We start from the raw sequence: 120,089 nt of genomic DNA on the forward strand, positions 1-120,089 counted from the left end.
CTCTGCTCTAATGAAAGTGTTCTTTTTTTCTTTCTCTTTCAGCTGCTCCCTTTAGGGGTTGACATAGCAGATGATCTGCTCCCATCTCACCCCATCCCATTCCTCTTCTGTGACACCAACGCTCTGCATGTCTTTTTTCACTGCTTCCTTCTTCTTTTCCTCCTGCCTCAAAGCTCCATCTTCAACATCCTTTGTCCAATATATCTACCATACACTCTCTGCACATGTCCAAACCATCTCAACCCTACCTCTCTAACATTGTCCTCTGATATATTCATTTAAAATCCTGTCCTTCATGGTCACGCCTAATAAAAATCTTAACATCTTCAACTTTGCTACCTCCAGCTGCCTCCTGTCTTATTGTTAGCACCACTATGTCCAAACCATACATCAGAGCAGGTCTTACTACTATCTTGTAAACCTTCCATCACAAGTCACCCCCGACACTCGCCTCCACCTACTCCACCCTACCTGCACTCTCTTCTTCACCTCTCTTGTGCCCTGTCTATTGCCTAGAATACTTGACCTCAGGGTATTTAAACTCATTTGCCTTTACTACCTCCAAGTGTTAAAAAAAAAGAAAAAAAAAGGAATCCACCCCTGATTACTTTGGCGTTTAAAAAAAATCAATCTCCTTGCCTGTGTCAATAAATCCCCATAAAACAGCATCTGTTTGGTACATTAAGCACCTGAGAGCTTTTATTTTCATAGTTTTTGTTTCACAGTCTTGAAGAAAGTGCCCCAGATCAGCTGCTCATCAGGTAGCTGCACAGCAGTAAAACATACTTCCAGTAGGTACACAAATAAAAATGCTTCAAGCTGTGCAATGATGCCATTGCCTTTGAAAATATGACACCTGGAATTCTTAATATTATGTAAGGATGAGCTGCAGTTTCACTTATGCAAGAGGAGTAAAGGGCATAAGGGCAACATGGTTAAGCTAACATGTCTAAGGCTCATGTTTCTTGTACAGCCATGGTACATATTTGCAATGGATGAGCCAACTGCTACCGTGGTGTTTAAGTGGAGTAAATGGTCCAGTTTGTATTCATGGTAACTGGGTCTTAGTGATCTGCTGTCTTGTTTTTATTATTGCTGTTTCTTTTCTGAAACTTTAGTTTATGCTCATTGGCTTCTTGTAGGTTTTCCTGCATTTTGAACCTGTGGAGACGGCACTCACATCACAGGCCACAAAAGAAACAGAACTCAAAAACAACTATTTGGTAGTTATTAACAGAGGGAAGAGAGTTTTCGCTTGCATTTTCATACATTACAACTGACAGAGCCCCCAGGAACTTTAATCAGCAACTTTTTGGCTACCCAGCAGAGTGTGTAAGCTCGCAGAAAACCCGTTAAATGCTTTTAAAAGAGGACTGTTGGTGTCCTTTCCACAACACTCACATGTCACACAGCAAATATCCACAATGTTAACCTTCATCAGTAGAAAAATAGAGATTATTTAGGTATTCTTCTCCTCTACATTTATAATATAGTCAGAGAATATCAATAATAAACAAAAATGGGCAGTTGGAGCCCAGATCAAGCAGAAGTGAGTGGATGGAAACTCCACAGTCCAAAAGTGGAGGGAAGCATTTCCTTCATTTCTTCTTTTAGAGGGCATACTTGATGAGGTCCAACCTTATTTGTTCAGACACAGGAAGTGGCGTGGAATCACAGAGTGGTGCGCAGAAGCCGAATGACTCGCTGGTAAAGCTGTTGGACAACCGACACCAGATTCCTAAGGGAAAATACATATCGCTTGAACAAAAACAGGATGGAGAGAGAATCGGTCCTTCAGCACTGCTCCTTACAAATCAGTGACCCTGTGCTGCTCTTTCATATCGACCATCTGAGCAATTGTCCGTGTGATTAAAGTAAAAATTTCCTTTTCACAATCAGGATCTTGTCTCTGGAAGCTCTAGTTCTGTGTACTATTTATTTATACTAATATGTTCCCCACTTCTGGAGTAAAACCTGAATAAATATAAACAGCTCTAGAAGCGCAGCTTCAAAAATAAAGACACCAAATCCACTTTTTTTAGGAGTCACCTTATTTTTCCTGATCACCCGATTTTATAGTGTTATTTGGATTTTTCCCACAGAAAATGATAGTGTGTGAAAAGCCTCCAATGCTTTAAGTTTTATGAAGAGAATCTTTAGAGGAAAGATCTTTTCGAATGACTGTGAATGATCAGGCATGGAAAAGAAAGGCGTATCAGTGGCTCTACACGCACTTACCACTTTGTCAGATATATCTTGCTGCCATAGAGTAATTATCTCACAGAAAACTTGTTTAGAAAAGTTAGTCAGGGAAAACTTTCAGTTAAAAAAAAATACTGCTCTGCTTTTGTTTTTTTTTAATTAATTAAATTTTAAAACCCCCAAAGAGCATCTATTGACTTCAAAGCTCATTATTACTCATGAAATCAAGCTTTCAAGTCAATAGAGGCTCTTTTGGGATTTTAACAACTCTTTAATTTAGGAAAAAACAGAACATTTATTCATTTATTTTTCTCCAGTGAATCCATCACTCTTCCATATTGAAAAGTTATTGTTATAAAAATTAAAATTAAAAGTTGTCCCACTTTAATCACAGCAGAGCCTGGACTAGACATTCTCTTCATTAGTTGTGTTAAGCGCTGCAACCCTCTAAAAATGGGGTCTGGTTGCATGTTAAACACAGATACAACTGGATCCCGATGGAACGGATGTATGGAGTTCACTGATGCAACCCTGCTGGTATCTAAGCTACTTTCATTTTGCCTCATTTCCCCCCCTCTTCCTCAAGCATAACACCACATTGGTAAAGGCAGATTAAAACAAGGGGATTAACTTATTTGCTTTTGTTAGAGATTAGTGAAACAAAGATTAATTCAAAATCTCTTGACATGCCTAATGATTAACATGTTGCGCTTGAATTTTTAATTGCATCCTTCTCCCTCACTTCTTGTTATCTAGCCACTGTTTGCTGTAAAGCCATAAAAATACCCAAACATTATTTAAAAAAAAAAACAATGCAATGGGCGCCCAGGTGGCTTAGTGGTGAAACTGGCGACCACATACATATGCCGCGTCGCGGTGCGGCTGACGCCAATTTGCCCGCGTGTCTTCCCCTGTATCTTTCCCCCATTTCCTGTCTCCCTCCACTGATGATAAAAGCCACTGTGGCCAAAAATACAAAAAAAAAACAAACAAAAAACTATGCATTCCTTGTTAGGTATGTAAGCATACTCTTGTTAATAACTCAGGACTGAAAGGAAGTCTGGAAACCAGGCCATGTGATAGTCATCTTTGAAATCCTTACTTTTTCCCAAAAAGGAAAGCCCACTCAACACTTCTGAGCTAAGCAGAACATGTCTCTCCTATCTCTATTAAATGGTTTATATAATGGTTTATATGTTTTTGCTCCACTGTTGATGTAGCCTCACTTTGTCATCATCTTTAACTAATTTCCTCCCAGAAATTAGAGTAATGTAACCAAGTGCACAGAAGTAGCAACCTTGACAGAACTAGCTGACAATATGATCACATTATGAAATCAAGTCAGCTGACTATGGCCTTCGAAATGTGTTCAAGTGCAACAGAATTCACGAGGTTACTCCGCTGTTTTTCACGTATGATAACAGACAAACCCAGACTCACCGAGCTCCGGTGGAGAAGCAGTTGTTGCGGTTTGGATGGAGGCAGAAGAGCGAGGCCACGCAGTAAACACAGCACAACAGCATGGACAGCAGGCGCCTCTTTAAAGACATCTTCAGTCTGGTAGAAACACAGAGGCAAAGGTAACACTCTCCTTTCTTTTAAACAGGTATGGCATTTTACTCCGAGATACTGTTTGCACCAAATATTAAAAACTTCTATTAATTAAGGTTGTAATTACAGTACTAATAAGCATATTTATCATTATATTATAAATGTTTTTTTCTTTAGAGACTCTAAGCTTGTAAAACTTGTTGAAATAACCCATCCCTCCATCCGAGTTTGAAAAAATATGTGAGAAATGTTTGATCACGAGCTGAAAGTAGGGCATCACCACTGAAATAATTCAAAGCCTACTGGAGGTCACACTGTTGTGTAATAACAAAAGGAGCAAAAAAAAAATGCCCTGTCCTCCATCTCACCCTGACAGCATCACTCACACAACATCATCATCATCACCTTAAGAGTTGTTCTCAGTAGAAATCTTTCCTGACAGACTGATCTCCCAAAATTTAGAAAATCCTTGATTTGGTTAAAAAAAAAAATGTTCGAAAACAAATCAAATCAAATCAAACCCCACATGGAGAAAATCCCTCTCAACGATTGTAGGAGTGTAAACACAATCCGGGCTCCCTGGGGGCCGCTGGGCACTGGGCACAATTACTGCTGACCCGTGCTTTGTTTTGAACAGTCCTGAAAGGTCTAGCAGGGGTGAATAACATTCTCACATTGTGTGTCTGTTGGCGCTATTTTAGTTTGTTGAGAGGGAGGGGTGTATGTGATAAAAAGAGGATCTTTCCTCTCAGGTTGCTGTGGACTTATTAAGCTAATTGAACCCATGCTCTGCTGCTCTTTGCTGAAAGGCAAAGTGTGACAGCACTGAACAAGCTGGACAAACATATTCATATCTGTCCTGAAGACAAATTGAGCAGAGCACATATTAAACATTTCACTGGATTCCTGTGCTGATCCCTCTGTTAATGTCATTTATAAATGAAAACAATTGGACACCTGGAACCTGTAACATGATGATTTTAGAATCACTGATTTGTCTGCTTTGGAAATTAAAAACAAACGTTTCGAGGTCAATAACAGTGGATACCCAGTCAAAATTAAGAAACTTGTGTCACATTAGCATCTCTGCACTGCTATTCTCCATTCTCTTTGCAGATGATGCTGCAGGAAGAATAATGTTTGCCACTGTGTCTCCAGGCTCTCATGTCTGTCACGTGGGCTCAGTGTAAATCTGCTCTCATCTGTGAAGGGAGCACGGTGCCAGTGGTGGATATGCCAGTTCTGGTGTTCTCTGGTGAATGCCAAACAAGCTGCATGGTACTGATCTAGGAGCAAAGATCCCACTAAATGACACTGGGATCTCAAGCCAGACTCATACAATCTGTTTCCTACAGTTTGGTCAGAAACATTCACATAGGAGCAGATATCGACCTTGCTGCTGGGTCGATGCCCTTCTACAGCCTTGCCCAGGTCTTCTCATATAACAGTCCATCTCCTGGTACCTCCTCCACACTCGAGAAAGTGTGGGAGACACAGCAAAGCTTCTTGCAATGGCAAGTATGGATGCACCATCCTGGAGTAAGGACAAGGAGAGAGCAATGATCTTTGGCCACCAGCTGCAAAATTATTACAGTTTTGGGGGTTGATTGATTGTTGCTTCTGCAGCGCACCTGTCGTCACTTTCATTTGCACCAAAAGAAGATGAAATTAATTCAGAGTGGTTTATGCTTCCCACTATACTGTGATGAACAATGTATTGTAATAAAGAGAGGCAAGAGGAGACAGACAGACAGATGTACCAGAGCTGCAAAAAATTATATTATATTTAAAATTATAATTAAATCAAAAATTAAAATTATATTATTATATTATTATACGTAAACCACACCAACAAAAAGGGAACTTTCACAGGACCCCAATTAAGTTGCAGTGCTAGAAACCAAGAGGAATAGGATTAAAACCCTAAACTTTGCACACTCAATGCTAAAAATAACTTCAAAATATTCAAGAAAAATAATTGTCTGAAACAGCATGTCTGAATCATTAACAGTTATCAAAGTCTTTATTTTCCAATCTACAGAATGAGGGCAAGCAGCAGTCTTCACACCTGCTGGCAATGAACCTATTTCTCATCTGATTGGCCATTGCCCCCTGCTTGGTTCCCGGTTTTCCCATTTCACATTAATATTTGCCTGTTAGCAGAAAACACAGGGTACGCCTTAGGCTAAAAGGAATTTGATTAGACTTGCAAGTATCACAAATCAAATTTGACTTGATGATGGTGCTGAATGAAAAAATATTTTGTTCCAAACCAGCTGTAAAGAAAATGCAAGAAAAAGTGGTAAAAATAGATCGGGATGTCATACCACAGGTTCAATATGAATATCTGTACCAAATATTTTACTGCAATCCATCCGACTGCACCATTGCCTCACAGCAAATGCTCCCGGGTTTGAATCCAGTCTGGGGCCTTTCTGTGTGGTGTTTGTATGTTATCCCTGTGGTACTTTGCCTTCCTCCCACAATCCAAAAACATGCATGAGGTTAGGTTAATTAGTGAGTTGTTGCCTGTCTCTGCGTGTTCTGCCTGTGATAGACTGGTGACCTGTCCAAGATGTATCCTGGCTCTCAACCTTTGACAGCTGGGAGAGGCTCCAGCCCCCCTGTGACTCTGAATTGGATAAGCGGAAGAAGATGGATGGATGGATGGATGGATGGAAATAAAGAAAACTGAAATTGAAAAAACATTTTCATTAACTGAAATGAATAATAACAATAATTAAAAAGAAAAAACGATAACTTACTAAAACTATATTGTGGGTTTACAAAACTAACTAAAACAAACTGAAATGATAGAATGACCTTTGTTTTCGATATTTTATTTAAAAGCCTTGTGGACTTACATGAAATCACTTTTTTCGCTCTAGCAGTTTAAGCTGGGAGCGCTGCAAGATCACGAGTACAAGTGGCAGAAATGAGCTTTCTCCGAAGGGTGGCCAGCCTCTCCCTTAGAGATAGGGTGAGGAGCGCAGCCATTCAGGAGGGGTTCAGAGTAGAGCCGCTGCTCCTCCACATCAAAAGGAGCCAGATGAGGTGGTTCGGGCATCTGATTAGGATGCCTCCTGGCCGCCTCTTGGGTGAGGTGTTCCGGGCATGTCCTACCAGGAGGAGGCCCCAGGGCAGACCCAGGAAACGCTGGAGAGATTATATGTCTCGGCTGGCCTGGGAACGCCTTGGGGTCCCCCCAGATGAGCTGATGTAGGTGGCTGGGGAGAGGGAAGTCTGGGCTTCTCTGCTTAGGCTGCTGCCCCCGTGACCCGGCCCCGGATAAGCGGAAGAAAATGGATGGGTGGATGGATGGATGATTATGTGTTATTGAAATACAAATATCACTTAATCCACACATGTAGACATTTATTGTTCCTATTTAAATACTGTATAAGTTGAAACACTTGGAAATTAAATGTTTGCAACCATTTCAGTGTTTACTAGGAGATGAAAAAGACAATTAGAATCAATATGTTACAGAAATGTAACATTCATTACAAGTACATGTAGGTGCACATTTGGGAAATATAAATATATGAAGCCTGTTTTGGCATGTTTATTTAAAATTTTAAAATTCAGATTTCTGAACCTTTTCTCTCTAAAAACTGTCTTGTATATGGAAATTAATTTCACTTAATACACTCACTTAATGTGACTGATAAGAAATATGACAATGACCTACTAAAAACTGTTTCACATGAAACATGTATAACAGGCAAACATACTGTTAAGCTAATCATTACCTACATTTTTGATAAGAATATATTTAATTACTTTGATATTTTTCTTCAGGTGGGTATAGCTGCTGTTTGTGGGTTTTAGACGCTGGTGTGATGCCAGGTACTGTTTGGAGTGTGTGCAGAGAGAAAGCATCATTAGTCTGATCTATTTGTGTGTGAATCCTAGTGGAAAATGGTCCCATCATGCCAGATGTCTCTCCTGGGGACTCTGGAGCCAAAATAGGATCCTAGCCAGCAGGGTTGGAGTTAAACTGAGCCCATTCAGCACTGCACTTTAGCTGCTTCTGCTTTTAAAGTTATAGTGTCACAAGTAATGATTAACAGAATGAACAGCAGTTTAATTCTTAATGCAAAAGTCTGAAAATGTGTCTCTGTTCAGCTCCACTGTCACATGTTCCTGTGTTATTGCAGTTCTGGACACTCATACAGTAAACCTGCAGTCTCCAAAACAGTTTTCTTGGATGCACGTGGTGATAGTATGCTATTACTATCATCACATGCACTCTGGGATATAACTGAATGCATGCTGCTTGCTTTTTTTTTTTATGGAAAAGCAAACATGCTTGTTTTCTAGCACTTATGTCAAACTGGATGAATTAATAAAATGCATAAAATATAGAGAAATAATGCAGCTCCATATAATTTCTTTCTTTCTTTCTTTCTTTCTTTCTTTCTTTATTTCTTTCTTTCTTTCTTTCTTTCTTTCTTTCTTTCTTTCTTTCTTTCTTTCTTTCTTTCTTTCTTTCTTTCTTTCTTTTCAGTGGAATAATTTTTCTTCTGTACAGTGTAACTGAAAAATAAAATTTATTTACATGGTTTGTTGAACTTCATTGATGTTGTTGCATGTGCGTCATGTGCTTTGGCACCATTAACCCCTCTCTATCGCTAACACCAAAAGGCAAAAACACCACATGTGGACAGCAAAAAGACACATTCATTTATTTAAAAATGAAAGATATTTGCCATTTGATGTGATAGCACGTTTCACCATGCATCAATGCAATGATCTGCCCATTCATCCATTTTCTACAGGGGCAGCAGTCTGAGCAGAGATACCCAGACATGCTCAGTCATATGGCATTTATCTTGCCATATCTTTTTATGCAGTTACTGGAAACACTGATGTTTCTTAAAGTCAAGTGTGGGAAGGGCGGCTTATCCAAAACGTTTCTGAACCACCATGAATTCCATGTTGTAGGTTTCCCTTTAATGACTTAAAGTCTAAAAACTGTTGCAGAACAGTCTTTTTTACAGGAGTGGGCAGGCTGAGCTATTGCTTACATGTCTGTTTTCAAGGAGGCAAATTGCTATAGTTTTCTTGTTCTCTCAGTTCGAATGTTTTCTTATACATGCATGATTGTCCTGTAGAAGAATGCCATGAGGATGCACACAGTATGATGAGCTAGAAATAAAAGCCAACACTGATTAAAAGATATGCTATTTTTATTATTTTTAAATTTTTGTGCTTGTCAATTTTTCTACTTGTTGATTTAAAAAATGGTTCATTATAATTTAAATGGGTGGTTGCACAGTTAAAATGTGCAGATGTATGACAGAAAGCCTTTAGAAAAATATTTCTCTGAAACATCTGTTTTTAGGTGGAAGCTTTTTTCTGCCACTGAAAAAAAAAACCCCAACCTTTTTTCTTTCTCATCATCCTACACTCAACTTTTCAGATCAACATTTACATGTTGTAGCTGTGTATGATCAACAGGGAGCAATATCAAACATATGTGCGCAGGGTGTGCTTCTCTTGTTCATGTTTGGAAGTCATAGACAGAGAACTTTGTGAAACCAAGTCTTAAAAACTCTCTACGTCAGCACCTGATGGAGCATTTAATTGATTTTTTTTTTAATCTTTAATGTTTTGTTTTGGAGCCTATCCCAGCTGTCATAGGGCGAGAGGCACGGTACACCCTGTACAGGGTACCCAACACAGAGAGACAGACAACCATTCACATCTATGGGCAATTTAGAATCACCAGTTAACCTAACCCCAGTAGCTGCATGTGTTTGGACCGTGGGTGGTACCTGGAGTACCTGGAGAAAACCCACACAAACACGGGGAGAACATGCAAACTCCACACAGGTAGGGTCCTTCTAGCTGTGAGGCAACAGTGCTAACTACCATGCCACTGTGCTGCAGCTCTAGTTTAAAAAAACAAAACAAACAAAAAAAGCAAAACCAAAAAAAAAAATGTAGATTGAAGATGATAAATACAATAACGTGACTATAAAAGTAAAAATCAGCAGACTGAAGGCTGGGACAAGGTTCAGTCACAAAGAGGCAACATCAGCAACGGATGAGCAGTGAAAGGGTACATATGTGCTCTCTCTGATAGTGTGTGTGTGTGTGTGTGTGTGTGTGTGTGTGTGTGTGTGTGTGTGTGTGTGTGTGTGTGTGTCTGCAGGCTCTCTGTGTTTGTGTTTGTGTGTGTGTGTGTGTGTGTGTCTGCAGGCTCTCTGTGTGTGTGTGTGTGTGTGTGAAGGGAGGGGATGAGAGAGACCCACTGATAATGCTGTGTTTCTGTCCTTCTTGCATTAGTTGAAGGGATTTTAAGGACACAGGGAAGATTGCAAAGATCAAATGGACGTTTTAAGAACAAGCTAACTCTCGGAAACTTTGGAATCAGTCAGCAGGGAAACATTACTACAAACTAGATGAATGTAACGGGCATTGCTGGGAAGATTCTTCTTATTGCGGTGATCAGATGCACACTTCTTCAGCTTAGTCGCATTTTTAGCCACTGGAGTAAGTACTGCGATATCTGTTGTTCCATTTGACATGTTAAACTGCCTAAAATAAGTTTAAAACTTGTTTTTGAGGATCTTCAATTCTTCAAATCTTCAATTTCTTTTAGATTCACATTTTGTGTTTTGATGGACAATGACTGTAAAAGGTAAATCCATGGTTGCAATCAAAACAATGCCAGCCCATTTCAGCTATACACAGGCTTTGTCAATTTAACTGGAAACGCAGTCATCGTACCGCCTGTTAGGATGACTCCTGACACCATGGACTCCGACCAACCAGTGACCCCCAGTGAAATGAGGCCTCAGATAATGGGTACAGTCCTCAGCATTGCCTCTTCACTTATCATCTCCACAAACCTGCTGGTGGCAGCTGCTTTACTGAAGCTACTCCTCAAGAAGTGCAGCCAGAGTTGGTGCTTTGTCTTCAACTTAGCACTAGCTGACATTCTGGTTGGTGTAGCCATCACTGGACTGGCCGTCGAAGACTTCAACAGTAATGTCAGCTATGGTCATCGTCCCTTGAATGCCACACCATCCACTGCCCAGGCCAAGACCCGGTGCTTGATGCGAATGGCCTTTGTGATATCACCCTGCATAGCATCCATTATGTCCATGTTTCTCATCTCACTCGACCGCTATGCTGCCATCAAGATACCCCTGCGGTACTCGCTGCTGTCTGGGAAGGGGACTGCAGCTGGGTCCTTGCTGGTTCTGTGGATCACCTCCCTCACTATGGGATTCATGCCAGGTGAGAAATAAAAATGATTAATCAATTAAAAGTGTGTTTAAAATATGACCCAAAAGGCACATGTAAGAAAGGCCTATAGAAGGTCAAATCTAAGAATCTGAAGGTTTATTAATCAGGGTTTTGTCTCTTAAGCCAAGGATGCTGTTTGAAATTTCTAGCTGGAAAAGAAAAAAATCCCCAAATGTAGTAACTGCTGAAAAATGTTAAGTTCAAAATATAGGACACTGGGCTCTATGGAAAAGAAACACAACACAAGTCTTGTTTTACTTTGTACTGGAATTGAGATTCCTTTGAGATTCCTTGATTTTTGAAGGCTTGTTTAGGAAGTCGCAGGTCATACTGAGACTGCCTGCACTGAGACTGATCGTGTGTGCTTTAGAGTGTGGCTACCGTTTGATTGGCAAGTTTCTGTCATATGAGCATGCAGGGTCTTAATACTGTAATGAAAAGGCTAACAGCATGCACAGTAAAATCTGCTCTACTAGTTTTCAGTGAGACAGATCATGTCACTTCATTTTTTCATTCCTCTAAAATGGAAGCCCACTAATGCCTGCCTAATGAGTGGCCACTATCCTGTCCTTTACACTAACTATGTAAACCTTGAATGCAACAAAAAAATTGATGTCACTGGTGTCTCAGTCCAAGCTTTTGCGTCTGTGTGTCCACCTGGTGTCATCTTCTTCTTCCACAGCAGATCTTCTTCCTCCATCTCACCCTATCCTTTGCATCCTCCTCTGTCACTCCAACCCTCTGCATGTCCTTCTTCACTACATCCATGAACCTCCTCTGAGGCCTTCCTCTTTCCCTCCTGCCTGGCAGCTCCATCTTCAAGATCCTTTGTCCAGTATATTTACTATCCCTCCTCTATACATGTCCAAACCATCTCAACCTTGCATCTCTAACATTGCCTCCAAAACACTCTTGGAGATGCCTGAGCTGTCCCTCTGATACACTCATTTCTATTCTTGTCCATTCTGGTCACTCCCAATGAAAATCTGAGCATCTTCAGCTCGGCCTCCTGTCTTTTTGTCAGTGCCACCGTCTCCAAACCGTACATCATAGCAGGTTTCACTGTTGCTTCTATCCTTCTGTCACAAATCACCCCTGACACTCGTCTCCACCATCTCCACCCTGCCTGCTCTCTCTTCTTCACCTCTCTTGTGCACTGTCCATTGCTTTGGATGGTTGACCCCAGGTATTTCACCTACCTTCACTATTTCTGCTAATAGCACGTTCACCTTTCCACCTGTCTCTCTGTCATTAGAACACATGTGTTCTTTCTTGCTTCTGATTACTTTCATTCCTCTTCTCTGCAGTGCATACCTCCACCTCTCCAGGCTCTCTTCCACCTGCTCCTTATTCTCACTACAGATCACAATGTCATCTGTAAACATCACAGTCCACAGATACTCCTGCCTGACTTCATCTGTCCATCACCAATGCAAAGAAGAAGGGGTACAGAGCTGACCCTTGTTATTGAAAATTCCTACCAATACACTTCTTCTCCATTCCTCAGGCATCTTCTCACTCTACAAACTCCACTGCTCTCTCTCCTAGACATCACCACACCTCAACAGGTTTGTCATCTGGACCAACCACCTTTCCACTCTTCATCCTTTTCATAGCTGCCCTCACTTCATTGTTACTACTTTTTGTTACGACTTTCTTCATCTCCCTGTCTCTCACTTTTCTTTTCCAACCTCTTCCTCTGAATACTTTCTTGTACTACTTCATTCCACCATCGAGTCTTCTTTTCCTCTTTCCTCTGTCCAGAACACACCAAATACTCCCTGGCAGTTTCCCTCAGCTCTACAGCTGTACTTTCCCAGTCATCCAGTAAATCTTCCCTACCACCCAGAGCCTGTCTCAACTGTTTCCTGAACTCTGCGCAACATTCTTCCTTCTTCAGCTTCCATCACTTAATCCTTCCCTCTGCCTTCACTCACTTCCTCTTCTTGATGATCATCCTGCAGACTACCATCCAATGCTGTCCAGCCCCCATCTCCTTTAGACTACACCTTTTACATAAGATGTGTCCACCTGTGTGCTACCCTTTGTTCCTCTTCTTAAAGTATGTGTTCACCACAGCCATTTCCATCCTTTCTGTAAAAGCTGCCACCATCTGTCCTTCTTCATTTCTCTCCTTAACACAATATGCACCCAATACCTCATCATCTCTGTTCTCTTCACCTACGAGTCCATTAACGTCTGCTCCAGTCACCCCCCAATTCCTCTTTCTTCTCTTCTTCTGACTGACCCCAACATTCAACATCACCCCTTCGATTTCCAGCTTCAAATTCACGATCCTGTCAGACACTCTCTTCACCTCCACAACACTATTCACATACTCTTCCTTCAAGATTACCTCTACTTAATTTCTCTTCCTATCTACACCAGCTTGAATCCACCTCCAGTGGTCCCGGCCTTGCTTCCCTTCCACCTGGTCTCCTGGACACACTGTATATCTACCTTCCACCTCACCATAATATCAGTCAGTTCTCTCCCTTTACCAGTCATAGTCCCTACATTTAGAATCCCTCTTCTCACCTCCACAATCCTGCCTTTCCTTCTCTCTCACTGCCTCCTAACATGCCTTCCCCCTTTCATCTTCCTTTGTCTTCAACCAACAGCAGCACAGTTTCCACTGGGTTGTCTTGTTAACCCAGGCCATAGGATCTGCATGTTCGATATGACCAAGAATTTACACCCGATGCCCTTCCTGACCAAACCGAATTACTTAGGCTTAGGACCGGCACTAGGTGTACACTGGCTTGTGGCCCCCCTGTAGCTGGATTATGTGATTAGCCCTTAAATACTGTTTTTTTAACACTGCTAGTGTTATTTTGAATAGATAGTTAAGGAACATCAATTCACTAATTGCCTAATGGAGGCCCTGGTTGGTGTGGACCTGCATTTAAGGGTTTAGACTGATGAGATCAATCAACCTGATGCAAATTGCACATCCATCCATCCATGGATGGATGGATGTGTGGATGGATGGAATAATACAACTCAGTATGTATAATTGTAGTGCAAATATGCTTTATCCTTGAAAACAGTCACTATTTTCTTCAAGTCAGTGTATTGTAGCCTCCAGGCTGCTGAGTTATTTCTTCTAAAATTTTAAATTCTATATACTATAAAAAGAAAGGAAATGAGTTATTATAGTGACCATGTTCTTGTATGGTACAATATAAGGAAATTTTGTATTGTTTAGTTTCTAAACTAAGCATGCTTATATATGAAAAATAACTCAAGTCCTTTTTTTTTCTCAGTTATGGTGCGGCAGCTGCAGACGGAGACAAGTTATGATGGTTTCTGTGCCTTCTTCTCTGTGATTCACAATTTGGGCATCATTATTTTCTTCAGCATTTTCTTTTTCCCGGTGCTCGCTATCTTCATCTACATCTACCTGGACATCCTGAAAATCGCCAGCAGCCACCAGAAGCAGATCTGCCGTGTTAGGCAAGCGAGTTCCTGGAATGCAGACCACCACCACAATCAACACCAGCATCATCCTCACCATCCGCATCGGAGTCACGTCAAAGCCCTGAGGACAGTGGCAGTGCTCGTGGGCTGCTTCTTAGCCCTTTGGTGCCCTTTCTTTGTGGTGTCTATAGTGCACATTCTGTGTAAAAGGTGTGCACTGAAAGTTGTCATTGAAAATCATGTGTGGCTACTGGGACTTTCCAACTCACTAATCAACCCTGTAGTGTATGCCATTTGGCAAAGGGAGGTGCGGCTGCAGTTAGCGGCCATGTTTTCCTGTATTACAGGTAGATCACTGGCTGCCAGTGCAGCAGCTGTCACAGAAAGAAGTGACCCGCAGCCACATGTGCAGACTCAAGCCTGTGCTTCTGGAGGAGATACACAAAACCCTTCATTGTTGCAGCCAATCACCAATAATGAGGATCATGCAGCACCACAGTCTGCCACAACAAGTGTGTGAAAGAAACATTAGAAACTTGAGATACAGTACAAAAACACACGCACATGTGAATGATTCTTTTAGGAATAAAGCAGTGATTGATGTGCTTTGTAAGTCCGATCATATATTATTATTATTTTATATTATTAAATATGATACTGTTAAGTAGCATATTTGTAACCTAAAATGGTTCTCAGGCTTCAGTGTGATTTGACCTAATCCTTCAGGCCTGACTATGATTATGCCACGCAGCTAATAAAGTTCAAGTCAAAACTTTTGCTTTCTTTGTTTTATTCTAATTTTTGAAGCTTACCATAATTCTGAATTATATTTGGGCTGCTGTATATGTAGAATCACAAATACCATATGAAATTCAGGTTATCTTTATTAGTTATGACAAATTATCACAGCAGGCTAATTTCTGAAATACTTTGGACTGAGGCAGTACCTCTCTTTGGTGCTGTAAGAGGGAGAAATGTGAGCATGACAGCATTTCAGTATAGCTTTATTTATTTCATAGCTCCCTGTGAAACAAGTGGGGTCAGAGTTCAGTGGTAGCAGAGGGGCAGGAAGTTCAGTGCTTCAGTTCACAGACTTTGACTTGCGTTCCTGATAAGTCGGCAGGGGTTCAGGGCATTTCTAGAATTACTGAATTTTAAGCCCTTTATGCACACTTACTGTAAGCCTGATGTTCCACAGAGACTCACAGAAGACTATCTGAGTGCAGCCCCGGAAAATCCACAAGGAAGTGGGATGAGAGGCCTTTTAAAGAAAACAGTGGGGAAAAAAGAACAAGAATAGTTAAGTCTGTATACATCTCTGGAGTTTGCTTTGACTTGGAAATTAATTTAGTAAAATTTGCAATTTAATGAAATCCGCAATGCTCTAATTTAAGGTTGGGTAGGATTTTGGTTCCAGTTCATTGATTGGTTCAGAATCTGTGTGGATAAACTGCAGACTGTATGTAAAAGACTGTGATGTCATCCAGTGATTTGTGAAGCCTTATTTTGAAGCCTCAACTTAAGCATTTTTACCACTATACATGTCTTTTTTTTTTTTTGCCAGAAGTTCAATTCAATTCAATTTTATTTATATAGCGCCAAATCACAACAAACAGTCACCTCAAGGCGCTTTGTAATGTAAGGTAAAGACCCTATAATAATTACACAGAAAATCCAACAATCAAAACAACCACCTATGAGCAAGGATCTGGTGAAAGTGGGAAGGAAAAACTCCCTTTTAACAGGAAGAAACTTCCGGCAGAACCAGGCTCAGGGAGGGGCAGTCATCTGCTGTGACCAGTTGGGGCTGAGAGCAGAGACAGAAGTGTCCATATTTAGATGAGAGGGATAGATAACACTAATAAGCTTAATAACCAAGATGCCTCCACAGACATTATAGCTGCATCACACAGACATATGTGCTAATTATTGAAAATGCAGAAAAATGAAACTAGACTTTCACTCATGGAAACTGGAGCACAGACGTCTTGCACAGAAATCTACAGAGCAGACCTTACTCTTCCACAGACAGTTGTTCCACAGTTAAGTGCAGGCAAGGGGGGGGGGGGGGCGTGGGTTCAGTAGTTAGCACTGTCACCTCACAGGAAGAAGGTCTTGGGTTCAAGGCTAACTGGAGCCTTTCTGTGTGGAGTTTGTGCACTTCCTCCCATTAAATGGTGATTCTAATTGAACTGTGATGTGAATGTGAGCAGGAATGGTGGTCTGTCTATATTAGTTGGCTGTGGGACACAACCCAAGGTCTAGAGGTTGACTAATGACTGTAGAGGTGATGCTTTGCAGACAGCTAGTGGTGCAGCTATCTGTGTAAGCCTCCACCTGTCACACAAAGCAGTTGTACCCTAAATAACAGAGACTTTATCCTCAGTGTTATGAAAACTATAAGTTTTACAGAAACTTTTTTTGTACCCTAACCCAGGACAGAACTCAGATATCTAACAGTAACACGGGGATGACCTGAAAATCCAAAAGTGCAAATAGCTCCTAAGTGATGATTTGACTGGCAACACATAAAAGTCTGAGGGATTCTCATCTTTTTAGGATCTAAATTCCCTCCACCAAATTATATGCTACAGATCCTTCACTATAAAATTATTTTGACCATCATGTTGATCATTTTACTGTAAACCGGGTAAAGCTGGAAATTTACAGATTCATCACAAGCAAAAAAATTAATTCATAACCTTATCTTGCATTGAAAATTGCAGCCTTTGGCTTCAGATATGCAATGACTCTTTGGTGATAAGTAAGCAGAGGTGGAACAGATCACAAACAACATGCAGCTGCGGTTGTGAAGCAGACTGGAACCCATAGCATATCAATAAATTGTGTGCCTTGGCTCTCGGACACATGTTGTTTTTACCCTGCTTTATTACATCCATGTAATTTCAGCTGATGGCTCTCAGATAGCGGATGAGCCGGCTCTTTATCTGAGTGGCAGCTATTGTACATGTAACATTTCATACCTGAATAACTGTTCAGCCATGGAGACTTCCTCGTCTACTTAAATCGTGAAATTACCGTCCACTTTACATGTCAGCAGTCTGTATCAACAAGGCAGTTACACTAGCTGATGTCAGGGATTTCAACATGAGGTTAGATAGCTGATATTTCCTTTAGACTGATAGACTGCAGGGTTTACATTATGCCTAATGAGCTCAGCTAAAAATATGACTAATGTATTTGGTTGTTTTGTCATGTGTTGTATCATGGTGCTATCCTGTAAATATAGATTTTCAGCACAGTGCCAGAATGGTCATTCAAATAGTTTTCTGTTGTGTATGATTTTTTTATTTTTTCATATTTGTCACAATTACATTTCAGATCATCAAACCAATTTTAATATTAGACAAAGATGGCCTGAGTGAAAACAAAATGCAGTTTTTAAAATGTGATTCTGTTTAAGGACGGGAAAAGGCTCTCCTACCTGGCCCTGTGTGAAAAATTAATTGCCCCGCTAAACCTAATAACTGGTTGTGCCACCCTTTGTTGGCAGCAAAAAAAAAACTGCAGTCAAGCGCTTCTTTTTTTTTTTTTTTAAAGCCTGTCATTTCTGGCAGTGTTTGCAAGCAGAATCGTGATCTGAACGCACTGGTGTGCCAAACATATTTGTTCTTCCAAGATGAGCTCTATAGAGTCTCTATAAGCTTTTCTTGTTAATGTTTGTGTTTTTATTTTATTTATTTATTTGTGTACATATACATGTTGTAGTAATTCCAGTTGACTGGCTGAGGAACAAAAAAAAAAAAAAGGAGAGAGAGAAAGGGGAGAAGACAGAAAAAGAGGACAGAGCACCACTAAACTAACCAAAACAATTCAAATGCTGTAACTACAAAAGAAAGAAAAAAAGACAACATACCAAAAAACAAAACAAGCAATACTTGGAAAAATAACTATGCGGAAGAGGCACAACAAAATGAAGCATGATTGTATAAGACCAACAATTTTGTTATGCTGTGATTGCGTTAGTGTCTGTGTCTATGTCATGAAACGAGGGCAGAAAGCTGCTGCTCCGCCCATAAGGAGCTAGAGGCAGGCAGAGAGGGACCCAGGAAATCTGAGCCATCCGCAGCCTATTAAGAGCCACGAAAACCCGTGGCCGCACATTCCAGCGACAACTGCATGCCCACCCCAGCAGAGGGGAGAGGGAGGTCCCAGACTGAGCCCCCCAGTCGAGGAGCAAGAGCCCCAGGGAATCCGAGGCAACAGGAAACCAGCCCCACCAGAGGCCAGCCCCCCGTGCAGGCTGGCGGCAGGGCCCCAGGGCCCAAGTGCCCAAGGACCGCCCTTAATACCGCAGAGCCCCCACCCCATGCCGGAGAAGCCCAAGCCACCCCGGCCCACAGCCCCCAGGAGAGCAGGTCAACACCCACGCCAGAACATCCAGCCCGGCCCAGGAACCCCAAGGCGCCCACACCCCGGGGAGGCGGGGGATGCAGAAGTGACCAACGAAAAGCTGACGAGAGGCAAGGTACAAGAGCGCCCAGACTCAGGTCCAGCCATGCACACACGTACGCACACACACACACACCCACCCACATATGTGCACACATATACAGACACACACACATCCCTACCTACACGCATTCACCGACCCAAATACACCCACGAGGACTGTGACAAATGCACCAAGATACACCTTTATTCACATCTACCCACCCTCTGAAGCCAGGGCAAGTAGACACCCCCCCGGACCAACAGCAACCCCAGGATGCTGCCAGCCCACCCCCACCCAAATTATAAAAGTGTATGTTTTCATGTTTGTGAATGCATGAAGTGTATAGGATGCAGTTAAAATTGAGGGGACAGCTGTGCCTCAAGCATCCAACTGCTGGCCGTCAGTGCTCGACCACACCGCCCCCTCAAAACCATTAATGTCTAAAGTGCCATTAAAATTGGGGGGCTGACAATAGACAGGACCAGAGTGGGGCCATCTCAGCAGCCCCCTCTCATCATCCTCTAGGCAACATGACCAGGAAGGGCAACCTAGAATAAGAGTAGGCACCCCGATTCCCCACACCCCAGCACAGGGCAGATGCAAGTGGACCCGGGGCCCCAGCAACAGCACCACGGAGCAGCGCAGCACCCGAGACCACCGCCCCCGCTCCCGCCACAGAGGGTAGCCTGCTCCACTCCAGATACTCCTTCACTCAATGAGAGACACAAACAAGAAACAAGACAAACTGGCCTGAGTTGGGTCAAGCACTTCTTATATCTGGCCATGAGTTTTCATATTACTGTGGACAGGGCCATATTATCCAATGGGCATACTGGGCAAATGCCCAGGGGCCCATGTACATTTGGGGGCTCATCGAAGAAGCAACACTATCACAATGTGGTCTCCCTCCTGCGTACACAGATCCAACAGTTGAGCAAATATCAGCAAACACTCCAGGGTGGCTCAGAGTTTGAGCAGACAACCATATATGCTACGTGGTGGTGAGGGCAGCACAGGTTTGAGTCCCGACCTGTCACCATTAACTGCATGTCTTCCCCCGTCTCTCTCCTCCCACTTTTCCATCTTGTCTCAGACATGCCGAAGCTTGTCCCATTGTTGTGTACAATAGGGAATGTAAATGCATGACACTGCTATGGCAAATGCCATTTAACATTTTTATATCAGATTCGAGACCAAGTTAGAGAGACAAGGCTGAGATGATTTGGACATATGCAGAGGAGGCATCGTGGATGTACTGGACAAAGGGTGCTGAATATGAAGCAGCCTGGCAGGAGGAAAAGAAGAAGACCACAGAGAAGATTCGTGGATGCAGTGAAGGGTTTGCAGAGGCTTGGGGTGACAGAGGGGCATGGTAGAGGTAGGATGGGGTGAGATGGAAGCAGATGATTTGCTGTGGCGACCCCAAAAGAGAGCAGCCGAAAGAGAGAACAACATTTTTCTATCACATTAAAATTCATACAGATATTGTTGCAGAGGATATAATATGGCACAGCCTGAATTTGTAGTATTTTGTCATCTTCTCTCCACTAGAGGGCCCGGGGGACTTCGAGCACTTTGCCTTTCATTTAGCCCCATCTTCTACGCGCCTTAAAGGATGTTCTGTGAATTTTAATGACCTGCCACTATTTCTGTTCTTATGTTATTACCTGCTCTTCTCTGCTGATAATTCTGACTATTTACTGATTATAAATCATATTAAATATACACGTGAGTCCTTCTCATTGTGGACTGAAATTATTATTAATGGAATTTTGAATGCTCTGTTTAAACCCCAAATTGCTATACTGGCTCTAATATACTAGTACTGCTGCTGCTGCTGCTGCTGCCAAAAAGCTTGAGATTAGTTAAACCTGCATAATTTGAACTGTATGCTAAAAAATGATCAGTGTTAGTGAGTCTTTCAGGGTCAGCTATCAATAGACTTAAACACTTGTCATTATAAACCACTGAAATGATGGCCTGTTTCAATATTTTCTATATAGTTCAGACTCAGACTCAGACTCAGACGTTCACATGACTTTACATGAGCAGGAACATACTTTCACTTGGATAAAGTTTGTACATGTTTTATGTGCTGATATTTCAGTTGAAGCAAAAAGGAAAAATAATTCATTATATAAAACATTATTATGGACTGGGGACCTGTCCAGATTGTACCCAGCCTCTTGCCCTCTGAAGGCTGTGATATTCTCCAGCCTTCCCTGCCACGCTGCAGTTAAGAAAATGCATGGATGGATAGAAAGAACATATTCAAGACACACCAAAATCTAAAATATTTATTGACAAACAGCTGACAAAAATCAGTGAAAACATGGAATCAGAATATAGTATCATGGTGGGAGGTCACAAAATTATTTCAGACAGGAATGTTCTTTGATTCTATAAATATAGCTAAGAATGAAAAACTAAGTGATTAAATAATCTTCACTCTTTAGTTACAGCCTGAGGTAGATATTGAGTGTGTGTGTGTGTGTGTGTGTGTGTGTGTGTGTGTGTGTGTGTGTGTGTGTGTGTGTGTGTGTGTGTGTGTGTGTGTGTGTGTGTGTGTGGTGGTGTGGTGGGGGGATTAGCTGCACTGGTGCTAGTTCTGCATCCTCAGTGGGGTGAAGAACGGGTGCCACAGTGCCTCCTCCAGGGTGATCCGTTTGCACACGTCATACTCCAACATGCAGCTGAGCAGGTCGAACAGCTGCCTCTCCTCCTCCTTCTGTGTCTGCATGTACAGCTGAGAGACAAACATAATCTGACTTCCTGCAGCTACCAATTCTAGCTCACAGCTGCAGCTGACTGGTTGACGTGACTGCTGGGTACCTTGAGAGGTTGACAGTATTTCCTGATGTAGTCATCGTGGTTCTGCTCGTCCCAGTTCAGACACTCGTTGTGCACATAATGCTTCTTCCTACGCATATTACATGCACAGTGTTTATATTCATTTGCAGACAGAAACACCCTTTCTCAACACACTCTACTTCAATTTACACCTGCAGCTGAGGGGAGCATATTCGAAAAAGAGATAATGGATGGTCTGTAGCACTTCTAGCTCTCGGTGCTGCCATGTTTTGCTTTCCTGCATATGCATAATCCTTTTTTTTTGCTTTCCTGCCGATGCACAAATTCCTTGGACAATTGTCAAGAAAACTGTATGTAAATGTCTGTCCACTTGTTTCTATGTGAACAGGTGCAGGTGTAAAAGCTGGTGTTTTCAATAAAAAGGGAAAAAAATTGGAGGAAAAAAATGTGTGATGTGTTTGGACAAATGCCACGCAGCAGTTCTACCACATTTTTACATGATTTGTTTGACATTTCAGATTTCACTGATGATCTTTTAATCACAACTTCTCATCTTCTGCATATGTGGATGGAAATGTGCATTCATTTGCAGACTTTGGGGAAATTTAGCTGAGCTTTTTGCTAAATTTATGTGGAAAGCTGCATTTGGACTGTTCACCTCAGTGCTCAGAGGGATGTAATGAAGTGCTCTTTTATCACGCAGTGCAGGTTGAGTGCAGGAGTGCCAGTTAAGGTTTAGGCACCAATTAGGGATGCTTTTATGCAGCCTCCATGGGTACAAATGACCTGAGAGAAGGATGGGAAGGATGTTTTTAGATACAATGGATAATTAGACTACTAGCCCTTTTGCCAGGTCATGCTTTCATGTCATGTCTCAAATGTCCTTAGTTATAATTTATTTCTTTTTGTAGTTTTCAAGTACCCTTTCTCCATTTCTTCCACGGTATCTTGTCTGGGTCTCCTTCTGTTTATCTAAGGTCTCTTCTTCTGTTTTCATCATTTCCTGTTTTATTTTGGTGATCACTTTGCATGTGCGTTTTTGTTTTTTGCCTTCTTGTGTCTCACTGTTATTTTGCCTTTTATTTTTAACCAATTTCTCCTGAGTTTATTCTTCAGTTCTTTGAATGACTGTTCATAAACCTACCAGGTTAGCACATTTTGTTTCTCATTAAGTTTTTTTAAGTTCTTTTTTCTTTGCCTGAACTGCCTCTTTTGTCTGCATTTGGGTCCTCATTTGAAGTGCCACACAACAAAATCTACAATATACATAATGTGTTTATACAGTTACAGAATAAAACTTACTAAAAGAGACTAGAGCGATAGTGGACCCTGTGACATTACAGAGCTGATTCAGTATATTGTCATTATCATGTTAAACTATCTCATCAAAATACTGCAGAATTTCTTCCACATGACCAAAATACAAGAACCATTGATTCGCGTGTGTGTGTGTGTGTGTGTGTGTGTGTGTGTGTAGCTACCTGGTCTGTTTGAGCAGATGTGGGGGGATCGGTCCCAGGACTCTCTCCATCATGGCCAGATGTTCTTTACTGTCATGGGTCTGAAACAACACCAGCAGTTACACCCAGGATAGAAGAATATACTGCTACCCATGTGTGTGTCTCTATGTGTATGGGTGTACCAGGAAGAGTGCACGTCCGAGGTAAAACTCAGTAATGACACAGCCCAGACTCCAAACATCACATGACTGGTTCCAGCCCAGATCTGAGAACAAAAACACAAACAATTAGAAAAAAAAAAAAATGCAGATAACTTAATTCTCCCTCTCTCTCTGTGCGCTGTGTGTGCATGTGTGAGTTGTTTGTGTACCGAGTATGACCTCTGGAGCTCGGTAGTACCGCGTTGACACCAGGGATTCATGGTGTTCATGGTCAAACGTGGCCGTGCCAAAGTCCACCACCTTAACATCAAGACTCCTCAACTTCCTCTCTTCACACTCCTGACACAGACACCCCCCCCCAAAACACACACACACACACACACACACACACACACACACACACACACACACACACACACACACACACACACACACACAGCTGAACACCACATAGCAAACCTTAAAAAGACAAATGCCATTACTTTGTGTTTTTTTGTGTCTTACCAGGTCCTCATTATATTCCAGGTCATAGTCAGAGCACACAAACAGGATGTTCTCTGGCTTCAGGTCTGTGTGGGTCAGCTTGTTACGGTGCAGAACTGTAAAATACACAAAAATGCGAATTACAATTGAGCATCAAATAAACCTTTTTTTTCTTTTTGTAACTGAGGAACAGAGAGATAGACTTTCATAAGAGTTAGACTGTCCACACAGAAAGCAAACAAATACATAAAAATAAAAATACATAAATAAATCAATATCAGACAACATTTTATGGCTTTGTCATTTTGAGTTTCTCTCCTAAAATGACCTTTATAAAGTACAAGATGTTTCAGTTCCAGGATCACCAACGTAAACGGTCACTTATTGCATCCAGTCTCACAGAAACAAACACTTGACTCACAGCACACAGCTTTGATGATCTGGAAGGCCATGTGTCTGATCTGCTCCACACTGAACGGCAGGAACTCATTCTGTTGGAGGAACTCAAAGGTACTGAGGCCGAGCAGCTCAAACACGATGCAGATGTGACCTTTGTGCTCAAACCAGTCCAGCATCCTCACACAGGCACTGTCAGAAGAGATGAAATGTCCCAAACACATGAGGCAAAGCATTTCAGTAAAGGCTGGAGATTAGAAGGAGAACTCAATGCTAATGGCTAATTTTGAAAAGATCAAAAACAAGCTATTCTTACTCAGAGCCACCTCAGTTAACTGAATGGTGTCAAAGGCAAATGTAACACCCAGGATTTATTGTAAGCTACACTTACAATCTGTTGTCATCATCCAGGCGTTTGATCTCCTCCAGCACGGTGATCTCAGACCTCGCTACTTCACAGAAACAGTCAGTGTTCCTCATTATCTTCACAGCTACGTGCTCATCTCTGTTGAACAGACACACGGATGCACACAAACATGCAGAAGAAGACAAATGAGACTCCAATGATGCTACAAAAAATAATTTCTCCAGTACAGGTTTACATGAGGTTTGAGCTAATTTTGCCCTCTGAATGTTGTCAGGATGGATTGAAGCATAAAAACGTTTGATTAAAGCAAGATTAAATCTCACTGGAAGTACTCATTAATTAGAAGGCTTTTTCAGCATGCGTGTTTACTTCTGTATGTCGATACACTCCACGACTTTTCCAAATGTTCCTTCTCCCAGTGTACAGACAACTTCATCTGGGAAGGACAGACAGACATATATTTGGATCAGCAGTGTACACATTAGTGTCTTAAATTCAAAGGCTTGTGTGGCAGTGCAAATAGATAAAGAAACATTTCATCCACCACAAACAATTACGGCGGGGGGGGGGCAAATATAACCAGGATACTTGTAGTACTGCATCCTTCATTAGTAACAGCACAGCAGAGCATTTTAAAAAAAATCCTGGCAAATTGTTCTCACTTCTGTCAAAATATGCTTAAAAAGTGATTGTTGTCAGTTAGTTGCTTTTCTACAGGCAGAAGACAATGCTTCCAAATTATGGCATACAAATAAAGTTTCATCAAAAACAGTTGGCTTAATTACTGGTAATGTATTTCACCAGGTTAAGAACGCGAAAGGTTTAGCATCCTGGAGTAGGAGCCTGAGATTTTGTTTGCTAATGAAAATAAAGTAAATGAAAAGTCTGAAGGAAGCTCGACTACTCTGGGCTATAGACTGTATATAAAATATGGATGTAGGTATTGTCATGTCATCCAGTGGTTTTGGATGGTTTGTATCTATATTTTGCATTCTGAATGTTAGCGTTTTGGCCACTGCTATGTTGGGTTTTTGAAATTACCAACAGCACACACACGGTTTAGTTTAGCGTCTCTATTCTGGGGATCTATAACCCACCTATCAAAATGCATAGATATTTCTTTAAGACATACTGGCTTGCTAGGACACACCCTACAGTGGTATGACTGAAGCACATCTTCCAACGCTGACAATACGGTCGCTTTACTAAGAGAACCAAGGTTACAATGTAACTACGCGCTCTCACATTGTCCTGTTTGTGGTGGATGGAAATGGACTTTCTGTATTTAAGCTTAAGTGCAGATTCTCCTAAATCACCAGAGATTTCTGACAAAGAGATGGAAAATAATCTATTTTTATAATTTTCTTTGCACTTGTTTTTTTCTCTACACACAAGATGCCTTCAGTCAAAGTCAGACTAGTTTTCAGTTCACAACATAAAAAACCTCAAAAGAAATGAGTGATCATCAAAAGAACTGCACGACACCTATTCTGCACAGGACAGACAGGATTGATGGATGTGAGTCCCAAACTCAGTCGCTCTGTACCAGCTGAGGTACTCAGGTGAGCATAGTAACATTCTGGAGTTGCTAGTGGTGTGTGTTGTCCTTTTAGAAACTCCACACATTAAAGCTAAGACAAAGACAAAAAAAATGCCCCACTAAAGGGAAATGTTGGTGATAAGTACATCTTTCCTTCATCACAAGGCCGATGTGATAGACCAGGTGGCCCTCTTCCTCTTCATCATCCTCATAGCTCCTCCCCCTCTGACCACCCTCCACTCCATCATCATCAGCGCTGACGGCGGTGTCATCAGCCTGAGCGTTGGTTGTGTTTGAGTCAGATAAACGGACAAGAACGGGAAAGAGAAAGACAGACTGTCAGTTTGAAAAATGTACTTTTTTTTTTTTTTCAGGGAATTTAATTCCAATAATGGGACAGTTTGAAATTATTTAAAGTTGGAAAGATTCAGTTATGTCCTCTTTTCTGTTAAGATAAAACCATACAAGTGTCAGGAACCCTCTAGATTATATCAGAAATGACGAGCAAGATTTCTTTTTATAGTCAAAGTTTTAATTTCCAGTGTTCTGGGATGTGCTCCCATCCAAAACGAGACAAAGTTCAAATACAAAAATATATTTTATATAGAGATCCTATTTTATTGACTGAATTGCAGTGGCTTCTTTGGTGTAATGTTGTTACACGAGACACTGCTGTTGCCATATTATTTCTGACTTGTTGCTTTTTATTTTCCATCTGAAATAACAATTAATGTAATGTAAATTACTCACATTCATATAGCACTACTGACCTCTCAAATTGCTTTGGTTTACAATACTGCAGAATTATTATTATTCATGTTAATTAATATTAATAATTATTATATAATTAAGAATCTAATTAAGAATCAGTGGAAAACAAGAATTGGAAAAGAGCCTCTGAAACCTCCGACTATCCAGAATCAGGTAAAATAGGGGGAGTCAGAAAAAAAGTTATCACACCAAGTTATGAATTTGTGGGGTGGTGTAGCGTGCACACTGGTTGAAGTTTCCAGTCTTTGTATCAGTCTGGAGGTCAGGTTTGGGGTCACCATCTACCAAAGGAGAGAGAAACTTCAAAAGAGTTTCAGTAAACACTGTCATCACAAACATCCTGTAACCTCTGACCCCAGTAACAGACCAAAAAAGGCAAGTTAAACCAAAAACCTAAGAGGAAAAAATGTTACCTCTCCAGTACTCAGAGTCATCGTCCTTTCTGCCCATAGTACTGCTGTCAGCACTTGATCTGACTTTGCCTCCTCCTCCTCCACACTCTGGAGATGTCTGGAAAGGTTAAGAAGAAGAAGAAGCAGCTTTCATTCACACAGGGCTGTTTGAAAATGTCAGGCTTTAAAAAGCATAACATCGAATTGGCCTCTGCAGCCACAGTAAGGCATTTCACATTCAGCTTCACAGGCTAAACTCTGCATCACCACACTTGGCTTTTGCTTTTGTATTAAACACACGAGCGCGGTCATGTTATCCTGCTAGAATTTAGGAATGAAAGGTGCCAAATGAATTGGGACAAACGACAGGGGGGCTTTTTTCTCTTTATCTTTGTATGTGTGGATTCAAAAATATAAATTATTTACTGCCACATTGGCAGCATTTTAAGCAAGTTTTACTCTTGCATGAGGCCAGTATGTTTTTTTTAATCTGAATTTTTATGTGCATTTTATATTTTTATCTTATAAATTGTATAAGTTGGCTGTTTAAGGTACTAAATAGAGTCCACTTTTCAGTCTTTATAATCAAAAATGATCCCAACATATGAGACAGATTTAATTACATTTGTCATACTTTTATTCTTGTTTATTGTTTCATGTATTTATGTATCAGTTGTTTTAATATACAGAGACACTGTTAGCTGCTTTATGTGTTCTGTGTTGTTCTGCTGTTTAGAAGAAACAAACAAAAAAAAAAAAGGAATCTGAATTTATATTGCTGATCATTTAATCATTGATCATATGGCGCCCGGGTGGCTCAGTGGTGGAGCAGGCAACCACATACATATGCCACATTACGGTGCGGGCGGTGCAGGTTTGGCCTGTCACCAGTTTGCGTGTGTCTTTCCCCCATTTCCTGCTGTCTCCCTCTACTGCAGACAAAAGCCACTGTGGCCAAAAATGCAAAAGAAAAAAATCACTGATTGTTCTTTTCTCTTAATGATTCATTTGTATTTTTTAATGGCTAATGGTAACAGTAGGGTTACATTAGTTAACTTGAAGGCTGTGGGTTTTGTAAAAATAACTAAATAAAAATAACCCTGGTACTCAGGCCTGACAGGGGTGAGCTTGGCCCAGGTGAGCTGCCAGGTTTTTAATATGAAAACCCTGGTGTGTTATTAGGCCAGCATAATGTTTGCCAATCAATCCTGGTTTTGATCTGATATTTAATAAAGATGAATACTACCAGACTCATCTCAGAACTGATGTATCTGAGGAAGCTACGTTATCTTGGGTGACTGACCCTTCAACAATGACCCGTCCACAAGCTTACAGTTCACTGGGTCTCCTTTCATTCTATTTCTTATACATCTTTTCATCACTTTATTTACCTTTTCCTGTAGTATACAGTACTTGTACTATTGCTATGTATTTTTAACTTTTTTAAGTTAAACATTAATACCTACAATTAGCACTTTGAAATATCCCCGTTTGTTCATTTCGTTTCAAGAAGAATAAGTAATGAAAACTCTTTCTCTTTTAAATATATAATTAGTGGAATAACTTCATTTTGGTTGACCAGCCTATGAGATGCTGAGAAGCTTTTTAACTCTTGAAGGTCTGTTAGGGTTCTCTTCCTCCCTCCTGTGAACTGGATCTGTCCCTGTGTGCCCGCCTGGTTCAGCTGTGTCTGATCGACTGTAAATCAGCACTGAGGATGGCTCAATCCTGCCGACAACATGCAGGACCGCAGTCACTCACTTAAGATTATACAACACCCACTACTCAATGGCCACTGCCAGGTCTAGAGAGTGTGCCAGTAATAACACAGCTAGAGGAGGCCTTTAGGCATCTCTATAGGGATATATATATATATACATAAAACAAAATTAAGCAACTAATTTAACTCTACATTTATGATACATGATATCACATACATTTTGGCCATTGATTTGATGTTAAAAGCTTTTTCGTGTGAGCGTTTCAAACAAGTGACTATTTGAAAAAGGGTGTGGACAATAACGTGACCCTAACCCAATATGGTTACCACCTCACTCATGTTAAGACATTAGCCACAGAGCCTCCAGCTCACACAGCATCTTAGGGTGTTGCCAATCCCATCACTTCCCAAAATACAACAACTTTCCAAAAAGTACAAAGACAAATGATAAATTAATAAATGTTGCATTTTCCCTGCTGCCATGTGAATATTAGGGTTTGGGGAAAGGAAACGTGGTTTGGATTCAAGTAACAGAGGAACTACATCCTTCAGGAATAATTGCTGTGATTAAAAGAAGCAGCTGTTGACTTGATATAAAACAGGAGACAGTCTCAACATTTAAGCACTCCAGATCTCTGCAGACAGTTGCTTTGCTTTAATTGTAATGAAAAGTCATAATATCGGCCTTGTCGTTTGAAAATCACTATAAAATGCTCTCTGGACAACTGCTGAAACATCTAATCCACTTTCTGTGGTATGCACTGTAGACTTTTCTTGTGTTCCTTTCAGCTCTATTTATTTGTACCCTTCTCTGTATTATGTAATAGTGTTAGGCATATTTTGTTAATAGGGCAAAGCCATGTTTATCAGCATCCAATTAGACATGCAAGACGTGATGACGTCAGTGTCCTTGCAGTTCCCCATGCGCACCACTAGTTTTACATATGTTTTTTTTTTGAATAAACGGCTGAGTCCACAGTGTGTGTGAAGAATGCCAGCCAACGGAGAAAATGTTGTCGAGTGTTTCTCTTATGCTAAGTTAGTCGTATAAAGTTCACTGTGTAACCTAAGTAAAACGCAAGTGCTGCTGCGCAGGGATGGCGAATATCCCCACAGGTTATGGGCCCAGTCACTTGGGGCACAGGTGGAGCAGACTTTTGTTCGACGGCGAAGAGAAAAGTTACGAACTTTGGGAAGCAAGGTTCCTCGCGCACATGGAGCTTCGTAATCTCAGGGAAACCATTACAGAGATGCCTGAAATCGACGAGGAGGACGAAGTAGCTCTCGCCGAGGACGAGGCAAAGAATGGTGAGGCTTACGCCGAACTTGTGCAAGTATTGGACAACAAAAGTTTATCGTTAGTCATGAGAGAGGCTGAACGAGACGGAAGAAAGGCGCTGGAGATTCTGCGAAAGCATTACGTTGGCAAAGACAAACCACGGGTCGTGAGTCTTTACTGTGAACTGTCCTCACTCTGTAAAGTTAGCGATGAGACAATTACCGAATACATAATTCGAGCAGAGACTATTTTCACGTCATTAAGGAGAGCAGACGAACAAATTAGTGATGGACTTATGATTGCAATGGTGGTGAAAGGGCTACCAGAGTCCTACAAACCATTCGTTGTGCACGTGACACAGTCAGATGAAGCCCTGACTTTTGGCGAGTTTAAAAGTAAACTACGCAGTTATGAAAGTACAGAGAAATATGGAATAGGAGACGTGACTGAGGACAATGTGATGAGAACAAGCGGGGCAACGAAAGTGCGCGGCAGAGGCCGAGGAAAGAAGGTGGACATGGCCGAGGTGGAGTGCTACGCGTGCGGGAAACGAGGACACATGGCCCGAGCATGCCCCAACGACGTGCAACAGAGGAGAGAGGATCGAGCATGGGACACACCACAGCGTGGAAAAAGGCGCGGACGCGGCCGAGGCCGTGACCAACTCAAGAAAGCGGATGAACCGACAGATGCACAGTCGTCATTTTTCTTTAAGATGAGTGACTGTCGAGTGCAAGGAGAAAACAAGAAAGGGCTCATGGTCGACTGCGGAGCCACATCGCACATGATCAACAACGCCACCAAGTTCAAAACGGTGGACAAGAGCTTCAGACCAGAGGACCACATGATCGAGCTGGCCGACGGAACCAAGGTGAGCGGCATGGCGAAGATGAGGGGAGACGCCGAGGTCTACTTGCTGGACAGCGAGGGGCGACGAGTGAGAACGAGACTCAAGCGGGCGCTCTACATCCCATCGTTCCCGCAGAACATCTTTTCCGTCAAGGCAGCGACAGGCAACGGCGCAGAGATCCGATTCAAAGACGGCGATGACTGGCTGGTCAACAGGGACGGTACAAAGTTCAAAATGGATGTGTATGGTAGGCTGTATTACCTTAGCACAGTTGAAAGTGAAAACATTGATGAAGTGTATGGTTGTCATGATATGCAAACGTGGCACAAAATACTAGGTCATTGTAATTTTTGATGACATTGTAAAGTTAGAGAGTGTTGTTGAAGGGATGTCTATTAAGGGCAAAAATAAGTCAAACCAAAATTGTGAAATATGCACGCAGGGCAAATTCACACAAAGCAGAAACAGACAGGCAGATGCAAAGGCAACATCCATACTTGAGCTAGTGCACACAGACTTGTGCGGCCCAATAGAACCAGCAGATAAAGATGGGTACAAGTATGCAATAGCATTTACAGACGATTACAGTGGGATGATTTTTCCATACTTTCTGAAGGCAAAAAGCTATGCAGCGCAAGCTACAGAAAAATTCATGGCCGATGTAGCTCCATATGGAAAGATTAAGTGTATAAGGAGTGATAACGGAACGGAATTTACAGGGCAAGAGTTCCAGTCCTTACTTAGGAGTAATCGGATAAGGCACGAGACAAGTGCACCCTACTCACCCCATCAGAACGGAACGGCCGAAAGAGGATGGAGAACCTTATTCGAGATGGCAAGATGCATGCTGTTGGAGAGTAAACTCCCAAAGCAGTTGTGGACATACGCAGTGCAAACAGCAGCTCAGATTCGCAACAGGCGTTACAGTAAGCGTCTAGAGCAGACACCTTACTATGTTTTTACAGGGAAAGCACCCAACCTGTCTAACATGAAGGTATTCGGATCTGAATGTTACGCGTATAAGCAGGATAAAAAGAAGCTGGATGCTAGGAGTGACAAAGGAATCTTTGTAGGCTACGATAAGTATAGCCCAGCTTACAACATCTACTATCTGGACACAGGAAAAGTCCTAAAACATAGACTGGTGAAAGCAATCACTAAAAGCAGTGCAGATAGCCAGACACAGACCAGTTATGATTTGGAGGATGATACAGAGAGCTATGGAGATGCAACACCAAAGGTAGAGAGTCAGGATCAGGGACAGTCTGAGGAGACTAGAGAGCCTAGTGTGGAGACAACTGAGGCAGGTCCAACCCAGACAGATGGTACAGAGAATGAGCAGGTAGAACAGAGGTATCCTGTGAGGGAGAGAAAGGCTCCTGATTACCTAAAAGAGTATCAATGTAAGGCAGAGTGTGATGAAACAGAAAATTTGGATTATTTCTACAGAGTGACCTATGGTGTACCTAAAACGTTTAGTGAGGCAATGAATTCAGGAAAATCAAAACTGTGGAGCGATGCGATGAAAGAAGAGATGCAATCCTTAACTGAGAATAAAACTTTCACATTGACACCACTGCCACGGGGTAAACAAGCAGTGGGAGGTCGCTGGGTATATGCAGTAAAAGAAAGTCCAGATGGGTCTGAGACTTGTAAAGCCAGATATGTGGCAAAGGGGTACGGTCAGGTGGAAGGGATTGACTACAAAGAGACATTTTCACCTACTGCCAATATGACCTCAGTCCGAGCATTGATGCAGGTTGCCGTGCAGGAGGATCTTATCCTTCACCAAATGGATGTAAAGACTGCTTACTTGCATGCTCCCATGGACTGTGAGGTATATATGGAGCAACCCGAAGGTTTTGAGGTCAAGTCAAAAACAGGAGAAAATCTTGTGTGTAAACTCAACAAGTCATTGTATGGGTTAAAACAGTCCGGTCGCAACTGGAATATGTTACTGCATGAACACCTTACAGGGAATGGTTTTGTGCAAAATGATGCTGATCATTGTGTCTACACCAGGGAATCTGGGAATGAGAAAGTCATGCTGTTAGTGTGGGTTGATGACTTAATCATAGCAGCCAGTGACAACACCATATTGAGAGATGTGAAAGAAATGCTGAAGAGAAGGTTTAAGATGAAAGATATGGGTCCACTTAAACACTTCCTAGGTATTGATTTTAACTACAGTGATGGAGAAATCAAAATGACACAGAAGAGACACATTGAGAAAATGTTAGCCAGATTTGGAATGTGTGAATGCAAACCGAGAGCCACCCCATCTGAGCAAAAATTACATTTTGACAATGATGGTGATGTAATTGATTCATCAGGCTACAGAGAGATAGTGGGTAGCTTGATATACATTATGACATGTACTAGGCCCGACTTAAGTTGGATAGTTATCAAACTATCACAACACTTGGCAGAGCCAAAGCAACAGCATTGGACTGCTGCAAAACATTTACTGAGGTACTTAAAGGGTACTATGGATCAGGAATTACACTACAGGAAATGTGACAAAAACCTACAGCTTGAGGCGTATAGTGACGCTGATTGGGCAGCTGACAAAAATGACAGGAGAAGCACCACTGGATATTGTTTCAGCTTAGCTGAGACCGGTGCAGTAATCTCATGGAAAAGCAGGAAGCAGCCAACAGTGGCGCTATCTAGCTGTGAAGCAGAGTACATGGCTCTAGCAGCCGCTACTCAGGAGAGCATGTACCTTGTTCAATTACTGAAAGGGATGGATGGTAATAACAAACATCTACCAGTCAAAATTTATGAGGATAACCAGGGGGCAATAGCATTATCGAAGAACCCAGTATGCAGGCAGAGAAGCAAACATGTGGATATAAAATATCACTTTGTACGGTCTGCACACACAGAGGGGAAAATCAATGTTGTTTACTGTCCTACTGCAGATATGATAGCTGATGTATTTACCAAACCAGTGTCAAAGGTCAAATTTGAAAAATTCATGGGTTATTTGTTTGGAGAGTAATGGAAGCTGACAGTGCAAATAACGTAATGAAGAAGAATGTTTTTTTTTTTTTTTAATTAGTTTTCTTTGAACTGTCAGTATGTGAAATGTTTTGTTTTCCACTTTACAGTAGAGAGAGCTGTAAACATGTTTTTGAGTGGGAGTGTTAGGCATATTTTGTTAATAGGGCAAAGCCATGTTTATCAGCATCCAATTAGACATGCAAGACGTGATGACGTCAGTGTCCTTGCAGTTCCCCATGCGCACCACTAGTTTTACATATGTTTTTTTTTTGAATAAACGGCTGAGTCCACAGTGTGTGTGAAGAATGCCAGCCAATGGAGAAAATGTTGTCGAGTGTTTCTCTTATGCTAAGTTAGTCGTATAAAGTTCACTGTGTAACCTAAGTAAAACGCAAGTGCTGCTGCGCAGGGATGGCGAATATCCCCACAAATAGGATAAAATTCAATCTGAATAGTTGAGCTAGGTGAGTGACTGCTTTAATTGGAGGGGATTATTTAGACCTACCAGCTGTAGTTTAACAGTTCATCTGATACGCCTGAAAATACACTTAGATGAAATCTAACAACAGCTCTAACTGAGCTCTGAAAGACATCCAGACCGCAGAGCTCCAACAATGAGCACTATGTCTGCTAATGCACGGCTGCTGTGTAGTGTCCAGTCATGTGACATCCTAAGAATACTGCAAGAACATGAGTTAAATAAAGCAGTTAAATGTCTCAACACCATGGCTATGACAACATTTCTGGTTGGCTGGCAGGTTTACTTATACACTTCTTCTTATTATCTGTCATATATAGTATTGCTATCATGATGGAAGTTCATATTATACATGTGTATCAGTGTATCAAACAATAAAAAAAAGCTCAGACTTCAAACGCCTCTAAATGCTCCTTTCAGACTGTTGTTGTTCTTGGTATGATCTCAATGAAGGAAGCACATTCTCAGTATAGTAATCGCAGGCTCAGCTCTGACCACCTTCAAACCTGTTGTTTACAAAGAGCATCCAATCAGAACAAAGTTGGCTTAAAGTAGTGTAAAGGGATAAACTGTTCCACGGCCCAGTATGAGATAAAAACGGATTATTTTTAACTGTGAATCATGCAAAGATACTTCAGCAGAGTCCAATAACTAATAACAACATGTAAACAAGTTGGGTAATATTTAGGAAGCAGGTTTTGAGCACGACTTCTCTTTGTAGTCTATGTACTTAAAATCCAGTGTAATTGTAAAGAACCAGATCAGATTATTCAGTACAGCAAATGCAGTGACTTGCATTTACTGTATTGAATTGCATGAAAATTGAATTCAATAGACCAGGATGGTAACTGTGCAGTGTTATTACAAGTTAGGTATAAAGTTACTGCATTTGACTCTGTTAATTATGCTGGCCTTTTTCTGGTCTATTATTCTTTCCCAACAATGCACATATTCCTTTTTCTTATTATTTCTGAAACATTTTAACACAGTTCACATTTGCATATATTTGCATTATAGCCTACTGTATGGCTCCATCTTTTAAGAAACATAAACTATTTTACACGTTGTTTAATTGTTACATTTGAAATGTTGTTTGATATTGTAGTTTTTTTAAAAAGTCCATGTTCTTTTTCTGCTTTTTTTCCCCCACTACATGTTTGTCATTGCAAGCAACAAGAGTGTGTAAACTAACTTTGCAATAAAAGTGATTCTGATTCTGATTAAAGAACAAACTAAAGAAGAATTAAAAGGTTATAACAGTGTCACACCACCACTGTACTTTTTTCTATTATATAGTAGCTAGATTTGATTATTTTGGGAGTTTAGAGTTGTTTTAATATATAACTCCATTTTCTTTGACATTTTCATCCACATGGGGAATCAAATAATAATAGAACAGAATTGAATAGCCCTTTATTGTCATTGTAAATGGTACAATGAAATAATAATAATAATTAGAATTATTCATTTATTTCTTGAGTTCAATATCAGCTTAAATTTGTAATTTGTAATATTTTGCAAATCAATTTACTGGTAATTTTGCTTTGAAAAAAAAAATCTTTCTAACTTTAAAAGCTCGTACTGGTTAAACATTTGTTAAACCAAAGGCACACAGTGAGAGCCTCCTCTTACAAAAGACTTTGCTGTGTTTAGTGAAAGCGAGCTATCTGTTTACCTGTCTCTCGTGTTGGAGCTGTGGTGTCTTCCGCTTCTCTTCCCTCTGCTGTTTGACCTCCCGCAGGTCTGAGAAACTTATCCTCCTCTTCTCCAGCTTCCTCCGGACACCCTTCCACGCCCCCCCCCCCGGGGCAACACAACCACTTGTTGCCACATGGCATATCTGCCAAACAAGGAGAGGCAAAAATGGCCTCCGTGGTGCAATAAAATATTATGTCCTGCAGGAAACCAAGCCATGGACATTCAAGGCAGTAAAATCCTCTGCCAGCTGTAATGAAAAAGGACACGAGGCTGCTCCTGCCTCGACCCCTGGCCTCACCCTGCAAGGGCTCCTCTTTCATCCTGCAGGAAAAAAACATAGCGTACTGTGTCTGAAACTGTGGATACAGGATGATGCAGGATATTGGGTGATGTAAGCACACGTTCCACCTGCAAATCATACACAACTGTGGTTCCATCCTAACATAGTGCCACATTAAGACTTGAAACACATCGTTCTTCTTGGCTTGTTTTATGAGTAAATAAGGATTTTCCAAAACTGTGGAATGGTGCCATAAATTTTTTTTTAAAGAAAATTTTCTTCTGAAAACCTACTTAGATTTGCCAAACATGATATTATGATATGGTTGCTATCACTGCTAAATCAGCAATTACTTACTAAAAGGTGTGCCCTACAGTATCCAAATCTCTACACTAGAGTATAAGTGTGATATTCATTTATCTCTGAATCTGGTTTGTGGAATTTGGACTATAAACTGTTTCAGTCCAACCTTTCAAAAAGTGCAAACTCATCACAGTAATGTAATTCTTGCATGTGGCATTCCTCAGAGTTCATTTCTAGGGCCACTGTTTTTTTGTTTTTTGTTTTTAATACATTTTGATACAGAGACATCATAAAAGAATCATATTTTTCCACTCCTCTACAGACCACTGCTTAACCGAGGGCTGGAAGCTTGAGTTAAATCCTGTGCTGTTGCTCATCCGGGGTCAAAAACAAGTAAACATTGTAAGAAAGCAACTGAAGGAAAAATCAGCTGACCACTCTTCAACATTTGCAGTTAAAAGTCACGTTTTGGCTTTCTTAAGTTATGCAGCCAATAACAGAACAACACAGATCCTGCTTTAAAGATTTTCTGATCTTTTCTTTGAGCAGCCAGTGTTCAGAGTTTTTGCAATGACATCAGTGCTGGATTTGTGCTTTAGTACCACCTGTGACACAAGTGCTGAAGTTCTTTAAAATGAGTAAAGTCAACCTGGCAGCTGACTTAAAACAGCTTTATTTACAACACACTGCATATGTAAATATTATAGTTAAAATATATTTAACAGTCTGTTTTATACAATTTGTCACAGTTAAAATTTTATAAATTCCCAATATTCATCAGTGTAAAGACTTTGGAAAGTAAAGAAAGGAAATATTTCCATAAACTTTAATGTTTATCCAAAAAAGAAACAAACAAACAAAACCAGTTTATCTCCTGACAGTGTTTAAAATACATATATGCAAAAATTTATTAGATTAGATTAAGAGTTTTTTAAAGCCAGATGTTTGATATCAGTTTGGTGTAAGGACGTGAAAGACAACAGATACAATGTTAATCACTTCGACACAGTTTCTCCCCCATCACCACTAGCTGGGATTTCATTTTGAACATAAAAAAATTTAAATATCCCCACCTTTAACAACTGACATGCTTCAAATTCTGAGACCAGAACATGATCAGATTGATATTTTTTTTAAAGGCTGTACAGTGGCAGACCCAAAATGAAGAGACTGAGAAGAAGAGGCTGACTTAAAGAGCGTACTGAAAATGATCTTGTGGAAAAAGTGAATGTTGAGAGGCAGTGGAGGTCAAAAGCTATTACTGAGGAGCAGATGGAGAGAGCAAAGGAAGGTTTCTAGACATGGAACAAGAGACTTCAGCTGGCACACATGGAAAATCTGAGGCACAGGAAAGTTACATTAGTAACCAGAGTAAACTGAACTTGAGAACAAATGCTAAAGCATTCGACCTTGACTTTTCAGTATATATACAGTGCAGCTGATGAGTACTTGAATGGGGACAGGTGTGCCAGCTGAGAGCCTGACACGAGCTGAAGAAGCCACACCCAGAGAGAGACAGGAGGAGAAACAGAGTGGATAACCCACACTGGAGGCGAGCGATCATGAGATAAGTGGTCTTCGCCTCTAAAAATGTGATTTTTTTCTTTTTTTTTTATCTTATTCACCAAATATTCTGGTATTTTTAAAATATTTATAACTTAATTTCAGCTCATATATCATGTTTTACTGACTTTTCCCTCAAATATTCTTCTTTTTACCCAATAAGCAAGCTTTAGCCAGAATCTAGGGAACTTTAGTTTTTCAGCTTTTAATTTCTCTTTTTTGTTGTTTTTTGTTTTGTTTTGTTTTTTGTCAGTTCATTAGCTCATTATCCTTTACAAAACAATGAGATCTGAAATGTCCATTGTATTTATTTATTTTTTTTAAACATAAGTCTTCAATGAATAATTTGGTATATGTCCTGAATAATATGTTTTAAATTACAGTTTAACAGCTGGACCAGCATATGAACAGTCTCATTATAAGTCTTATATATCATATTGTTTTTTTTGCAGTATCCAACCCACTGGACAGTACATGTGACTGAAATGTGCTTATTGCTGCTGTTGGACTCGAGAGATCAATTTTATTTAATTTTTTCTGAAAGACAAAAGACGACTGGCTCCTGGTTAGCAATATTTCCATGCACGTGATTCATTGCAGACATGCAGTCATAGAGAGGAGGAGAGGAGGTGACACATTTAATTTAGTGGAGAGAGCGCGCGCGCGCGCGCACACACACACACACACACACACACACACACACACACACAGCACTTTCTAATGAAGAGTATGCTGTCCATTGGCAGATGTATTGACAGACAGATGTGAAAGCTCTCAGCTGTAATTAGAATGCAGTCAATCAGTCACACAAACCAGCAGACTTACAGTATGGCACGAACAGATAGATACAGTTGTGTACGTGATGTGATTTGATAGGAAAGATTGTTTTTTTTTGTTGTTTTTTAAATTTTGATTAGTACAGGCTGCTCATTGTCTGTCAGACAAAAAAAAAAAGGGGGGGGGGGGGGGGGGGGACTGATTGGACAAGGCCAAAAACTTTAGGTGAGGAGGTGGAGGTGTTTGGCAGGCGTGTGCTCCTTTAAGTTAACCTGACAGCATCTGAACGTGTCAACATTATGGCCACTTTTAGGAAAAAACCGCAATCTTACTAGGCTGCATCTAGAATCATTACAGATTAGTTTTATATTGTCACTAACCCATACATACAGTTCATATTTCATGCCTTCACAGTATAGTTCAAGTCAAGTCAGGCCAAGAATGCCCTCATAATAAATGCTTATAATTTTAAGCTATAGCACTATTAAAAATGTATAAATAGCCCGTGTGACATCAATAAATGGATGTTAAATCCTTAATTCATGTCTCAGAGAGCTGGGAGAGTGTTTTTAGGATTTACAACACTTATTTTTGATGAAAAACATCTATTTTCAAACACCATCATAAGACATGAAAACATAACAGCCATAATGTGCCATAATCCTCTTGTTATATTATTGAAAAATTGCTTGCTGCAAATTGCTCTGTGCATTCAAAGCAGTGGTGGGAAACCTTGCATTCATGGGACTTGCACATGTGTTTCCCACACTCATTGAAATGGCAGCTCAGGTTCATTTATAATCCTATGAGTGGTTTTGTACTGAATGTAACCCATGGACTGAATGAGTCACCTGAATTCAAAGATTAAGAGGCTACAAAGTGTGTGATTTGTCACCAAGGATTGCAATTGCACCATGACTTTGGGGATCAGTCAAAATGTGTTTCTTTTAGCCGCGACACTGATATTTTTCTGTCGGCATTTAAATTCATTTTGGCTAAATCATCCACCGTAATTCTGCATCAGGACTTGGTCTTCCAAGTTTTCTGTTGTCAATACTGTGGAGTCCACCGCAGTCCGTCTCACTCTGTGTGCACATCATGGATTTTACATGCTTCGTGATCCTTACCAGCTAATAGAAACTCCAAATTTATGCACAGAGTTGATTAGACCTTAATCTGCCCCTACACCTGATACACGTTCCGATCCTCACTCAAACAGGCAGAGATACTGTGTTAGACCTGTCCAAATGTTGGGTGCTTTTCATGCGGTCATTTATATGACCCCAAGAGGTCCCCTGAGGTCCCCTATGTACCTGTGGCTGTTCAACTGCCTTTAAAAACGACCGTTCCTTTTTTTGTTTTCTTGTAAGGTCAAGCTTGGCTGTAAAGTTCACATGTCGACATGCTTCTGATGTATTAACCCATAGGCAGGACAACTGTTTATTTGATTCCTTGTACTGAGCAAGGCTCCAGGAGTACACTGTACATTCTATTATACATCAGGCCAGTGAAGCTTATTGAATTGGACTGTATTGAGAGAGAGAGGCTCCTCATACTTTAATGGAGTTCAAAAGTTGACTGGACCAGCCAGCCTCTCTTATTTTAATGTCCACTTGAATCATGGTAGCAGTAGGTGTGTGTGTGTGTGTGTGTGTGTGTGTGTGTGTGTGTGTGTGTGTGTGTGTGTGTGTGTGTGTGTGTGTGTGTGTGTGTGTGTGTGTGTGTGTGCTGCAGCAGGCCATACTTCAGCAGCAGCAGAATTTGAGCCAGATAATCTCTCTCTCTCTCTCTCTCTCTCTCCATTTCTCTGGCTCTCTGTCTCCCTCTCCCTCTCTCACCATCAGCTGTGATTACTTTGGTAAAACAGCACTGCGTCGCAGTGAACCAATTTTCCTAATGCACAGCCTTCATGCACACACAGAGACTATGGTTATTGATGAGGTAAATGGGGAGGGGGGCAAGTGGGGCACAGAGACTGCTGGGAAATGAAGAGACAGAGAGAGAGAGAGAGAGAGAGAGAGAGGGGATAGTGGGAATGAGACAGAAGGACAAGCTGGATGGGGACAAAGAGTGGGACAACAGGAGATACAGATAGAAAAGGATGGAGTGACGGAGGAGAGGAAGAACAACAACAGGGATGGCAAAGACCTGGACATTAAGACGTGTAGACTGGAAATGGAGCAAGACTGCAAGATAACGAGCTAATAAAGCAAAGGACGTGAAGAGAGAGAAAAGGAAGGATGCAGGAATAAATATTAAGATCGTGTCTTTCCAGATGGAGGATGGAGTAGTTTGATTCTCTGGTGGGAAGAAAGGAAAAAGGAAAAAAAAAAGATGTTTTTTCTTTTTAACTTTATAAAGAAAATATAACATTAAAAAGGAAATGCAAATAATGCTGAATCTTTGACAGACAGTCATGAGATACAGGAAGTAAAGTCAGGCATTTCACTCCTGGAGGTATTGATGGGTTCGTGGGCATTCTGAGTGGTGACTGTTGGCTTTGAAGCCTCAAAAGGGAAAATGAAGACTGGGTGTCTTCTGTCTACCTGCCACCTGCCAGAATTGTTGATTTTGTATTGACAGTTTATCAACACAAAATGCCTGCACTCAAGACCAACGGAGATTTCCAAAGAAAGAAGGGGAATACTATTTTAACCAGAGGATGAGTAGGGTTGTCTGCTTGCAGAGGTGGGAGAGCAACATGCTGGGTATTCTCTTTGCTTAATGTCCAGGACAAGCCACTAGAAATCTCCTTTAACATGACACTTTTAAAGAGGAGTGCACATCTTCCAGGAACCTCTCATCAAGTATTTGTCCTGCAAACCCCAAAGTTGAAATCTATCCAAAGATCTCCTTCTGAGGCTCTGTAACCATGAGATGTCTTTCCATTTGAGGTTAAAATCTCAGGCTCCTCATCTACAAGAAACCTCTCTTTAAGTCATCTGTCTTTTTAAAGACTTGTCAAGCTTTTTGTCCCCTCAGAGCCACTTTTTAATGCACATTTGAGACAATATTCGTCAAGAAATTGAGGTTTCCTCCTGCCAAGGACATGTCTGAAAAGATTTCCACCAAAAAAACCTCAGTCTATCCAAGAACGTGTATTTCACGGTCCTTGCCTATCAAGAATATCTTAAGTATTTTATCAAGTATTCTATGAAATATGAAAAAAAAACACACACACACAAATCTGAAGTGATCTATTTGTTTAAATTCTTTCACAGCTCTACAAGTCGTCCCAAGAAAGCTTCCTGCTGGCCCAGTTCTCCAAGTGGAATTTCATATTAACATACTTCCAGCAGAACTTCTTTTTTAAGCACTTTCATCCACCAATAATCTAAGGTTTACCTTCCCCCAAGGACATATCCAACAACGTGTATGTCATGGTCCATGTCCATCCAGAGTAACTCTTTTCAAGGATCTTTCCAGCTCTTTATGAGCTACCAAGATGTTCAAAACCAGACTGAAGTACTACTCGATGAACCTGGGTGCTTATAGGAAGAAGAAATAAGTGCAACAACAGGAAAATGAAAACTTTTTATGCAAGTCCACTCTCTGAAATGCTTACTTTCTGTCACTAGTCTGCAAAAAAACCCACAAAAACCAAAAACATCTGCGCATCTACAATCAAACCAGGAGCGCTGCAGCATGGGACTCAGCTGCTTCAAGTCCTGGAAGAATGACAGTACAGGCCACAAAGGTAAGACACACGGACACAGGCACACACACCATCACTATATTACTTGTTAATCCCTCTTCCTAACCCCAGCTGTGTGAGTTTTTTGTGTGTGTGTTGCCCTTGAGTGGCACCTGTTAAATGCTGAGTCAGGGTCTTAAGGTTCCTATCAGAGGTGATGGTGTGTGTGTGTGTGTATGCGCTTCAGAAGAATGTGTGTGTGTGTTTCATGTGACTTTGAGGAGGACAGAAAGTGAACATGAAAGGACAAGAGGAGAAAGGAGGAAAGTGTGAAAGTGGGGAGATGACCGTGTGCCCTGATGGCAGTTATTTAGAGGGGTTAATGCATGAATGAATGTGACAGTGCAGTTTCTTTATTTAGATACTACAACAGACACAGTGCTGTTTTACTCAAGTCCAGTTTACACAGGATAACTATTCTAAAAATACAACAATGCCACAATAGAAAATACTGAATTTCCTAAAATGACAACATCTTGGAAGATTTGTGAAAACTATGACACTTGTCTTTAAAATCATAAACCATGTTCTTTCCCTAAAATAAAAGTGGATCTAGTCTCTTTTTTTTCCCCCCTTCTGTTTGTAAACACAAATATCTAATCAGGAAATCACAGCAGACACTCAATGACTCATCATTTAGGCATGTAGACATGGTCCTGCTGAAGTTCACACTGAGCATCAGGATGGGGAATTGACTTGGAACGTGGCACGGTTGTTGGTGCAAGATGTGCTGGTCTGAGTATTTCAGAAACTGCTGATCTACTGGGATTTTCCTGCAAAACCATCTCTAAGATTTACAGAGAATGGCCTGAAAAAGAGAAAATATCCAGTTCTTTGCGTAAAAATGAGAGGCCAGACTGCTTCAAGCTGATGGGAAGGCAACAGTAAGTCAAATAACTACTCATTACAACCAAGGTATGAAGAAGAGCATCTCTGAATGCACAACACATTAAGGCTCGAGGTTAAGCTCAGCTAAGAACAGGAACCTGAGGCTATAATTTGCATGACCAAAATCAGACAATAGAAGGTTGGAAAAAATGTTGCTTGGTCTGATGAGTCTAAATTTCTGCTGCGACACTCAGATGGTAGGGTAAAGCACCGATCCACCCTGCCTTGTTCAGGCTGCTGCTGGTGAGGTAATGGCGTGGGGGATATTTTCTTGGCACACTTTGGGTTCCCTTAGCACCAACTGGGCATCATTTAAATGTCACAGCCTGAGTGCTGTTGCTGACCATCCCTTTATGACCACAGTGGATCCATCATCTGATGGCTGCGTCCAGCAGGATAATGCACCACGTCACAAAGCTCAAAACATCTGAAACTGGTTACACTGTACTCAAATGGCCTCCACAGTCACCACATCTCAATTCAATAGAGCCCATTTGGAACACTGCCTTACTGTACTCTGGCACGGAGGCTCCACCCTCCTGCCATTCAATCAGCCAATCATCAGCGGGAGAAATAAAAGCTCTAATGGAAGAGAATGAAGAGAGATTGACCAGTTTGATTCAGACAGTGGATTGTGACAGCTGCCGCTGGTCAGTGTGGTACAAGAAGTATTAACAGTAATATTTACATTCCACATATTCTCAGGGAGGGGACCTGTTAAATATCTATCACTAAATAATGCAATTGTATTGAACATGGGTTATATTGCAACTCATGTGCATGGGTTATATTATATTGGGTTTGAGGTATTGCAGAAGGAGAATGTTGTGCTAATTACTGAGGGGAAAGGCATTTGTACGGTTCAGTTTTTGTTGCTCTGCTCTCTAACTGTGGTTGTGTGGCACGTCTCAGAGTCTTCTGGAATATTACTTCAAATATTTTTTCTGATTCATTCACTTGCTTGTTCTCTTCCTCTTTGCTCAAAATCTGACCCACAGATATCCAGTCTGAGTGTTTGTTTTACCCACCCACTCAGTTACCAGCTTGGACACTTCTTTGGCGTTTAGTGTATCACCAAGCTTTCATTTGTAAGCCATTATGTTGAATGAGTTTCCAGTCAGTTGTGCTTTGTCCTAACCCTTCCATGTCTCACTGGTGAAGCAGGTTTCATGGCATGTCTCAGAAACGAGTCGCAGGATGAAAAGAACAAATGTGTGCAGGGAGGCTGCAGCATCTAAATGATACTGTGACTGTCATACCACTATTCTGCTTCATCATTACTTTTACAATTGAGGATCACAAGGCAGCGTAAATGAAGTGCAATACTGTTATAAAAGTACTATATTTATATCTGGAATTGATTATATTAACTCTAGCTTTGACCTGAACCAGCCCCTTAAAATCTCCATGGTTGTGTGTTTGTAGGTAACAGAGATGTGTTGGCCAGCCCTGGCTCCTATTTCTTTTTATCCAACAGCGCTGGTCAGGGTGACGAGTGGCTGAAGAGCCTTAACAAGGGAGTCTGGATCCCTTTCACAGGTACACAATTTCATTAGTTTCATTTCTCATTGGCACACAGTTTAAAAATACCCTATTTTACTTTTGTTTTCTTCTGTATAATCTGAAGGGTATTTAAGATTAAATATTAAGATTTGAGAAGGTCATTACATGTATTGCAGTACAAACAACACTGTGTAGACATTCCAGACTTAAACACATGCATCACTGTGTCCTCATGCTTGTGTTTTCAAAGTTTAGTAAAGACTCAAGTAAAAGATATGAAGTGTTAGAAACCTTTGTTTTAGTGTTTACTTCCTACAAATGAATGATTGATATCGTTAATTTTCCATCAATACATGTGGTAATTACAGGAAGATGTTTCCAAATATTTGCTTTAAAACAATGTGTATTCTGGGCTGATTGTCATGTAACAGCTGTACAGAATGCCATGTTGGACCCAATATACAGGACTAAACTCAAAAGCAGCTTTAATGCTGAAGTCTCTCCAAAATACAAACAGAACATGTAAGCAAGGCAGCGCTAGAAGCCAGGAATACTCAGGATCACACAGCATGAGGGAGGATGTGACCACAAAGTGAGGACTTAAATACACGCGTGAGGTAATTAGTGAGAGAGGACACAGCTGGGAAAACAAGACACAGGTGAACACAATCTGACTAATGAGACAAGGGGAAGCAAAACTGAACACAATGCACACAAGACAAAAAACTAGCAAAATAAAACAGGAAGTAACTAAATGTGAGAACAGGAACTTGTCACAGAACACTGGCGGGCAGGGAAACAAACTCAAGGAATTAACTATAATTACAAATTTGCAAAGGAAGCAGAACCAAGACTGAGTAAAAAATCATGGAGAGAAATAAGCTAAAATACAAAACTCAAAATGACCAGAACGAAGAACAAACTAAGAAGAAAGACGCAAAGGTGAAAATCTAAACTAAGAAACAAACTGAAGTTACAACAGAACTTGAGCTATCAAAAAACACAAAACACTGGGCAGAAGACCAAGGACCATGACACTAATGCCATATACAGTATCAGGGATCCTCAAATCCAGGCCTCGAGGTCCGCTGTCCTGCAGGTTTTAGATGTGTCTCTGCTTCAACACACCTGAGTCAAATATAGAAGTCATTAGCAGGACTCTGGAGAACTTGACTGCATGCTGAGGAGGTAATTCAACCATTTGATTCAGGTGTGTTGGATCAGGGATACATCTAAAAGCTGCAGGATGCTAGAACTCGAGGCCTGGATTTGAGGATCCCTGCCATATATAATGCAGCAGCAGTTAGTGTTAAGGGGTTAAATGGAGACGGGTCAAAGCCAGACCCACATGCTGTGACAGGTCACCTACAAGTCCTACTATAAAATTTTTTTGTTTATGATTCCAAGACTTTTGCCTTTGGAGAGCGGGCATATTTAAATCTTTCCCTCTTGCAGGGGTCTTCGGTCAGCGCCTGGAGGAAACGGTGCTGTATGAGCGACGTTACGGGGTGCGCTTGGTTCCTCTTGTGGTGGAGCAATGTGTGACCTTCATCCGAGAGCGAGGCCTGCATGAAGTGGGCTTGTTTCGCCAGCCTGGACGGGCCAGTTTAGTCAAAGAGCTGCAGGAGGCTTTTGATTCAGGAGAGAGACCATCCTTCGACAGGTACAGTTCCTCTGCATGCTCCCCGAGCTGTTCTCCTGATCCTGCTCTCTTAAGAGAAAGTGTTTTATCTGCAGTAGCACAGACGTCCACACGGTGGCATCACTGCTGAAGCTCTACCTCAGACAGCTGCCTGAACCTCTGGTTCCTTATAGCCACTACCAGGACTTCCTGTTCTGTGGCCAAAAGCTGTCAAGTGACCGCACACTGGTAACTCCACACTACACCATCAAGTTTGATTAAAAGCAGCTTAACCCCTCTAAAAGTCTCCACTGTTATTTTGGCCTCAGGTGGTTTAACATCTCACCTTGTTGCATTGTTCTCCTTTTTCTCGCAGGGTTTGGGGGAGTTGAGAAATCTTCTTCACGAATTACCAGTTGCAAACTTCAACTTGCTCAACTTTATCTGCCAGTAAAGACACCTTCCCCCCCTTTCTTTATTTTTGTGTGACTGAGTCTAATAGTTAAATTCAGTGAGTTTTTTTGTTGGTCTTTTTATGGTTACTGAAAATGTATAACTGTGTGTGTATGTGCAGGTTTCTGAATGAGGTCCAGAGTTACTCCTGCACTAACAAGATGAGCATCCAGAATTTGGCAACTGTGTTTGGGCCAAACATCCTCCGAGCCAAAGCTGAAGACCCACAAAGCATCGTGGGAGGTAGACAGCACACGAACACTCGTGCCATCCCTAGATTTTATATTAAAGAGTCTGAAAAGAGAAGCTAATGCAGAAGTGCCTTGAACAAGCATTCTTTCTAGTGGTCAGCAGGGAGTGACTCTTCTCATTGAAAAAGGAAGTCTAATTGTACAAAAAAAAACCAAAACCCTATTCATCTCATGATTTGTGACCTCAGTAAACAACTTTATTCTTTACTATAGCATAAAACTCAGGGCTATTTTTTGGTATTGTTTCTTTCTTCAATTAATATCAGAGTATACTAAACAGCATATATGCCATATTGCTATATCTGCAATAGGTCAGTATAATATCGGTGAACTGATGTATTGGTCTGGCTGAAATAAATTATAGGAGGAGGGCTTTTTGAATCTTTAAACACAAGCAGTGAGGTCTTCATAAGAATATCTGTCTGTGCTTCAGGTGCAGCTCTGGTCCAGGTGCTGATGTTAGAGCTGATCAGAGAACATGAATCTCTGTTTGCAAAAGTCCCCCCGCCCATCTATGCCCGCCCACTTGGAAGTTCACATGCATCTCCAAGTGTTCTGAAACAGCCCCATCTCCACCCGTTGCCCTGCCTTCGCCAGCTTTCTCTGCCTCTCATAGCAGATCACTTTAGAGAAACAGGACAGCCTGCTGCAGAAGCAGAGGACTCCAGGTAAAAGAGACGTGCCGTAACAAAGCATCACCATCAGCTAACTCTCACGACAAGCAAACTTCACAGTTCTCGCAATCACCTAAGAAACGTGCATTTGCACTGGATGCTCTGGGGAGCCAAGCCAGTGTTCACAAACTGTATGAAACATCATGAAAACTCACAAATTTGCCTTAATTTTGTTGTCATTTGTACAGTGACAGCAAAAGTAAATACAAAATTAGAGTGAAAATAATATGTTGATAGATGTGAAGTTTTATGATCAATTCAGATGAGATCTAGGCAGTACCTAAGCCAGAAACACAGAGGTTTCCTTTTCAAACACAAAGGCTGGGAACGGCAAAGACCACACACACACACACACACACACACACACACACGATTCATTAGTCAAGGACAAGATTTACACAGAAAGAGAAAAAGGAATAACGCTTTCCCCACAAATGGAAAACAGACAATGACATTTGTAAAGGGAGAGGAGAAAAGGAAGAAAGGATGAGGACACCATTCACACAGATGAAGAAGAGACAAGGACAAAGCTCACAGAGTGGAAGGAGTAAGACACAATTCACTTAGTGAACGAAAATATGAGGACACCATTCACACAAAGGGAGACAACGACAAGGGCAGAACTCAGACTCACCCAAAGAGGTGAGGCAGAAGAAGACAGGGTTGTCATTCTCAGAGAGGAAATGACATATTATATGACATATAAGAGGGGGAAGAGTTTCCAGATCAAGATCTACAAGGTCTGGAATGAGAAACCAACCAACAGGAGAGAAGCTTTTGAACTGCTGCTAAATGATCCAGTGCTGTAAATAATGGAGAAGAAGTCAAAATTAGGGCCAACCCATTCTCACTGTCAACTCATCACTGACACTGACACTTTGTAAAGACCTGCCAACCTTATATTGTGACGCACTGTATAACTGTTAGATACAAGATCCATAAACCTAACCATGTGCTTTTAATGACTAACCCTAACAAACCAAAACAGAAAAATGCTAAAAAAATTGCCTCAAAGAGGACTCAAACTTTTGACTTCTGATTGCGTTTTCATTGTGTAACTCACCGCTCCACCCGCTGATGTGGACTTCTGTAGTTTTGTTGTTTCCCATGATGCTAACTGGTTACATCTTCAGTTAAAATACAATGAGCCGGGGTTTCTAACCAAGCATCAACTTGTGATGAGTTGGGAATGAGAATGTGTGACTTCAAACACATCTCACACCTTGCCATAGGTACCCATCCTCCTCAGTTATCCTCCAAACTTTCTCTTCCATCTATGTCTTGCCCACATGCTCTCTGGAAGTAAGCTCACTATGCATGAGATAGAGCCGTGATTGTCATCCCCACCCTTTGTCTTCCTTATCCCAGACCCAACAACCTCTTCTTCCTGTGGTCACACTTTTACTTACATCCTTTCATTGTCATCATCAACTATGACCTGACATCATTAAACCTTTTAAAGTTTGATTTTAAATGATTTTAAATGATTTTAGCTGCAAAAACGTGCATCACTTTTACATTCTAACTTTCTTTTTCCCGTAGCTGTGCCTTCTCTGCTGCTGCCAAATCCGACTTGTCTTGTGGTCAGAAAAGACAACTTGGACATCGCTACACCTCCTCTCACCCAGAGAACTGCTTCTACCCCATGCCGTCCAATCAGCCCATTCAACACCACTCTGACAGACATAACATAGATTGTCACCAGCATAACACTCACCAGGTACCACCCACTGCAAATGTTCAAGCCTCTGAAACCAGCTTCCAGGTGCCAGACAACTCTAAGTCCAGACCAGAGCTCATAGGCTGGACCAAAGTTTGGCCAGGCCCAAGAGAGGTCAGCTCTGCTTTCTGGAGCACTAGTGGTGCAGATGAAGAGGGTGCAGTACCAGAACCAGCCAGTGTGGGCAGCAGTGAGGCTCAGGAGGAGAGCACCCCTTCTGCCTACGATAACCTGAACAGAGCACCCCTACATAAACCGATGATGGAGGTCAATGATGGGCATTTTGAAACCAACTCTCCAGGAAGCCATATTGGAACTTGTGAAGAAGAGGGGGAGTTTGAAGAGGTGGGTCACACAAGAGATTCCTCTTCATGGTCTTCCTGTGAGGTTCTACCACTGGATGAAAGCAATGATGATGTTGGGGCGGTTATTCCAGTAAGAGATGGAAGGTTGGCTTCACATCAGGAAGCAGAAAAGGCAAACAGTAATAAAGATGATCATGAAGACAGCAACAGTGACGATGAGGACTACCACATCCACCACCCTAACTCCCCAGCCTCTGGTTCTGTATGTACTGGCAGCCCCCTCAGTACAGGCAGTTCAGATGTCTTCCTCCCTTCTGGGCCTCCTGATCTCCAGGGGGCTGAAGATCAGTTACAAACCCAGGACACCCACTCACTCCTGGCTGAGCTGCGGCAAAAGATGGCCCAGCAGAAGGTTGAGTACCAGGCTAGGATTCAGAGGTGAGACACCAGTGCTTTCATTGTAAGCACCTAATTTTTCTACACAAATAATATATTTTATCACAGAGCATTAAAATACTTATTTCATTCTTAAATGATCTTACATGATAAATACTGCATTTAAACTGATGTTTTTTTAAAGTGTGGTGTCCCACTAGTGTTTGCTTAAAGCCTTTATCATATGGTACATGTGTGTCTGCAGGTTGGAGCGCTGTAATGACGTCCTTGAGCGGCAGGTTGCAGTCCTGCGGGCCAGTCTGGAGCAGCAGAAGCGCAGCCAAAGTGTTGCCGAAATCAAGATTCGCGACATAGAGCGAGCTAAAGCCGACGCCAACCGTCGAAACAGCAAGCTGCAAAGAGAGATGGAGCTGTTCTTCCAAATGTATGGAGAGATCAGGAGAAGGGGAGGAGACAAAGGAGGGAGAGGAGGAGGGAGCATCTGAAGATGTGTTTTTGACAGATGTGGATAAGGCTGGAAGGGAGGTCAATAAGCAGTATGAAAGGGGGAGCAAAGAAAAATGCTGTCAGCATTAGATAGCTTCTCTGTGTTGAACAAGCAGACAGACTGTGAAAGCACTGAACTGTGGAGGAAAACAGACAGTGCAAAATTTATGTATTTGTACGTTAGCTCAATCAGCCTTAGGCTGAGGTGTTCTTGGTCTCCAGAAGATGGAATGAAAGTTGTTTGAGAACATAAGTCTTGGCAAACTTTTTCAGCAGTATCTGAATGGTTAAATGGTAGACTAGAACATGTAATCGACTTTCTATTTGTCATCCGGCTTATGAAAAACAAGCTTGAGGTGTTATCTGAAATAAACCCAAGTCTCTTCATTCTGAACTATTTCTCAAAACCAGGATCTGGATAACAACTTAAAGCCATAAGATTCACAACTGTTGTACTGCTGTGTTGTCACAGATGACCTACACAGTGAACAGAGAATTCCAGCTTAGTTCACGTTTTGTGTCCAAGTACTATTGGAAACATCAGTGCTGGTTTCTTTAAAACTGTGCTTAAGTGGACAATTCACTGCATCCCTACCTTCTTTTTCTTGACTTTCTTCACAAGCTTGTCTCCACGATATCCTAACAAGAGCTTCCTGCTGTGGATAATAACCTTTTAACATTTACTGGACCCCAAAATGTACTCATTTTCTCCATGTCAGCAGTGTCTGTTTTGAAGTTTATACTGGAGTATAGAGGAATATGCCTGGATAAATGTGGGACACAGATTATGTTTTGTGTGGGACAATGTGGGACACAGTCTTGAATTTTGATACACCTTACTTACTTACCACACAGGCTTTGCAACTTTCCCAACATTTCTAGCTTAGTAAATACCATAAACATAAATCGAAGCTAAAGTGTAGTTTCAGCTGATTTTCTGTCTGCTAATCGTTTTTTTTTTTTTTCAGACATACATCCATAAATCACATAGATTTTTCTAAACAACACACGTCTTGTGGAGCTCACATGTACTTTGAGCTTCATGTCATATTTTGAAATAACTCAAAATGCACTGGAACAGAAGCAGAGTGGGAAAGTTTTTGTTTCTACAATGTAAGTGCCAAATACCACGAAGACTGCATGAAGATGCATTTCCAAATAAAAAGACACATTTTACCTTAAAAATAAACTTGTTAAAACGTGCCTGATTTTTTTCTTTCTTGCCCATGAATCAGCCATATGAAAGAAAGGAGCAGCACTGATTTTGAATAAATAGCGCTGAATGTCTGCGCTCAGTTTCAGATTTGGGTTTTGTCTGTGCAGACTGTGTTACAGGAGTAACCAACATGAAAATCAGAGAGCTGTCTATGAGTGACCAAAAAAAAAACAATTGTGAAGCTGAGAGAAGATGGAGAACCAATCAGAGCCATTTGGCCACAGCCAGTAACAACCATTTGGAATGTCCTAAAGAAGAAAGTCGTCACTGGTGCGCTAAGTAACAGATGTTGAACAGGTAGACCAAAGACAACAACAGCAGATGATGACAGAAACATTGTAAGACCCTAAAACAACTGCTAATGACATCAGCAACAACCTCCAGAGGGCAGGAGTGAAGGGATCACAATGTGCTGTTTGCAGAAGACTTCATAAACAAAAGTACAGAGGCTTCACCACAAGAACAGGAAGGCCAGACAAGAATCTGCCAAGAAGTACAGAGACAAGCCTCAGAAATTCTGGGACAAGGTTTTATGGACTGATGAGACAAAGATGAACCTTTACCAACGTGATGGAAAGACTAAAGTTTGGAGAAAGAAATGATCTGCTCGTGATCCCAAACAGTGGAAGTAATGTCATGGCTTGGGCTTGCATGGCTTCTTCTGGGACAGGCTCATTAATCTTCATTGATGATGTCACACATGATGGCAACAGTTCAATGAACTGAGAAGTCTACAGAAATTTTTGTCTTGTCAATTTACAGAAAGATGCAACCAAACTGTGAGATGCTTCATCATGATCGTGACCCAAAACACACTGCCAAAACTACAAAGGAGTACATCAAAGTATACTCTTACATGATTTTGCCAATAGTTAATCATGCATAATGCAAATCAAATAATTGTAATCAATTAAATCTAATCAATATAATGAATTAGAATATAATAGAAAAAGTGTGAACTGTGCTTTATGACTTAGAAAGTAGGGCAAAGGTGAAATATATTTTTCCTGGCCACTAAAACCACTCCTAGCATCATACCAAGCACACCAGATCATATAAGGAGGGCTGTCATTCCCAGACGTGACTGCTGATTACACTTAACTTTTAGGGCTCCTGGTTGGTTGAGTCAGCAGAGGTTAGCAGGGGTCAGCATCTGGATTAGCAGGCAGTAGAGCTAGATGAACCTCCTCCACCAGCTTAAATAGTTTCTGTGAATATCTAATAGGGTAATACCCATAGAGCCAGAGACTCGGACCCTTTAAGACGGAGAGCCGGCCAAATTCCTGTACAGGGGTATAACTGTAAAAGATGGAAATAGTTTCCACCTTGGAAAAATGAAGCCAAGTGCCCTAAGTCTACCTTCTGGTTCCAAGTACAAATGCATTATTAAAATGTTTATTTTGTAAATTATGGATGTAATTTGTCATTTAGAGTTAAAAAGGATGATAAAGCAGGGTGTGCAAGACAGCAATGGCTGAAATTTACACTCAAGGCTTTAAAACAGATGTTCACAAACCAGTGGGTGATGTCACTGTGCCTATGTCCACGTTTTATTTACAGGCTATAAAATTAACATAAATTTAACTGTTGTAGCAGGAGGTTCCATTCAAAATGTTTAATTAAACAGATTTTAACACAAACAATGAATCCTTGACTCCTGTTTAGCTGATGGGAGAGTAACATTTATTCTCAAAGACAACTGTACAGAGACTAAAAATCCATGAAAATTTTTAACCATTAACTGGTCGCACAGATTAACAGAAACACACTTTAATTCAGTCAGTCAGGACTACAGTCACGCACATACAGAGGAGGTTCGGTCGTGAGGAAGATTTAAAGAGAACAGCGTCACACTTTAAACACAAAGCACTCGTGAACAAAAACCAACAAAAATATAAGCAAAAACAGTCATTTAATATCTACACTGCTGACAACAGTGTGGGTGTTTTTCTTTTGTAGCTTTCGGGTTGTTCACACAGGATTAAAAGGAAACATCTGACTAAACACCACAGCGGAGTTACAGGTGGCAGATGACATGGACTTGGACCTTTTCACTTCATGAAATCTTCCACTGCTGTGTTACGAAACACTGAATCTACTCCCAGCAAATGGACCATTTTCACGTCATAACAAGAATCCAAAACAAACATTAGCCATTTATTTCATTTAGCAGTGAAATCGCAGCGCTTCACTCTTTTCTAAGCTTAGCATGCATCATCCTGCAGAATCTTTGCATATAATTCCAGTAATTATCAGTAAGCTGGCATTGTAGGACCACTAACAGGTGTTTAAAATAAAACCTTGAATTACATTTACTTTCTTTCATATTAAGGCCACATCCTTTTTAGGGGTGCAGAACATTTTTTGTGCATTGTGGCGACTGAATTAATTTTAACTGCCAAAAGCAAAAAAAGAGCCCATCCACACACCCTCTCTCCTTTGACTCAGAGGGCACACGGAAGCTAATAAGCACTAATCACAAACAGGAATTTTTCCCATTTTCAGTAAGTTAGTAAGTTTCTTCTGATCCCCAAAAACAATCAAATCTGTTACAACAGTGGAAATGAAAAATCTTCGACCTACATAAATATCCCAACAAAACAAAAACAAAAACATTTTCTGAAAAAGAAATAATTGGAACGTTTGAGTGAGCGGGTGCCTGACGATTTTCCTGAGACAAAACTTACAAAAACAACATATTTGGACCGTGTTTGTTCTGTTTGTTTTGGCTGATACTGAACTACACTCACAGAACTGGTAGATTTATTAGTCCCAACCTGTTTTGTGAAATGTCCTTTAAAGAAAGAAAATGTTTTAGTGACAGGCATCATAACCATGGACAGCTCAGTAACACGAGTGTTTGGGGTGGATAATCAAGCCAGAAGTTACAGTGAGGATAAAGTGCGTTAGTATGAAATATTTATAAACTTGCATCACAATCGTCTTCACTTTAAGCTAGTTTTCACCACCAGTAGTTCTCCATTTCATTGTGGGGTGATTCATGCTGACTTTGTCAGTAAATGGAAATGCTGAGAGCTTGATTTTACATCCAGGAAACACTGAATATGTATATATGCATGTATGTATATTATTTATATCCATGTTTGTTTCTATGGGAAAGATGGCGGACAGCACAGTGGTTATCTGAAGTGGTTAGAGCTGCTCTTAAAGGTCCCATGAAATAGTTTTGAAGTTGTACGTTAGATATTTCACAAATATTCACATGCAACAGACTGCAACATAAAGGCTGATTAAATAAAGCTGCTCACCTCCAAAATCCACACAGGAACGGAAAAAGTCATTAACCAGCATGACACAAGACAGAAACATTTAAGCTTTTGGACTACATGGAAAAAAAAAAATTGGCATGTAAATTCAAATGTATAATTATGCTGTAGTTAGTTTAGTACAATTCTAGTTCATTATATCTATGCGTTTGGTTCTGGCCCTTAAAGTAATACGAGTTCTTTTCTGTCGGCTGAGATAATAATCCAGGCTGTAAACCAACGGGTCAGTCAAATTAGCTAATCCACTTTTATTCTCAGGCAAAACCAAATGCTTGGAATAAATGACTGAAAAGACTTTGTGCATAATTAGAGTAATTACGATAGGTCAAAGCTGATGCAGGAGGTCACACTGTTAATTGTGATGGTTGACAGTCTGGGTGCTTAACTTACAGCTCAGCTTCTCTGCCACATAAATGAGGTTAACTAGAGGCAGTGCGAAACCTGTACGATTCATATTTGGAAGGGTAACCTGACCTGCCCTCCAACTGAAGGTATTAATAACCTAGATATGGGTAACATCTGCAAAGATCTGAACTTAAAAGTGACTGGAATGGCCTGCACTAAGCACGGGGACGTCATCATTTCATGGGACCTGAGTATCCGGCAGCTTGGACAATCGTTGGGCGCCTTCTCAGAAGCCGGAGGGCGTCAGGATGTTCATGTCTCTGTGTTTGAGCTTGTGCGTTCGGGCTCCCTGCCGGCGACCCTCCACTGTGGGAATCTCCATTGTGGGCGGAGACACCTTCTGAGTGGAAGAGGTGTCAGCAAGTCGCGTGGCCTGTGTCTTCATCACCTCCATGGGGGTGGGCTTCTGAGCACCACGGTACGCCTGTAGAGCAAAGCCTGCTGGGGGAAAAGAAAGGAGAAAAAAAAAAAGATAAAACAAATTGCATGAGCTTCAAAAGGTAAAACCAGTTTTCCACTTTTTTAAAAATCAATCTGATTTTTGAGTGAAGCATTTATGTGTTTCAACACACCTGCAAAAGTTGAGCCCTGACAGTGAATAACCTGCGGAGTCTTTCTAATGTAATGTGATCATAGTTTGGATGGATGTGCTCTGTTAAACATCTTGTGAAGAATATAAAATACAAATATTGAATGTAGGACAACTTGATTTAACTTTTAAGTTAAAATAAATTCCTCTAAATTTAGATTTCCAATTAATTTTGTGAATATAAATGAATGTGGCTGATGTACAAGAGTACAGTACAATAATAATAATAAATAATAAAAAAAAAATTCAATACAATTTAAACATTTGATATTTTCTGTCCACAGAATTTTTTTTTTTTAAATTTCTTGTCTCTTTGTATTTATTCTCAGGCACACAATTAATACACACAAACACAAAATCCCATTATAACTGCCTAATTTGAGAAGGTTTTGTACCAGAGGCATCAATAGACTGTCAAAAGAAAAAAAATTGGCATGTTTAACAGAAGCGCCCCTCACCCTAGGTTAATCTCTTACTACACTGCAGGAGCCTTTATTTTGAATGCCAATAAATATTTTGAAACTTAATAAACATCCATTTAAGTTACTTATTTAGGGAAAATATATAAATAAATAAATAAGAAGGGCACTCAGTAGAGCGGATACCTCGCCCAGTAAAGAATCCTTTTACCAAATCCTGGATCCACATTGTGTGCCGCATCACCACCAAAATTTAAATCAGTTGTTCCTTGCATCACCCCAACCACTCCAGAAATTTTCACTGAATTCTATTCATAATTTTCCGAGTTATCCCGCTAACAGACAAACAGATCACCGTGACCGAAAACATAACCTCCCTGCACCTATCGGTGGGTGAGCTAATAAATAAAATACAAATACACTGATTCCCCCACCATGACACAAATAATAAGCAGTTTTATGATATTTTTGAAAAGTCTAGAAAACTCTTTCAGCAATTCTGGAAGAAATTGCTTCTGAAACAAAAACAAAAAAAATATTTCTTTAAACTGTGAACATGAATTTCTTCCCGCAGGTCCATTACTTTTCTCAGTTTACCTACCTAAAGTCATCCTGGGAAGAAGAATTTAAAAGTCTCTGATTCAGACTGAACATCGCACACGTAAAGATCTAAACGCTGTTTCTCACAAGCCATCAGGAAGCTGAAGTTTTATATCACTGCGATGAAGAAATTTCAGCTCACTGTTGGTAAAAGCCAATGAGTGGTGAGACTCTCAGGGTTGTCAGACCTGAATGTTGTTCAGTGTTTACCATCAGTCTGAAGGTCATTCAATCACCCATTAACCCCACTGCTGGACTGAACTGGTTATATGGGCCTCTGCTCTTCCACGGTGGGGACTTGTTTTAGTTTTTTACTGCAGTGCTTCATTCTCATGGGGATGGGGAGGACCTTTTTGTAGTTTTATTTACACACAACAAGCCAACATTCAAGCTCATTTTCTCAGGTTTCAGTACCTCACACTGAGGCAGTATTATTACCTGCAGTTGTGGAGTCTGATCCCAGGTCAGAGGTGGACTTATGAACAGGCGGTCGAGGTCCGAACGCTCCCCACCGCTCCACTACACCTCCTCCTACGTCTATCCCAGCCATGTCCAAACTGCTGTTGGAGGAGGAGGCAATACTGAGCTCTGAACTTGTACTGCCGAACCAGCCTCTTCACAAACACACAAAGGGTAAACATGGTCAGGTTTGTAGCATTTAATCACATTTTTGTGTGTGTGCACGTGCGCGCGTGTGTGTGTACCTGCGGTGAGGTTTTGGGGAGCTGTGTGGTGTGTTGGATGGAGTGGACTGGGCAGAGGAGCTCTGCCGATCTTCTCTGGCCTCCATGCTCTGGATCTGAAGTTTCTGAAACATCAAAAACAAAACACACACACAGTGAACCTTTGACCTTTATTGAAATGCACCATTTATTTTAGTCCCTGTGAGACTTACACGCTCCTGTACTTAACATCTAAACATACCAGATATTCAGACAATCTGATCATGTGAAGTCACACATGGCAAATGGGATGAAGTAACAAGAGTCTAAGGCAGAACCTCCAGGGATGACTAATTAAGCCACAGAGGAAGTGCTTCAAATGGGAGTTCCTTCAAAGGCCACAGATTAAAAAAAAAGAAAAGCAAATCATGCAAATACTGGAATACTAGTCTTTCCTTGGTGGAAGTTTATCAAACTGGTTCTGCATTGTGCATCTTATCGGTGCAAAAGGGGTATTGCGAAGAACCTCGTGGTCCACTAGCACATAGGTTGCTTGCATAAAGTAAGATCTCAGTTCAAGGCAAGAAAACAGACCTTTCCCTCATTTTGACACGGGCCGTTTCCTGATTTAACAACCATTAGTAACAATCAGCTGCATTTTGGCTGCACACATGTCGTATGTGTGTCTGACCTGGATTGATTCAGGCACGCGATGGTGGTGTCTCGTCTCCTCAGCGGTGAGGCCTTTGTGGGGCGTGTAGCCGGTGTCAGAAAGTCCTGCCGTCTGCTCAAACTTGTATACGCTATCCTGAGTTTGCTCTGAAAGAGAAGGAAAGAAAAAAAAAAGTTTTATTCTAATCCAAACAATTTTTCATGCACAATTATAACTGGTTTTTCATACAAACTTGTTTAGCTAGGAGTAAAAACTTCACCAAGTCAGATAAAGTTATGAACATGGGTTCACAACTTCAGAGTAAAACCTTTCCTTTATTTAATATATCACAAAATTCTCAGCTTTGGTATGTGTTCAAAAATGTATCAAACTTGTCAAGAAAACTTAGTAAGAAAAGTTCATTTAAATAAACAGTATCGCTAACAGAAGTGACATACTGTTGATGAGAGAATTCACAATGATGGAAGAAGCCTTGGTTTTCACCACAGCTTGTGGTCTAGAGGGTACAATGTCCTGCAGTGTAGACTGACTCGCACCGCTCTCATCCTCCTAGTGCAAAAACATCATCAGCATCTACACGCTGAAAATATGAGCAGTTTAATAGTGAAGCAGCAGTGTGTGTTGCTTAGGCACTGTCTCACCTCAGCCAGGTGCGTGAACTTCCTCTCTGGTATAATTGGTCGTTTCCACAGGTTATTGATGCTGATGTCATGGGGGGGTGTGGACATTGGGGCTTCCAGGTTGTCGTCATAGCTGAGGGCACGTCGGGTCATCCCGACAGGAAGCTTCATCCCGCCCATCCCGGATCCCTCAATGGCTGCAGACACAAAAACACAAAAAAAAAAAACCCTAAACAATGGGGACTAAACAACAGCTCTCCCTGCGATGGGGTTTCTAAAAATCCTTTTGAGAAGTGTTTGGAACGATCAGGAATTCCTGGATTAATTGCTAAGAAACTGTGGTTTGATCATCATCTGAAGACTTTGGACTGGAGCCACGAGCTTACCTAAAGGTTCCTATGACAGTCTAAGTATCCTACACAGTCAGATCGAACATAAGCTGACCTTTTACCTACCGAGACCGTGTCATGTCAGATTGTGCTGTTATGCAAACAGCACAGCTAATTATCTTGTGGATTTCATGTCCCCTGCTTCCTGCAGTCACTCCATGTGATTTAAGTGTGGGAGAATTTCAAATAGTATAAAGATTTCTGAAGCTGACTACTTCCTGCAGTGTGTGAGAAAAGACAACTGTGGAAATACTCTGAGCTGGTTCACTTAAAGCTGTCTTAAGCACATGTGTGAAAAGCAGCCTATGCAACAACTATGGACAAACATGTTATCTGACTAAGCTTCTAAACAACCAGTTCAATGTGTTTATTTAGCACTACCGCACAGAGAGAGAGAGAAAAAACAGAAAGAAAACATGTTTTTAAGTACACATTTAGTACACAAAGAGCAAACCTGAAACACAGGAACACTATTTGTAGATTTACTAATGTTTACAGCATATTGATTTACTGTTGAGGCATTTCTGCTACTGCTGGAAGTTCCAGTTTCATGAACATGTGCTGCTGATAAGCATGGGTTTTGTTATTGTTCATGTCAGAAAATATTTATCAACACGAGCAGATACAGATATTAATAGATTCCGATGAAAGTGTGTGATTCAGCCTGTGACTCAGTATAAACTCAGATCTGCTGCGCTGCGTTTAATGTGGGAGACAAAAATCTGTGTAATCCTTTTTTATGTGGGCAGAAACATACTGAACTTTTTTCACATTACTGCACAGCTACTTCATGCCAGTGCTGTAGAATGAGTTTAAGTGGGAAAACCATTTCTGAGTCCTATTGATCTTATTGTTAGAGGTCATTATGTCAATTTACTAATACATCAATATACTGCAGTATATTTCTCCATGTCTTTCTTCAGCTTATAGTATATGCTTCAGATAGAGGATGTATTTGCTGGGGGGCCAAGTGGGGTGTTTGGCTGAGCAGTTGATACCTGGTGAGCGGCCCCTGCAGCACTATGTGTGCAGGACAGTGGCTCTCAAACTGTGGGGTGGGCCCACTGATGCAGCATGAATCCCCTGCAGGCGCAATGTGGACAATGAGGCGTGAAACTAATGCTACTAAGTTTAAAGAGCGTAAAAAAAAAAACAAAGTAACAACCGGGCCTTTTAAGCGCTGTAAAAAAAAAAAAAAAAAAAAAAAAAAAGGCTGTTGGCCAAAAAAAGTTCAAACTTTTGCAAATTTTCAGCACTCTGATGGTTTCAAACGGGGTCTCACAAAGATATCTGGACTTGTTTTTAATCTCGTTTTAGTTTTTTTATTGACTTTGGTTCCCTTTGACAAAGTACTTCACTCATTCATGTTGTTTGTATGAAGGTTGTTCAGCCACATTTCAAAAAAGGCAAAAATCACAGATGCATGCAGTGAGCGACTGCATCTTTATTGCTGTCCTCTTTTCAAAACAGTAACTCCATGATTACCTGCATGTTACATGTTTAGAGGAAATCTATATGTAGCGAGAAGTATTAAAACACGGCTTGCACTCTTTCCAAACAAGCAAAGCTACAACAAAATAAAATTCTTCTTCAGACTGTTTCCACAGAGTTGCAGGTGCACTATTCTTTCTGCATATTTGAACAGAATGGCCTAACCCAAACAATGGAAACCTCCTCAGGCTGAAACATGAAGACTTCTGATGCGGGAAGTACTCACCTGGTAAGTCGCCAGAACCGGACATGGTTGGAGTAAGAAAGGAACAAGTCAAACCAGATTAGGACCTAAAAGAAAAAAAAAAAAAAAAAAATTAAGAAAGAAATTAAAGGGAGATTCAACATATTTTTTTATCCATAAATATCTGCTTGCCTGTGATTACAACAGCAACTTACAAATGAGTATTCAAGGCAGAAAGATGGTCAACAGGCTCCTACCTTCCTGTTTTGCTGCGCTGTGTGAACTAGGTGGAGTGGTGGATTTTGTTATGCTGGTCCCTGAGACACACACAAAGGCTGCTGGCAATGCATTGTGGGAGGGCAGCAAGGCCAGAGGAGCAACTACAGACAGCAGATTTTAAAAGGCCAACTGTGAGAAATTTCAGTTTGGAAACAAACCCTTGTTACGCTAAATTAAGAGAGCGGGACTTGACTCTTTTAGTTAGTTAATATACGTATGGCAACAATATTTTATCAAAGTATAACAAACATTCTGTTTTTGTTAAACATATGAAAAAGAGCAAAAGAAACTATCCTGTCAAAGTGAAAGAGAAACAGAGTACTACAGAGAAATAAAAGGCACACTGGACCTGAGTGAATAAAGACACTTATGCTGTTCTATAACAGACACAACCAGCGCTTGCCTGCAGGATTATTCCAGAGGATGATGGCAGACAGGCTGGATTGCATAATCCCTGCTGCAGCAGCAGGGTGCAGCATCACCAACAATGACCACTTCAAAATAAAAGCTTAGATTTCAACCAAGCAATCACTGAAGGTGGCCAAACGTTTCCTACCAGAAATACCAAAAAAGATTGCACTCTATATGCTCTGCATACATTAGAAGCGCCATCAGCATCCCTGTAAATATGGATGCGGCGATGTCAGGTGATTCTGAGTGTAAACAAACTGCGGCCTCTATCGAGACAATTTCTCTAAATAGCATCCAAAATCGAATCCGTCTGTGAATTTGAATCACGGGATAATTTAAAAGTATCCGGAAACAGACATATGGAGGTTAGCCACAATAAAGGCTAACGTCCAGAACATGCAAAACTCAGCTCAGGGAAATGGTATTTTATGGTCCAATATTATAAAGGTAACCTATACATGCCTGTACAATAACTTTTGGTATCACATATTATAATTTTCTTTCAAATTCTGACTCTACCTAAATCAGCCAACAACATTTATTGTTATGTAATCCTACATAGCGGTCATTAGTGTTCAGGACGAGGAGAATAGATGGGTTTAACGTGTACAATTTAGCGTAGTTTCAATAAAACTGGTGCAGTTTGGCGCATTTAACTCAACCCGAATTTGAGAGTGGCAGCTATGCATTCACAAAATATCTATAATTGAGTTTTTCACATTTACAAAATAAATTAAAACCTCCCGCATAATTCACTTATGTATTTTCTGAATGTAGTCCGGCGGGGATAGACCACACAAGATATAGCGGAACCAGTCCGAGCTGGACAAAAAGATAACAAACAGCTGGCGTCCGACCGCGTTTTAAAGCGGTTTTATCAGCAAAGTCGACCTTGCTTCGTTTGCTTTCTCTTACCGGAGGTAATGACGGCTTCAGAGCGACGACTGAAATATCGATGACCCTCTAATGTCGACCAGCATACAAAGAAAACAACTGACTGGTTGGGTCGCAGCCATTATTGGTTTCGACAAATAACAGCCGCTTCCTTGATGGTTTCTCCGCTCTCGCTCACTCTCATCTCATCGCGAGAGTTAAGCTTAAGTGTTTTCTATCTTTGTGATGACACTGATTTAACGCAGTTCCTTAGAAACATGTGACAATAAATATACTTCCACTTCCGCTTTTAATTGATTTTTAGAAATAAACAAACAAACTTCTCAAGCACGTGTCAGGTTTAATTAAAGCGACCACATACATTCAATCAAATATGCAGTAGAAATCATAATAATAATTTCAGAAAAGTGCTGCCTAATCCAAAAGTAGGAATTTTTGAATGAATGAACTGTACAGATATTGTTTTGATATTGAACTAAATACCCATGATGTCTAAATGCAAAAATAAACACATTAAATCCTCAAATTAAACATTTATTTAAGGAATTACCTTAGAGTGAGCTGTCTTCCCAAGACAGGACATCCCGGCAAATTCTCCCCAAGGTAAGGCTGTGTAGTGCTCAGACAAATTGCTAAAATGCCCAAGAGTTACATCTCAGATTCTGCAGGCCACAGTTGGCATGTTAAATGTTAAAGTTCATGACAATTGCAATTAGAAAAAGACTAAACAACTATGAGTTATTTGGAAGGGTTTCCAGGTGAAAACCCATTTACTCTAAAAACGGACGCAGCAGCATAGCTAAGGTTTACAAAGTTACACCTGAACAAACCACGAGTCTTCTGGAAGATGTCCTTTGGACAGATGAGACCAAAGTGGAGATGGTTGTCCATTGTTTTATTTAAGTAAGCCACACAAAAGCACATAGAGAAAAATAAGCCAAACATGAAATAAATAGTATTACTCAATACATAGAAGACAGGTGAGTTGAAGATGAAGGTGCAGACAGGGTGGAGTGGATGGAGATGAGTGTGAAGGTGACTGGTGACAGCAGCAAGAGCAAAAGAGAAGTTTTACAAGATGCTAGTGAAACCTGCTGTGGCATGTATGGTTTGGAGGTGGTGGCACTGACAAAAAGTCAGAGAGGTGGAGCTGAGATGGTTTGGACATGTGCAGAGGAGGGATTGTGGATATACTGGACAAAGGATGATAAAGATGGAAGTAAAGGTGAGAAGTGTGTCATTTATTTATGACAAATAAATATTACACTTTACCTGATTTTATTTATATATATATATATATATATATATATATATATATATATATATATATATATATATATATATATATATATATATATATATATATATATATATATATAAATAAATAAGTGTTATATTTAGTTGTCATAAATAAATAAATTTTAGTTGTCATAAATATAAGTCTCCAATGAGACATAGTACTGGAGTATATACTGGAGTTTTGTATAGTCTCTAGCGCAAGTCGAGACTATACAAAACGTGTAATGGCGTACTTTGTCTCTGTGTTTGCAGAATATACAGTAAAGGCGGACTCATAAAGCCACACTGACTTTGATTGACTTTAATCTAAATGTGCAGCATGGAGCTGCCAGTCAGGAGGAAAAGAGAAGACCACAGTAGAGATTTACGGACGTTGAAGGAGGAAGGAGGTTGGTGTGACAGAGTAGGATGCTAAGGATACGGTGAGATGCAGGCAGATGATCCACTGTGGCGACCCCTAAAGGGAGTAGCCCGAAGAAGATAACCGGTCATTTCCTAATTAAGAAGATACATTATTAAATTATATAAACAGACAGTAAAATGCCGTAATGAAATAAATCTCAGTTATTTTGAATGAAAGTAAGATAATTATTAACCTACACAGTTTTTATTATTATTTTCTGTAATGGCTATTTTTTCATATTGAGTGCACTCAAGAAGCTACACTTTAATACTGTAAATGAAAATACAGTCATATAAAAAAAAACACCCAATAATAATAATAATAATACTGTAAACACCTCTAAACTGAGCCTTCAGTCTAACAACATTTCACAGCATAATGTGCTGAACATGCAAAGCGGCCAGTTTAATGTTTCTTAAAATATATAAAAATAGCGTATTAGGCACCATCCTGATGTCTCAAAGTGCACTAATAAGAACTATTTCATAAAGCTTGGGTTGAAATTTGAAACGTTGGTGTTGACTGCTGTATTTGCAGGGACTCTGTATCTGTATCATAAGTGGATGTTTGTCTCCGCCTAGTGGTTGCCATATTGTTTTTTTTTTTTTTTTTTTTTTTATTTGAAAAACTTTACTGAGTACAGAATTACCTGTATTTTCAGGTACTGATAATCCTACTTTAAATTTGAAATGGATTCCAGTCTGTGTGACATGCAGCACATTTATGAAAGGAGAATAACACTTCAGCATTTAGCTCAGGTCTTCAGGTAAAGTGTTTGGCAGTGTTGGAGGAGCACGCAGTCTCCCCACAGTTCAGATCAGGGCGTGGCGAGCGTGTTTTTTTTTTTTTTTTTTTTTTTTACGCGTTACAAACTATGTGGCCATTGTGACAGAGGGCAATCACTTTGAACTTGTTACCCGTGAGCAACATTTTTGCCCTGCGCCCTCCCATTTTGTGGCGCGTAAGGCAGGATTTGCATACACAGGAGCAGAGCGCCTCCCTCAATAGTTTGGTTTTCCTTTCCAAAGAAGTGCTTTTCTAACCGGTCTGTCCTCTCCAGTTTGCTCGGCGGAGGTGGAAGTTAAACTCGGGTGGATCAACTCCTCCGCCCAGCCAGCGCTGACAAACTTGTGCGCTTTATCTTGTTGCGCTTTTGTTTTTTCAGTCGTTCGCCGCAGTTGTTCTCCCGTCGGTTTTGTGAGGGGTCTGGGCCGATCCATTAAGATGTCTGAGACGAGCAAGAAAACGATGACGACGACAACCTACCGGACCGTAATGGCCTCTCCGGAGCCGGTGACTAGAAAGGTGATCACCGGGACTACTATGATCCCCGGCGGGGTTATGCCATCGGTGACGTCGGTACCTCAGGTGTCCACAGTGCCGTACGCTGTAAACGGCTCCAGCTATGGAACGTTGCGTTACCTGGTGCCGGTACAGCAGCAGCAGCAGCAGTCCTATGTCCTGATGCCGCAGGCTGTCATGCAGCAGCCCGTGATGCAGCAGCCCATGATGCAGCAGATGGTGTCGCCAGTGTACCTGCAGAATATGCAGCACCTGAGCGTTAGCAGCCAGGACTCCACCGACTTGATGTACCAGCAGCATGTGTTGGCAGAGGTGAGGCCCATGTGCAGATGCATCTGAAAATGTTTAAGCAATGATGTAAAAAAACAAAACAACAACAAAAAAATCGCACACCTCTGTTATTATTTAGCAAGTGCAAAAGTTTAATAAATACTGGGAGAGTAACCAAAAACAATTTAAAGAACGTAAATACATTTACTGCGTAAAAGAAAGTAAGTTTCTAAAAATTATTTACTGCGCACCGCTTATCACGAACCATATACAATAAAGCTCCCAAACAAGAGATCCCTGCAGAACCTTCATTAGAATTAAGATGTATGCAAGCTTTCATGGGATTTTTTTGTTTAAAAAATAAAATAGTAATTTTATACTACTACTTTCATATTACTTGGGCTTTAGATTAGTTTCTCCTGTGGTATTTGTTAAACTGATTTACAAGCAGCTTGTTTAGTAAACAGTTTACTGATGTTTTGTGACTGATTTCACTCTGAATCTGTGCTCTTCTTATCAGAGCTAAAAACACATGGATACATGGCTGAACATAAGCATCGGTCCAGATTTGAAGGGGCTTTACAATATAAAGCACCTTGAGGCGACTGTTTGGTTTGGCGCTATATAAATAAAACTGAATTGAATTGAATTTGATGGTTTTAATGCTGCCTACTAGATCTTGAGCTGCATCCTTTGTTATGAGAGCTTATATATAAATAAGTTTCTGCTCACGCACGGCTGTTAAACATCTCTGGATAGCTGATTAGTTTCAGTCACAATCACCTTCCTGTCAGAGCAGGAAAGTGGCAGGCTGCAGGGTGCAGACAGTACAGCTCCGCCATCAGAACCGCATTAGCAGTGTAAGCATGTTTCCAGCGTGGCATCAGCTTCTCATTTCTCACACTGTGCTGTAAATTTTCACAAGGCTGAGGTGATGTTTGTGCACTCGAAGATGCTTTCTGCCTTTAGATTTTTGCTGTATGCTGTTGTCAGAAAAAGGAGTTCAGCAGAGTGAAACTCTGCCTTGTGCACCTCTTCATTCAATTATGTCTTGAGTACTGCATAAAAACAATATGCATACAGTGAGTTCATCCAGCCAGAAAGTATTTAGCTGATGCTTTCAACATTTTTGCTGTTTTAATATCTTTAAAGACAAAGGGAAATGCATCAGTGCATGAATACTTATTTATTTGTAATACAGTTAGAACCTTTGCTTATAATAATATGTCTGAAAATGCATAAAGTAATTAGTAATTAGCCGTCTCTGCTTATGATTCATTTCAGTTTAAACTGATGTCAGTAAAAGGCTAAAACTACAAGTGGAGAAACTGGAAGCTGCCTCTATCAGAAGTTGTTAAGCATCAAGTTCAGTTGTTATTTAATTTGTTTATTCAGATTCTCTGATTACAGTCATTCATCAATTTTCTTCACTGCTTATCAATGAAAGAATCATGGAGGGGGTGGAGAAGCAATAAAAATGTAATTTTTGTTATTTTGGACTGTGTTTATGGAGGTTTTAATACTCTTGCATCGCTTTTGGTTTTAAATTAGATGAAGGCATAAAATTTTAAACATGACAGTTTATTTGAAGGTAATCTTTATGAGGCAGAAAGGAAATCCCTAATATGGTCCCGGCTGTGAGAACAGTAGTGCCACTCACTTGCAGTTAAAAGAATTTGTTTGCAGGGTGCAACCAATCAGAAGGATGCTGGCTTAGAGGATGAACTGAACGGCTGCACAAAGACTCACTATGAGATGAATGAGGATTATTTTGAATTGCGAAGCATACAAAGCTTCTCTGGTAGAGTCTAGGAATCCAAACATGGAACTAGAAATGAGCAGAATTAATGTGCTTTAAATATCTTGGATTATCTGCTCACCTTTGTTCAAGGATTAAGGAACTTTTGCCTGTTGGGCCCATTGTCAGTCAAAGTAACTGTTTAAAACTCGTATCACTGGCAAAATATGATGTGGAATTATTAAGTATAAGCTCCCATGAACTGTGCTTTAGGTCTCAGAGTTTGCCACCTTAGTTTACTCACCATGAGCTCTGATTTCTCTGACTCTTTGTCTTCCTTGGTTGTTCATTGATTTCCGAGGCACCAGCGTGGTCCTCCAGTTGCCAAAGTCTTGCCAGTAAACACTTCCCTGCTTCAATAATCACTTCCTGAATATGTTGGCCTCTGCGCCTGGAATGGTTTACACAAGGTTTCTGCTGCAGGCTGAAAACATTTGAATGATATCTGCTTTCCGCTGCTTCCTCTTTAATAAGCTTAGATAATGGTTTGATTTCATATTTCTAGTCTGGAGTGCAGCAGGATATTGACCTCTACTGGGCCATTCTTTTGGCTTCTGGCTGTCCGGATCACTTACAAATTCGTGTTCATTCTGTTGTTTGAGCCGCTGCATTCAGATCCAAGTGCTCATAATGTGCGTGATAACGAAGTGGTGCCACACCCCATCTGACTGCGCTGAGGCGGCACGCCCTTACTTTTGAAGACACAGACACGTTCCACCTGACGGGGTACACCATAGTGATCAGAGTTCAAACTGCCGCTCCGCCTTTCATTTTCACTCAATTGCCACTAATTTTTAAATCAGTGGAGGAAGCAGCAGCTGATTTGTTATGCCAGTAACTTACAGGAGATCTCACTTTAATAAATGCTGCCCCGCTTTATAGAGTACATATCATATCACATCAGTAACTGAGGAAAGCAGTTCTCTGCATTTCACATGTTTTTACTGTGACTTTTGGATTTAGCGGTAAAGCTGATGGAGTGCTTTCTGTTGCATTTCTGGCCAATTCACATCTTGTTTGTGTCACTGGGACGTATTTTGATCGTTACTGGCTCAGATTCAATTTTCGATTTTGCCTTCAGAGTGACGTCAGGGACAAGAACAAGTATAAACGTCCTCCTCACAATGTCACGAAGTCTGATTTAATTCCTACGCTGTGCACTGTTAAAGCAGCTGTATTGAATACTTTTGGCACATCGTTACTGGGTAGGTGTACTCAAATGTTACAAAAATGTGTTTTCCGTGTAACTTCCCAGGCTCAGTGAGCTCCGTTTATTTTTCCAGCTTCATTTTTTTTTTCAGTGCTTTTAGCCGTGTATCCTGAAGGGTATGATACGAAAGCCAGAGAAGCTCAGCACAGATTCAAATTTATGCAGACACATTGTATCTGAAGAGCGCAGGGGAGAACCTGTGAAACGAGCAGAATAGAGTTGAGTGTTGTAGGGCAGTGACAGATTGTGCTGCTACAAAGTGCACGGCGGTATGCTGTGTATGTAACATCAGGTAGAGGCGGCAGCAGCCACTGCTGCTTCAAATCACCGGCTCATCTATCAGAATAAATTTCAGGTCAAGGTGGAAGTTATTAAGGGGCCTCAGGCTTTGGACTGCTCCAAAGGTTCAGATTCAGACAGCTTTTTTTACTTGTGGGTCTGTATGATGTCACAGAGAGGGGGTCAGCGTGAAACAGCTTGTTTCATGCAGGATGACGTGAAGGCCATAATAAGATAAATGAGGATTATTTTGAAGTGCTGAAAATCAGCACAACAGGTTTGAATAGTTTGTCGTCACTGGTTGCCTAATGTTGAAAGTCTGTACACATTCTCAGTCCGTTCATTTTGCACGGCTATAAATACAAATAGTTTGTCTTTAATATCTTTAACATATGGTCCAAAAATAAAAATTTGTTTTGATACGCTTGAGTTTGAAGGTGCACATTATGCGTCCAGTGTCCGGAGGGCTCCTCATGTCTGACCGGCTCTTCTTTCTTCTCTCCATCTTTTTTGTTCCAGAGCATCAGCGGGAGATCTTCATCTGTGTTCAGCCAGTCATCCAGTCCTGTCAAGAGCCCCGTGCCAAGTGTTGAGGCGGAGGTAAGGACACACACACACACACACGATTATAAAGTTACAAAAGCACATATTTTAAATCTGGATAAGCTTAATTTAGTTCATTTTATGGGGATGACACAATTAAAAAGTGAAAATAATGATGGGCACAAGAAAAAAAAAAGTCAGCACAAATAAAAGTACAAGTTGAAACTCCACCAACAGACATTTCATGTCTATGATGAACACATCATTAGGCAAATGAGACTGTAACTTGTTATAGCAAGTCAGAGGCTGGCACATTATCTGACAGTGTCATTGCAAAGTCAGGATAAAAACCTGGAGAGAGGTTTTGCATCACACCGCAGGCGGTTCAGGTTCAGGAGGTTCACCCTACAAGCATTTGAGAGGCAAGAAGCAGGAGACTGATTTTGCACTGACATATAAATGCAAAGTAAGGATTTAGTTATCGTTGTATACAAGTTATTATATCAGCATTAATTCAGCATTCACATGAAGTTCTAGGGGCAGAGAGTGACTGGGTCTGTTGCTTCAGCTGCATTTCAGTGATATTTTAACGTGTTAGCTGTGTGGCTGTAAACATGCCGCACGTTGACGTGGATTCACTGATACAAATGAATGCAACAAAAGAACAAGGCAGAATTATGAATTTTATAATTTGATCAAAGAATAAACGACTATATTCAAACATTTTTGAACCAATAATTGTTTACAAAACTTTGGGTTGGTTTGAAAAAAAAAAATAAAGACCAATATCTATCGTTTAAATAGAACCTAGATGTTTGAAAGTTATAAATCCAGCCTAGAAGTTTAGATCTTTTTTTTCTTTTTTTTAACATGAATGTGCTCATTAAATCAGGTTTCTGTCTTCAGTAACAATCGAAGCCACAGCTCTCCAACCAGCACTCAGAAATAATCGTTTCCCAAAACTCCCCCTCTTTGCCAGCTCTTGAAAGAATCTAAAGTGTAAGGTCTAATTTTGAGAAGGAGCTGTTTCTTCAACCTGAGAAACGAAAAGGACAGAAAAATGCAAAAGGGGTGTGGAGCTCAGTTTGACGGGGACCCACCCTTTAGACTCAACATGGGAACGCTAGTTTGTGAAATTACAGTAGCACAGTGTTTTCTTTTATTTCTGGTTTTGTTTTAAAATGATTTCAGCCAGGGGCGATTCTGTGCACTTGCATACCTCCAGTGTGTGCAGCTACGCCCTGCTTAACAGTCACACTGTTACCAAAGCGCAGGACCTCAAACGGTCACAGGGCTGACAAACTAACACAAGGTGGGTGTGAAATTTGAGGTGTGTCTGGCCACTTCCCAGAGGCCTTTGCTGTAGGTGGGTGCATTCTTTTGATTTGAACCTGCAGCGTCATGTATGTGGCAGTTGTTTCAACAGGGAGGATCTTTGATTTTGAGAGCCAGTGTGGCATTTTTTTTTTTTTTGGCACAGCCCAATAAAATCCTAACTGTATTTAAATGCACAGAGTAACTGTGAAGCCCAACGGTCCATCATTGTCTTAAATTTCACTATAAATGTTGTTTATTTGCCTTTTAACAAAAAAAAAATCTTTCACAGTTAGAAAAAGATCAACATGTCACGAGACTGATGATACACATTTTTTGCATTTTTAAATCAGTGATCTAATATTTCATCACTGATGCATTCGATCGACCTTTTTTGACCCTTGACTCTTTTATTGTGACGATGAAGTTGTTTCTGAACACTTAGAAACTAGTTTTATTCCAATGCGGGCACGTTTTCTTTGGGGAAACTTTGGAAGGCAGCAAGTACTGTAGGAAACTATTGTGATTATGGATAATCCAAAGGGCTAGACTTTTCATTTTGTATTATATTTGAAGGGCTTTTGTGGTACAGGGAATTATCTCCTCTGGGGGAAGGATGCCAAATTTGTTAAAGCAAAGAGAAACCTGTTTGTGTGAGAGTCACATGTCAGTAGAAATTTACATTGTTGCCAGTTTGGTACTGTTCTGCATGTTTAATAATCTGCAGAAAATATCACGAGCCACCGTATCAGCATCAGTGAGGCCGGTCCGTCACAGCGACTCAGTTCTGTGTTCTTTTGTTGTCTATATGACATTTTCATCTTTGTCTCCATGTGAGATGTAAAGCCTTGTAACGGCAGTCTGAGGTTTCTTTGCCCAAACGTCAGCCGTGTGCAGAGGGTCTTGAAGCTGTCCTGCCTCTAATCTGCTTTTGCTCCAAACTTGCTCGCTGTGTTATTTCCTGTCAGCTGCAGCTTCAGAAAATGATTTGGCCTGTCAGCCTTCAGGCAATAAGTAATTGATCAGCTTTCCTTGACCTCCTTGAAGAATTTTTTTTGGGATGATTTCACTTTTTAGTGAGGATAAAGTGACATGAAACAGGCTGTCCCATCAGCGATGTGGTTGACCTGACCTTTATTTTTATTTTTAACAGAAAAGGAATGCCTGCCAGTCTGCTCCTGATTTTATTCTTTTTCTGTTTTAACTAACATTTTGAAGACATCAGAAGCCACTTTGAGCACAAATATCACTCTTTTACTGTGTGACATATTCTTGGATATTTGATGTTAGTGACTAAAATGTTTCTCAGTTCACAACATGTGTTTGTAGTGAAAACAGATGCACTGGTGGAGCTGTCAGGATTAGAGTGCTAAAATTGTTTGTCTACGTGGGAGGGAAGCAGGCTTAAAGAAACATGATGGATTCCTCTGGTGTGCAGTGACGACTGGAGTGCTGTTAAATGTCAGGGAGGCGTTTTGACCTCTGTTATCTGAAGACTAAAAGACATTCCCTGAGTGTGGGGTGAGGTGGGGGCATGATTATTAGATGCACATTACAGATGCAAATACAGACGCTAATCAAGACTGATTATTTACTCCTCACCTTTTTCATGTTCACAATCAGGAATACGGTAAGGAGGCTACATAGAGTAAATAAAAAGAGTTAGAATCTGAAGTGCAAAAGGAAATTCATCCTCCACGCCTGAAAATGCAGAACTGCCAGAAGCTGCAGTTCCTCAAATGGTTGAAGCTCAATGCAAAGGCAAATACGTTTCCATAGACTTCCTATGTTAAAATGCCCAACTTTACAATAGAAATACACATAATTAAAGGCTGATACAAAAGCAGTTTAATAACTGTATGGTGGGTGAATGTTTGAATGTTGTTACACTTTTGGTGCATTTTGGAGCATTTTTAACGGAATTATCTGACAAACAATATGAATTGTTTTGAGGTACAAACATCAAAGAAGTTTGTACCTCTGCTTTGGAAAGTGAAATTATAGTATTTTTATTAGTCTGGTACTAATTAGCAGATATGCATGGCTGACCATTGCACCTGAACTGTTTTAAGATGCAGCTCGCTAACCAGGCATGCTGGTGTTAGCTCGTTGGTAATTTGGTGCTCCATCAAATATGGTCATTTCTGTCAATTATGCAGAGGCCAATTGGCATAATTGGCAGAGGCCAAAATGCTGATGGTGAAGCTTCAAAATACACAGTCCAGTAACCAGTAGGTAAAGTTATCCATCTATTATATACAGTCTGTGTTCCTGCTAATGTAGCACACCTCGTGGAGCAGCAGATTCAGTGAACTTCACTTGACTTTTAAGGGGGGGAGGGTAACATATAAAAAAGTATTAGTGTTTGTGATTGGCACTTAAAAAAAAGACCAAATGCAATGATTAAAAAAACCGCATTAACTCAGCTGGACTTCTTTTTGGTTCTCAGGTATTTAACCCCTAGTGGAGGTTGTCCCCTTGGAAGTTGTTAAAGCTGTAAATGCACTCAAAGCGCTTTATATAACAAGTCTCATTCACCCATTTATACAAGCACTTTTTTTCTGTGTCTAAGTGCTTTCTATTTAAGGTTCACACTCTGATGGCACATCAGGAGCAGCACGGGGTATCAGTATCTTGCCCAAGATACAGAAGTAAGCTGGAGCAGCCACAGCCGCCCCTACATGTGACAGATTTATTTATTTTTTTTATTTCCAGTATTGTTTAAGCCGTTAGAAGTGACATCACAACAGTGTTACATTAGGTTGTTCACAGTTTTGTTTTCAGTAGAATTAAGTCATCTTTCATCGGTTTTATAGTGTATGGCAGCCGTGAATAAAATGTTTCCAAAACCAACACAAAGTGACTGATTAACAATGAGTATCAGTGATCACTGAATGGAAGGTGTGGCAAAGTAGCATGGCTGACTCTTCTCGAGCTCAAACTCTGTCTGCTTTGTAGATCCGATTTGTATCAGAGGCCTGCAGAGATGAGAATGAATATAGCATTTCCTTTGCACCATGTAGGTAACCATTACCAGACTGACCTACATCGTGCGTGTCACCAGCCAAGTCTCACCTTAATTTCTAGAGATAAACACGAGAAGATCAAATGAGAAAAAAAGTTGGCTGACCCATTTTGAAAACGTTATCCACAATAAAAGATTTAATCATGCGCACATGCAAGGGTAGCTTGCAGTTTAGGTAATGATACATTACCTAAACTGTTACTTTCAGTCAGCCTGCAGTGACCATAACGCATTCCACACTGATCATCTGCTGCTTTGCATGCAAATGCAAGGTTGCAGTAACAGGTTTGTACAGGTTGAAGTCAAAATTCTATATGTTAGCATATTTATGACCTTGGAAAGCATTTGACGTGTGGTGCAGTAAAATGTAATTTCACATGGTAAAAGATGAATGTGATGCATGAATGCACAGCTTTTGCAGGGTATGGCAAAAAGCACGTCTGTGCATGTGTTTATTGCCTTCTATGAACCAAAATCTTTGAGCTTGAGGATAGAATAAACTTTTATTAAAAGGGGTGCTTTTAATTTAGTTTGTTTCATCTTTGTGGCAGTAGGTTTGGAGACGACTCTTGCTCATTTCATCAAAATGAAATGACACCGTGCCAGGTTCATGTCTTCCCAGTTTTGTGTGGAAGCCCTTCACTTACCTTCACAAAGCCCATTTTAGAGCATAGTGAGGTTCTTAGGTGAACTGGAACAGGGATGCATCCGAAGAATGTTTTCATAATTACTCAGTCTTCTGATACTTTGATGATAGAAGATGATGCGAACAGATATGAGTTTATGATAACAGTGGTGCAATCCTGGGGTTTGGAAACTGTCTGAAAGGTAATCTGTTTATGTAACTTTGTTTAGCTAAATGGAACTCCTATTATGACTACTCTAATTTTTTTTGACTATGGACCTTAAACTTATGCAGAGAGCAAACATCAGCATGTTTGTCAAATTGTCCCAACCCTTATGTGGAGGATCATTTGTATTACGAGCTCAGTCTCAATTGTGTTTGAGAGCAGTGCATCAGGTCAGGAATGTAGCCAGGAGTACTTTTGCTTTCCTTGGGTTGTGCATCACAAATTTGTTCCCCAGGATCAGACTGTTAATAAGGACTTCTACTGTAATGTCCTCAGGGAGAACATTTGGCACAAACGGCCACGACTGTGGACTTCCCGCGAGTTGGTTCAGCACTCAGGGCAGAATGGGACTTACACGGAGTGATCTAAAAATAGCAGCAGTGCTAGAACGGGTCTAGAGGTGCACAAGGAGATGACCCCAAAGAGAAGATCTGCCAAATTAAAAATTTTCTACTTACTTTTTTCTTTTCAATGGGCCGAGTTGTCGGACTTTGCCATCACACCATATATAATTCAGCAAAAAAAACTACAGATTCTCACACTGGAAGGGTTAAAACCGTTAATGTGCGACTGGAGAGTTTCTGCTCCAAACTGGGTTGTGGTCTGTGATCTCTTGTACATCTCTGCTACTGTGTAAACAATCAAATCCCAAAGGGATCTGGGAAGTATTTAGCATGCCAAAGATTTTCTGCTGAGTGAAGAACTTCAGTTTTATGTGTAATTAAGCAGGTTGACAGAGATGTTTGTTGCGCAGGATGCAATCTTTCCAACCATCGTCTGTGAAAGTGATAATGACTGGCTGCGTTTGAGCTTAGGTCACACTGAAGGTTTCTGCAAGTTTGTGCTCAGATGCTTCCTTAGAGGCTTTTCCCATGACTGCGTGGTATGTGAGGTATTCAAGCCTAATTATACGATGGCAAAGGAGGGAGTTGCATTGTGGCGAGGCAAGAACACCAATCAAGACGTCATGTTTTTTTTTCTGTTTACTCTGTGGGAATCTCTTTGGTATCTTAGTTTCTGAACTGGTTCCTCAGCTTTAATTAAAAGATCATAAATATTTGTAGCTCACTCTATGCCAAAATGCTGCACTGTGACTCAGTGGCTCTTCTGTGTGGAGTTTGCATTTTTTTTAAATGTGCTTGTGCAGATTTTCTCAGAACTCCGGTTTTCCTACCATCTAAAACGATGCCAGGTAAATCCTGCCTATCTGGGACCAGAAAACGGAATCATTAACCTCCAAGGTTTTTTTTTCTTTCTTTCTTTTTAAGGTATCTCTAATGCATCTGTAGTTGATTTCCACATTTTAAAAACTTACTTTTATGCACATTTGATTTAACTTGGAGTTAAATTCCCGCAGTCCGCTTTTTATGGTGTTAATAAATAATAATAAATTGAACTATATAAGATGTGTTGTTCCAGTCATGTTTTCTGCAGCTCGTGAAATCTTCTTCTACATATACAAACAGGTTTCAAAGGGCTGAAACACATCTATCTTTTTTTTCTTATTGCACAAGTATCCCTACTCTTCTCTGCTGATAAACACCCACAGACCTAAAGCTTGTGGGGTAGCTGAGTTATAGCCTTATGCTGCAATCGCATTGCCTTTGCATGAGTTTGTGAGGAGTTAACGTCACGTATCTTTTCAAATTTGTCTTTTTTTTTTTCTGTCAGTGTCATATTTTATTTTTATTCCTAGTTAATTGATTAGAAATTTTGGTTTGTGGTTGTGAAAGCTGAGTCTGATGAAATACCATTAAATGAGCAGATTAAAAGCCATTTATTGAACCAAGTTCAGAAAGCCTGCACAGCTATGCTGATGCTTGTAGTCATTTTGCCACATTTTTTTTCCTCACAACTTTCTGAATGCACATAATTGATAGTTACACGTACTGAGTTTACCCCACCGCATCTAACAGCCTCATTCTTAATCCAGTCCTCTGATGTCTGATGGGACCAGTTGTTTTTCAATAGGTACAGGACAGTGATGTGGACATTGAACAAGTTCCCTAAATAAATGGCTGGTTTTGGAATTATAGCATGTGTAAATAATACTTTCCAGGACAGCTGGATTCTTCCAAGATATCACTATCATACGAAAATCCATCTTGCCTTGTTGCCTCCAATCTCATTGTACATCCTGTATAATGACGATAAAGGCATTCTATTCTATTCTATTCTATTCTATTCTATTCTATTCTATTCTAGACAAACTGCGGTTTGGCTTCAAGCGATTCACTTGTAGCCAAACCGCAGTTTGCTGGATCCAGTCAGTGTCCTATGACTACTAAGACTGCAGTTACATGTGTCCTTTACACGTGACAAAATATGGTTCATCTAATCAGCTGGCATGTATTTTTATTTAATGTGACTGCCTTTTATGCACAAATTTAATGGACAAAGATGACAACAATCATCCAATGACATACTAACTGCATCATTACCTTTATTATTTGCTTCTAAGCTTTTAAACCTTCTCAGACTGAACCTTTTTTTCATCCAGTCAACTGCCAAGTATTTTTTTTTTTTAACATGCCCTTCCTGCCTCATGTGGTGCACCAGGTAGAAAAGCTGGACAAACACTGAAGCTTTAACAAAGAAAAATCAAGACATAATTGTCATTATAAATAGGCCTAAATTTAAACTGTATTGTAAAGGTGTGGTTTTGCTCAGAATAGACTGTTATTTTTGAGACAGCTCTTAGATGGTTGTTTAGTGGGTTTTAATAAAACTATTAGATATTATGATACGGTGCTCCAAAAATCAGCGTTCTTAATGTCCTGGTTACAAACTAGCTGAGCTGAGAACAAATCAAAAGCAGCGGTGACAGCATTAGTCAGAGAACTCACTGATGATGATTGCTGCACATGCCTGAAACTATTACCGGTACATCAGTGGTAGTTTTTCTCATACACACACAACCTCTGCTCTGCAGTGATGTGTGTTTTCACTGTTGCGGTGACATCTGAGCCTCATTCAGCTGTGTGTTGGGCAGGCTTTAGTGTTATTTCACCTGCTTCTGGCTACTTTCGGCTGCTCCCTTGTCCACAAGGGGTCACCGCAGTGGGTGGCTCCACTTGTTTTGATTTTGCAGATATTTACAAAAGATGTTCTTCCTGACACAACCCCAAAACACAAATTACATATTTAGGCAAGTGCAACTGGTAAATGGACTGTTTTTTGTATAGCACTTTTCTAACTCTACATGAGCACTCAAAGCGCTTTATACAGCATGCCTCATTTATCCATTCACACACCCATTCATACAGGCACTTTCTGTTTCTGATGGATGCAGCAGGAACAACTCGGGGTTCAGTATCTTGCCCAAGGATACTTTGGCACGTAGACTGGAGCAGCCAGGAATTGAACCACCAACCAAGCTCTACCTCCTGAGCCACAGCCCCCTACCAAGTGTATAAACTGCTACCCTGTGGAGCCAGGTTATTTCACCTGTTCCTAATTCATATTAAAAAAAGAAAAGCTTTGGCAGTCTAAGCTTAACTGGTTACTAATGTGCCGCCTTTTTGGTTGTCAGTGAATAAATCTATCTTGATGAGCATGCACTGCATGCTGAGCTACAAAATTATGGTTCATCACATTTACATAGTCTGCTTCTGTTAAGGTGATACCTGATGTTGATACTCATAGACGTACCTGCCCTAAAATTTTACATGTGATTTCCTGGAAAGTTGACACACGGAGTGCTGCGAGTACACAAAAACCCCACTGTGTTCCTATTTTAGTCTTACAGGTTGGCTTCTGAATAACTTGTGTGACTGTAATGTGAGTTAGTTAGTTATTTCCTGGTATCTGAAAACTGTGGCCAAAAATTGTGAACTTAATATGACATTAAACATTATCTTAATGAGATTAAAATGTCTGGAGTTTCACCATTTAAACCAAAGTTTGGACCTAAGGAGAGTAGTGTGTCATGCATTTCCTTTATGTACTTGTATTATCCTTATTTTCACTGTTCCTTTTTAGAACAGTTTTCATCTGTTCAAATTAAAACAAGAGTCTAAATTCCTTTCACTCCTTGTAACAATAGAGTAAAAATGGAGCAGTGTTTGCTCAGGCTGGCCAGGATGATGACATCAGATCAGCTGATGTCACTGCAGTCCACATGATGGCTGAAACCCATCCATCCATCCTCTTATCCTGTTCATAGGGCGAGAGGCAGGGGACACCCTGTACAGGTCGCAGCCTGTCAGAGGGTTAACACAGAGAGACAGACAGCCATCCACACTCAGCAATGTGCAATTTAGAATAACCAGTTAACCTAACCCCACTGACTGCATGTCTTTGGACTGTGGGAGGAAACCAGAGTACCTGGAGAAAACCCACACAAACACGGCGCGAACCTTCAAACTCCACACAGAAAAGCCCGAGCCAAGGTGGATTTGAATCCAGACCTTCTAGCTGTGAGGCAGCAGTGCTAACCACCACGCCACCGTGCTGCCCTCCAGCTGAAACCCTCCTATACAAATCTCATATAGGGAGTGCAGCTTAAGCTGTCTGACTAAAGTAGATGTTTACGTGCAAGCACCTTTGCAACCCACCTCCTCCTCCATTTAATGCTGTCTTTGACTTTTCATGGAAGGACATGGAAAGGTCCCAGATCAGAACCTTGCGGTGTGTGTGTGTGTGTGTGTGTGTGTGTCTGTGTGTGTGTGTGTGTGTGTGTGTTGTAGAAATGGGAGAGCAATGCAGAAAAATTTAAATATACTTTTTAAAATGACCAAAAATAGTTAGAAACTACTTTAATAAAATAGTCTCATGTTTGAAATTACTTTACTGCGCTGACATACTGAGTCATGAACACAAATGATGTGGTAAGACTTTTTTTTTTTCAGTATGCACACACAAAGACACTCACAGAGACTCACACAAAGGCTTGTGTGGTAATGTGACTCTTCTCTCTCCAATAACAGCCTCTAGTATTACTCAGTCCCTCAGAGTTCTGAAAGCCTGTGTGGCTCACACACTGACCTGCACACACATGTTCAACAGAGGACCTGACATGCTGAAGAAAGGAGGGGATGATGTATTGAGTTTGGATATTGAGTTACTGCTGTTTGTGGACACTCCTTTTATAGCCTGTGGAAGTGAGATAAAAGCAGAGTGGTCATCTGCTGAAGGTTGAAAGTTTTTTGTTTGCATTCAGAAATTTTTGCTTTTTGAGCTTCTTTTTTTTTTTTTGTCAAGTTTACTTATAATACCAGATGTTTTATCACAAGTAAAGCCAGTTTTACCTCCGGCTAGGAAGAAGAAAATCAAACTGGAGCACATCAACCACTTGAGATGGTAAACATGAAACGCTGTTACCCTCATACTGCAGAAAGTCTTATATAGGCCTGCAACCAACTTTTTACTCCTCAGCCTAAAAAGGCTGATTGGGCATTGTCACCTTGCTGGGTAGGTGGGCGGCCTATTTTCAACTTTGTGATTGCAATAACTCGAGAACCATGTGACCTAGGATATTGAAATTCACACCATCCATCCATCCATCCATCCATCCATCCATCCATCCATCCATCCATCCATCCATCCATCCATCCATCCATCCATCCATCCATCCATCCATCCATCCATCCATCCATCCATCCATCCATCCATCCATCTTCTTCCGCTTATTCGGGGCCTGGTCACAGATGCAGCAGCCTAAGCAGACCTCCCTCTCCCCAGCTCATCCAGAGGGACTCCAAGGCGTTCCCAGTTCAGCTAAGAGAGAAGAATCTCTCCAGCGTGTCCTGGGTCTGCCCCGGGGCCTCCTACCGATAGGACATGCCCAGAACACCTCACCCAAGAGGCGCCCAGGAGGCATACTTGTCAGATGCCCAAACCACCTCAATTGGCTCCTTTTGATGTGAAGGAGCAGCAGTTCTGCTTTGAGCCCCTCCAAAATGGCTGCACTCCTCATCCTATCTCTAAGGGAGAGGCCAGCCACCCTTTGGAGGAAGCTCATCTCTGCTGCTTGTATTTGCGATCCTAGATCGACCGGTGCAGAGGGACCTGAGCGTAAAAGCAAGAAGGGCTCTCCTGTTGCCTTCTCCTGTCACTCGTGAATAAGATCCCGAGATAATTGAACTCCTCCATCTGGGGCAGCAGCTCGTCCCTGAGCCGGAGTGGGCACTCCACCCTTCTCCGGCTGAGCACCATGGCCTCAGACTTAGAGGTGCTGATTCTAATGCCAGCCACTTCACACGCGGCTGTGACTCGGCTGTGAACCTGCGAGCTGGAGGCCACCACCTGATGAAGCCAACAGAACCGCATCATCCGCAAAGAGCAGAGATGAGATTCTGAGGCCACCAAGGTGGAAGCCTTCTGCCACATGGCTACGCCTAGAAATTCTGTCCATAAAAATTATGAACAGAATCAGTGACAAAAGGCAAATACAACTACTGAAAATCTTGGATCACCTCAGGGTCAGCGTCAGAGATCAAGCTTTCTGACAATCCTGTGAACGCAACAACTGGAGAATTTATAATGTATAAAAAAAATCTCTGACGACTTAGTTCTTACTACAATAATGCCAATCACAGAAAGTGAAAGTATTCTTTGTGTTTTATATTTATTATAATTTTAGCATTTCTTATTCCTGGTTTAACTTAGACATTTACATTTGAATTGATATGGGGAATAAAGTCACTGAGGCTCATATGCACCCCATTAAGATTTACTGAGTCCTGATAAGTATGTGTCCTAAAGCTTGTACTTCCATGGGATTCTACTGAGGGCTAGCACTGATGGATGCACTGATGGATGAGATTATTTTTTGAATCGTCACATTTTAGGCTTTAAAATGGTACTGTACTGCTTTGCATTATTACTTTCTGTCAGTTCAGTTCTATGAACTACACACATAATATTAGTTGTGGATATTTGTGGACGATTTATATTTGGAAAATTGTAACTATTTCTTGTCCTTTTGTTTTGTCCCCACAGGGATTGAGTTAAATTTAAGGCCCTTTGAGCAAAAACAATGACTTTTGAATCAGTCTTTAGAAATATTATTGACACGATGAATAAATTATAGATTTGGAAGATAGAAACTTGTCACCTTTTGAGATTGCATTTATACCATTTAGTTTGTGTTGTTTAGCTCTAAGGTTGGGGGTGGGGCTTTAAAAGATTGTTGAATTAGTATGTATGGGTCTACTTTTGACATTCATATCAGATTATTATTGTGTCACATTAATAATGCAACATTACATGCACTGTATGTGCAGGCTTACAGCTTAAAAAAAAAAAAGAAAAAGAAATGCATCGTCTGTAATCAAAAACATGGGTTTGACAGTTATTTTGCAAAACCCCTTTAAGTGACTTGAAATAGGACTGGTTAGTGTAGCTGTGAAAAAATGCTTTAACTAAAGAGGAAATTCATACTTTTGAGCCGTTCACTTTTCAAACACCATAATATAGATTGTATGTCATCACCAACAAGTGGCTCATTTTAGAGCTGTTTGTGTCCAGACTGATTCATGTCTGACTGTCATTTCTACTCTCCCTTTCTCTGCAAGAATGACAGGCATGTCACCATAGCTGACACACCCCCTCCATGTGATCACAGTCTGTGTGTAGCTGCCTTATTCCTTTTGTTTCACATGTTTCTCTTCTGCTATTTAAGAATCAAAAACAGCAGAAAGCAGCACCAGCCTGTTGCCCTGTTGTGACCTTTGCGCTATGTGCAGGATCATTAACCAAACTCGAGGTTTCACAGCGTCTCGATAGGGTTTGACTTTACAGCCTGTCAGATACCAGAGCCGTGCGTCATTTGCTCTGGTAACAAGCTCTCATTCTTCTGTGAGAGCTGGAGCTGTTTAAATAAATAAACTAGCAGTTTGTATGTGTTATTATATAAAAACCTATATTTTACTTACTGTTTATCATCTTTTTATGCCGCTTTCAGTGCCTTTTACAGCTCATATCTCATCAGGAACACGTAATACAGGTTTAATAATAATAATAATATGGGTTTGTTCAGCATTAGAGGGCTGTTTATGTTTTTACTTTAAACACTGAGATAAGTCAGCCTTTTGAAGGATTAAAGTTCTGGAAATTCAGCAGTTTTTTTTATGGGAATAGAGTTTAGTCAGGTTTGACTCACACAGGTGTTGGGTTGTTTATCATTTTTGGCTTCCCAAAACTTGTGAGAAGTTGCCTGAGCTTACTGAAATTTTTCATGCTCTTAAACAGCTTCAGTACATGTTTTTCTTACCTTCTCTGGAATTTCCTTGACCTTTTTAACAATAGTACAACTCAAATCCTGTGCCTCTGTTTCCTGATAGGCATGACATAGTAATTTAGTGTAATAGCCACTGACAAATGAGGGCACTTTACTAAAAAAAAAAAAAAGAGCTGTAAAATTCTGATGCAATCTGTTGCAGACACCCTACAATACATACAATGCACACAATGTTCATTTGTGGGAAAAAAACAAACAAGAAATTTTTGCCTGTGAATTACTTAAATATGTTGCAGTAAGGTTTCTTTTTTAATTGTGTGGCTGAACAAAACATTTTAAAACACCCTTTTGTGTAGTATTGCCCCCACACAATATTACAGTGTATTATAAAGCTGGATACCTCTCTGACAGTGGTAACGAGTACTGAATCTGCTCTAAGGCTCTGTGCAGGACTTGGTGGCCCTCCAATGGCACAACAGTGTAAACTTCACCTGGTGGGAAATTCTATCTTGTGCTCTTCCCTCGAGCTCGTGTGGAATCTGGCTGAACCTCTCGGCTCCGCCACAGTTTGCATATGTAAGAAGATGACATCATAAAAAAACAGTCTTTCTCTTTGTCTTCATTTAGTCAGTTTAAAAACTAAATTTAACCGTGTGGCAGATTTGAACAAACCTGAAACATTATTTAACAGGCATGTATTTTCTAAAAATACAGAGAAATAATATATACATTTTTAGGAATCCTTCAACTTCTTTCTTCCTCTATGTTTATAAACAGTGATAAATAATTAAAATAGCCTTGAATTCATCCTAAAAAATATTGGCACAGCCATCAGATTTTTAAAATAAGAAATAAGTGCTTGCATACAGTGCACTTGTGTCTGAATTTTTTTTTTTTCAGCAGGACAGCATAAACTAGCTGTTATTGCAGCTTTAATGCCCAGATTTCCAATGATTTCCAACTGGTGTTAGCCATCAAAGTAACACTCTTTAAAAATACCAGAGTTTAAAAGTACTTTGTAATTAGTAATATTCATTAAGTACTTTTAAATAAGGAACCTAAACTCTTATTGGTCGAATGTACTTAAAGTATCAAAAGTAAAAAGTACTCATTCTTTAGTAATTGGGATGTTGTGTTTTATTCATTTTATTAGCCTGTCCTGTCCGGCAGGTTCTGCAGTTAGAATCATGATCTGAATGCACTGTTGGGCCAAACACATTTGCTTTTCCAAAATGAACTCTACAAACTCTCTGTAGGCTTGTTAGTGTTTTTCTTTTCTTTATTAATTCCTTTTTGTTATTGTTCACATGTGTATATGTGCAATACAGCAATACCAGAGCTGAGAGGCAGGAAGAAAACAAAAAAAAAACAGTGAGAGGAAAAAAAAAAAAGGGAGAAAATGGGAGAAAAGACAAGACAGGGTGCAAGCAGAAAAACACACGCTGGGTCATCAACTGCTGCACCTGCAAGAAAACACATACAAAAACAAAGAACGCCTAAAAAAAATATGATTTATTTATTTCTTTATTTTTACATTGACGTTGGCATGTTTTTCTCACAGTTGCACATTACATAACTGTGACATCAAACTCATGGCAGCTTTGGTGCACATAAGTTGGTCATACGCAAGCCTTTAAAAAAAAATGCTAGTCATATTGTGCTCAGAATCTTGTAATAACACGGTCGCACACATTGAAAGCCTGCGTAAAATTATTTTTTCACATAGAAATCAGTAAGAATTATACCTGTAAGTACAGTCAGTTACTGCACTGACAAATGTATTTAAAAAGAAAGGAGAGAGAACTTACCAGTATCCATTACTACCTGCTGAGATGTATCTTTTTATTACAATTATTATTTTATATGGAAATATTAATTTAATTGTTAATAATGAAGAATCAGTCTGGTGGCGGTGGTGCACCTAGTGATTTATAACATAAAATAGAAACTTTATTAGAAAATATAGTGCTGTAGTTCAGTCCAGTTTTAGAAAATAAGGTCTTGGATTAATGAAAATAAATTACATGCAAAAAAGTTAATATATTTTTATATATAATATTTCTCCTTTTTTCAACCTAATTGTTTCCTCTTGTTAAATAATGGGAAACGTACGTCCCGTTACCTGTTTGCTCTTTGGATTTGCTAATTGCAAACTTGAAATATTAATGTCTCATATTATGGAATAAAAACAATTCCTAATTTAGACAATAGTGTATCAAAACATGTCAGCCAACCATGAAGATACACTGCATTCAGAGAGACAGGTATAAATTTTAGCCGCACCTACAAGAAAAACAGCTGCACCACTAGTACCACCACATTATATACATTTTTGTGTCCTTAATTTGAAAGGATTAAACAGCCTGTCAAGGAGAGACACGGGACTTTCCCTCAGCTTCAAAGATGAGATTGTCTGGTGGGCGTAGCTGAGTAGCTAAGTTTAGCTTTTTAACAACCACTGCTGTGGATCTCCTAAAAAGAAAATACAAGAAAAGAGGTTGAAATAAGACAAGACACTGTAAACAATGTTGGTTTGGAGCAGTCGTGTCAGCAATTGTGACTGACAAATGATTGCAGAGTGTGAAGGTGCTCTTTGTGGGAAGAGTACAAACAGCCAGCAGCTCAGCGTGGCATTAAATAACCAGTTATGCAACAATTGTTTGACTCGACTCTGTTGCTACATGCTCATGACAGCAGGTGACGCGTGTTTGATTGAGTGTAGTTTGTAAGTGCAGCACGGCAGGTTTCAACCACCTGTTTTTAAGTGTCCATCGTACAGGGCCAATATTGTTTGGTGCTTTTGGTCTGGGCCTGTTTGTGTATTTGTAGTTAAGATCAGGAGGTCAGGGAAACCCTTTCAGCATTCCAGCATGGTGGGTCTTCGCACAAAGCAGTAGTTTAAGTATTTGAGTGCACTACACAGAGCCTTGACCTTAACCCCATTTACCAGCTTCAGGGATGAACTGGAATGCAGCCTGCCTGCCTTGTCTCGCCACATGATTTAAGTAATTTCCATGTAAATAAAGGGGTCCGACCTCCTGCAGGCAGGTTCTAAACCTTCCTAGAAAGTCCTCCAAGAATAGTGGGGGGGCTTTGAAAGCAGCAGATTAACAGCTGTGTTTTTAATGTGTTTAAAATTTTTATGTAACCTTTATTTTTGCAAAACCAGATAGCAGTACAGTTTACAGTCAACTTGTATACTAACACCTTGTATACAAGTGGCAAAAATAAAGGAATAAGTGTATCGATGTACAACAACCAAAATTTATGAACTTCCAAGCCTGTGAAGCTTAAAATATCAGTGTAAGCAAAACATTTAGGGCCTCAAGTAACATCTAAGATCAGCTGAAGTTCATGTTTAACAGCTGTGATCATGGCTGTATGTCTATTTTCCATGTTTTTTTTTGTTTTTTTTTTTTTTTAATCCTGTGTAAATAAATGTATACCATAGTGTTTTAACTTTAAGATATTTACTCTTCTATATACATATAAACATGAGTTCGTGGAGTTTTAAAACCCGGGCAAAGATGCCGTTCCTGCAGTCTTTAAAACTTAAATACTTATTCCACAATGTAGTGGTTACACTGTGGCGTAACAGTGACACCATCAGAGATCAAATTGGTTGCTGAAAAGCCTCAGATTCACTGTGGGATCTTGTGCACCACTGGGTGTAAAATAAAGGCTCTGTATTGTAACTAAAATAGGAGAGGCATGGGGCTTTTGTTTTCTCCAGAAGCCACTGGCATCTTTCGCCTAGTAACTGAAATAGCACACAGTGTAGCAACACAAGTAACTGTGGAAACTTTACCCAGGAAAACAGAGTGCAGTTGTTGGAGGAGGCTAAGAAGTGGGATGTGATAACAACCTTGTGTGGGCATGTAAACTCCAGGACTTGAGAGGGTCAAAAGTGGCATTATCAAGGTTTCCACTAGATCACTGATGACAAACTATTACCCCCAATACAACTGGAGGTCTATCCAGTCTTTGTGAAAGATGTGTGGGTTGAGGTTTGGGGGCGAAGTTGGCTATTACCACTTTAAAGCAGGAGAAAAGGTCAGAGGTGACTGTGAAGAATATTTACAATTACAGAATGAAGTATTTATGATATCAGGTTAATAAGGTGCCTTTAATCCCGGATTTCTTTATTGTTAAGCTGTAAACTGTGATTTAGTGCATCTGTGATTCAGGTGGCTCAGCTTTTCTTTTCAAGGCCTGTTGGCAGATGTCTGTCAGGTAAGAGGAGAATTTATTTACAGCACAAAATGGCATTCCTTGCAGTTATCGGCTGAAAAACAGACAAATGATGACAGATTCATTCACACTGACATGAATCGCTATATGTCCCTGACCTCCTGCTGTCTTTACGCTTGTGAGTTAAATCATTTATGACAACTTCCTTTTAAAAAAACATTTTAAATATCATTTTGGAGGTAACAGATGATACTGACTTGCATACTTTACTTCTTGCCTGTAATGTTATTTATTCATCTGCAGTATGATCATTTTGGTGCGTACTGTCCAGATTTGCAGAAATGTCTACTTTCTATTGATTTCTATATGATGCCACTTGCCTTTGGGTGCACAAAGGGCCAGAAATACATTTGAAAAACTCAGCAGCAGTGTCTGTTTCTGAAAATTATGCCTGGGCATGAGACTTGAACTGTTTTATTGTTAACTATACAAGATAAGCCCACTGAAAAAAAGCCAGGAAGATGATTAAGTCATGCCATTCAGGCAACAGATAAAACATGCAGGGGTTACAAATTTGTCTCTGTCCTGGATTTTCTAGGAGGAAGTTGAAGAGGAGGAGGAAGAGGAGGAGGAAGTGGAGGAGGATGCTGTGGAAGTGGAAGAGGTGGAGATTGTTAATGTCATACAGACAAAACCACCTCCTGTGATAGAGAAGGTCTCAAGGAAGGAGGTGATGACCGAGCTGAAGATGATACCAGAGCCGACGAAGTTGGACACGCGCTACTTCGGCGAGCTCCTGGCTGATGTCTTCAGGAAGAACTGTGACATCTACAGCTGCATCGCCGACCATGTGTCCAAGCTGCCTGGAAAGTAAGTAGACTTTAGGCTTTTACCTTAAGTTCAGATCCACAGTGATGTACACACAAGATTAAAATTATTTTATTTATTTATAAAGCGCTAATTCACAACAATAGTCACCTCAGGTTACTTTATATTGTAAGGTACAGACCCAACAATATTAGAGGAAAAAAACCCAACAATCAGAAGATCCCCTATGAGCCAGCACTTGGCAACAGTGGGAAGGAAAAAATTCCTTTTAACAGGAAGAAACCTCTGGCAGAAGCAGGCTCAGGGAGGGGCAGTCATGTACCGCAACTGGCCAAGGAGGTGAGGGGACAGAGAAGAGGGAAAAGGAGAGCATAAGGAGCCAGGACAAAAGACACTGGGAGAGAAGACCAAAGTTAATGACGTGCAGTTGTAAAACACATGGGGAGTGAAAAGAGATGAGCGCAGAAGATGTCTTCGGTGCATCATGGGAAGTCACCCAACAGACTGAGCCTAGTACCAAAACTAATGGATGTTTAAGGGTCACCTGATTGAACCCTAACAATATGCTTTGTAGTTCATTTAAAAAGAGGGAAGTTTTTTTTTTTTTTTAAAGTCTAATCTTAAAAGTAGAGACAGCACCTGTCTCCCAAATCCAAACTGGGAGCTGGTTCCCGAGGAGAGGGTCTTCTTCCTATTCCACTTTTAGAAACTCTAGGAACCGTAAGTAAACCTGTACTGTGTTCTTGGAATAACTAGTACATATGCATGCTACAATATTGTTTTGTCTGTTGAACAAATGTGTGGACTAGTTTTTCAGCATCACTCTGTGACAGGATGTTTCTAATTTTAGGAACATTGTATAGATGAAAGAAAGCAGTTCTATCTATTAGATAGAAGATAGATACTTTATTAATTTTGTAATAAATAACTGTATTACAGCAGCAGGATAAAGAGTGAAGGACACATCCTTATCAAAAATGACTTCAGAATTTCTCAGTGTTACTAGAGGTCAAGGTAATGCCATCTAGACTGAATGTCCATCTAGACACTGTGTTTGAGTTTTTTAGAGTCAAGTTACATTAACTTATATATATTGGGGGGAGTGGTGGCCTAGAGGGGAAGAGTGCAGTTTGTGACTGAGAGGATGCTGCTTGTGTGATGATGCTGGTTTGAATCCCTGGACTGGCATGCACTGTAAAAATGGGATTTCCACCCTTGAATGGACTGAAATGGATTGAGAATCATCTGGAATCCAAACCATCGGGGGGCAGAGCACCATCGGACTGACATTGGTGTTAGAACATTGAACTCCTGCCTGTCTCCATCCACCCCTGAGCAAGACTGTAGGACTAGACTGACCAACCTGTGCACCACCTGGATTGATTACAAGAAAGCCTATGACTCGATGCCGCACACATGGATCCTGGAATGCCTAGAACTGAACAAGACAAACAGGACCCTGAGAGCCTTCATCAAGAACTCAGTGGGAATGTGGAGATCAGCACTAGAGGCCAACTTCAAGCCAATTGCAAAAGTCACCATCAAGTGCGGGATTTACCAAGGAGATGCTCTGTCCTCACAACTGTTCTCCACAGGCCTGAATCCCCTCAGCCAGATCATCAACAAGACTGGTTACCGGATACCGACTACAAAATGGAACAACCATCAGCCACCTTCTGTACTTGGATGACATCAAACTGTATGCCAGGAGTGAGGGAGCAGAAACCTGAGAAAGATGAGGAGAGAGAACAGAAAGAACATCATGGAAGGACAGACCTTTGCATGGCATGTACCACCGGCAGATCAAATAAGTGGTTGACATAGAAAAATCCTCCCAATGGCTGGACAAAGCTGGACTGGCAGACAGCACAGAGGCACTAATCATGGCAGCACAGGAACAAGCTCTAAGCAGAAGATCCATAGAGGCTGGGGTCTACCACACCAGGCAGGACCCCAGGTGCAGGCTGTGCAGAGATGCCCCTGAGACAATCCTAAGACAATTCTAAACATTATCAGACAAGCAAGACAACCATTGCTGGAAATGTCACAAAAAAAAATAAAAATTATATTATATATATATATTTTTGTGACATTTCCGGCAGTGGTTGTCTTGCTTGTCTGATAATGTTTAGAGTCCACAGGAGAATGTTAAATAATTTTATGGAGACTGTTACTTAAGCCCTTTAGATGTCTGAGATTTATGATTGACTGGACAATTATATCAGAATTTTAAACCCCAAAATAAAAGGGGGGAAAAAGCAAATGTCAATTATTTGGACTTGATTTACTGACAGTTATATAACTTATACACAGATTGTCGTGTACAAAAGGACATACTGCTGCACAATTCTAATCAAGTGGGAGTAGGTTTTTTTAAAAAAAAAACATTTTCCAACATACAAATGCAAACTTTGTTGCCCTCGCGGACATTGGCACATGCCAAAAGTGATATTAGGACTGCTGGCACCGCACATTTGTGTAGGTTTGGCAGATCACTTTAACACAGTTCAGCGTCATACTTTAGTTAAACTAGTTAAATATGTTGCACTCCGCTGCATCAGAGAGAAGTGTCTCTTCAATCATTAGAGCTGTTCACCTCTACCTATGATGAAACATTTCTGTGTTTAGGGGAGTGGTCTCATCCAGGATGACAGTGTTCTGGTCCACGGGGGCACGAAGGTTCACTGAATGCTTTGGGCTTCACTTGTCATCAGCTCTCAACATGTGAGAGATTTTGCACTGAAATTCCTTCTCTCCAACATTGTTTGAGAGACCAGGACAATGAGTGGTAGTGTGTAATGAATGCCAAGGCAGCGCGCAGTTTTCCTAAAATCTGACCAAGTAATTTTACATGTATTTTTCTTTAACATCTCGCCTTTCTGTCTGTGCATACACAAGTATACACAGATAAGCTGTGGGGAGATTGTCATGGAGGCAGACACTGGGTTTGGCAGCTTGGATTAGTTTCATGAGTAGCATGCTCAAACAGGTTGAAGTCGAGTTTCGGGCTGGTTTCTCGCCCTGTTAATTCCTGCAGTTTCCCATCTCTGATCTCCTGCAGACTCAGCAGGCGCAATCATGAAGCTTCTCTAGTGAGTCATGCTGGAGAAGTTAATGGTTTAGTTTGCAACAATCTGGCATATTCACTAAGTCCATTCTGAGCACACCTAGCACATCTCTGCTCATTTTATAACTAATATACTCACACACACACACAACCGAACACTATATCAGATCTGCACAGTGTGTGAGCATCTGTTTGTGGCTGCTGTGGGAGAAGCTCTTCAGTTTTTAAGTGAGACAACAGAGCAGTGGTGATCAGTGTCATCTGCAAAGTGTGTGATTGCTCTGTTATTTGTTTCAGAGAGATTTAAAATTTAAAAAACGTTTTAAAATTTCTTGTGCTTTTGTGATTGCTGAATATGGATTCTGTAGTTGTAATCTTGTGCTTGTGTACATGTTTTGTCTGTCAAGTAAAAACCTAATTGAAATCTTTTGCATCACAATGGAAGTACTGAGATATAACTCAGCCGCAGGTTATAACAGGCAATCTTTTGTCGATCAAGTGTGAAGAGGAGAGTGAGAGAGTAGCCATTAACACATAATCATCCACCAGATTTTCACCTTCCTGGCAACCACAAATATTAAATAAATTCCTGAAAAGTTTTCATGTGACCTTAAATATACCTGCTTCCTATTGTCCTTTCTAATGTCATGAATAGATAAAGTAGAATGAGTGCACACCTCTCTGTCTCAGTTAGACCCTGTTTACTGAAGAGTCATGAATCTCTCTCTGTCTCACACACACACACACACACACACACACACACCCTCAGCTCTGTCCAGTCACGCTGTTCTTCTCATTGTTTTTGTTTCCTGTCTGTTCCAGGAGGCAGCAGCTGGATTGCAAGGTGAGAAACATACCTCCGTCACACAGATCACATGATAAGTGAATCTCAACAGATCTCAGAGAGACCCATCAGCCATGGTCAAAATGAGTCACAAGCTTGAAGCTAATCAGATTTCAGATCTTTTATGCAGAATATGAAGGATTCTGGTGAAAATCTTTTTGGTGGGGGCAAAAAAAACAAACCCATCATCCAGAAGTGTTTTTGTCATTCTTTATCTTTCGTTCGTTGCTCTTATTCATCTGGGTCCTGTGTGTGTGTGTGTGTGTGTATATTCAGGTGGATAAAGAGGAGGTGGAGGCTTTGATACCAAAGGGAGCTACTGAACTGACCAAACAACAAATGCGCTACCTGCTGCAGGTGAGTGAGAGACAGGCTTTCAGTCCTATGTAACTCAGATCAAGTTTAATTAACAACACACTTCCTCATTGACAAGGATATGATACTGCATTGATTAATCACTAAAGTCATGCATGTTGCATACTTGTATTTATTGCATTTGTATCATTGATTCTTCAGAACCCACAGAGTAATGTCAGAGCAATATTACATTTAAGGATGTACAGTTTTTACTTCACTTCCTTCTCTGCCAGTATAACAACAAGTTTTAAATATCCTCAGAATGCCTCCAGAAGCTATTTAAAACCCTTTCTTTTTTGCTTGGAGTTTACATGTTCTCCCTTTGCCTGTGTTGGTTTTCGCTGGTTACTCCAAGTGCCTCCCACAGACCAGACACACATGGCTTACGGCCATATCACTCTGAGGATGCCTAATCTCATCTGATCTTAGACGCGAAGCAGGGTCACACCTTTTTTCTTGAAAAGCAGCTGGGTGATCATTTGCAGAGGAAAAATTTATCTGAAGACTTTCAGTCAGATTTCAGAACTCATCATAGCACAGAAACAGCACTAGTGAAGGATACAGATGATCCTTTTATTGCCTCAAACAGTGGACTCGTCTCTGTCCTTGTTTTGTTAGTCCCCAGTGCAGCATTCAATACTGTTGATCATAACATTTTAAAACAGAGGCTGTAATACACTGTTGGTTGTTAAAGGAAATGTGCTGCAATGGTTTGAATCATATCTGTCTAACAGACTCCAATTTGCACATGTAAATGGGGAGTCTTCTTCACATACAAAAGTTAGTCATGGGGTTCCACAGGGCTCTGTGCCAGGACCAGCATTTTTTACATGATACCTGCTTTCCTTATTAGAAGGCATGGCATACATTTTCATTGCTATGCAGATGATACCCAGTTTTATCTATCTACGAAGCCAGGCATCTCTTAAAGACATAAAGGCCTTGATGTCCCAGAATTTCCTGCTTCTAAATTCAGACAAAACTGAGGCTGTTATTTTTGGCCCTAATAATCTTTGAAACATGGTATCTAAACTAGGGCTGCAACGATTCATCGATTAACTCGATTAAATCGATTCTAAAAATTTATCGACACAAATTTACTGTGTCGATGCTTCGTTTAAACTCTGCAGCGCTCAGCTGTCTCGGTGTAAGCGGCGCTCCTCACTAGCATTAGCAGCATTAGTGCTGACGTTTTTTTGTGGGTTTATTGGGGGCTGGCAAACCAACATAGAACTGCATTACCGCCACCTACTGGACTGGAGTGTGAATCACTCACGTATACACAAGCACACATTCTAAAAAGCTCTCCGTCGCTGCGATGGATTTCATTTAACACAGAGTGGATCATCACTAGAGTTGCCACCTGTCTCGTAAAATACAGAACCCCGTATGTTACGGGACTCCGTGGAATACGGCTCCGTAACATGCCGTGTTCCGTACTTTACGGGACGGGTGGCAACTGTCGCTGACATGCATTTCCACGCCTCCACTGCTCTCTGTGTGTCTGTGTGTGTTGTGTTCGCTGAGAATTTCAGCTGCTATTTTTGTCTTTACTTCAGCTGTAGCTACCAGAACTGGTTTGCTAGCGAGCGCGGGCCATTAGCACTAGCGATGGTTCGGTACCGGAAGGCCCGCCCCCCAGGACCGAGGGGCTCCTTCAAAATATTTTTTATACTTTAATCCCTTATTAGTGACTAAATATAGACCTGCAGTAGAAACGTATTTTCGAGAATGCTTGTGAATACAAAGCATTACACCATTACTCACACATGCGCCATGGCTCCCGCAGCCACTAGTTTTTCAAAACACTCATAGCAGGCAGCGGTTTTAACTGCGCAAGCGCAAAGAGGCGAAGCTGTGACGGTGAGCTCAAGTAGTGAAAAAGGAAACGTTTTTCCAGCGTCCAAAACAGCAGCTTTTTCTTTTAGTAACCACCATTAAATCTGTGAAACAGCTGGAGGTCCTTCATCAAGCACCTGATCAGCAAGTGTTAAGGTGAAGAAAAGAGAACTTTGTAGCTGCTCCATTCACCGCTGTTTGTTCACATGGCGAGAAACTGCAGTACGGAAGTTAAAATATGCAGATAAACTGTTAATTAAAAAAAGTATTTCTTATCCGATTACTCGATTAATCGCTGGAATAATCGATAGAATACTCGATTACTAAAATAATCGTTTTATGCAGCCCTAATCTAAACAGATACTTACTCTGGGTGGTGCTACTTTGTCCTCCAGTAACACTGTGAGGAACCTGGGAGTCATAATTTAAGCAGGATTTGTCCTTCATTGCACACATGAAACAAATATGTTGGACTGCTTTTCTCTAAAATTAGAAAACCTAGTTCATGCATTCATTAATTCTTGACTGGACTGTTGTAATTCATTATTATCAGGTTGTTCTAAAAGAGCAAGTTCTCCCATATTAGCTTCTTTTCATTGGCTTTCATTGGAGTTTAATTTAAAATCCTTCTCCTAACATAAAAAGTCTTAAATGATCAGGTCCCGTCATGTTTTAAAGACGTCATAGTACCGTATTATCCTGACAGACCACTTAGACTACATGCTTACTCGTGGTCTCTAAAAGTAGAATGGGAAGCAGAGCTTTCAGCTGTCAGGCTCCTCTCCTGTGGAACCAGCTTCCAGTTTAGATTTGGGAGATGGACACAGTCTCTACTTTTAAGATTAGACTTAAAACTTTCCTTTTTCATGAAGCTTACAGTGAAGACTGGATCACGTGACCCTTAACCCTCCCTTAGCTTTGCTGATATAGGCTCAGATTGCTGTGGGCCTTCATTTGATACTCTGAGCACTTCCTCGCTGACCCATTTTTACTTCCCATGTGTTTATATACTACTGCAGCATAACATAAGATTTTTTCCTTCTATCTTGCTTAGTCTGTGTTTTGTCTTATCCCCCTATGGCTGCCTCTCCCTGAGCCTGGTTCTGCCAGAGGCTTCTTCCTATTTAAAAGGGAGTTTCTCCTTCCCACTGTTGCAGAGTGCTCTCTCATAGAAGGTTGCTTGATTGATGCGATTTTCTCCCAAATGCTATAGGGAATTAACACTACAATGCACTTTGCGGTGAATTGTGATTTAATACTATATTAAACAACCTGAATTGAATGTTAGGTTAAATGTTGAGTCTAAGGTGTGTATTGTTGTCTGTCTTTTTGTGTTAGCCTGTGATAGACTGCCAACCTGCCCAGGGTGTACACTGCTTCTTGTCCTGTGAGAGCTGGGATAGGCTTCAATCTGAAATCCGGACTTAAATAAATGAAAGAAAATGATCATTGGAATTTCTTTGTTCTTCCTTTCTGATCCACTCTGTTGTGTCTTATTATTTAATTGTTTAGTTATGAAGTGCTGGTTTCTAGAGTCCTAGATGTAGTGGAAAAACTCTGAGAATAAAATAGTAATTTTACAAACAAAAAATATTAGAAAAATGGATTGTGCTCTTTGATTATAAAGTCATAAATAAAATAAAATTCTTTAAAATTACTGTCAAAATTTAAGAGTAAAATGAACCCATTAAGCCTAGTGTATCATATTTGAGTGTATCATATTTGATAGATATGTTTTTGAGTCCCCCCTCCAAAAAAAAAAAAAAAATACATTCAACAATTATTTCATGAATCAAGCCTTAAATAATTAAAAAAAAAAATCCATGACTTTTAAAAATTTTAAAAAGATGGGAGAATAACTTGGATAAAAAAAACCATAAATATTTGAGAAATAAAAATTCACAAATGTTGAGAAAAGTCTGAATAGAAAAATAGAAAAACATGAATGCTCTGAGATTCTAAAGACACATTTATCCCTCCTGTTGATGTTCAACTTACCACCGTATGATCATATCCAGACTTTAAAAAGACATTATGAATAAATCAAATTTATTTACTGTTGACAGTCCCTGTTTACTGGTGGCATCTGCAGCGGGTCACCTAGAACACCCTCAAGTTTGTTTGTACTGTAATGGTAAACACTGAATATGTGCTTATTAAATAGTCTATAAAGCACTGGGTTTCACCTCTGTCTTTTTGTCTCCCTTCTCTGTTATTGTTATTGTGCATCAGACTCGTCTCACTGCAGATAAGAGCATGCGTCTGCTGCTGTCCAGCTTCAGCAGTTTGAGAGAGGAGCTCCTGCACATGTCTGAGGACCTGCGGGTAAGAAAGAGAAAAGCTGGTGCTGGGGAAAAAAAAAAAAAAAAAAAAAATATATATATATATATATATATATATATATATATATAGTCCCCATTCAATCACTGTCATTTGCAGCACATCTGGCTAAAAAGTAGAGCAGAATGGCTGTGCGTGCAACAGGCTTTGAGAGAAACTGGAGCTTCTAGTTTGACTGTGGTAACAAACACAAATGGCAGAATAAATCAAAGCTGTCAGATAATCTTAGTCTGACTGACAAAAAACAACAAACATCTAGAAAAGAATACAAAAAAATCTAAGAAAAATAACCCACTAATGTAGTTATTCAGTGGCATTTCTTAAAGGTGTTGCTTCTTTTTCATACTGTAGGAGAATAAATATATTGATATATCCAATAGATTGCCATATTAAACATTTTAACTTCAGTATTAAAGTTTTATAGTCAGAGGTGGAATATGTGACAGTAACATCAACAGTTCTAGTTCTGTAATGTCCACTTGACCTATTTAATCAATAACGACCTCAATGTAACTCCAGCATGGAGGAAGAACGTGTCGGTGCGTGTGGTTACATAAGTAACATCCAGATCTTTACAGCAGCGTCTGTCGGTTAGGAACAATATGCGCCCAAAGGCTTCCCTCACAGGATATGAGCTTTTCACAGGTGTGTGAGTCAGTTAGATAGTTTTAATTAGACAGGGAGGTACAGAGTCGATATCAAACTGTTAATGTGGTGTGGTGATACAATGATTAGTTTACATTTCTGAAGAAAAACAATTAGCATTTCAAACTGACAAGGAAGCACAAATGGGAATGTGTTCTCTCCAATTCCACCATCAAACCCTGTATAATCAGTTACTGTAAAAACAGACTGCCATCCAATCAAAATTCAAAAGAAGGGAAGAAGGTATCTCAGTGGGCATGAAATATATGATTATTAGTCTTAAGGTATGTCTTTCTGTCTGACATTATAGCGTCTGGAGAGCGAGAAGGAGTCTTTGGAGAGAGATCTGAGTTTCAAAGCAGACCAGGCTCGGCAGTATGACTGCCTCCTGGAGACCGTCCGAGAAAACAACAGACAGCTGCAGGTAGCGTGTGTGTGTGTGTGTGTGTGTGTGTGTGTGTGTGTGTGTGTGTGTTAACAAACTGGGTTTTGGTGTCAGATAAACAAACACTGTTTTGATGGTGTTGAATAACTTGTATTTGGTTTGTTTCGTAATGGAGACAGAAAGCAACTCTGAAAACCTCTAAAAACACTGCAGGGGAAAAGAGTCGGTTCAACTCCAGTACAGTTTTTTTTTTTTTTTTAAATATAGTGTGTTACAATAACAGATATTTAAAGGTGGTTTGTATTCTAAGACAAAGATCCTAGATTAGAGAACTATCAGGAGCATTCAGGTGGGGGTGTCGGCCCTACGGTTTGCAGTGTCAGAGGTTTCTTTTAGCGTCCTTGTCAGTCAAAGTGACCGTGCCCATAACTCCAGTATCCAGGTGGAAAATTGAAAATTCACCACCGTACTGTTGGTGTTCAGTCAGGGTACTCCCAGGCCTGCAAGAAATCTGCTGCTGTTCACTTCATGCCTGAAATCAAAATGCCAAATGCCATGAAGTGGCTCGTGATGCTGTGATTCCCCTAATACTCACAGAAAGGTGTTTTATTGCAGTTGAAGGATGTTTGCAAAGAAAAAAGAGAAGAAAAATATCTTTGCACAATGAAATTGTCTCATTATCTCATGCCACCAATGAAAGGTGCACAGATAGTTAGTTAAAATTGAATTTGGCCTTCAAATTTTGATAGATTTATACACGCTTCCCTACATTTGACTGACTTGGATTCTTGTTTATTTTTTTAAATGTAATTTGCTGAATTGAGTTTTTCCGTCTTAGGGATGAACTCTGAGTAGAACTGTGTTATCATTACTAACATGAGAGATCGTTCAAGCAGTGCACTGCTGCAATGGCTATCCAATAACAGTAATGTTTGGCATTATTGATAATCAACTAGCATATTATAAAAAAAATGATCTACTCTAACTCATACATTAAGCACCTTCAGTTTAACAAATAATACAGTCTAATAGAGCCAAGTACGGCAGTTTCTAAATATCTTGGATTGGTGCATCTGCAGTACACGCATGTAGCATCTGTGTGTGTGTGTGTGTGTGTTGTCTTTCTGCAGATGTCTCTGAAGGAAGCCCAAACCACCCAGCGTTCACTAGAGAGTCAGATCATGAGCAACCAAAGCAGCGACTCGAGCCGCGAGTTCAAGATCAAAGAACTGGAAGGAAGAATGAGAGCGATGGAGAAGGAGAATGAGATGCTGCGACAGAAGGTAAAGTGCTACCTGCCCTAAAAATAAAGTGAGGAGAGGTCACTTATGATGGGCCACATAAAGCTGTCACAAGTTTGTATTTAAAGGCCCAGTTTCCCGTACAGGGATTATGTCTAATCCTGGACTAAATATTTTTTCCTGTTGTGGTCTTCATTGACTTTTTCCTTTTAGTCTAGGACCATGCTTAATCTGTGAATGGGAAACCGGCTGAAAATGTCTAAACCAAATATATCCCCTTCATGAGATACCGCTCTTGAGATAAAGAAAGCTGTTACCCAGTTTCCAAATTCCAAGGTCAATAATCTTTTGTCCATCTTTGTCTGTCACTCCTTCAGCTGACAGGTCAAGGCAACAGCACCACTCTGCATATCAGAACAGAGGAGTTATCACGCCAGTACAGTGAGCAGCTCAGCACCATGAAGCAAGAAAAAGACCGGGAGATAGAGAGGCTGAGGGTAAGATTGGAAACAAGTCTTAATTTCTTTCTTAGAAAAGAAAAGAGTAAAGCTTGGCCTCGTTTGCAGCTGGCAGCAGTTCAAGAACGTCACTAGGAACTTTTTTTTTTGGTCGCAGTACCACAAGTGACCACCAGGGAGAACCAGCAGCACTATCCAAGCTCTTTACAGCTCAAAGGTTATCTCAGAGCAGTGATTAGAGGCTCTGTCCTTTCTTTCTTTCTTTCTTTCTTTCTTTCTTTCTTTCTTTCTTTCTTTCTTTCTTTCTTTCTTTCTTTCTTCCTACCTTCCTTCCTTCCTTCCCTCCTTCCTTCCTTGTCTACTCCGTGCCCCTCTTTTCATGAAGTCTTTGTTTAATAAATGGTATAGGTCATCTTGTCTTCATCAGGACCAGAGGTGCATTAGATTTTAACCAACATTTTAAAAGACCCACTTTGTTTTAAAGAGGACGCCACAAAGCACTGAATAAAATATGGTGCACTAAGAAAAAACTATGAAACATGCTTAAATGTTGATGAATGCACCTATTGTAAAGCCCTTGTATTCAAGGAAGGTATTGTTTTTTTTATTTATACAGTAATGACAGTTTATCATTTGCATGTTATAGGCCAAAAACACAAAGTTATATCTTCTAGCATGCAAACACTCTTGCCCTCCTTCTCTTGCCGTAATCTCTCCAGTCCCAGATAACAAGGATTCAGACGGAGGTCAGCACTGACAGGTCATCCTCAGAGAAGAGTCTCCAACTGAAGATCTCAGAGCTGCTCGCCATGTTGGAGAAGCAGAAGACCACCATCTCCACACAGGAGGAGGTCTGCAACATATACCATACCAACACTGTGTGTAATGTTGTGTCAGCCAAAGATTAAAGACTTCTATCCTGAGGATGAGACTTCCAAAGATCAGTTTAGGCAAACCAGCACTTAGGCCCAGTCTCCATACTGTGACTAAGTTTAGACAGCAAATAGGATCAGCAACAAATTACATTAAATTGCTTGTTTCAAAAGGATTTTCAGTTTGAGATTTACCAGAATCTGACAGACTTAAAAGTCAGTTTTGAACTACAGAGCAAGACAAGTTTTAACGTAAATGCAGATCAAGTGTTAGCCATAATCTGGATACTTGGCTGTGATGAAAAGCGGATCGACGGGTTTGTAGAAATCTGAACCTAAACATAGACTGTATATGAAAGATGATTGGGTAGAACTTCTAGTTGTTATGAAGGGAGGAACCATATATAGAAATAACTGCTTTTTCTACCAGGCTGTAAACGTGCCTGTTGCTGCTGTAAAGTTGGGGATTGGTGATGCTAAAGGACGCTCTCTAGCAGCCAGACTTAAGTGGCTATGTGTGGTACTGGAAAGCCATCCAGTTTGGTTCTTTTTAGAGGATACATCCAGTTAATTAAAATGGGGTTGTGTTTCCACACAATATCAGCTTCACTAATGTAGTCATAAAGTTCATCTGTAAACTTGGAGTCTAATCAGACTCCTCCCAGAGTTCCTCTGGGTAGATTATAAACCCCGATGGTGCACGTAGGTTATTTTTTGCACCTTGTAATATTTGTGACCTGTGAAACAGTTTCTAACCTTTCAGATCATCTGACTGAGTCTCTTTACTGAGCTCACTGTATTTCCAGACAAACCCAGTATGGATTAAGTAATGGGCAAAACTGTGAATGTAATTGTAGTAAACCAGAATTATACTTTAGACTTAAATGAACAACAGATTTGTCTTCAGTCATGCAGAAACGAACTGCATGAAATGCCAGAAATGGAGTTTGTAAATGAAGAAAACAAAGCCAGCACCTTTCAGGTCCAACTGCATTCTGCTGACTGAAACACGCTGTCAGTTCGATTACCTCAGGGTGCTGCTGCCACATACCAGTGCTGTGGTTTTTAATTCAAATGACACAAACTTAATTGTAGTTAATTTGCTGTCAAGCTAAGAGTAAGAAAGGCTCCAAACATGTCAGTACGGCAGTTTTATTTTACACAAATACATTTCAAAAGGTACCTATATGAATACAGAGTGACTTTGGTAGGTATTTGTATGAAACACAATGTGCTTATTAACTGATGACTTCTTGTGGCCCTCAGGAGATCAGAAGACTGATGCAGGTGAAGAATGACAGCTCCAAGAACGTCACAAAGACCGTCATCACCAAGAGGTACAAAATAACTGCAAACTATGACAGATTGCTTCCAGACTAGACAACTTTTTATTCACCACACTGGAGAGATATGAGCTTTAATCGACCAAAGTATGAAGTATTCTATTGTTTTAGTAGTATTTATTAGACTAATTGCAGATAAACAGATGAATAAAACTTAATAAACAACCGCAAAACAAAGGGACCATTAACCCTGCTCTCAGCAATGATTTTAATACAATTAATTATTTGAGGCTCTCTGCATTGAACACTTTAGTTTTTAAATGTGAGATCATTGCTAATTGAGTTCTCGATAGCTCATACTGCAAAAAGCTTTGAGGCATCGTGACTGCTTGTAGTAATAACCTGGCAGACGTGGTCGAAAGCCTGATGTCATCGTTCACGTCGAAACTGGTCCCAATAAGACCGGATCAGGCAGTTCATTAAATATGCTACTGAAGGAGAACCATTGAGAGCAATTTTTTAAGTTAAATAATATACATCAAAACACGACCAAAGATAGAGTGTTTAAGAATGTATGAGAGCGAATGAGCATACATGTTAAAAGAAGAGGATGAAGAGATGAATGCATCAGTTTTGACACTTTCTGGGATTTTTTTTTTTTTTTTTTTCTGTTACACGTTGAGAAAGACCGATTTCAGTAGAATCAGTAGAATACAGCATGCAGACAAAATATGACCATCCACATGACACAGCAGAATTTGAATGTGCATTTGTAGGTACAGGAACCAGTACCCCATCCTCGGTCTGCTCAGCGACGATTACCAGGCCACCTCACCTGTCAAAGACGTCAAGACCATCGTCATCGAGAGAACCGGAGAGATGATCAAACAGGTAAACACGGGAGATGAGGGGTGAAGGGGAAAGGTGACATTTGAGTCCAAACAAGGTAATACTACCCACACCATTTTAATGAATGGTAGGACCAAGAGGTCAGAAGTGTAGTGTGTGGGGAGCAGTTGCTGTACATATAAAGGATTCTGAAAATAAGTGCAAATGTGGTAAAGATACGCTTGGTGCCACCAGTTGAGATTATGGGCAATTTAACAATTTATTCACTTAACAAACCGGGACCTCAATAACTGGCACCTTCTCCTCGTACTGGTCACCACCTTGATCAGGCACACTGCTGTGGAATGGCATCCCAGCCAGCAATCACCTGATTCCAATAAAAACCCCACCAAACAAGAGTCAGCAGCAGAAAAAGCTGTGTGGCATTTGCAGAGAAGATTCAGCAAGTTTTTCATGGGCCCAGCCCACATATTCAACTCTACTGCTCAACCCACAAATGCATTTTCCCAACAAACATGGCACCATTTAAGGGGAAATAAACAGGCTTTCTAATGGTGTAAGATTTATTGCCAAGAAGCATTGCTACAATAAAAAAAATCAACCAAACACAAATTTTCTTACTTTTCGTGTGAGAAATGTTGATTATACTTTTCTTGTATGCAAGTCCACTAGGGTCTGATGTCAATATCATCATCAGATGGTGAGCATAAGAGTCCACATGCCAATTTTTTGTGACTGCATGGTGTCATCTGCAGAGACTTTACATTAGAGTGCACCGACTGTGCACACATCCCAGGTGATGGAACAGGAAGGAACGGATGCTGTTTGTGGCTGCAGCAGAGTGTACTCAAGGCTTTAATCTCTACTATGAGGCACATTTTTATATAATGTATTGACCAAAATATTATTTATTGCAGTTTTTCAATGCATGAAGTAAATGTTGCATTGATGAACAAATAGACTTTACATAACCGCAGTAATGTGTTTTAAATTAAATTTATTGTGTGCTGCCAGTTTGTTCTTTACCTCCAGAAGTCACCAAAATCACATTTTTAAATAACACAAATATCTACCGTTCTCCATTAAACGAGTGAAGCCTTTGCACGTGTAAAGTAAATATATACACTAATTATAACAGCCTGTTTTTGTTTATTTCAAAACAGGAAATCATTACAACTCCTTAAAGACACACTGCTTCTCTCCGACAGGAATGAATGAACGACCAGAAGATCCGGATGTCACTCACCCCTCTCCCCCCCTGCATGCTCATCCCCCTCTCTTTAGGGCTCCCAGGGATGGTGGTGGTTCAAATCCCGTTCTTCCCCCATAAATTTGTGATCTTTGGTTTGACCAAATTGGGATTGTTTGGGGTGACAATTTTATCTGACCTTTTTTTTTTTTTTTTTTTTTTTCTTATAACAAATAAAAAGGAATCCAGTAATTCAGTAATCAAAGACTAAATTTGATCAGATGATGCTACAGCCAGTTATGGATCGAGGCGTTTTTGTAATGAAGAGTCACGACAACTGGGAACACGGTGAGACTGGAGTTCCTCTCTTTTCTCACCTTTATAACCTCATTCTGCTGGATTCAGTTAAGGTCTGGAAACGGCTACATTTAATATTCATTCTCTTATTTAATTTGACGATGCACTTTAATACTGAAGCAGCAGTTGAATACTTTATTAGCACAGCTGGTTTGAGAACCACGATATACTGCACTCAATGGAATCACTAAACAAGTGATTCTGTGATATACTGCAAAACGATCATCTGTGACACATCACAGTGCAGGTATTTAAAGAGGGAACTGTTTCCCAAACAGCAACATGTATACAAAATCCTTATTAATTAAATGATGGAATTAAAATGATTTCAGGCTCAGTCTGATGTGCAAAAGTTTTCACAGGAGATTGGATTGCGATATATCGCTCTGTTGACGATCATCTGTCCCATCTTCTAGTTTGTGGGGCAAGATAATAAGAGCTGCATTTGGTTCCACGTGGATGTTGTCTTCCCTCAATTCAAAGTTCTTGGATGAAAAATGGTTAAACATGTTTCTAAGGGAGTAATATCCTTATTTGTTTCTTATTTTCATTCCAGGGGAAGGATATTGTTTAAAATATACTTTATATGACGTCTGGTCGGTTAGTTAGGTATACCTGTACAATATAATGCATCTCAGTAGAACATCTCACCCACATATTCTACCTTAACAAACCAACTGCCAGTTTCTGTTCATTCGTTGAACTGGCCGCATTATTCAAAATGTACCTAATAATTTGGCTACTGGTTTTGCTGACTTCATGTCAGTATTTACTGTGAGCAATATGAATGTGCTCTTCTGAAAAGTTCTCAAACTTATGCTTCTAAGCGCAAAACGTTGTAAAAGAAATGAACCGTCAAATCTGCGAAATCACTTTTGAAACGACTAAACGTGTGAAGATCAATAAGACGACAAATCTGCAGCTAACTGAAGGAAAACACACACCGCTGTGGAACAAAATGCTTACTGCAAAAGAACAAAATCTCAGCCTCCAGTTGTCACTGATGGATCTTTTGGCAAGACTGGTAACCGTGTAGCATGCAATCCTCCTCAAAGCCACCACAGCCATTCTAGCCCAGGGGACGAGGATGTGGATGCATTCCTATGATTGCTACTCTGCATGTAAATATTTATGTTTGTTTGTAAGCTGGGCATGCTCAGTGTATGTTCTCTCCCGTATGAGTGTGGAATAACCCTCCTGCACTATGGTTTCGATGATCATTTAACAAATGTTCTGAACGGGTAGTTTGCTTTCGTTTTGTGCTAAGTGGTAGTTTACTGTGTAATTTTTTTTTTTTTTTTTTATCAGTGCTCAGAGGTGCATGGGTTCACATGTAGCTTTCATGTGGGATCTCGGGTTCAGGGTGTGTGATGGATCACATACATGGGAGAAAATACAGCCCTGTTTGGACTCCAGTGGGTGTGATGCATCGCACTGGGTGGGGTGGGTGGGAGAGGAGTGTAGCTGGAACTGAAGCATGATTTTTTTTTGGGGTGGGGGGTGGGGGTGATGGTGGGCAAAGATTTAAAGCAGATTATTATATAAACTGTATACTGAGTCTTATTCTGAATTTTCCACGTTTTCTGTTTCAACTTTTTTTTTCTACTCTTTTTACATTAAAAGCATGTTGAAGGCTTTGTGTCCACTGGGTGGCGCTCATACCCCTTTTCCACTGATACAGGTGTCCGATCTAGAGCCAGTTCCATGCATTTCTACCAAGAAAAGACTGGAGCCTGTGCAAATAAACCCAGAATCAGAACAGCACCACAAAATTGCTGGGCCCAAATCTGGTCACACCGACATCAGTGGTGAGGGAGGGTCTACCACAAGAAAGTCAAGAATGATTGGTAGTTTCAGCCCACAGTTTCTGCCTGCCATGAATTACCCCAACCTCTGGTAGAAATACTATATGATTGCTCCTAAAACCTGTTGAAATGTGGGCTAAAGACAGAACTGGCTCAACACTATGACGGGCACTGGTATCAGATTGTGTTAAAGAGGTATTGAAGGCACTGCGGCCTGCTTTACAGCTCAGCAGCAGCGCGCCGTTTACACGAAACAGAACAGTGAAACTACTGAGGTTCGACTGAGGCTGTGTATTTGTTATTGCTTCATAGAGCTTAAGAAAATCTGCAACTAGTTGACTGTCAGGGTTGGGTGGTAATAAATTATATTAAAGTCAAGGGTATTTGCAGCCCTCAATGAAAATCAGAATTCAAAATATTTGATTTCAAACGTTTAGAATTCAGACATTAAAAATTCTGAATTTTGAATGTTTGATTTTGAAGTAACACAAATGTATTTGGATCAGATTGCATTTTTTTCCCTTTTATCAATTTACTATATTATAGTTCTAATGCCATGTAATTCATAAACATTTGCATTTCAACCTAATCTGACCCAACATGGTGAAAGTAATTTAAAAACATTTATAAAACGTTGTGTAGTTCTTCCTTTATAGACCAGCACAAACCGGCCAGAACAGAAAGAAGTGGGAAGCACAATGGGATGAGCAAAAAGCCAGTCTCAATATCAGCAGTGAGAAAGTGGCTCCAGGAAGCCTCTAATGCAGAGCTGCAGAGGGAAACTTTTTTTTTCTTCTGTCCGATCTCTGCTCTTTGGCCGTCTCAGATGAGACTTGTACTTTACAGCCTACTGTGCTGCCTAGTAAGCCAGTGTACTCAAGTCCCCTCTTCACCACTGCAGTTGAGACTGATGTTTAAAGGTACCATTCAATAAAGCACTTTCTTGAAAATGATTTGTTGAGGACCTACAGTATGAGACATTAGCTTCCAAAGTTCTGATACTTGTCATCTTGCTCATATGGTGCACTGAGGTTCTCATGTCTTTCTGTTCCCATTGGAGCTGGTTTGTGTGGTTCTATGAGGGTGCAGCACACCCTTTTTTTTTTTTTTTTGGCATTTTACTGCAAGGAATAGCCTTCATTTCCTAAAACAGGAATACTCTGACAAGCTTCAGAATGAAGATTATTTTTGGATATTTTGAGAAAACCATCAAATCCACAATACTCCTGATGCTCCAGACCAACACCACGTCCTATAAGCTGCTTCTGTATTCAGCACAGCAGTTTTTGGTTGTGGTAAAAAATCACCGCAAAAAAGTTTTTCTACTGATCAATACAGCTTTTAACAAAATGAACTTAAAATAGGGAGCAGAATGTGCCACTGGAACACCGGAGGGAAAATGGGCTGCTGCATACCTGTACAGATACAGTACCTGGTACTGTATCTAAAAATCTTCAACAGTCCATTCTTTCTCATGGTTTTCCTGAAGTGATTTAGCAGATCACTGGTTCAGAGCTCTTGTGGATTTTGGTGAACACCTAAAAGCAGGTTCAGCTGCAAAGAAACTGTTCCTCCTCCTCAATGATGCAGTGAATACAAACACCATAGAGATTTCAGAATGATTATGTTTTACACTGTTTTTTTTTTCATGTTCCTCTCTTTTTTTTGTTTCTTCTTCATGTCAGAAATGTGCAGATAGATTTTTGCTGCCATGCGGTCATGATGAGTTTTACACGGAACCAAATTCCTTAATTTTACGTGGAGAAACAATTTTGGTGTGTGCATCAGGTCCGAGTACTGTAGCTGGTTTAACAGGCTGCAGCTCCAATTTATAGCCTACTGAAAAAGCACAACGCCTCGCACAGTGTCACGCACACTGCAAATACTTTCCCTGCACTAAACATCTGATTGACTCTACTGACAGAGTCGCCCAGTGGACACATGGCTGCATTTCTGCAGGAAGCATGTAAAAAAAATATTTGTTGACTTTGTGGAACCTGAAGTGCCTTAATGTGTTTACCACGTTAGCAAGCTAATGTAAGGTCAGTAAATGATGATCATCATCTGTTAATTCGCTTTAAATCGGGCAACACTGATCATTTTCAAACTTTCTGGCTTTGGATCTCGGATATTCAAATGCCTTCATTTGCTTGCTATCTGGATGTCATGACCAAACCCTGCCTTTCTTTTCCAGCAGCGGATCATCTGTAATGTATGTTGAGCTAAATTAACTGGTTGTAGCCAATATTCAAATAGACATGTCTAAATATATTTTCGTATACAAACTACTTTCTTTATTTGAGAGAATTTGCCTCAGTCCTGTTTCAGCTCAGATAGATCGCTATTAAAATCAGTAATATATCTTTGGAGAAGTGCTCTTGTGTTTTTACTTAAAATGAGTCTCAGCGTGAACTAGACAATTATCAGATTATAGTCTTATTAAAGGGTCAGTTCACAGAGATCAGAACTTGCTTCTGTCCACACTGCTGGCGTTCACTTTTATCTGTCTATTTTATATCTGGTCTTTTTTTCTTAATCTATTAAGACTTACTATAACAAATAATCCAAGCCTGAAGCTCCACATCCCGGCTTGATAAACAGACTAAAACTCACTTAAACAGTCTAAAAGTCGACCCTGACCAAGTAATAAAACCAGCTCTTTTTACTTTTGATGTTTTTTCTGTCTTCAAAATAGAAAAGCACCTTTTTAATGACCTTTTTCCTCCTCAAAATGTCCTTTACTACAAAAGTCTAAAGCAGTTGTTTTAGTACCATCAAGTCCCACAAGGTTGCTGGTCTCAGAATGTTCAGCAGGGGGAGCCAGCCCCCCTTAAGCAGCTCTGTCTCCACTTGGGGTCAATGAGTGGAGCTGATGGAGCAGAGAGACAGAGAATGAGGTCATGGCAGCTCTGTAGGGCTTGGCTCACTTGGCTGTTTGTCAACCATTTTGACTTCAGTCAGTGTTCTCAAAGCCCACATGGTCACAGAAAGCATCTCAGAGAGCAGTCATTACCGGGAAGTAAAAGATTACATCCAAACAGGATTAGAGCGATCAGACTACCGTTAATCAGATTATTCAAATAGTTTTTATCATCTGATTTTAGGCTCTGAAAACATGTTATGTAATGGGCAGCATATTTATTTAGTATTTTATTTGGGCAGAATAAAAAAACCTTTTTTTTTTTTAGACTTTGGTCGCCCATTTTAATATTACCATTTCTAAAACAATAAAAGGCATTTATCCTGTCTATATGTATTTATCTTTCTGCACTCTTTTCTTAGTTAATGTCCAAGTATGCAATCATATTTACTGCAGCGTTGTCTGAATATTATTTTTACATTGATATTGGGGCTTTCCACTTTGCTCACTGATGCATTTCTCGACTAAAATGATTTTGCAGCTCTTTCCGTGTGGGCATTATAAATTAAATATGAGGAGATGTATGGAAAAAAGAGAAACAAATATATTATCCAAAGCTGGATTCACTCATAACAACTTCCGTTTTCTTTAAAGCTACTTTTGTAATGTACAGTGTAAAAATAAAAGAAAAAAGAAGCATGCCAGTAGTGCCACCGAGGAATAGAAACTTTAATTTTGCTAAAACAAACCTCACCTGTTTAGGGGTTTAAATATAAACACAAATGTTGTTAACACGTGAATTACCAGTTACTAATTAGCTTTTTTTTCTGAGTCTTACATGCTTATAAACCAACGGATTTAAAGTTACAGTTCATGCAGATCTTAAGATTGAACGCAGTCTGTTGTTACTTTAGAATAGAATAGAATAGAATACAATGCCTTTATTGTCATTATACAGGATGTACAATGACATCCTGTATAATGACATGTTTATTTCCATAAAGTATATAAAACTGTATTTTCCCTTTGTCTAATGTCAGCAAGTCGATATCATTTAAATCAAAACAAAGAGTGCGCTACAGCAGCTGATTGATTTTTATAGATTTTTTTAAAAATGTATTAATTTAGTGGGGACAGTAATCTATAAACAAAGTACTGATAAGTTCTCATTTATCAGTGCCAACTTAAACAGTTGGCCATTTACACATCCAGCGGATACAGAGGTACTACTTCACGTTTGACCAGCGATTCATCGACCTCATTGGAACAATGCTGCTGAAAACAGGCGCTTATTAATTCTGGAGAAAATGCTGATGAGGTTGGTAAGAATGAATCATAACAGTCAAGGCATAAAATAACCCAACTAGGCTTTTTGTAAACTGAAGGATTCCTTGTTGTATTCTAAATAGATGTTGATCTGCCACAGCATTAAAACCACATGTCTAATATCGCGTTCATCCCCCCTTGTGCTGCCGACCCCAGGGGGTGTTGAATGGTGTTTGGAACTGCAAAGTTTACAATGCATCCTTTGGATTCATGTGGGTTGGACGGTGGTCCTTCAGGCTTGTTTCACCACATCCAGAGATGTGGGGAGCTTGGAGGTCAGTGTCTTGGGCTCCTCGTTGGGTTCATTTAGTCATTCCTGAGCAGTTTTTTGCAATGTCAGGGAACTGGGGGAGGTCATTACTGGTGGAGAATGCTGTAGCCGTGTGGAGCGGGAAGGTGGGAGTAGCGGGGTCTTGGTCTGCAAGAACATCCAGATGAATGCCCAATGTTACCAAGCAGAACATCAGTGGGTTTTAATGTTGTGGCTGACTCGTGTGTGTTGTAATAGGAATATACAGTGAATTTTTTGTGGTAGCTTTAAAGTTACATTGGAAAAAAAATGGAAAAAAAATTAACAGGCAGAAACTGGAATCAGAATCAAAACTCCTGTTTCAAAGAATCCGAGTGGATACGAATTCAGAGGCAATTTCTGCCTCTCTCTCCCCCAGTTTGCTCTTCTGTTGCAACGTAAAGCCCCCCCCCCCAGCATTTGCACACGTGTGTGTTTTTCTATGAAAATTTAATCTCTTACACAGACCCCCCACGCACACACACACACACACCCACACACACCATATCAAACCACTTTCTATCAAATTCAAGCATATGCACCACGCACATACACACTCTCATTCTCTCTGTCTCTCTCTCTCCCCCTTTCTGTAAACCCAATATCCTCTGAGGCCCGAGGGTTTTAGAGTGTAAAGGCAGTGGAGAGGCAGGAAGAGAGTGACTGCATTATCCACATCAAAGAGCCAGTTATCAGCCATAATCAATGCTTTCCCATTACATACTCCAGTCATCCTCTCTCTCTCTCTCTCTCTCTCTCTCTCTCTCTCTCTCTCTCTCTCTCTCTCTCTCTCTCTCTCTCTCTCTCTCTCTCTCTCTGTCTCTCTCTCTCTGTCTCTCTCTCTCTCTAAAATCAGATCAGTATGCTTTATTGGCATGAATGGATGTTATGAATATTGTCAAAAAATGGTGAATTAATCTACAAGGTGCCAATATACAAATACAGGACCACTGAATGTTTGAAACTAATCTGGGACTCTTTTGTAAGCTGTACTCTTGGCTGCAAATACCACATACTCTGAGGGTCTTGGGGTGTAACGTTTGTGGTTGAGAGGGGTATGATGGTCAACCAACTTTGTTGACTTGCTTCAAATTCAAATTTAAGCAAAACCTTTGAGAGCAGTGGTTTTTCAGTGGGCCACAGTCCCTCTTGTAGACCAGCCAGGAATTTGCTTTGATTCAGCTAGGGTTCGATAACTATCCATGTCAGTAAGGTCAGTGCTTCCTGTATACTGATTGTTGGCTGGTGTGTATATATGACTATGGTTTGGCAATTCTTTTTGCGTAGGACCTTATTGTTCCATAGTTTGACAGTTGAAAGAGGCATAATCCCACAGGCATCCCTGTGATGGCCGACACTTTTGTTGTCAAACCATTTTACTGCAATCACCATTCAGGAGACATCATTTCTTCATCACTTCTTTGGCCATCATCAAAGGAGCCCTACCAATGCAATTTAATTGGATATTGCACAATATGTTCTCATCCCAGGGAGTCAAACACTCCCTGTGTGCCAGAATCCATTAACATTTCCATAGGCACAAATAAGGTGTTCTTTGGCATGAGTACACACTGGCCCACCAATATTAGTTGCCCATGAAGTGAAAAATGAGACCACAGTTCGACAGGCAGTGTAAAAGAGGGACGTGGGCACCATGATGCCACCCACTGGTTTGGGGCTTTGCATTTTGATGGCTTAGCATTTAGGCTACATCTACATTTGTTTTTAGAGCTAGAATTTAGCATATTTGGATATGGCAGAGCGCTAAGTTATAAGCTAACTTTAGCAAGCTGCATCCATACACAACTGTATATAGTACATCACACAAACACATATTCACGCTAATTGATGCGCAGTAACTGACTAATCACCAAAAGTGAAGCCCAGTCAAAAGCTTGGACACACTTACTGAGTGTGTCCAAGCTATTGACTGGTACTCTATTGATACATTACTACTGCTTGCCATTAAATTTCTTCAATAATGTGTGCTTGTTTTGTCCTGTCTCCTTATGCGCTTCTATTTTCTGTACCGTGCTGCTTTATTGCCTTGAACACAGCAACTGTGGTTGCTGTGGCGAGTGGTTGCAGACCTGGTCGCATCTTCAAAGCAACCATTTCAAAGTCAACAAGATTACAAGTTCATTGCACACACGCAATAGTCACGCCACAGTCTCCAACCACTGTTTTCCCTAGTGTAACTGTAGCATTAACCATGGTTCCAAATTTATATTAGAGGAGAAATCCTAGTATAGATATACTGCATCTAAACAAAAAATATTACAGTAGTCCTAGATTTCTGTATGGTTTAATAGGTATTTGTTAGTTCAGTTTTTTTTTCCCACCCTGTTCAATTAAATGATGCTGAATTTACCGAAAGGAAAGCAGCCATTGTCACAAAAATGAAAGAAAAAGCTGTCCTGAGTATTAAAACTACATCATGAATAGATAATCGTATATTATATAACTAAAAGTATGAAAATACAAGAAGAAAGCAAATAGACAAAAATAAAAATCACGTTTTCTGTCTTTTACCCATATTGACCCCTTTACTTGACACAACCAGGCCTATCGACCCCTCTCTCTGACTAACCAGGACTCATGCCTGGGGTCAGTAACCTACTGAAGCCCCCTGCTTGGCTGTGGGGTCGGGAAGTGCATGCATGTGCGTGGTGGGTACATGCTCACATAACACATGATCGCCAACTCCCCCTGCTTCCACACTGAGTCACAGACAGGCATTTATGTAGAGGAAAAGGCTGTAGCTCAAGATGATGCAAATCAAATTGCACTGCACTAAAAAGCATTATTGGCTTTCTAAGATTTAGCTATTATATTTCCATTCTTCTGTTCCTACAGTTAAATAATCTTGTTTAATGAGCGGTCACTAGTTTTGGAGGCACTTACACTATAATATTGTACTTGGATCTGTGCACAAGGATGTTGCTACAACAAATCTAATATGGCCTTATTTTTATCATTTCTATTTTCAGAATAAGCAGATACCTACTTTTACACAGCTTACATCACCCACTAAGTGTAGTCATATACAATTATTTCATGTATATACTATAACAGTTTTTGTCAGCCATACTGTGAGGTCTGGGTGAATATCCAGGTTGCGTGTCTGTCTGGATATTTTCAGTTTTCCACAAGTCATGGCAGTCACCACTCTCCCTGCCTCACGCTCTTCCTCTGTCTCTCCACCCTGCCAGGAAAGTGTTGACAGCTCTCATCTTTCATCCATTTGATGTAATTATGCTTCTTGATCTACATTTGAAGCTCTCCATTCACATTTTATGGTAGGATGAAAGGCCGCATAGTGTTCCCACAGAGTTTTCAGCTTCCTCGAACATAAACTTAGTTAGAGTTATGGTTCCTAGAATGCCTTACAAAAAAAAAAAAATCCCTTTTTTTTTTTTAGATAGTTCTTAATCTATATCATGTAAAGCCAAAACATGTTGGAAGCACAGAGAAAATTGCCCAAAAAAAAAGCCTATACTTAAGTGCTAAAACTGCAGTTCCCCGAATGTCCACTTGAGATTGACTCCAAAAGCTAGTCAGTCCCCATAGACTCCCATGTAAAAAGTCCCAAATTTTATAGTGAAAATGAATGTTTTTATTGCTGGGCACAAAGTTGGTTTTGGTTTAAAAAGCCAATTTTCCCCTTCATCACAAGGGTGCAGGTAGTAAAATATTTGTTTAGACACCTGTTCTTGGGAAGGTTTACACAACACTAGTGAGACCTGCTATTATGTATGATTTGGAGACAGCAGCACTGACACAAGGAAAAGAGGCAGAGCTGAAGATGCTAAGATTTTCACTTAGAGTAACCAGAATGGACAAGATTAATTCAATTCAATTTTATTTATTGCGCCAAATCACAACAAAAAGTCACTTCAGGACACTTTGTATTGTGGGTAAAGACCCTACAATAATACAGAGAAAACCCAACAGTCAAAACAACCCCCTATGAGCAGCACTTGGTGACAGTGGGAAGGAAAAACTCCCTTTTAACAGGAAGAAACCTCCAGCAGAACCAGGCTCAGGGAGGGGCAGTCATCTGCCACGACCGGTTGGGCTGAGGGGAGAGAAAAAAGACATGCTGTGGAAGAGAGCCAGAGATTAAAAATAATTAATGATTAAATGCAGAGTGGAGTATAAAAAAAGTAAACAAGGTGAATGAAATAATAAGGTGAATGAAAAGAAAGTGCATTATGGGAACCCCCCAGCAGCCTAGGCCTATAGCGGCATAACTAAGGGATGGTTCAGGGTCACCTGATCCAGCCCTAACTATAAGCTTGATCAAAAAGGAAAGTTTTAAACCTAATCTTAAAAATAGAGAGGGTGTCTGTCTCCCAAATCCAATCTGGGAGCTGGTTCCACAGAAGGGGGGCCTGAAAGCTGAAGGCTCTGCCTCCCATTCTACTCTTAAGTATCCTAGGAACCACAAGTAAGCCAGCAGTCTGAGAGCGAAGTGCTCTATTTGGGTGATATGGGACTATAAGGTCTTTGAGATAAGATGGTGCCTGATTATTCAAGACTTTGTATGTGAGGAGAAGAATTTTAAATTCTATTGTAGATTTAACAGGGAGCCAATGAAGAGAAGCCAATATGGGAGAAATCTGCTCTCTCTTTCTAGTCCCTGTCAGTACTCTAGCTGCAGCATTTTGGATCAGCTGAAGGCTTTTCAGGGAACTTTTAGGACAGCCTGATAATAATGAATTACAATAGTCCACCCTAGAAGTAATAAATGCATGAATTAGCTTTTCAGCATCACTCTGAGAAAGGATGTTTCTAATTTTAGAAATATTGCGCAAATGCAAAAAAGCGGTCCTACATATTTGTTTAATATGTACATGAAGGACATATCCTGGTCAAAATGACTCCAAGATTTCTCACAGTGTTACTGGAGGCCAAAGTAATGCTATCCAGAGTGAGTATCTGGTTTGACACCATGTTTCTAAGATTTGTCGGGCCAAGTAAAAGAATTTCAGTTTTATCTGAATTTAGAAGCAGGAAATTAGAGGTCATCCAGGCCTTAATGTCTTTAAGACATTCATGCAGTTTAACTAATTGATATGTGTCATCTGGCTTCATTGATAGGTAAAGCTGAGTATCTTCTGCGTAACAATGAAAATTGATGCAATGCTTTCTAATAATACTGCCTAAGGGAAGCATTTATAATGTAAATAGAATTGGTCCTAGCACAGAACCCTGTGGAACTCCATAACTGACCTTAGTGTGTGAAGAAGACTCCCCATTTACATGAACAAATTGGAGTCTATTAGATAAATATGATTCAAACCACTGCAGTGCAGTACCTTTAATACCTATAGCAAGCTCTAATCTCTGTAATAAAATGTTATGGTCAACAGTATGAAAAGCTGCACTGAGGTCCAACAGGACAAGCACAGAGATGAGTCCACTGTCAGAGGCTGTAAGAAGATCATTTGTAACCTTCACTAATGCTGTTTCTGTACTGTGATGAATTCTGAAACCTGACTGAAACTCTTCAAATAAACCGTTCCTCTGCACATGATCAGTTAGCTGTTTTACAACTACTCTTTCAAGAATCTTTGAGAGAAAAGGAAGGTTGGAGATTGGCCTATAATTAGCTATGACAGCTGGGTCAAGTGATGGCTTTTTAAGTAATGGTTTAATTGCTACCACCTGAAAGGTCTGTGGTACATAGCCCATGAATAGCGATAGACTGATCATATTTATGATTGAAGCATTAATTAATGGTAGGACTTCTTTGAGCAGTCTTGTAGGAATGGGGTGTAATAGACATGTTGATGGTTTGGAGATAAAAGGTCTAAATAAATATCTGTAGTATTGAATAAATATCAGCACTATTAAATAAATATTAGTAGAATTCATCGTTTTAATTACTAGTAATTTAAAAAAGCTTTGAGTAGTCTTTTTTTGCCACTTTGAATGTTCAGTAGTGTGAATCAAGACTTTCTTTAAGAGTAATGACAAATCATTTGATTTTACAAAGAATTTCTTTTTATTTATACAGTATTTTAACTCCATATTATGAGTATTGTTTATGTGTCAGTCTGGTCGTAAGTGGAATGAAAGGTGGACTCAGTGACCTGCAGTGTGCTGCGACATAATTGAGTAACACTGTAAGTGATACGGTAGGTTGGGAGCCTATAGAAAACCCCCTCCCTGTCTCTCTTTCTCGCTTGATCTTTTAATGTCTCGGCTCTGGTTTGTCTCACTTAATTCTATCTTCCCATCTCCTAATCCATCCATCAGTGTCTGTTTGTCTCTCACAGACACGGACACCCTCTTCTCCCTTCCTTGGCTTGCATCACATCGTGTCTCTGCAGTTCATTTTCACTTCCATCATCCTTTCTTTCGCTCTCTCCCTTGATGAGTGAGTGAATGAGGGGGTGAGCGAAAGGGTGTGGGTGAGCAAGCATAGCCGCTGATGCACTCCTGGTCATTAATAAAAGTTTTATACACAGTCAGGAAATGCATTTGAGCTCCGGTGGCTGGAGCTCCTCTCAGACACACAGGAAATGAGCACTTGGCCGGCAGCCAATCCAGCTATTTCAGGGGTTTGTCCGGAGCCAATCAAGCTGGGCCTGGTCAGTTAATGGATGAGTGGCTCTATTCTTCTCTACACCCAAATATCAGCAACAATTAGAAGGTGTGTGTGTGTGTGTGTATGTGGTATAACTGAGGTAGACCTAAAAAGTAGCAAGTCCAAAAACCAACCATGTTTAGTTCAGGGGGCCCATAACAGGGTGGCAAGTTACAAGCCGAGGCAACACAAAGAGTATTCCTCATCCTTTTGGTGCTTCTTCAAAATGTGAAGTAGATCTTCTTAGTAGCTGATGCTTAATATCACCCCAGCACAAGGTAATGTTCCGAAATGTAACTCATAAGCTGACATGACTGAACCGCAGGATTGGATACCTCTAGCTAAGCAGCACTGAGTCCTAGGAAGACATTGCAAGTGTCTCAGGGATTTTTTTTTTTCAATTTACCAGTAACAGATTACCTATTTGAAAAAAGTAACTAAATGACTGATTTGAATAGTAAAACTTACCAGGTACGTTGCTCGTTACAATGAAAGAGTAATCTCTGTACTCGAACATATTACACCTAACACTGAAGGAATGGTCACAACAAGAAACATGTTGGTAGTAACTGATTAAATTGTTCCAAGAATTTGGATTTGGATTATGATGGTCAAATCTTGAAATTCTACACTGATACACTGTCAAGTTGTTGTTGTTCACCACCTTAGTTAATCAACATTCACTTATTAATGCTGAACACACAGCCCAGTTAGGGCTGACATGCACGTATCCATATGTATTGGATTGATAGATGCTTGATTCTTGAATTGTGACACCAAATAAATGGGTTCCTTGGTTCTGGACGGTGAATGCAGCAGAAGGACTGCTGAGCTAAAAAGTCGTTGTCAAGGTTAAGCAATCTGGTTGAACACATGTAAAGATGTGGACTACAATGGGGCAATTTTAAACTGCATTTGCTACATTTTTTGTGGATGAAACCATTTTTACTGGACAACAAGTGGAGGAACATGCTGAACTATTCGCATGGCTCAACTTTTAAAACACGGAGCAAAGCCATTATGTTGCCATGGCTACATGCCATTATGGAATTCAAAGGGGATTATATTCATGCCCTCCACAATGGAAATCAGTAAGTTGGAAACAGGGTGCAACAAAGAAATTTTTTCCTGATAATCAAGCTAAATGTTGACAAACATGTCCAGCGATTTTGTTAGAGGGTCGTAAAAATTAATGCTACTCTTCCTAAAGGGACATGAATGTAGGGCTGCAACTATTGATTAGTTTAATAAACGAGTACTGTATGGATTATTCCATCGATTACTCGAGTAATTGGATAAGAAATACTTTTTTTTTATTGACAGTTCATCTTCATATTTTAACTTCTGTACTGCAGTTTTTCGCTGTGTGAAACAGTGATGGATGGAGCAGCTACAAAGTTCTCTTTTCTTCATTTGCTGATCGGGTGGTTGATGAAGGACCTCCAGCTGTGCCCCAGTAAATGTTTAATGGTGTTTACAGGGGGGGGGGGCTTCTTTTGGATGCTAGAAAAACGTTTACTTTTGCTCCACCTGAGCTCACCATCTCTATAGTGGCTCCGCCTCTTTGCATGTAAAACAGCTGCCTGCTGCTTTTGTGTTATCAGTGTTTTTGTTGAAAAACTGGGGGCTGCAAGAGCTTAACCAGTTAAACATCTTAGGGTAATGGTGGCCTGGAATTTATCTCATAGGCAGCATACACCCTACATCACCAGTCCATCACTGAGCGATAAACATCCACACACTATGGCTACATTCACCTACATGGGTATTTCGGTAAAAGTTCTTTACAGTTAGGGATATATTGCCACCTGCTGCTTTGGCATATTCTTGAGAGACCTTGAGATTGTTTTTTGTTTTTTCATGTGGACGGAGATATTTTTCAAACTGCAATGCAAATACAAGTTTTTATATGTCAGCAATATAAAACATACAACTCAACTGGCTAAACACAGATTTTGCTCCTGGCCACTGTTTGTTGATTGTAATTGACTTTTACTGGCCAATCATATGTGGACACTCCCAAGATTTCAGGACCCAAGTTCAATCATGCTTTTAAATTGTGTGTCACACTGAAACCTATTTAAATTGTTATATTACATTTTCATTACCACACACAATATTGTGCAAATGTTTTGAGGAACACCTCATTTCATGCAGCACAGTGGTGTGGTGGTTAGCACTACTGCCTCACAGCTAGAATGACATCTGGAAAGTCTGGGTTCATTTCCACCTTTGCCCGGGCCTCTCTGTGTGGAGTTTGTATGTTCTCCCCGTGTCTGTGTGCGTTTCCTCTGGGTACTCCCGTTTCCTACCATAGTCCAAAGACTATGTTAGGTTAATTTGTCTGTCTCTTTGTGCTAGCCCTGCGGTGACACCCCCTCCCCCCCCTCAAGTGGTCTTGAGCAATAGTTCTCCAGGCTTTTTGAAGGTCTTTCAAAGTTTCTCATTGGACATTGGCTGCTTTTTCCCTCATTTTTAGCCTGATCCTTGTACCTGAACATTTTTTTTAAGCCACTTAACATTGATCTATGATTCATTCAAGCATAAAAGGTGCCTAACTCAAGGAATGAACCAGTGTTCTGTTGTCACGTGATAGATAACTTAGCAAAGAACCCATTTTAAATTGTATGTTTAGGGACTTTAACAGCCTGTCACAAAA

The 120,089-nt window shown here is 40.4% G+C and overlaps 5 protein-coding genes across 9 annotated transcripts; 3 read left to right on the forward strand and 2 right to left on the reverse strand.

Moving 5' to 3' along the window:
* The first annotated feature begins 10,565 nt into the window (after positions 1-10,565).
* gpr119 (G protein-coupled receptor 119) lies at positions 10,566-14,953 on the forward strand. The gene is made up of 2 exons (XM_030745666.1): positions 10,566-11,004; positions 14,280-14,953. Exons 1-2 carry the CDS (start codon positions 10,566-10,568, stop codon positions 14,951-14,953), a joined length of 1,113 nt encoding a protein of 370 aa, XP_030601526.1.
* Positions 14,954-21,405: 6,452 nt separating this feature from the next.
* Positions 21,406-27,384, reverse strand: LOC115792310 (dual specificity protein kinase CLK4-like). The gene is made up of 12 exons (XM_030746790.1): positions 27,292-27,384; positions 27,068-27,159; positions 26,254-26,383; positions 24,937-25,003; positions 24,592-24,705; positions 24,226-24,392; positions 23,826-23,920; positions 23,531-23,660; positions 23,343-23,425; positions 23,182-23,261; positions 21,722-21,809; positions 21,406-21,635 (listed from the first exon to the last, which is right to left on the reverse strand). Exons 1-12 carry the CDS (start codon positions 27,326-27,328, stop codon positions 21,492-21,494), a joined length of 1,227 nt encoding a protein of 408 aa, XP_030602650.1. The 5' UTR covers positions 27,329-27,384; the 3' UTR covers positions 21,406-21,491.
* A 15,377-nt stretch (positions 27,385-42,761) lies between these two features.
* LOC115792625 (rho GTPase-activating protein 22-like) lies at positions 42,762-51,248 on the forward strand. The gene is made up of 9 exons (XM_030747234.1): positions 42,762-42,921; positions 45,232-45,345; positions 46,765-46,972; positions 47,047-47,179; positions 47,307-47,380; positions 47,505-47,626; positions 48,068-48,302; positions 49,851-50,771; positions 50,974-51,248. Exons 1-9 carry the CDS (start codon positions 42,762-42,764, stop codon positions 51,212-51,214), a joined length of 2,208 nt encoding a protein of 735 aa, XP_030603094.1. The 3' UTR covers positions 51,215-51,248.
* A 2,843-nt stretch (positions 51,249-54,091) lies between these two features.
* LOC115791780 (putative monooxygenase p33MONOX) lies at positions 54,092-63,565 on the reverse strand. Of its 4 annotated transcripts, none has more exons than XM_030746023.1 (9): positions 63,356-63,565; positions 62,008-62,130; positions 61,793-61,857; positions 59,708-59,883; positions 59,504-59,615; positions 59,085-59,212; positions 58,436-58,539; positions 58,170-58,345; positions 54,092-56,561 (listed from the first exon to the last, which is right to left on the reverse strand). In XM_030746023.1, the coding sequence occupies exons 3-9, from the start codon at positions 61,815-61,817 to the stop codon at positions 56,350-56,352; spliced, it is 933 nt and encodes a 310-aa protein (XP_030601883.1). In that variant the 5' UTR covers positions 61,818-61,857; positions 62,008-62,130; positions 63,356-63,565; the 3' UTR covers positions 54,092-56,349. The 4 variants fall into 4 exon arrangements, with proteins under 4 accessions (XP_030601883.1, XP_030601881.1, XP_030601882.1 ...); XM_030746021.1 differs by having other exon boundaries at positions 54,092-56,564; positions 61,966-62,130; XM_030746022.1 differs by having other exon boundaries at positions 54,092-56,564; positions 62,008-62,067; positions 63,356-63,564.
* A 2,420-nt stretch (positions 63,566-65,985) lies between these two features.
* On the forward strand, positions 65,986-104,395 carry pof1b (POF1B actin binding protein). Of its 2 annotated transcripts, none has more exons than XM_030746968.1 (13): positions 65,986-66,650; positions 70,415-70,495; positions 88,600-88,871; positions 92,719-92,740; positions 93,017-93,097; positions 97,169-97,261; positions 98,232-98,345; positions 99,437-99,589; positions 99,925-100,044; positions 100,725-100,856; positions 102,144-102,214; positions 102,937-103,051; positions 104,173-104,395. In XM_030746968.1, the coding sequence occupies exons 1-13, from the start codon at positions 66,261-66,263 to the stop codon at positions 104,191-104,193; spliced, it is 1,665 nt and encodes a 554-aa protein (XP_030602828.1). In that variant the 5' UTR covers positions 65,986-66,260; the 3' UTR covers positions 104,194-104,395. The 2 variants fall into 2 exon arrangements, with proteins under 2 accessions (XP_030602828.1, XP_030602829.1); XM_030746969.1 differs by having other exon boundaries at positions 104,218-104,395.
* The last annotated feature ends 15,694 nt before the right edge of the window (positions 104,396-120,089 follow it).

This window comes from Archocentrus centrarchus, chromosome 14 (genome assembly GCF_007364275.1).
Source record: "Archocentrus centrarchus isolate MPI-CPG fArcCen1 chromosome 14, fArcCen1, whole genome shotgun sequence".
NCBI classification, from domain to species: domain Eukaryota; kingdom Metazoa; phylum Chordata; class Actinopteri; order Cichliformes; family Cichlidae; genus Archocentrus; species Archocentrus centrarchus.

Coding starts and splice junctions, on each gene's coding strand:
- LOC115792310 (XM_030746790.1), bottom strand. CDS start 27,328: ATGGGCAGAAAGGACGATGACTCTGAGTACTGGAGAG. Junction 24,393..24,591: donor CTGGATGATGACAACAGATT/GTAAGTGTAGCT, acceptor CTCTTCTGACAG/TGCCTGTGTGAGGATGCTGG. Junction 23,921..24,225: donor GATCATCAAAGCTGTGTGCT/GTGAGTCAAGTG, acceptor TGTATTTTACAG/TTCTGCACCGTAACAAGCTG.
- LOC115791780 (XM_030746021.1), bottom strand. CDS start 61,817: ATGTCCGGTTCTGGCGACTTACCAG. Junction 59,884..61,792: donor CGGTTCTGGCGACTTACCAG/GTGAGTACTTCC, acceptor TTGTGTCTGCAG/CCATTGAGGGATCCGGGATG. Junction 59,213..59,503: donor TGTGAATTCTCTCATCAACA/GTATGTCACTTC, acceptor CTTCTCTTTCAG/AGCAAACTCAGGATAGCGTA.
- LOC115792625 (XM_030747234.1), top strand. CDS start 42,762: ATGCAAGTCCACTCTCTGAAATGCTTACTTTCTGTCACTAGTCTGCAA. Junction 48,303..49,850: donor GCAGAAGCAGAGGACTCCAG/GTAAAAGAGACG, acceptor TTTTTCCCGTAG/CTGTGCCTTCTCTGCTGCTG. Junction 50,772..50,973: donor TACCAGGCTAGGATTCAGAG/GTGAGACACCAG, acceptor GTGTGTCTGCAG/GTTGGAGCGCTGTAATGACG.
- gpr119 (XM_030745666.1), top strand. CDS start 10,566: ATGGGTACAGTCCTCAGCATTGCCTCTTCACTTATCATCTCCACAAAC. Junction 11,005..14,279: donor CACTATGGGATTCATGCCAG/GTGAGAAATAAA, acceptor TTTTTTTCTCAG/TTATGGTGCGGCAGCTGCAG.
- pof1b (XM_030746968.1), top strand. CDS start 66,261: ATGTCTGAGACGAGCAAGAAAACGATGACGACGACAACCTACCGGACC. Junction 93,098..97,168: donor AAATGCGCTACCTGCTGCAG/GTGAGTGAGAGA, acceptor ATTGTGCATCAG/ACTCGTCTCACTGCAGATAA. Junction 97,262..98,231: donor ACATGTCTGAGGACCTGCGG/GTAAGAAAGAGA, acceptor CTGACATTATAG/CGTCTGGAGAGCGAGAAGGA.